The 141,602-nt window shown below is 54.0% G+C and overlaps 1 protein-coding gene and 2 long non-coding RNA genes across 3 annotated transcripts; all 3 read right to left on the bottom strand.

Moving 5' to 3' along the window:
* Positions 1-22,761: 22,761 nt before the first annotated feature.
* On the bottom strand, positions 22,762-80,854 carry LOC148222009 (uncharacterized). Its single transcript, XR_015807035.1, has 2 exons — positions 80,537-80,854; positions 22,762-23,052 (listed from the first exon to the last, which is right to left on the bottom strand). It is a non-coding gene; the product is annotated as an uncharacterized LOC148222009 (long non-coding RNA).
* A 22,340-nt stretch (positions 80,855-103,194) lies between these two features.
* Positions 103,195-111,887, bottom strand: LOC148222008 (uncharacterized). The gene is made up of 2 exons (XR_015807034.1): positions 111,729-111,887; positions 103,195-108,104 (listed from the first exon to the last, which is right to left on the bottom strand). It is a non-coding gene; the product is annotated as an uncharacterized LOC148222008 (long non-coding RNA).
* Positions 111,888-124,016: 12,129 nt separating this feature from the next.
* CXXC5 (CXXC finger protein 5) lies at positions 124,017-130,616 on the bottom strand. Its single transcript, XM_014887704.2, has 2 exons — positions 129,762-130,616; positions 124,017-125,067 (listed from the first exon to the last, which is right to left on the bottom strand). Exons 1-2 carry the CDS (start codon positions 130,545-130,547, stop codon positions 125,023-125,025), a joined length of 831 nt encoding a protein of 276 aa, XP_014743190.1. The 5' UTR covers positions 130,548-130,616; the 3' UTR covers positions 124,017-125,022.
* Between the last annotated feature and the right edge of the window lie 10,986 nt (positions 130,617-141,602).

The raw sequence follows: 141,602 nt of genomic DNA, 5'->3' as shown, positions 1-141,602 counted from the left end.
TTTTGCTGGAGTTTTGCTGAGCAGTTTTCAGTCAGTCACGTGCAGAGGACCACTGTACCCCACTGCCATGGGGACACCCCACTGCCTGCCCCCAGTTCAGGCACAGGCAAATTCTCACAACCACTGCCATGTATATTCTTATCTCACAGGTGCAGATTTTTACAAAATGGTCACCTGACCCCCATCAATGTCCCCTCTGCCTTCACGGGTGCCCAAGGACACAGCATTGTGCTGCCTGGAGCATGCCCTAGGGACGCAATGGCTCCAAGGTGGCTGAGGAAAAGTACCAGGCTCCACACCCCCATCTCGATGGCCAGGTGGCAGGGGATGCCAAGAAGAGGAGCCCTGGCCCATGCTGTGTCCCCAGGCATTGCCCTGGCTCTGGCACCACCTGAGAGCTTCCCTGGGCAGGGGGCTGCTGGTGCCTGCCAGAGGTGCCCTGGCAGGGCTGGGCGAGGGTCACAGCCCGGGCACAGAGCCCACGGCAGCCCCAGGCCAAGGCAATGCATCAGCACAACACAAGGCCACCCAAACCACCCCTCCCTCCCTTCCTTCCTCCCTCCTTCCTCCCTCCCACGGTCTGCTGGCTCCCCAGCTCACAGCCCTTCCTCCCAGCATCCGAGGGGCACCGATGTGACATTAACCCTGTGCTTTCCACAGCCTCCCTGTTCTTACAGCCCTGCCAGGGGGAACAGTGCATGGCTGTTTTGTGGGGGGTCAGCCTCTCCCAGTGGGTGCAGCATTGAGGTGTCACCCCAAGCTGCTGGGACAGCTCTAGAGCCCCTCTGATCTCTGCTGTCCCCTCCAGCAGCCCTCTCCTCGATGCTCTGGTCCCTGGGATGAAGCAGTGGGAAAGGCTGCTCCCTGCCCCTCGGAAGGAGGGTGCACCCTCGCAGCCCAGCTCTTTTGGGTGCCCTGCTCCACACAGGGATTTAAGGCTGTGGCTGGAGCCTTCAGCATTCCCACATTTAATGTTGTCCTTTGTGCTTCTCAGGCAGGAAGAGCTGTGTGTACAAATAATTAAAGGGAAGAATCGGAGTGATTAGGGCAGATGATTATTGTCAAATTATGATTTATCTCAGAGGGAAATTAGTATCTCCCCCTCCCCCAAAGGGCTCAGCGTAGCACAGTGAATGGGCACTGGTTTTTTGATTAATAGATGCCTTTAGAAGGTCACCTACATCCATTGCAGATTAACTCAGTGGGAAAAGTTCTTTCAGTAATTCAAGCTGTTGTTCTCACAAGCTGTCAGCTCGCTGCGAATGGGGAAGGTCCATCCGTTACAGGGCTGCTGGGTTGGAGGGGATCTTTCTTTCCTCCGGACACATAGGCGTGATATATGATGCACAGAGACATGGATGACCGAGAAAACGAGCTGTGGAAGGAAAACAAAAACAGCAGTAAAGGGAAGTGAGGGATCTGAGAGAGCTGGAGGGGCAGAGCTCAGCTCGAGGCTGGTGCTGGAGCACTGGTCCCAGAGCTGCTCTGCTCTTTGTGGTGAAGGGCTGTACCCCCACCATGAGCTCCTCCTGCTGTGGAGACAGGAGCTCATCTCGCGTTGGTTCCGTCCAAGCCTGTGTTTAGACATGTCCAGGGAGGTGTTGGGAAGGCTGGAGTGTCCCATGGGATCTGACGGTCTCCTGTGCACTTCTGGCAAAGATCCCACAGTGTCAAAGCTTGACTGTTCCACACCATAGACATCCCAGGAGGATGAGGAGGAATGACCACACCAGGGTCGAACAGCAGCTCAGGCACCTTCTTGGGGAAGGCAGGAACTGGTGATGGCAAAGTGGAAACATGTCCAGCAGGGCTGGGATGAGGAGGAGTTGGGACTTGCACCACTTTTGGACGCTGTTAGTTCAGCACCCATCCACAAACCTCTGAGCAGTGCCAGAGCTGCTCATACTGGTACAAGCTCTTCTCCCTGCTGACCTTCTCTAGATGTTCTGTTCTAATTCCTTTGAGCTTCACAACCCCTGTGCTTAACCAAGTCCACAGAAGGGACTTCTCCCCTCCTTTTGTGTCCATCCCTACACGGAGACACTCAGGAGACATCACTGAGGTGACATCCTACGTGGTGATTTTGTGCCATTGGGTTCTGAGCACCCACCAGGGCCCAGCACCTCCTGTTGTGTTGGGAATGATGTGATGATGGTGCAGCTCCTGCCACGATGCTGTTTACAGGTGCCCGTTTTTAACTTGTGTGTATTCAAGACATAAAGAGAGAGACAGGACAATCCTGCAGGTATCCTGAATTTTAAGGTGGAAACTAAGAGATGAAGATGACTCTGTTCCTTGATAAATAACCATGATGATTGCATTTAGATTTCTGTGAATGAATGATATTTCAGCACAGTCATCAAAAATTCCCACTAACAAACGTTTCTTTTGCATCCATCTAGCCTTCATCATAAATCTATGTGCCAGGCATTAATAATATTTTCAGCAACAGATTGATTGACTAGAACATAGCTTGGTTTTCTCTAAACACTAAGGGGTTCTCAACTGATTTATCACCTACTGAAGTCTCCACATGTTTATATGGGTACCATATTCCTTGTTATATATGTACCCCTCCTTTAGCCAAGCTTTCTTCAGCAGATCCATCATGATGGTGTCAATGGCTACTGTAGATTTGGGCATCTTGCTGTCAAATCTGTAGCAGAGGCTTTGCTAGCTCAGTAGAGTTGGCATGGTTTAATAAATGACTTTTTGGGCCAGAAGAAACAATTAGATCATTCTGAGTGGCATAGTCCAGAGGCTCTTATCAACTCACCCCTGCTCAATGTCCAGTAATTTGAAGAGACCCAAGGTTTCCCTTCCAGAAAAACCTGTTTTGGGGCATCAAGAGATTGCTGCTTAGGCTGGTTTTAATGCAAAGCTTTGGATATTTGGAAGGTTTGGGGGCGTATATGAGAATCCTGCTTTGATGTATTTTAGTTAGTTTGTGTCTTGCTGAGAAGAGCCTAAGCCTGTGGGCGACACTTTTTGAGGGCTTCAGGCTGAAGAAGAAATAAAAACATCTCCTGATGCAGTTTCTAAAGCTGTCCTCATCTAGATTGTCAGGGATTGGCCACAGAGTGCATCTTCTCTGGAACCAAGAGGTAACTCTGGAGCTGCTCCCTGTATCCATCACACAGTAAGGACACAACAAAATGAAGAGGAGAGAGCAGCAGGACAGCACTGAAGAGCAGTTTGCCCTGTACAGCCAGGCTCCTGGACTGGATCTCAGCATCTGTCATCACAGGGCTGAAGAAGGCCAAGGGCAGGGGCAGGGACAGAGATTCCTGCTTCCAGCACACCCTGCATTCTGATTTTGCCTTGCTGGGGACTGGGTGCTGGTGAGCTGATGAGAGGAGAGGTTTCAGACATCCCAGAGAGCCGAGCCCCAGCTGGAGGGACCCTGTCTGGCATGGCCATGGCATCCTCAGGACACTGCCTCTGTACCAGCAGGAAGAGGCAGCTGGAGAGGAGATCAGCTTGAGAATTTTATTTTCACCCCTTTAATATCCTTTGATCCCATTGCACACGGGGGGGGTGGCAGGTGCCCTGCTGTGCCCAGCTCTGGTGCAGCATTACAGCAATCACTGCTGTGACTGACTGGCTGTCTAATGCCTTGTTACAGCCCTGCAGAGCCTGTCTTGCTCTACAGGTGAGCTGTGAGGAGCTGTGGAGATGATGAAATGCTCCTCTAAATTGGGCTGTGCATTGGGAGCAGCAAGGAGGGTCTCAAAAAATACCTCACCCTACCCGTTGCAAAATTTTCTTTTATTGTCTTTCACAAGGGACGCCACAAAAAAATGGAGGAGATGCCAGGAGTCAAAAGGGAGTTTTCAGGTGGATTTATGGAGTTTTTTTCCTTCTTTAAAAGGCCTGAGTTGTTCATGGCAGGTTCAGTGCTCCTGGAGATTTTGTTAGTGCAGAGATGATGCTCAACTTCTTCTTTTCTGTGCTTAGCTTGGTGCAAAGAAACCAATGACTCAGGGCCTTTGCAGCCCTGTACATGAAGGCAGGGGTGAGGTGTTCAAACTCCAAATGTTCCTGACCAGGCACACAAATCTGCTGCCTGAGATGTTTGATACGAATCTCAAACACTTACTATCAATTTCTAATGTGCTCACATGTCCTATGTTGGATCCCATAAACCTGGAGATTTTGAGCTTTCTTTGCTGTCTAGCACTAACTCCCTAGAGAACATTGCTTTTGACCTAAAACCTTGGAGAAAGCTTCTAAATTTAAGGAATGAAATTAAAATCACAAGTGTGCAGTTAAATAAAAGTGTGTGCTTTCACATGGTAAAGGGTTTTAAATTTGAGGGTTTTATAATATAGTAATAAGTATAGGACAAGATGAAAAATTTTGAGTAGCAACTTTTTCAGTGTTCATCTTCCTCCTTCTTCCTTCTTCTTCATAAGTTTCAAATAATAATTTCTAGTTGGTCAGTCAGTGTCACACTAAAGGTCATAAGAGTATAGTTATTAGGTTAAAAGAATAAATAATATAAATATTAATTCTCTATTAGACTGTTTAACTTTAAGAGACCTTGTAACAATTAGATCTTCCTCCATTTTCTTTGCTTCTAGCAAGTAGCTAGAAGTGCTGTTAAACGCTCTGTACTTTCTGATAAAATTTAATAAACGACCAAGCCCAAACAACAACAAAAAAAGTTTTCCTTCATGTATTTGTTAATCCTAGCTCTCAATAAAACCAGAAGAAACTAAGACAAACCACTAATTAAGTGGTGCAAACTCCCACCACTGTTACAGTCCTACACCGAGACATTGTGGATGTGACACAAGAGCTTCTGCTCTGTGTCCTTGGCTATAAAATCATCTCTGAACAGGACTATTGTCACCAGGTTCATGGTGACAGTGGCTGTGCTAACCCACAGCTCCATGTCCCAACAGGGCAAGGGGCAGGTGGCCTCAGCAGTGGGGACCTTTCCTTCCCTTCTCAGGTCTTCACACAAGTCCCACCTGGCAAAGCCAACCTGCGAGCCACAATTAATTATTGGTTTGTCTTAGTCTTTTTTGATTTTACCTAGAGCCAGGATTAACAAATACAAGACGGAAACGGATTTTTTCATGTTTGGGCTTGGTCATTTATTAAATCTCATCAAAAAGCATTTAACAGTACTTCTAGCTACTTGCTAGAAGCGAGGAAAATGGTGCAAGATCCAGGTGCTGCAAGGTTTCTTAAAGCTAAACAGTCCAACAGAGAATTAACAGTAATATTATTTATTCTTTTAACTCAATAGCTAAATTCCTATGATCCTTAGTGTGACACTGAACCAACTAGAAACTACTAACTGAAATGAAGAAGAAAGAAGAAGGAAGATGAATACTGAAAGAGACACTACCCAAAATCCTCCATTTTTTCTCATACCTATTACTATACTATAGAAACTTCAAATTTAAAACTATTTACCATGTGAAAGCACACACTTCTATTTTAACTACACACCTGTGATTTTAACTTCATCACTTTAACTTGGAAGCCTTCTCCAAGGTTTTAGGTCAAAAGCAGTGTTCTCCAGGGGGTCAGTGCTAGACAGCACAGAAAGCTCTAAATTCCAGGTTTCTGAGATCCAACAACAAGCTGTGGGTTTGGGTCCACAAGCCATGATGGGTGAGGAAAGGATGACCTCCCTCCCTTGTGATGGGAAGGACTCGGATACCAGAAGAGAGAGGAGGATGCAGGATGGCTTTGGGAGAGCAGAGCTGTGTCCAGCAGTGTGTGACTGAGGGCAGCTCTCCCAGGGGAAGGCAGGAGGGAGGGTGGAGGATGCTGTGCAGGGTCTGGAAGCACGGAGGACCCCGCAGCTCCTGCTGCCAAAGCCATGTGTGGCAGGAGCTCACTTGCTGTTTGTTCTGCCTCTCGGAACAGCAGGCCTTTGATTCCCTTGGTGGAGCTCATCTGTGCTTCTCTCCAGCCTCCTCCTCCTCTGTGCCAACCACGTGTCCCCAGCCCGTGGGCTCTGCTGTCATTGCTGGCTGCTGGTTCCACTGGCCACAGCTCATGGCATCTGTTTGGATTTGCTGGGCCCTGCACTCAGCCATCCGTTCAGTTTTTATTGTGGCTTTCTAAGCGTGGTCATCGGCGGCTCCTTCCTCCCAGCCCTGCTCCAGCTGCATTTTAATTGCTCCCCGTTCTCCCCTCCCTCGCTCCCTCCCCGTCTCCTGCCTGGCATGTGCGGTTTGCAAACTTTGTGGGAACGTTGTGTGATCAAAGCCCGGCTCTGCCCTGGGTGAAGGTGTGAGCAGGGCTCGGCCACCCCTGGCAGGGAGGCTGGGGGTCACCCCAGAGGCAAAGCTGGCCCCTCTCCTGCAAATCTGTGCTGGGAAAGCCTTCCTCTGATTGCTGTGTCCACTGGCCATTCCTCACCATTGCCTACTGCCCCATGCTTTGTCCAGTCTAACTTCACTATCCTGAGCAGTGGGGCTCTGGCACTTTCTCTGGCTGATCAGGGGCATGCCAAGAAAATTCCAACTTCTTCATAGCTTGCCCCTAACATGGAATCAAAGAACCATAGAACCACAGAACCACAGAATCACGGAATCATAGAATCACAGAATCATAGAGTCATAGAGTCATAGAGTCATAGAATCATAGAATCACAGAATCATAGAATCACAAAATCATGGAATCACAGAGTCATAGAATCATAGAATCACAGAATCATGGAATCATAGAATCATAGAACCATAGAATCACAAAATCATAGAGTGATAAAATCATAGAATAATAGAATCATAGAGTCATAGAATCATAGTCACAGAATCATAGAATCACAGAATCACAGAATCATAGAATCATAAAATCACAGAATCATAGAATCACAGAGTCACAGAGCCACTCAGGTTGGAAAATACCTCCAAGATCATCAAGTCCTGATGCTAGGAGGTTCTCTTTCCCTGGTGCCCTTGTGGTACTACCTAGTGCCAAACAGACTTTCACTTCACACTGTGAGATGTTGCATTGAGAAGAAAAATAAAAATAAATGCTCATGCACACAGGCCTGAGCAGGCTCCTTCTGCCTGGCCTTGCACTGCTCCTCTGGGCTACAGCACTTTGGAGACTGGGCTGTCTTGAATCATGAGCCTGCCCTGGCTCTGAAATGTTGTGTTGCTTAATGACTGATGATAATGTCTCTGTATGTAGGTTTGTAGCCTGGCTATTCATCTTTAAATTTCAAAATCTTTCCTCCTCAGCCATTACCTCCACCCCCATAATCATTCTTGTTGCTCTTCTCTGAATTCTGCCTCATTTGTCCTTGTTTGAACATAGAGCACAATCAAACCAGCCAGTCTGGGAGCCTGGGTGGGGGTTGAGTCCCAGAGGGGTCAGGACTGAGTTTTGAGAGGGGCTGAGGCCTCAGAAGGGTCTGGGATGAGGTCCAAGAGGGCTCCACCTTCACCCCTTGGCCCTGAGCTGCCCTGAGGTCCAGAAGGTTCATCAACAGCCCATCCAGCTGTGTCGACATCAGCCGACCTGGGGAGAAAGGTGTATTTCTCCAAAGCTTTATCAGGACAGAGGCTGTAGGCTGGAAATGCTTCCAACATTCAAGCTGCCTGTGCCTGTATGTGCTCACCTCTCCCAAAAAATCATTGCACAGAGATGGCTCAGTGTTTTTAGCAAGGTCTGCCTGCCCACAGGAGCCCTTCACAGAGGAGGCTACACCTGAGCTCAGTGGAGCAGATAATGGCACAGTCTGCCAGACTGGGACATGAAATAAAACATGGGAAGAGAGTTCCTCTCCTGGGAGGCCTCTGGTCCATCCTGCTGCTTGGAGCAGGACTCCTGGCAATCAGATGTGGCTTTGTTTGGCCAAGTCTTGAGAATCCCACACCTCTGTGACCCAACCTGGGGCTGCACCACCCACCAATATTTTTCTAATATCCAGCCTGAAGATTCCACCTGCAGCCATCACCTCTCGTTATCCCATCCACCACTGCTGAGACCTCACAGTTAATGACCCTGGGCTGTGCTCTAGAGTGAAAACTTCCTGTTTGAAGGTGAAAGAAAGCCAGAGTGACTCCCCAGTGTGCAAGGAAAGGCCTCCTCCCACCCATATCCAGCTCACCATCATCCACCCGAGCTGCTGCTGCTCTAGACCATGGCATTGCTCCTGTGCAAAGATGGGCCTGGCAGCCCTGCTAAGCCCCCAATTTTTTCTGCCTGGAGTAAGACTGGCACTTTTTCATCCTAGCAGGAGAGCCGTGGTATCCAAATTAAGCACAAGCTGTAGTGTTTGAAGTCTGAGCAACGAGCTTTCCTTGGCAATGGGTGGGTTTCTGTCATGGGGGTAGGGAATTCCTCGTCTGCCCTTGATTTCACTCCCAAGCAATTTCTGTTCCACGTCCTCACCTCTGTTCGTTTGATGGGCTCCAGTGGGATAAGTGGATCACAATTAAAGTCACAATTAGGGGAGCTGGCCAAAATATTTCATAGGAACTTACTTAAATGGAAAGATTGTTCCTTTTTAATAAATAAGTGGAGTTGGCATTAATTCAATTTGACATTTGCCATATTCTGCAGCATTATGAGCATTCACTTTTTTCAGAAACTGTATTTAAACAGAATACTTTTAGTCAATGACAAATTTTGAACAGTTTTGGAGAAGGTTTCAGTAAAAATAGACAACGTGTTAGCAAACAAAAATCAGGGGGCTTGTAATTTCCAGGAAGACCTTGGATGGGTTCACAGGAAACCACTCCAATCATCTTTCTACTCAGGAAAGCTGATTTGAAAAAGCTACTGAACTCCTTGTGCCCATTATTGTTCAGACAAGGAGGAACAGCTTCAAACTGAGAGTAGGTTTAAAGTAGATATTGGGAAAAAAATTTTCCCTGTGAGGGTGGTGAGGCCCTGGCAAAGCTTGCCCAGAGAAATTGTGGCTGCCCCTGGATTCCTGGAATTGTCCAAGGCCGGGTTGGACAGGGATTGAAGCAACCTGGGGTAGTGGAAAGTGTCCCTGTCCATGGCAGGGGTGGAATGGGATGATTTTTAAAGTCCCTTCCAACCCAAACCATCCTGTGATTCCATCATTCTCTGATTACTCAGATACCTCCAGCTCAACCAACCCAGTGCCTCTGGACAGAGATGATCTTGTTCCTGCCAATAGGTAAGGAAATGTTTGCTTTTCCTCAGTCTCCCCAGCTCCAAATAACAACCACCTGCACATGGCTTCAAATATCCTGCACAAAGCAGCCTCTTGCCATGGGCAAGGAGGCCCAGGATGGGGAATGCTGATGTGTTGTGCTATAAGCAGAGGGCACATGTCTGGAGTCACTTCTTTGGTCTGTGCATGCACACCTGGCCCCAGAGTGTGGAAGAAAGTTCTGAAGAAAGGCCTGAATGTTCTGAAGAAAGGACTTTTACCATCTAAAGCCCCAGGAAGTGGGGGATCTTAATGTCTCAATTAAAAAAAAAACTATTGGCTCTATCCACCAATGCAAAACCTCCTGACTTCAGTCCCAGCAGCATCAAAACTCTTCCAGCTGCAGGTAACTTGGAGATCTTGCTTAGCAGCTGCACCTGGTTTTGACAATTTCTTCCCAGGGAGAGGCAAACTGGGCTCAAGTGGCACTGCCACACGGTCAGGTCCTGCCAGGAACAATCTGCTTGCACTGCCTGATGGAGCCTCTCCCACTCAGTATTTGTGCATTTCTAATGTCTGCAGTCAGGACACAGCTCCCAGCTGCCTGAGGGGTGAGGCTGTCAGTGCAGGCTTTTTTCTGAGAGCTTCCTAAAGACCTCATTGAAGCCCTTCTCTGTGGACACGCTGATGGGGACACACCCAGAGTGACACCTTTAGCAGCATCTTCCTTCCCATCCTTGTGTGATGGAGGTGAAAAGCTGATCAGTCAGTGACAAGTAAAAAGAAGAACCATGGCCAAAAGTTAGGCTTGAGAAATTCTGATTAAAAGATGTTTTATATCCATCTGGGTGTTTCTTCCCTGGACAGGTCAGCAGAGAAGTGGGGCTCTCAAGAAGCAGTTGGAGCAAGCCACAGCTGATCTGGCATAGCCTGAGCAGATGGCACCAGAAATCTTCAGAGGTCACTCCCCATCAACATTTCCTTGTGTCTTTGATGGATGTGGATGGAGAAGCCATTGGTTTTTACTTTTGTTCAGTAACAAAGCTTGGGTGCATCCTTTTCCTTTATTGTCTCCTTGCCTTGGTCCTCTCTTGGATTTCAGCCCCTTTAGAGACTTTGTGCAAAATGTAGAAATTATGCACATAGATCACAGGGTAACTGATTTACCCTGATTTAGGCATATTCTCAGTCAGCTTGGAGATGTGTGAGAATCTCTCACATTGGGCCCAGAAAATGGGCTGGTCCTCAACTCACACCAGAATTGACACGGAAAACAAGGGCATGGGTGAAACCCTTGAAGAAGCTGTAAGAGACTGGATTTGCTCAGCTGATCTCTTTTCCCCTTCCCTCTTGAGTGAAGTATGGCCAAACAGCTGGGTCAGGGACAGACATGGGGCAAAGGGGGACTGCTCTGCCCCGTGCTCCCACAAAACCATGAGTTTTCCCAGCTGGCTTCTCACAGCCCAGAGCTCCTCACCTAAATCACAACTTGGAGCCTGAGCTCTGTTTACAGCCAGAGAAGCTGTTCAGTTCCTTCTGCTGGGACAAACTGGTCTCTGAGGAGAGATCCCCCTTCCTTACCAAGGAGATCAGATCACTCAGACAAAAAACTGCTGTGCCTTAGGCAGCAGCTTAGTGTTATCACTTAGATAACAAACTTTCACTTTCATAAACTCAGAGGGGAGATCCACATGGTCAGGGCAGCAGAGGAAGACGCCCCAGCTGTTGGGTAAGACCAGGGTGGGATCCCTCTTTTTCCATGCTGTTTTCTGCTGGAGGGTGGTTGGATTTGGACAAACGGGGGTGGATACTTCTCCCAGCTTCCTTGGGAGCTCTGGTTGTGTCTTATCAAAGGCTGGTGGTTGTGCACAGCTTTCCAAATCCACCTTCCATCCAGAAGTCCCTTTGTGCTGTCCCACCTCCTCTGCTGACAGTTCAAGGACTCCTCCTGCTCCCTGCTGACTTGTGTGTCCTTCTGGAGACCTCTTCAGCAAGACATGTCAGCTCTGAGGTGCAGCTTTCCATAGGGGACAGCAGGAGATAAGAGAATGCAGTGACTGCTGTACATCCCCCTCATTGATATGCAGCACGTCCTGACCCTCTGTGCTCAGAGTTTTATTTGCTGAGACACTGTAAAAAAATACTGTGAGAAAAGTCCAGCTACTGTAAAAAAAAAAAATACTGTGAGAAAAGTCCAGCTCCTGCCTGGAGAGAGACCATGTAAAAATGGCACCTCCTTATTCAGCCCACCAGCTCCCCTGTGCATCAGGCTGAGCTGATGTGGTAATGACAGGAATAAAATCGTGCTGCCTGGCATGAGTCACAGCTCTGCAGAGCTGGGCTGGCTACAGAGGAGGGAGCTAGCAGGATGCATTTTCTGCAGAATCGTCAAAAAGTGCATCCTACCCCTAACACACGTGCAGAGCCTGGCACAGGCCATGGAGCAGCCTTGCTCCAATGGGCACAGAAAAGAGAACGGCTCTTTTCCCATCTACACCCATCCTTTCCATCCTGGAAATGGAGGAATGGTGGCAGGGGTGGGAAGCAAGGACTAGAAATCCATCCAGGGAAGGAGGTGGGCTGGGACACCCTGGCAAGGACTGGCCCTGCCTGGATGCACACGGGTCACAAAGGCAGGGTGTGCTCCCCAGCAGGTCCCACACTTGAGGTTGTAGAGAAAGGGGAAGGTTTTTCAGCCCTGGTCCTTCCTTTGTGCAGCCACGCAGCCACAAAAGACTCCCTGTGCTTTACTTTCTCTTATATGGCCAGTAAGGGATAATCACCATGGATTGGTCTTGCCACACAACTCAGGCTCCCCTCTGGGAAAATAACAGTGGTTCTTTGTGAGCGTGACTGTTCTTTCCAGCTGTCTGAGGTAAGGTATAAAGAGGAACTCCAGCTCTCCAGTAAAATGTGGGGAAGCGTGCCCAGGTAACCCATTCTCAGTGGGAAACATCTCCAAGAGACTTGGAGAAAGACTCAGGAGTTCTGTAATCAGACAAATTCGTGATATCAAGGATTGTTGAGGTTACTGATTTTCAACTCTGCATCCTAAGACAGCATCTGCAGGAAAATGGCATGACTAGACCTTTACAGAAGGACTCACAGGGCAGCAAAGGGCTGAGCAGGTGTTCAGTGAACTCAGCTTTTATCCCAGAGAACCTTTGGTGGTACAAGCAACAGAAAAAAATCAGAATCTCAATTTCTTAGCGAGCTGATGGGATGGCAAAACATCTGTTAGCTTCAGGCTGCATGGATTTGATGTAGAATCCTTGCAAACTGGAAGTGGGAGGCACCTTGGGTGAGAGCAGCTGCGAGAGTTCACAGCTCTGAGTGGCAAGAGAAAGGCAGTGGGCTTGGGAGACATCTCCTATGGCCTTGGAGAGCCAGGAGGGGACATCCCAGGGGTTAAGGGGACAGAGAGGAGGGCTGGTGACACTTCCTTACAGAAGTGATGTTAAGCATACAGGTACAAAGGAAGGCATGAAAACACAGCAAACAACAAAAAACCAGCTGATTCCTGAGCTATTCACTGTGCTGAAACTCAGGAAGGAAAAACCAAACTGCATAAATACAGCCAAGGAAGAGATAAAGAAGAATATGAAAACAGGAGTCAAACTCAGAAAGGCTGAGGCTCAGGAAGAGGCACCAGCCAGAGGACAGGACGGCAAAGTCCCTCCTGCCTGCCTGGGCACATGCCTGTTCCCCACACTGAGAAGCCCTTATGGGTGACTTCATGGTCCAGTTCTGTATTCCAGGCTACTGGATGGACACAGTGAGACTTGTTGCCACCTCGCCAGCACAAGGTCAGCAGTGCCACTGGTGACTCACTGCAGAACTCTTTCAGGACCCTGGGGCTGAGAAGGGACCCTGCTTGGTGCAGACCTGAATGGCAGTGTCACCCAGCACAGTGCAAGGCAATGCCTGCCCAGGGCTACCTGGTGCACCACCTGGAAGTGGTTCAGCTAAAACCTGACTCAGTCCCCATCTGGATGCTTGGAAAGGAGTTTTGGTGGGTGAGAGCGCCTGAGTGCTGAACGCTTGTGCAGAGATGTGTGTAAGTCAGTGCCGACCCAGAAAACTGGCAGGAGAGTGGCAGTGATGCTCCCTTCTGGCTCTGCTTGCATCTCTTTCTGTTTAGCTCAGGATTACGAAGCTAAGTCCCATTTTATATGAAATAAGGAGAGCTGAGCCATATGTTGTGCAGGTTCAGATCACATCTTGTGGCACAGATCTGCAGGGAAACTTCCATGAGTCTTGAACCAAATCGGTCGTATCCAGGTGGAGGTTACATCTTGTGGAAGAGGCAGCTCGAAGATAAACAAGGTCAGAAAAAGGGTGACAAAATCTCCATACAACACAGCCAGAACCAGGTGATTTTACACAGCTCATCAACCTCCTTGGTGTCCCTGCAACACCACCAATCCCTGGGACACAAGTGCTGCCAATTCTGCCCTGGGCACTGGGAAAATGAGGCACAAGGAAGGTAAATGACTCAGCCCTTCTTCAGGACATCTAAGCGAAGCAAAGCTCTCCTGGTACCTATCCTACTGAAGGGAAGCACTCTCTAGGCCCCTTGCTCTTCCCTCCAGCCTCAGGCTGTCTCTCCCTTTGGATCAAAAGAAGGTTTTCAGGGGAAGATGGTCCTGATGGACCTATTTCTGCAAGTGGCATTTTAGATCCTTGAGAAGTTTTCACCAATGGCAGGCAGAAAGTGCTGCCCCAGGCACAGGGGAGGTTTTGTGGGCTGGAGCTTTGTGGGTGTAGTGGGTCTGGCTGGGATGAAGCTCATTTTCCTCCCAGCAGCCCGTATGGTGCTGTGTTTTGGATTGGTGACTAAAACAGTGTTGATAACACACTGGTGTTCTGGTTAGTGCTGAGCAGTGTTTGCATTGTGCTGAGGATTTCTCTGTTTCCCATTCCACCCCCGGGCATGAGATTGGGAAGGTACAGAGCCAGGACAGCTGATCCCAACTGACCAGAGGGATATTCCAGACCATATGATGGCAGCAATAAAAGCTCAGGGAAAGGAGGATGAAGGTTTTGATGTTTGTCTCTCCAAGTATCCATCATGTGTACTGAAGCTCTGAAATGCAGGAAGCAGCTGGGCATGTGCCTGCTGATGGGAAGGAGTGAACGAATTCCTTATTTCCCTCAGCAGGCACACAGCTTTGTTTCTTTACGTCGACCCACGAGTTTTCTCACTTTTGCTCTTCTGATTCTCTTCCCCATCCTGCTGTGGGGAGGAAGCAAATGAGCAGCTCTGTGCGTGCTCAGCTGCTGGCCAGGGTCAACCCACCACAACAGGCCTAAAACATTCAGCCTCCAGGCTGAAAAATCAGACTGGCATGCCAAGAGCATAGCAAGTGCTGTCATCCCTCTTTTAGGGAAGGGGAGCTCAGGTATCTGAGGTGGGGCAGACAGACCGAGCTCCTCAGGTCTCTGCTGGACTCTTGAACCTCAGGTGCCCACCACGTTCCAGCTGCCCATGAAGGGATCGTTTGCATCAATGCCATGTGTTTATCTATCTTCCCTCATTCCCAGGAGCCTGAGAACTATTGAGCTGTGGCACTGGGGATGGGTGACACATGCATGGTGCCCATTTCTCCAAGAGGGGCCTGGGGGCTGCTCTGACATGAGGACACAGGTCAGCTCCGTTGTCCCCACATCAAAAACCACCCTGGGCCTTCTTTACCCTCCTCCCCACCGACCAATGCTGATGAAAACCAAAAGCAAGTGGCGTGTTTTACCTGAGAACTCAGCTTGCTCAAAGTCATCAATGCATGGACTTTTGGGTTATGGATTCTCACATGCAAAGTGCCACCGATTTCCTATGGATCAACGGGAAGAAGCCAAGCAAAGAGGAAAACGTCCAGAGAATGATTTATCAGCCTTTGTCACTCAAACAATATCTCCCTATTCTCTGTGGAGTTTAGCTTTAATACAGTGATAGTGCTTTATGTGTTCAGGGGATGTGCGGGTCCCTTGCAGGGGGCAGGAATCTGAGGTTTCCAAGCACCTCAAGAACTGCTCTGGGAATCAGAAAGGATTTTGTTTTCTAGCTCTTGTGATGTGTTGCAGCTGCCCACTGACTTTTTTGTTTCCATCCTTGGCACGCGGGAGAATTTCATCACCACACTCTTTATCATGGAAACATGTCATTCAGTGGCATTCGTACATACTGTTCACATCAAATCAGAAGGTTGGCTCGAACCCCTGCAGAGATGGGACCTTTCCAATTGAACCTGCCTCCATAGGTTTGGTGCCGGGCTGAACGCAAAGCCAGAAGGAGACCGATTTCTTTCAGACAGGTTTTCAGAGACGACAGAAGATGCATGGAAGCCTCCCAAGAACCGCCTACCCCATGAGATGTTCACCATTCAGGATGTTGGCAAACTTGTCAGATCAGAAGGTTGTGCAAGATGCCAGCCGCTCAGGGCCAGAAGTGTTCGTGAAGTTTTGGGGACTGTCAGATTTTCGCTGAAGAGCTACCTGAGGCAGCCGTATGGCCCAACACCAAGAGCTGAATTGAATCTAGGTCTTCCTCAGGATCTGACGCCCGCTGCTCTCTTTCCCTGCTTGGGATTTGGAAAGCCAGACCTGGAACAGGATGTGATTTGTTCATGTTGGTCTGCGTGATGCCAGCTGAGGCTACTGGCAAATCCTGCTCGCTGAAAAATTATCTCATGTAGATGAGGGTCAGATGATTAACTTTGATGAATCTTGCCACAGCTGAAATTACTGCCAGTGCTAGGTATGAGAAGGAAACATTGGCAGAGCTGTCTCCCTGCCATGGGAAGGATCTCTTTTTCTCCTGGAAAGTAAAGCAGGGGTGCTGTAGCTGCTTTAGCTGGACTCCTCAGCCTTGATGAGAGAGGAGAGGTTCGTTTCAGACCTGCTTCAGAGTATTTCCTTCTGAGGTACTTACACAAATGAAGAATTTTTCCTGAGGAAAGAGTCCCTGGAGAAGAGATTTTCATCTGGAATAAACAAAACAGCGGATGGAATTTCACAACAAATTCTCCAGCTGCCATTTATGAGGCAAGGGGATGGGTGGGGATTGCTGCTTTTGATCATGGGGTTTTTAATCTCTTCTGCCACCCAAAAAGTGCCCTGACACAGGAACTCCCTCTGGGGCTGGTATCAGCAGTGAGGGATTGATAAGCCTGGGAGGTGTGCTTTGCCTGCCAGACCCCAAAGCCCACGCCTGCCACCAGCCCTGTGCAGGCACTGGGGGTGCTTTGGGAGATCAGCACAAGGGCACATGTGGGGAACTTCTGCATTAAGGTGGCAGTCCTGTGCAGTTACCATCGAATCATGGAATATCCTGAGCTGGAATGACCCACAAGGATCATCCAGTCCAACTCCTGTCCATCCACAGGGCACCCCAACAATCCCACCCTGGGCCTGAGAGCATTGTCCAAACACTCCTGGAGCTCTGGCAGCCTTGGGGGCTGTGACCATTTCCTGGAGAGCCTGGGCAGTGCCCAGCACCCTCTGGAGGAAGAACCTTTTCCTGATATCCAGATTAAATCCCCCTGACTCATCTCCAGCCATTCCCTTGGGTGCTGTCCCTGATCACCAGAGTGAAGAGATCAGAGCTGCCCCTCAGGAGGAGCTGCAGCCCCTGGGGACGTCTGACCTCAGTCTCCTCTGCTCCAGCTGGACACGCCAAGTGCCCTCACATGCTCCTTGTGTTGTCCCTCTGGACCCTTCACCATCCTCATACCCCACCTTTGGATACTGTGAAAGCTTTCAGTTGTCCCCAGTGAAGTTTGAGGAGGGTGAAGGAGGATCCCTGACTGCCATCAAGTCACGTTTGAAAGATGCAAACGAATGAGGCAAAGAAAAAGATGTGCAAGACAACCAGCACAACACCCAGCAGGCTGAAATCACCACAGTGCTCCCAGCAGCCTGCACAGACCTGTGGAAGCCAGCACTGGTGGCAGGGCGAGCCGAGGCTGCTGCTTGTCCTGCAGCTCCTTGTGACAATCAGGAGGGTCACCCCAAAGGGCTGCAGCTGACAGGAGGTTCTGCAGGGCAGTGGTACCAGCACCACTTCAGGTCACTGTGGGATGTCCCAGTGCTTTGGAAGCTTGGCCTGCCTGTGGGAGCACGAAAAGAGCAGGGCCACGGGTCAGGGGGGCAGAGAAAGGCAACATGCACTGGCTGCAGGCAAACGCGGCTGGGCTCTCAGGGCTTTTGGTTAAACCTCAACCACTTTTTGTGATGGCACCAATCCAGTTCCCATCCAGCTGCCTCACCAGGGGCACCCAAAGCAAGAGCAGAGAGACAGATGAATCAGCCATAGGTTTGCTTGCTGTAGTATGCCCGTTGCCAGTAGATTTCCATGCTTCCAAGAGCAAGCTCAAAGCTCAGTTCATTTTCTGAATAGAGGGATGCTCTACCAGATGTTCTGCAGTTGGAAATAGACTCATCTGAAACTTCCAGGCTGGGCATCTTTTGGAAAAAAAGCTTGAGCTCAACTACAAGATCACTGAGCATCACCTATGGAAGCTGGGGTGAGATGATGTCCCTGTTTTGGAAGAAATCTGATGAGACAAGGACAGCAACCTCCCCAAGGTGTGTGTAGCCTCTCTCACAGATACCGTGGCTCTACAACTGCAGAATGAGTGGGTGTTCTTCAAAACAAAATGGAAACATCATCTATCCTGTGAAAGCAGTATCCCAACTACAACCTGTGCTACACCTATTGCAAGAAAACCTAGATGAGGGGAGAAATTCATGGGCAGCCACCCATCTCCAAATTCACATGCCAGAAATGTACTGATATTGAAAGGGATAGGGACACTGCTGCACAAACCTGTCAGGGGACAGAGAGCAACCCACTGAAATCCTGTCAGAGACAGGCAGAGACACAGCACTGATTGTGTCACCGTCACTGACAGGAGACAGTTGTCCAGAAATAACAGCCCTGCTTAGCTGGGGAGAAAGGCACACAAGGGACTCAGAGGAAACTGAAAAGAAGGTGGTCAGTAATCCACAAGTTGTAACTCCAAAAAGTCATTTAGAAAGGGTAAAGAAAGAACAGGGAAGCAAAAAACTCTTTGAGGTCCCCAGTGCTGCTCAGTCATTAAAACACCTGAGAGAGGCGTGTTTACATCAGCACAGAGATGTGCCTGTGAATGAACATCCCAAGTGAATGAGATCCCATGGTTTGTCCCTCTCTAGCTCTCCTCCCGTGTCTGAGCTTCACTCATTACAGCATGGCAGCCACAAGCACTAATGGACCAGCAATTGTTTCTTTCTTCAGTTTTGGGAGGAATCTGTCCTACCCCAGCATGCAATGCTAAACACTAATGCACATGTACAATACTCTAGTATTGTATGGTATAACATCTAATACTATTAGTGTACAATACTCTGTGCCAAGCTATGGTCTTAGCTCCATCCAGGGCAAGGAAACACAGGGCTTGTGGAAGAAAGAGGGAAGGAAGAGAGAGAAAACCAGGCTGTGTGGATTTCAACCATCTTTGAAGTACCCTGGTTTCTGTTTGGCAGATGGGGTCAGCCTTGGTGTGCCTGCAAGGGCCCTGTCTGAATGTACAGGATGGATGGCAGAGACATCTGACACACAGGAGGTGAGAGGAACGTTCCCAGAGATGGTTTGAGAATGAACAAGACACCAAGGACCAGAGAACTGTCACTTTCCCAGCATCCCACCTTGCCAGGGCCATGCAACAAGAGAAATGTTCAAGCAACATCTCACACTGTCTGGACACCCACTATGGAGACAACACAGCTAATGACCAGGCACATGTCCCTGACTCAGCCTTTCATCAGGGTGGAGCTCTGATCATTGCCCTGCTGGGTTTCCACTCTCACACTGCCTTTAGGCCCTCCTCTGTTTGCAGGGACTATTCCCAAGGGAAAGCAGCAGATCATTCAGCCCACACCATCTCCTGAGTTCTCATTGTCAGTGCTGGAGTTCCCCTGGGGTTCCCCATATCTGTGCCCCACTGCCAACTGCACTGGTGGCAGATCTGCTCACTCCTTTTGCAGAGGTGTTGTTGTTTGTCAGAGTCCAGCCTAGATCTCAGTCACAGCCTTTGTGTGACACTAAAAGTAATAATGGAACAAATACTGGAAAAGAAAACAATGCAGAATGAGAGAAAATGCTGTGCAAAGTGAGAGCTGGTGGAAATGATGCTGAAGGAACCTTCTTCTAGAGGAAACTGAAGTGGTGCTGCTGGGGAGGCAGCATCTCTCATCAGTTCCTGGGGCAGGGGTAACACATCTGTCCCAAACTGCTATTGGCTTCATGGAAATGCAGAGTCATTAATAACAATGGGTAACGAGGGATCTGGAGAGGCTGCTCCTGCACAGCTGTGCCTGCAGCACTCACACAGCAGCACTGCCTCACACAGGAGCAGCAGCCGGTCCAGCCTGGAGCACCAGCAGCTCTTTAATCACTTGGGTGGGAAATGGGAAAGGTGGGAAATGGGAAAGGGATGTGCTGGAGCACACTACAAACACACACCATCCACTCACCTCTGCCTGAGCAGGTGAGGAACAAGCCCCTGTGTGGCAGCAGGCAAATCCCCACAGGTTTAAAGGAGGGAGGAGCAGCGAGGTGTCCATTGTTCAGAGCAGCAAGGACACAAGAGGATGAGGAAGCTGCAGCTGTGGCCACACAAAAGCCTGGCACAAAGTCCCAGCATCCAGGAGGAGAAATTCTACTGGACCTCGTGCTTGAGCTGACCCATGGCTCTCCCACAGGGGCAGGACCCTGGTGAGCAAATATGGTGATGCCAAGGGATGGATGGGACACACTGAGAAGGTGTGACACGTGGGAAGGCCAAAACCGGTGCCTTTGGGATGAATTAACACCTCTTCACCACTTTGTCCGGCAGAAGGTGGTCCTGCTGCCATGGCAGGAGATCAGTAGCTGCTGAATGCTCTGGTACAGTCCCTGTAGGAGCCCAGTGGCCCCGTGGCTGCTCAGCCCACACTCACCCCACGAGGCTCCAGTGCCCTGCAGTGCTGACTGGGCCACAAGCCCAGTGCTGTGCTGGTGGCACTACGCCAGAACAAACTGGTGTGGAAGCACTGGAGAGAGTGACAGAGGTGGCTGAGTCACCCACCTGGGCTGGCCACAGCCATGGCTGGAGGTCGCCTCTCACAGACTGCAGCTTTGTCACTCTCCATTATTTAATTGATAATTTATCATGCCATTCCAGACAGAGACGAGTTCCCGTTCGTGCCACTGTTTGTTCCCTGTCACATAGTCAATTCCCCAATCCAATACACCAGTTGTACTCTTATTTTATGAACCATACCTTAGGGCCTAATTAATGCAATTAATCAAACTTTTACTTAGGCAGGCATATCTTCATTTCTCTGCCGACTGTCTGCTTGGACAGCTGGGTGTGTTGTCTGCATAGTATTCATCATTTTAAGCCATTACAATGCTCTGGAGCGCATTGAAGAGTACAGGGAGGGGAGGGGACCATTGGTGACTGAGCATTTCTGATCAGGTTTCAAATACAAACACCAAGGGCAGATCCTGCTCTGTCTGAAGCCAGGCTCCACGAGGGGAAAGTCCAACATCTCAGCACCAGGAATCTGGGGTAATGCAGAAGTTGGTCACAGAAGTGGCTTCATTAATGTTACTGAGGAATATCAGTGGGTTTGCAGGTCACTCGCCACAGCAAAAGAAAATGTAATGATAATTGGAGGCATTAGGCAGAAACATGATGGTGATTTTGTGACTAAAGGGCTCATGAAATGGAGTAAATTGACAAACTGGACAATTTCCTAAGAAACCATTTCACATCAGATAGCCCAAAAGATCACTCCCACAAGACCCAAGTAATGTTTCCTATAAAAACAAACAGCTTTGTGCTCTCTAATTATCTGTAAGAATCTAGAAAGTGACTAAAAGAAACCAAAACATTGTTATCCTCCAGCCCATCCTAAAAATAATAAATAGATGAAGCTGTGAGGATAATCTTTTAAAGTGTTTTGGAAATGAAGTGAACACTTGGCTGAGTTGTGACTCACTGATAACGGTGGACCTTGATGGAGTCGTGGCTATCCATAAACTATGTCCAGCCCTCAAGCTGGCGTCCAAAGATGATGGGACAAGGTTATCTGCCACATCTGTGAACACTTAAAAATGTGTCAGGACTCACCATTGTGTTGAGTGCTTATCAATCAGATTCTCTTGAAAGCACTGCCAGGAAATACTAACACCAGAGATCACAGACTTGGGGATATTTATAGTGTTTCCCCAAAACTGGCATCAATTCCACTGTCAAAACAAGAGTAAAAAGAGCTCTTTCCATAGCTGGCAAGTTGTAAGGGAGAACTTTAAAGAGCCAAGTAAAGCAGAGTCATAGCTAAAACCAGTCAAAGTGTGTCATGTCACCACAACATCTCCAGGATTGTGCCCTGTAACGTGGCAAAACTGACACTGGGACATTTAGTACAGAAGTGACAGCTCCAGGCCCAGGACATCTGCTGTGACAGCATCTGGACCCAGACTGGCAGTGTGGCACTTCTTGACACTTCAGTTTAAAACTAGAAAATTAAGACCCACTATCTGGGTATGGAAAGGGCCAAACTGGCGTCCACTGGTCATGAAAAAGCCACTGGTCTGTGCATTAATTTGTCGCTACATGGTTTTGTTCCTTGCAAAACAAGGTAGGCATGCAGAGTGTGTTTGACAACATCACTGCTGCCTCGATAAACCTAATGAGCCATTGATGGAAATCCTTCAAAGACTAAAAATACACCTCTCAGATTTTTCCCTGTAACACCACAATGGTCCCTGTGGGCTGGACCTGCTCTGTTTTTCACACACAGGAACATTCACCTGCTCCTGCAATAGAATTTGTGCTCAGCAAGCACTGCCTGTGTCCGTGTGCTCATGAACATCTCTGAAATACAAATGTTCGACAGACAGAACTGGGAGGAGAAGGAGAAGTGGAAGATCTGTAACAGACCACAGATTAAGAAGAGGTTCTTAAAACATCACTTTCCAGAGCTTTCAGAAGCAGTCCCAGATTTTAAAGGTGATTTTCCAACTCTCAGTCCATTGTGGTGAAATATCACTAAATGCAACCACAGTGTCCAGCACAAGAACCATCTGCAAACTTCCAGAGCCATGGTATGTGTGACACCAGGAATTTCTGGGATAAACTGCAAATATCTAGTTATGCCAGAGGGGTGGCTGAGGGACCTCCTGTTGTGTAGTTGTGGGACACAGATTAAAAAGCAGGAGCTGAAAGGTAAAGCCACACACACAAAGTTGTACCAAGTTCATGGGAAGCTGAAGTAATTACTGCTTGTATTCAGCATTAATAGACCTGCAATGACAAGCATTTAGCTAAGCCTAACTTGAAAAGATATACTGCTCTCTGGGAATTCAGTTTCTGCTCAGATTAAGCCCAACCTGTGTGACAGCAGTATGATATAATGATGATATCATACTACATCATTCTGAAGGAGCTTAAATCAGTCAGCACACAGGCTCTGTCCACGGCTGTGCCAGACTCCGTGTGACCACACACCCACAATGCTGTCAGAGCACTCTCAAACACCAGGATGGATAAAGACATTTTGGGGGATTTCAGCACTTTTCACTATGCAGGAAAAGCGTTGCTCTTCCCAGCAGTAATGGTAGATGTTCAGGCTGGTTTTGGACAAGGAAGTTTTATTGCTTAGAACAGACAGAGAGGAGCAACCACAATGAGATCTAGGCATTGGTGAGCCCAGTGCCTGGCATTTTAATAACAGGAGCTGGAGAGAAACACTCGATGTGTGCACAGCCCCATGCAGATGCCTTACAGGAAGAAGAGCAGAAGAAGACAACCAAGCTGGTCCCTTGTTGTGTTTGAGGCCACACCATTTCTGCCTCTTCCTGCTCTTGTCCTTCACCTCCCATCTTCAGCTGGACTTGAAACGTGGTGGAAACCAGTTGGTTTTCCCTAAAGATGACAAATCAGAAAGTTAAAGGTGAAATTCTCCCTGTAGTATTTTCACTGGTGGGCAAAGTGAGGTTTCAGGATAGTTCCAAGTTTGATAGGTACTTCCTTGAGGGCAGACATCCACTGTGACATGAGCACCAGGAGTCTTGGGAAGCAGATATTCCCTGCAGGGATGTACAGGGGTACGTGGGAGTCTCTGGAATAACCAACATCACCCAAATCATGAGGCAGAGGGGGAAATCTCCAGGAGTAGAGCTGGACTAAGAGATAGTTTTGACTTTTCCTTGCTACTGCCAGTAAAGGATCTTTTCATCTGCTTATTACCAGGCACACAGGAAACATCTACATAGCATGATTACATGATAGCAAAAGCCAAGCCCCACCTTGGGGAAGCCTTGCCATGGGTGCTGCTTACAAAGGAGGGGTGGGGATATTTCCAGATCATCTTTTCAGATGCTCTGAAAGAAATGAGCTTTCCTTACTGGAAACCACCTTGTGGAAGACTCAGGGAGCCACACGTCTGCCCAGCTTCCTCTCCCAGGGGGTTATAAGTCACCATCTGGCAAGAGAGGGGATGCCAAGGATGGCACACATTGGGGCCGGGGTTGGATCTCCACTCCAGTGCCGTGGGAGCTGAACTCCTCACCAAGGAGGCAGCACCACTGCTGGCGGCTCAGGGATGCAGGAGAGGCAGAGCTGCTGTGGCAGCACCCCTGGTGCTCCCCACAAAGCTGATCCCAGCCCTGCTCCTGCCATCTCATGCTGTCCCCCACCACGAGGGCTGCAGCAGCACTGGAGCTCAGACTGCTCCCAAAGGCCCTGGTGGTCTTTCCATCAGTTTGGCCAGCTCTGGCTCAGCCCCAGAGGGACCAGGTTTCCAATGACTCACAGCTCTGGACAGGGTGAGATCATAGGAAAAGTGGCCAACGTGGCCCTTTCCATGACAGAACACACTCAGGAAGGCGCCGGGCAGGACCTGGGTGCAGGCAGGGGCTGCCAAGGTGTCTCCAGGCTGGGCACGTGAAGGGAGCCAGGGGCTGCTGCTGCCTCTTGGCTCTGCTGCCTGCAGCTCCCCTGCAGCATGGAAATGGCTCCTTGGAGCGTGGAGGGAAAGCTGCATGCAGGGAAACAGGGAGGCATGAGCTGGGAGAGTGCTGGCAACGCTGCCCCGGCTGAGCTGGGAGCCCACGAGTGGCTGCCCTTGGGAAAGGTGATTTGAGATCGAGGGGATCCTGCCACACCACCCCAAACTCCTGATTCCCTGGTCAGGAATGAGTCCATTTCTTTCAGGGTGAAAGAGAAAGGCTCCTCTCGCCTGGCTGAGGGCAGCCATGGGAAGCATGGCACATCCCTGTCACAGCTTCCAAAGTGACAGCAGCATGTGCCAGAGGGGCCTGGGCTACCCCTGGCTGTTCCCTTGTGCCCCAAGTACTGACAGCAGAGTCACCACATCAGGCTGGGATTAAGTGCATGTTTTCAGCCCACGTTTCCAGGAAATTGATGCCTGACTGCCTCAGAGGGCTTTGGCCAAGGAGTGTCTTATTCTCTGAAGAGCAGAGCTCAGTGGCCAAGAAGAGGTTGTGTGCAGGAGCACACAGGATTTATGGACGAGCCTGGCCAGACTCCTCCCTATAGGACACCTCCCTGGTACCGCCGCTCCTCCTAAAACCTCGCTGTTATTTTCTATTTCTTCCCCTCTCATTTTGCCCACTACCCTCCCAGTCTGGGCTCCCAGACAGCCAGAGATGCCTGAGGAACACACAAAGCACAGCGCTGGTGGGATGGAGCTGCAGGAGCCGTGATCAGGAGGGAGCTGCAGGAACCATGAGCTCACCACTGCCTGGGGGCCAACACCCCGTGCCCAGATCCCCCCGTCCAGCAGCAGTGGCGAGGCTGCAGTGCGGGAACATCTGTGCTGCACAGCCACCAAGGGCTCAGCTCTCACTGGATCCCTCCGGCTGGCCGGGAATGACAATTTTGGCACTGCCCCACGGAGCTGGGTGGGTGCCAGGTGCTGGCCAGGGGGGCTGCAGGGTGGGGGTCACCCTCTCCCTGCAGAGCCAGCGGGGTCGGGCGCCTGGCCCCGAGGAAATTGCGTGCCAAGGACTGCGGAGGGCAGCCGCCAGCCGCTCCCATTAGCATTCCGCGGCACCGCCGCCGCGCAGGAGAAGGAGAAAAACCACCCTCGTAAACACAAGGAGAGGCGATAAAAGCACTTAGCGCAGGCTGGTGAGCGAGACAGAGGCACTTCGGCTCAGGTGGCTGGCTCCTGGTCGGGCTTTTGTAGTCGGGCTGCAGCTTTGCAGCGCGGCAGGTTCGCGCCCCATCGCTCGGCACGGCGGAGCCGCGGCTACGCCTGAGCGGCGCTGGCACAAGTTCCCCAAAGGTTAATTGATGCTGCAGTGCTGCAGCCACCCTGGAGACAGCTGCCTGCCAGCAGCATCGCCCTGTCAGCTTCTCCTCCCTCCTGCAGCATCTTTCCCCGAGGTGGATTTCCTCCCAGCGCTCCCACCCACGGGAGACAGCCGGCGGGGTCTGCATCTCCCCCCCGGGCTCTTGGACTCCGTGCTGGGATCTCTCCCAGGACCGAGAGCGCTGCCAGCAGCAGGAATCATCGTCCCCATGCCCCTCCTGCTCCTGTCCCCGCAGTCTGGCAGGCTCCGTGCCCCGCGTTCCTGGGCAGCAGGAGGGACACGGAGCCCCAAAGTCTGCATTAATGCTGTCCCCACCCCGCTGCCATGGTCTCCACTACCACATCCCCTGTCTCATGCCCCCCTTCAGGAGCACAGCCTGATGCTAAACCCCACAGCACATCCCCTGGTGATTCCAGTGGCTGCAGAGCACAACAGCAGCAGTATTTAACCCAAGGGAGGACAGAGGACGGCATTCAGTGTGCAGTTTTGGGGGTCAGCCCCCCTCTCTTCAGACCCCGTGTGTTCCCTGGGTACCCAGTGATGAGGGGGTGCAGAAATCCTGGGCTGTGTGTCGGGGCAGCCTCAGAAGAGAGGAGCAGGCTGTGCATTTCTACTTGAGCAGCTTGCTGGGGGCACAGCACAAGCCTCTGACAGGGAAGCCAACCATCCTCAGCGGCCATGGGACCAAACTGGGCAGCCCTGCCTGGGTTTGTACTGGAGCCACCATGTGGGAGGCCTCTCCTCAGCTGTATTTCTAAAATCTCACATGATGTCAGCTTGTTTCCCTGTCTGCAGGCTTTAAAATTGAAAAAGACCCATCTCTGAGATGTCATCCTTGCTCAGTCAATATTTTAATTGTCCTGGACTCTGCCGCCCTGTTTACCTCCTCAGAGCTGTAAAATAAATAGCACTGGCCTTTTCCCCTCAAATCAGAAGGATTTTCCTTTGTTCTTCCCTCAGGGACCAACAACCTTCACTTGTGAGGAGATATCTATGCTACAAAGTCCAGCAGTCCCCTCCCCACAGCAAACAAGGTCAAAATTCAAAGCCCACCAGGATCTACGTGATCCTGACCATTTATACAAGCACAGCACCCTGGGTGAGGGTGGTGTGACAGCACTGCCCCTCCTCAGGGCTGTCCCCATGTCCAGGGGCTCACAGCCTCACCCCCAGACAAGGGCCAGGCAGAAGATGAGCCATGATCTGTGGCAGCCTAAAGCAAAACACTGTTCAGCAGAAGCACCCCAAAAATATGATGGAAAACTATCTTTTGCATCACTGGGGACCAAAACCAGAACTGAGGAATGAAGACACAGGTGCACAGCCACAGCCATCACTGCCCGTGACCCAGCTGTGCCCCTCCTCTGGAGAGCTGCCAGGCATGCTGGCATCTGCAGGGGTGGCTGTGGCCATGCCCAAGGGGGCTGTGGGGTGCAGGGGTTCAGTTTGGGGTCCCAGGCACAAGACTTGAAGGGGAGTCTCCCTCAGCTTTCGCATCCATGAGATGACAGGTACAGAGCATGGCACATCCTGGTGGCACACAGGGCTCTCCAGTGGGCCAGCAAAGATGCATCCCTGGCTGGACAGGCAGATTCCAGCACAGGAACTCCCTGGGGAGGGTGCTGAGGTGCCAGTGTCCCCATTCTGTGCCAGCCTCCTCTCAAGCACAGATCCTGCTCGCCCTCCCTCTGCCCTGCTCTGCCCAGGCTCTGCAGCAGAGCAGTGCTGGGACAGCCCAGCAGCCCTGGCCAACTGGGATCAGAAACCCTGCAAAGGAGGCTTTGTAAACTACACAAACACCAGCCAAGGAGCCAGTTTCTTTCTTCTCCTTTGTACTCTCAGTGCAATCTGGCAGGGAGCGGTGCGTGCATGGACTGAGGGCTGCAGCTGGCACTGGGAGAACTTGGTCTCCTGCAGCTCCGGGGCAGGACAATGCAGCAAGTGAACAGAACACACAAATGTTCTGCAGCAAGCAGGCCCAAGCCATTTGCTAGGGGAGAACAGCAGTGAGCAACTGGAAAAATTACAATTCTCCCGTAGAACTGAGCCCAGCCTCGCCTCCCTCAAGCCACTGGATAAGTCCAGGGACGTGTTTCAGGTTTCCTGGCAGTGTGAGCCTCTCACAGGTCTGGCACTGGCAAGATAACTGAAAACTGGGACAACTTCAGCTTGGGGAGCCCTGAGTTTCCTTGAGAGGGTGTCCAGTCCCTGAAACCAGAGATCTCCCTGCTACAGGAGATCCCAGGTGACATCCCAGATATTCCTGTTCCTATCGTGGAAAAAGCACCCCCAGAACCTAGGAGATTCTGGGTGGGAGAAATCCCCACTTCTTGGCCCTAACACTGTTTAACTGCGTGCTGGGGGGTGGCTGCCCTTGGCTCCAGCACCTCCAAAGCACTGGAACTCAGCCCCAAGAGATCTCCTGCCAGCTGCCCAGGTCAGGCACTGCTGCAGGTCTTGTTCCTGCCTGGGCTTTCAGAGGTGCTGACTGACACCATGGCTGAGCAGCACAGGCCTGTGAAACAGGTCAGAAGAGTCTGATCCATTTTAAAAGTGGAAATCAGAACCACGGGGTGGTTCCTTGGTTATGATCAGAGTTTTCATTCACAAAAGAACTGGAGCAGTGATGAGTGCTTTTGAAAAATCCCAGCCCTCTCAAAGGTCACATTTGGTCTAGAATAGACCCCAGACCTTCAGGCTGCTCATTCAACATTTCAGCCACAAACCTCCCATTCCTTTAGGTAATGGGAAGTGATGCTCACTCCTCACTATCCTTTGAACAGTGTTGCTGTCCCAATGGGAGTCAAAGAATTGGTATTTCCTATTGCATGGGATCTCCTGGAAGGGGATATTTTTATCATAGATGATATTATTTATTTCTTGGCTTCAATCTACAGACCCTCCCTGACCCATCCCAGGTCAATGGAAGGAACCCCTTTGTGCAGGAGAAGACATCAGAGCCTTCCATGCACTGTGAGGAACCTACCCAGGGAACACAAGGATTATCACATTGTGTCAGGGAAAATTGTCAATGCAAGTGACCAGGAAAAACCCACAAATGAGGCAGTCTCTTATGGCCATGGGAAGGAGCTGAGGGTTACAGTCATTGGGAAGAGGACTGAACACACAGGACAGGTTCTGGGAAGCACTGAGTACCCAGACTGGCTCCTAAACTGCATCCTGGGTTTTGAGTCTATATCCAAGAAATAGGATCTTGTATTAGTCATAATAAAATTGATTGACCCAATAGACCCAAGGTTGCTGATGTCTTTCCTTCCCATAAAAAAAAAATCTTTTAGGAACCTATATATTATTTGATGCTTCAGTTTAAAACAGAAAGGACACAGTTCAGACACTAATGAAGGGTTGTCTTTAGTGATGCTCCTTAGCCTGTATTAAGTGAAAAAAATTACACTTATTTGCTATGTAAACTCTTCTATAGATGCTCTTCAGATGCTCTGCAGCTGCAGAAGAGCCCCACTGCCTTGTGACAGTCTTTTAGGACTACAAGAAGAAATTAAATCCTGCTTTGTATTGGGGTAACATGAGAGACCAGAATATGATGCTACAAATCATATGTGACTCAGGGCAATGTGACTGGCTCTCCACCAGGCAGAAATGGTCTCAAAGATGTGGCTCAAAGCCATCCTTCCACAGAGAAGGTAAGTTCACCTCCTTGAGGATCTGATTCCCAATTGCCTGTTTTGTCTCAAAAAGCTCTTGGAAAGAAGAGTAGTAGAAATAGTAAAAATAGTAGAAAGTAGTATAATCCCTTTCTTGTGGTTTTTGTTCTGGCTACACACTAAAAGGAATATACTGCTGGGAGGGAGGGAAAAGAAGAGTTGGAGGTTGCCTTTAATGTTTCTTGGGCCAGTGAGAAGAACAGTGGTGAGGATTTCCTGCAGATATTGGGGTATGAGCTCAGACTCTGTTTCAGAGTTGTTTCCAAGCTGTCAGGCTGGGAAGATGAGACAGGGATGCTGGGAGCTGGCTGTGGAAGCTGCATTTCCCACATAGTGACACATCCAACACAGACCCCACAGCACACCTGGTCTGCTGCCCAGGTGCCTCCATTAAGTTTCTTCTTGAAGAGGAGGAGAGCAGCAAATGTAGCAGCAGATCAGAGATGGAAGGGGAAAGGCAGCAGCCGGGTCCCTTCTTTGTAATTTTAGGGTAGATTTGGGCTTTGCCTTAACTTGGAGCAGCTGAACCAGAATGAGAAGAAGGAACATTCCCACTTGCCCAAAAGGAATTAAAATTTTGCTGAAATGAGGCAAAATCTTTGGTGAATTAGATGCAGTAACAGGGTGTGGGGAGATCCTCCTGGTCAGAGAGGACATCACTCCTTCACCACTCTTTTGACAGATCTCTTGAAACTGCTTTGCAGGTGTGGGAAGTAAAGATTGTGTTCAACTGGGTGATGTCTGATGGTCTGTGGAGGGAAAGGCTAAAGTGGAAGTGCAAGATGGAGAGCACTTCTCCCCACTGCTGCCAGAAAACTTATCCTTGCTTCCTGCACACTCCCAGCCCTCTGTCCCCTCTGCTCCTTGTCTTGTTCTTCACTTCCCAACTTAATTCCTTGCAGCAGGGACCAAGCCCTGGACAGTTCAGGGCATTTCATGTCTAAGAGAGAGGCTGCTCTGTCTTAGAGCAGTGGTGAGGAAGAGGATGAGCAGCTGGACAGCCATGTATGGAAATATCAGAAAAGATCACTTGAGGAAGTCCAGAGGAAATTAAATTCTCTTCTACTGATGGCAACAGACCAGAGATGTGGACACATGTCATGGTTACAGGACAACCCATGCAGAGACCCCTGATCACAAGGACTTGGGACTGCAATTCCTCCCTAAAACAGAACAGCAAGCTAAGAGCCAGCTACTGGGCTCAAGCAACTTCTCTTTGTAAACTCCTTTGCCATGGTAGAAAAGAGACCTCAATTCTTTGAAGTGAGCACTGAAATTATTGCCAAGGACTCATGGCAAAAGATCGTGGGAAAAGACTTTCTATTGATTTTTTTTTTTAATTAGTTACTTAAAGCTTCCTCATCTTGGCCAAGGAAATGTAACCATTCACTACTGCCTGCTGTTCAGAATAGCTCCTGCACCCATTCATCATGTACTAGGAGATGTAAGCTCCTTGTTCTAGGGTTGTAGCTCCTTTGGGAAAGTTTTCAGTTAGGGCTAAGGCAGCTCTTCAGTTTTGGTTAGATTATATATATCTTTTTAAATGCTCTAAAATATCTTTGGATCTCAATCCCTAATGAGCAGTTGGGGCATTGGAGAAGCAGAGGTGAGAACCCTGCTGAAAGAACTGTGGGACAGATGTCCCTGCACATCAGGTCCCATCACAGTCTGCACCTGGCAGGGTTGCAAAGGAAAGTTCATTTCCTGAATTGCCTCTATTGCTTTTTCTGGGAGATTCTGGTAACTGTAGTTACCTACATGAGAGCCCAGAAGAGTCAGAAAAAGCAGCATCAGGATGATTTAGGAGATCTGCATTGTCAGCCAGCTGGAGTGCTTGGAAGTGCCCACCTCTACCAGCAAGATCCTAGGGCTGTTCAGGATTCCTGGGAGGGATTTTAGCATCACCAATTCCTGTATGTGAGCTGTAAGTCACCTCCAAGCTGCAGTGTGAGCTGTGGCCCCAGGAACAGTGGGGTCTGTTCCACTTCACCCTGGAAAAGGGTTTGTAGTGATCTTGATCAGCAAGGATCAGTGATGCTGATGGAGGAAATGTGAGAAACTGTTCTTCTGTACAGGGAGTATGAAGGGGGTTCATGGATAGGGACACACCAGCCTGGGAAAGTAATGGTGGAAGAAAGTGTGGATCCTGTGCCTGGCTCAGCCAGTCACCTTGGGGAAGTGACCTTGGCCTTATCTACACAGAGACAATCAGGAAAATGAATCTGAATTAACCTTTGCAAATTGGATTAGCTAAACTTCATTAAACTGTCTATGTGGACATTCCTGTTCAGAATTCAAGTAGCCTCCACTCATCCTGGTTTACCTCATGTCCACAATAAACGAGAAGAAAAGAAACTCAGCTTTTTTTGCTTTTTTTTCCCCCATTGTGAGTAGGACTGTCCACACGACTGTTCTAAGTGCAGTTTAACTAAACCACCGTAACATCCAACTTCAGACTAATGATCCCTGGTGGTCTCACATTTCTTTGTCTTCCTACCACGCTCTCTATTTGGACAAGGAACTCTGGAGTCTCTGGAAGAAGGAGCAGCTCTGATTGTATGCACAGACCATGCCTACTGCAGGATCAACACAACCTGTAGATGAAAGCAGCCTCAAGCTGTGCCAGGGAGGTTAAGTTGGACATCAGAAGGAATTTCTTCAGAGAAAGGGTTGTCAAGCATTAGGTTGTTGTCACCATCCCTGGGAGTGTTCAAGAAAGGATTGCACACTGGTCTAGCTGACAAAGTGGTTTTCAGCCACAGGTTGGACTCAGTAATCTCAGAGGTCTTTTCCAACCCGAATGATTTTGTGATTCTGTGACTCTGTGACTCTTTTACAGAAGTAGTACCAGTGCAACTGTAAAGTTTTTGACCTGGGTAGGAGAATGTCTATCAGGGATGAGTTGGTTTGAACCCAGCAAAGCAAAGGTCACATCACACCTGATGGACCTGACTACCTAGATAGGTAAGAAAACTGGCTGTGAGAATACAGGGTGAAAATGAAGGAATATTGAGTGGTTTCTCTTGACTGTAGCAAAGCTTTCAATGCTTACTCTCCCTAGAGCCAGACTGGGGAGATGTGAGCTCAATAAATAGGAAAGAAGGAATCTGGAGGATGGGTTGGGCTGTTGCACTCCCAGGGTGATGATCAGCAGTACAGAGCTCACTTGGCAACTCATTGCTGCTGAGATCCTGGAGGGACTGGTTCTGATGGCCTGGATAATTGGGCACACCCTCAGGAAGTTTTCAGATGCCACCAAAGGAAGCAGTGGGGAGGGAAACACTTGACACCCAAGAGGCTGCAGCTGCTGCTCAGAGGGAGTGGAGAAATGGGCAGACAAGGGCAAGGTCCTGATGGAATAACCTCACAAGGGAACAGGACAGGCCAGGGGACAGCTGGGCTGGGAAGCAGCTCGGAAGGAAGCAGCTTTGTGGAAAGGGAGATGGGATTGCTGGCGAGTCAGGGATTGAAGAGGGGTCATTGCTGTGTCACAGCAGAGGTGAGCTGCACCCTCAGCTGTGTTAGCAAGGGGGCAGGCAGCACACCAAGGGAGTCAGAATCCTCTTTGTTTGGCCCTTCTGAGATTGTTTTGGAAATGCTGGGTCCAGTTTGGGGCTTCCTAGGACAAAACCAGCATTGACAGATTGGAGCAGGTCCAGCAGAGGCCACGAGTGGATGGTTGAGGTACAAGGAGAGGCTGGATTTGTTCATCCTGGAGGAGAGTAGGAGGAGGATCAAACTGCTTTCTGCAGCTCCCTGAAGGAAGGGATAGAAAAGACAGAACTCCTGGAGGTATAGAACCAGCCTGGGTTGTTCTGTGGTCTAAATCTGAGCTTTGAGACCCCAGAGTGCCAGGCAGTTCCTCAAAGGAAAGGGGTGCTTACACCATGATGCCAATCTACTTGAGGGTTTAAGGATGCTCTCTATCATCATGTTTGGGCACTGCTGGTGAGGGTTAGAGAAGTAGCTCCTCCATATTCCTATAAACTGGATTAGTGGAGTAGTAAACACAGAATAAAGTAATAACAAACATTTCTAGAGTGATTAATCTAACTGCTGATTGAGGAATCAGTCTGATCTCGCTTCACATGTAAAGGTGTGTTTGCCAAAGCTACTCCTTTGAACTTGCTCATACCTTTCCATCAGTGGTTCCACCTTTTCCTTTAGAACTCCAGTGAAGCCTGTGAGATGTGGCACTGAATTTATCCTTGCTCACCAGGCAGGAGTCTGAGGTTCAGAGAAGCCAAGCAACTTGTCTGCAGTCATGGTGAGTGCTGTGTTATGTAGCTCATCAAAACATTGAATGCACCTGCCTGGTGTTCCTGCCTCAGGTGCTTTTCCTCCTGCTTTTTAAACCTGGACATGGTCCACCCTCGCAGCCCAGCTGATGGATGGTAACTCATTAAGCAGGACTAATGCAAGTGGGTCTCAGCCCAGCAAACAATTCCCTAAGAACACACAGCCTCTCCTCTGTTCACACAGAGAAACTGCTTTTATTTCCCTGACTGTCCCTGAACCTCTGATTACTCCCAATTTGAAGTCCTTTCCTGGGGCACTTTCAATAGGATGGCTGGAAAAATCAGGCTTTTCCAATTTTTCTTTTTTTTTTTCAATTTAAGGAGATAATAATTATGGAGATCATTGTGTTGATGCTCCAGTAGACAATCAGAGAGGCTCAGCACCGAACTGCTGGCAGCAGGAGGACTGTGAATCGCTATCTGCTCCAGTCACCTGCCAGGAGTCCCCCACCCCTCCTCAAGCAGATCTGCTGATGGGGTGTTGTGTATTTTTTGTTGTTGTTGTTGATTGCTGACATAAAAGAAGCTGAAGCGACACCGTTTTAAGCTGAGTATCCAAGGCGACCTCATTAACATCTCTGCAGAGGAGCCCTTGAAAAAACATCAGTCACGGTGGTCCTGAGTGGAACAGAAACTGTTCTGTGTTTTCTTGATCAATTGCTTAAAATTCAAGGTCGGGGTGCAGAGCAGGGAGGGCTCCCCGCCAGTCACTGCGGGGTTGGGCTGAGGGTTTTTTTGGAAAATAGTGATGCTGTCGTACTGGAGAAAATCCATGCGCTCCCTCAGAGGAGCACTATTGGGAATAAATGCTGGAAGCTGTTCCACTTGAGCAGATGGCTGAAAAACTTTGGCTGAGAAATAAATTGAGTATGACGGTCTGAGGGCCAATCACAGATGGATGAAATTCTAGTGATGTCCCAAATGTCCTGAACATAGAAGGTTCTCTTCTTTCCCCTTTTGTGCTGAAAAACCATAGTAGGATTTTTAATACAGACTGAAAAAATGTTGATGGAGTGAGACACAGAGATAACGGTTTAATGTCTTCTGGATCAGCAGCACGTTTAGGGGAGCCCTGAGGTTCTGCCACCTCCAGGTCAGTGGTGGAGGAAAGTGCTGATGGTGCAGGGACCACGATGGAAGGGCTGGGAAATGCCCCTGTGCTCCTTCAGACACAGCCTGGCATCCACGTGCAACACCAGAGGTTCAAATACTCCTGCTGAATTCAAGCTGTGCAAAACCCAAAAGCAATTCTTTTTTCTTCAGGGTCTTTCAACCCAGCCTCAGGATAGACTGGAAAACTGGTGTTAAATGGAGAAGTCACCAGGAACTCCTTCCCTTGGTTTGAGGCCATCTCCATAAACCCAGGCGTGTAACCTTAACCACTCTCCTTCCAGTACAGCACAAAAAAAGGAGCTGTGAGCCCCGGGTTTCAAATCACGAGCTCTGGGATCCAGCCCAGTGCAGATCCCAGCCTTAAACTCATCTCTGCTCAGGCTCTGAAGGGAGATGAGCCACATTTCAAGTGGCACATGTCTTGCATGTCCTGAAAACACCCTGAGCCCAGATCCTCCCTTCCCAACTCCTCAATTGACAGGATGCCATGAGAGCTGGTGAGGCATCAGCTGGGAGTTAGGTTAGTGCAGCCTGGCAGTCAGCAGCACCCGAGCCCAGTGTGATTCCACAGGGACCCAGTCCTCTGTGGTGTGACACCAGGGGACAGAGCAATCCTGTGCTTGTTCTAGCAGACAGATGAGGCCACATGCACCCTCTTTTCCTTTCCTTGAACAGCTCCTTCCAGTCCATTATTTCTCGTGATGGGACAAGCTCATGCCCGTGCAGGCTGCTATAACCCAGTCCCCAACACTGAATCTCATGGGGCAACGTCAGCAGCTTCCAACAGAAAAATCTTCTGTGGTCAAGTGACCAGCTGGAACGATTATGTGGGATTTCATCATTGCTTCAACCATACAGGACACCATAACCCCACAGAGATGCAAAAAGGGTCTGTGCTGCCTCTGTGTGGAACCTTGGTGATGTGTGGCCAGGTCAGTGGCAGCTGTGACATGTGAGACCACACGGTGAGGAATTGTCAGGACTCCCTGAAAGCTGCAGGAGAGGTGGACAGGGTTACAGTGTTTCCTGGCAGCCCTGTCTGAGAGCTCTGCCTGTGGGACTGGGACAGATATTAAAGGCTGGACTGAGCCTGCATCTGCAGTGCCCAGCAAAGGCTTTATCAAATGAGCTTATCAGCAATGCTGCTTATTCCTCTCAGCCAGAGGCTGGTGTGTGCTGTATTAACCACCCTCAGCCCTTTGTGGCAGATGCCTCTTTAAAACCCATGGTTTGAAAACAGTCTTTGCATCTCAGGGATGTATTTGGGGGTTTTAACAAACACTCATATAAAACTGTGTGGATTCAGTAACAGAGACAAAAAAATAAGAATGTGAAAAATTCCAGAAGGAAGAGGATGTGAAGCCTGGGCTGTCAGTGCAGAGAGCAGGACCCCCCACACCCCTGTGACTTGAGGCCAACTCACTCCAATTTATGTTTACAGGCTGAGCCTGGCACTCAGGGTGTCCTGCTTGGTGCCACACCAAGCTGGCAGAGGAATTTTAAATTCTGGATAAGGCTCCTCACAGAAGACAGAGAAGGTTGAACCTTGGGCTGGGCCCTGCTTTTGCACTCTGGTTGAGCAGGAAGGGAGAGTCCAGGTGTGGAGATGCTTCTGCCATCTTCTCCAAGGGCACAGGTGTAGCTCCCACAGGACATGGCCAGTGCAAGCAGGGAGGAGGGGTGGGAGACATACACACCAAGCCTGGTGTTTTACTCCCTGTCTCATAGCACATGGCAAGGGCCACTCTCTATCTCCAGCCAAAATCTGGTAAATGATGTCACGGCTGTGGGGTCACACGGTGGACCAAAGGCTCAGCACCTGTCCCCAGCACTGACCAATACACAGGACAGTGTGACCATGGTCAAACACTTCCCCATGACATCCTTCCAGTCTGCAATAGATTGTGCTTTAGAGACTTCCTGACCCAGAATTAAAGTCCTTGTATTTAGTCATCCTCAATTCCTCAATGGATTTCTTTTCCATGACCTTGTTTGCGAGTTTGCACCCCCCAGTAAAGTCAGAAATTCAAGTGTTTCATTACAAGCATTTTCTTTACCATTTCCTGATTAATCATCCCTGCCACTGTGGTCATTACAGCGGCTCCTGGAGACCCAGCAGCCACAGGGCTCATTGGCCAGGCAGCAGCAGAGCTCACAGCCCTCACTGGGGAGGCTTCCCACGGAGAAACTGAGCAGAACCAGCTCTGGGATGGGGCAAAATCACTGCCCCAGCACCAGGGCACGGGGGGATCCAGCGAGGAGGGCACAGAGCAGCAGGGCACCAGAGGGGGTGGGGAGGACATTTGGGAAAGCCAGACAAGGGGAATAGAGAGCTGAAGCTGGAGATGCAGGTGGATTAAATAGTTAATCTGCATTATAAACAGCACAGGTGAGAGTCTGCTACTGAATCTCTTAATCCAGTTATTACCATTCAATGTGGTCATTTCCTGCCGTTCTGATGCACCACTCATCCTCCAGCAAAAACAACAGTAGCATCAACAAAAAGAGACACAAAAGAAGTTTTTGTGTGTTTGTGCAGTTTGACATTTCTCTCCTGTAAAAACTCTTCTAAGGGGGAACATCTTTGGGAAGAGCAGGGCTGTATCACCCATGTGTTGATGACACAGTTAACATTCCTGAGTAACTCAGAAGTGACGAGGTTGATACTTAGAGGCAAATCTTCTGGGGTCCTGTCAGTCCAGGAGGGCAAGACAGAGCAGATGTGACCTCATGAGAATTTATCAGATGCAGATACAGGTGTTTGAGTGGTGGTGCTTTACCCTGCAACCCACACAGGGGCCAGAAAACAAGGGACTCAGCACAGGGGGAAATAAGAGGGAATGGGTGGGAGGACGGAGGAAACACTTTGAAAGGATGAGGGAAAAGAGACCTGGACCTCCTCACAAGCAATTTGTGACTCAAAAAGTGGAGGCAAAGCTCCTGGGCTGTGCATCCCCAGCTGCTGATGCATCTCCCCATCCTTAGGCTGACATTCCTGGAGTGGGAAGTGCCAGCACTGCCATGGCAGGTGGTGTCCCACGTGCCTTGTCACAGCGACATGGCAGAGTTACAGTGACAGTGGCTGTGGGACAACTGACCCAAGTGTGACCTAGCACGTCTGAAAGGCAGCAATGGGAGAACCCAGTGCCTTCCCCAGGGCCATGTGAAAATCAAATGAAGCCTCTCAGTGTTGGAGAGGGGCTGTTGGCTTGGGAACGTGAATCTATCTGACACAAAAAGCCCCGAGTCCCTGCTCTGTCTCAAGCTCACGGAGCCATAGGTACCTGTGTGGAAAGTGCTGCCCTTGATTTCCCATCCAAGTGCTTTATGTCTCAGTTACATGCCACTGAACATGCTAAGACCCTCATTTCAGAAGAGAGCAAAGCAAGGATGTGGTGATCCTGGAATTTCAACCAGTTCTGGAGGTGTGTTTGAAGGCAGCAAAATTGTCTTCTAGCCCAACACAGAGAGAGGGACTTGAGATCCAAGATGGAGCAGAGCAGATCCATCCAACAAGCTGAATTCAAACATCACATTTCAGGAAAAAGGACTGGATTCAGCCACGTTTTCAAGAACCACCTGGGATTTCAGCAGGCAGGTTGATTAAATGAGATGGAACTTTCTCCAGCTGCATGGAATCATTTGAGAAGCTGCCCCACGAGTGCACAGGACAGAGAGGTGGCAGGGGTAGTGAGTCCTGTGATCCTCAGAGCACTGGAAAGGGTCTATGGTCTCCCTGGATCCTTCTCTTCTCCAGGTGAACACCCCCAGCTCTCCCAGCCTGGCTGCAGAGCAGAAGGGCTCCAGCCCTGGGAGCATCTCTGTGGCCTCCTCTGCCCCTACTCCTGCTGGTCCTTCTTGTGCTGTGACCTAGATGCAGTCTGAAGATTTCCCCTAGGAGGAAAAATGATGTAGAAGAGAATATTGTGCTAAAGCAGTTTTGGTCCCATTCCTTTTTTGCCTGATTGGAAAATTGTGTTCTCTAAAAAAAAAAAAAAAAAAAAAAGCCCAACAAAAAACCCTGACAAAATCAACAACAAACCATAATTAATTGGAGGCATTTTCTCCATCCTGCATGGATGATTTGTGATTTAGCAGCAGCCACAACTTCTTTTACCTCTACTTAGCAGCAGCCGTGGCTTTATGAGCCCTGCAGAGATTGCACAGTCCTGGAGGGACTCGAACCTTCTGCCTCCAGGAAGAGTGTTGAAAGCCCAGACTTCAGAAGAGATCTCTGGCTTCTCTCTGTCAGATATCTGCCTTTGTTTGTAGGATTGGGAAGGGTGTTTTCTTCCTGAAGACCAAGGGATGCTGTCTGGGTGTGACTTTTTGGGTGACTCTCTGAAACAGAAGTTACCAGAGGTGCAGAACAAAGAAAAGAGAAAGTGACTCCCAGAAATGGAGCCCAAGCCAGCCTGATTCCTTTAGAGAAAAGCACCAGCACCATCAGCAAACACTTGATGTTGGCATTGCTGCCTGGAGCCCCCAGGCTGTGTCACTGCAGCAGAGCTCCAGCAGCAGAGCAATCCATCTCCTCCCTTTGCTGGCCTCGGCACAGCCAGGGATCCCTGGCCATTTTTCCAGTACCTGCAGGCTCAGGAACCACTGCTCTGGGTGGTGGTGCTGTGGCTGGTGCTGAAGGAAGGGATGCTCCACGCTGGGCAGCACTCACCTCTCCCCTCCTGCTGCTGTGCAGCGTAAAGGAACCACCCAAACCACGAGAATCAACCCCAGCACCCACCAGGCTTTTGCTAATCAGCTCAAAGTATGCAAATTGTTGAAAAAGTGGGCTTGGAGAGACCCCTCCAGCACAGGAGGGGAGCGAAGGGACAACACTGCCCCAGGCTGCTTTCAAGCCCCAGAGGACTCGATGACTCCAGCTGAGGCTGAAGATGCTAAAATGTCACAAACTACTGGGGAGGGTCAGGATCTGGTGACAAAACTTCTGGGACCAGTCCAGTGAGTGGATGGTGCTCAGAGGAAGAGACCAGGAAGGGGCAATGTGGGACTGCAGCAATTCTTGCCTCACCAATTAGGGAGAAATTCTTCCCTGTGAGGGTGGGCAGGCCCTGGTACAGGGTGCCCAGAGAAGCTGTGGCTGCCCCTGGATCCCTGGAAGTGTCCAAGGCCAGGCTGGATGGGGCTTGGAGCACCCTGGGATAGTGGAAGGTGTCCCTGCCCATGGCAGAGGGTGGAATTGAAGGAGCTTTAAGATCCTTCCAGCCCAACCCATTCTGGGATTCCATGCTCCTGAGGAAGAAGCAAACATGGACAGCCCATGGCAAACAGCACTAAAACCCCCAGTTAAGGTCCCAAATGAGCTTCATCACAACGACATTCCTCCAGCCAGGGTCGGATTAGCATGTTTAAACTCTCCTTGCAAATCACTTCTAATCAGCAGCTAATTTTTTTGCAGAGCCCAGGCATGCAGGTTGCTCTGGAGGGCTGGATCTGCCTGTAGAAATGTGCAGTCACCTGACTGGGCCTCATCATCTTCACAGGCTGTTTTGTAAACAGTCATTATAAATAATAAATCAACAGCATGCTAATGAAATGAGCTCTTTTTAGGATGCTTTAGAGAAGCCTCTAATTTAATATAGAAGAAACTCTAATCTGCTCTGCCAAGTTACAAAGAGGATTAAACTATCTTCCAATAATGGTGAAATGTTCAGGCTCTATATTTCTAGCACAGGACTGAGGGGAAGCATTCAGAGGCAGGGAGGTGAGGTCAGTTCCCCAATCCTGTTGCTTTTGAAGGAGAACTGTTGTACCATGGTGCCTGGAAAACCTATTAAATCACAGATCCCACGTCCATGAAAATCAAACTCTGCTATCAGATTGGTGGGCACTGCCTTCATCCTTCAATGGATTTAAATAAATCTTTCTAAGTCAATGCTGCCATGAGCTGGTCATGGACAAGTGGTGTTTAAATATGTAGGAAGGAATTTGTTGCTCCACTGTGTTTTCATGCAAAGGAAGGACTTGGGGATAGCAAGGAACCAAGAGACACTGAGGTCAGGATTGGGGGGGACTGGGAACAAGCAAAATTAGTTGAATGAGTTTGCAATAAGATTTTGGGCCTATTTAAGTGTGTACAGAACAGAGCACGGGTCTGAGAGCCTCATCTTGCCTTTAGAGTCTGTCCTGAGAACCAGAAGCTGGTTGAAATTACAGCAAAGACCCAGACACACAAACACAACCCTACAGGGATAAAGCAAGTCCTCAGAAGAAAGGGAAATAGAAGAAATGAGTGAACATGGAAAGCTGGCTGGGAGAAGGTTGTGTGAGAAGCTCTGGGGTTTTTCTCAGTGGGGCACATGGAATTGAGAGAATTGAGATGGACTGTTGTGTACTATTCCACTGGTTCTTATGTGGGGAACCACATGAAATAGCCTTTCTTTAAAAGCCATTCATGGATTGATGAAAATTTCTGCCAGCATTTCTCCAATTGTGTGAACTCTACAATTCTCCAACCCATCCTGGAGCTGAGATCCTGAGTGCCTGAGCTGGGGAACTGCGAGAAGGGAAAGCCTGGGACATGCAGGAGGGTTGGGGAGTGAGGAGTAGGTTATTTCTAGCCCAGAGGGCACAGGAGGATCTGCAGAGCTCTGGGGACAAAGAACAAGAAATGTCCATCCAGACCCTTCACCAGCTCCATTGCTCTTCTCTGGACTCACTCCAGCACCTCAGTGTCTTTTCTGGGGGCAGGATCAGCTGGATGCAGAGCATCTGCCAGCAGCCCACCAGCAATGGGAGTTTTAGTCAATGATCAATTCCAAAGAGTCCAGCAGACACATTAGAGATGATGATATTCCACAGGAGAACACGGGATGCAGTACTGGACACCTGACCCCATGCACAGAAAGGGGAGATGCAGTTGGACAGGGAGGGGCTGCTCAGCCCAGAGCATCCTGTGCATTGTAGATGCCCATCACACCACCTGAATAAAGCAAACAGAAAGGCAGAACGCCTGGACAGCCCCAGAGCTGGTGCTGGATCAGAGCTCCCAAGCAGTGCTTCAGCTGCCAGCAGTGACCTGGGGTCAGAGCAGGGCTGGAAGGAGCAGCCAGCACTCAATGCCTGATTATTTTCTCTCATTTCCTATGCAAGTCTCTCATCATCAAGTCATCCCACAGTGACCCACAGCTGCACTGATATACGATGCTGTGCGTGCACTGGCATCCCACACCAGGGAGTGCAGCTGTGGATTTTATACTCCAGCCTTCCTAGGTGCTGCATAAAACACAAAATACAGCCAGCCCCTGTCTCAACAGAGCCTTCTGCAGAGACACCAAAATATGCTTCACCTTCATGCAAGGTTTTAATAGATAGAGTGCCTCTTGTCTATTCAGTAAGAAACTGTCTCTGCATGGATTCAATCAAGTAAAACAGCAATCTGTGTGCCTGGGAGTTTGAAATGGCTCCAGGTTACACTTTATTCCCTTATTTAAAGTTTTAAAAAGCAGGTTACTCCAGTGTAACAAAGACTTGCTGTGTCATATTTACACAAAGGCCGTATTCATAAACCATGGAATAGTTTGGGTGGGAAGGGACCTTAAAGATCATCTTGTTCCAACCCCCAACCATGGGCAGGGACACCTTTCACTATGCCAGGTTTCTCCAAGCTCTGTCCAACCTGGCCTTGGACACATCCAGGGATGGGGCATCCCCAGCCTCTCTGGATAACCTGTGCCAGGGCCTCATCACCCTCACAGGAAAGAATTTCTTTCTAATATTTATTCTAAACCCACTCTCTCTCAGTGGGAAGCCATTTCTCCTTGTTCAGTCACTCCAGGCCCCTGTAAATGTTCTTTCCATCTTTCTTGCTGTTCTCCCTTTGGGTACCAGAAGCCACAATGAGGTCACCCCAAAGCTTTTCTTCTCCAGACTGAACAATCCCAGCTCTCCTGGCCTTTTCTCCCAGCAGAGCTGCTCCATCCCTCTGCTCATCCTGGTGCCTCCTCTGGACTTGCTCCAGCAGCTCCAGCTCCTCCCTGTGCTGGACCCCACAGCTGGATACTGGCTTTTGTCTGTGCTGGGAATTCTTGGTAAAATCGGGCTGGGTTTGGCCATGGAAACTGCACCCTGACCTGAAGGAGGACTAATGCACCTTGTACCATGCCCTGAAGATAATTTGCTTGAAATTCATGGAGAACAAAGCAGAGTGCCCTGATGAAGTCAGATACCTGCCCAAAGTCGCATTGCTACAGCCCTTGTCAGCCAGAATCTCTCATCCTGCACTGCACACCTGATGCCCTCTGGGAGACAGGGAATAACCACAGCAGGCAGGGCTGGAGGAGGCAGGAGTGATGGCCACAAGCCAGCAAGGAGGCATTGCAGCACAGGAATTCTCAGGAGCCACCCGGCAGAGTGGCAAAGTCCATGTCCTGCAGAGGTGTCTGCTGTGGCCTGGCACCAGAAGCTCCCCAGGCAAGGGAGGTGGAAGCTGTCCTGAGCTGTGCAGTGTGGCCAGGCCTCAAAGGAGCTGCCACACACCCTGCCAGCTGCCCTTTGCCTCCTGACCACGGGCACAGCCACCAGGCAGCTCAGACTGGGAGCGGCTGCAGCTCTGGAGCTCTGTGCCCATGGGGGGAAAGTGGTGGATCCACAGCTGGAAATGGAGCATCCCTGTCCCGTGGGAGGCCGAGCAGCAGCCTCCCCAAGCTGGCCACAAACCCCAGCAGGAGGCCACTGTGCTGTGAAGCAGCAGCTCCCATGGCCACATTTGCACAGGCTGTTCTCTGAAGAGTCTCTTCAAAGCTGACGCAGCCCCTGGGGCTCCCTTGGCTGGCTAACACTGACGCATGAGTCACTGAAAATTACTTTTCAGTGCTCAAGCCCACAGGCTCGAGGGCAGGGAAGAGTTATGGTGACCCAGCCACCTAAAACCCTGTCCTGGAGCCGCTGTTCTGTCTGTGAATGACTGAATGAAGAGCCCTGAGCTTACAAGAGGAGCAAAAACCCAAACAGAACGCTGCCTCTCAGGTCCATTCCGTTCTTCCCCCTCTGTTCCAGACCTCTGCTGTCCCCAGCTCAGGCAGCAAAGTTGTCATGTAACTTTGACATTTGCTGTAAGAATAAAGCCAGCAGCACCAAGCTGGCTGTCTGTGCTGCCCCACTGCCTGTGTGTTTTGGGTACCTCTCACAGGAACACTTTAAAGGATGCTCGCAGCATCCAACTGTCTCCACGTTCAAAGAAAGGGAAGTTATGATGTTAGCACTGCTATGACCTTCAGAGAAAGGGACTAATTATTCCCAAGCAGGCAGCTTAGTGCTGGGCAGCTGCTAATGAACATTGATAGGGAATGAAATGCATCCAGATGCAAATTGCAGCACTGCCTTAGGAGGTTTATGAAGGAGATGATCCTGTGCTGGCTGCAGCTCCATGGTTTTGCTGTGGATGAACCTTTCAAGATTCCTATCCACATCGATGCCCCTTTTTGTCCCCTTCCCCACCTCCTCCAAAGCTGACCACAAACCGAGTGACCATGGCCATTACCAGGAGCAGAGCTGTGTGCTGGAGGCTCCAGTTCCCCTTGCAGGATCCAGGTGTTGGTGTCCAGGGACGCCTTGGCAGGTCAGGGGCTGAATCACCACCTGCAGCATCGACAGCAGCAACTGCCTTTTGTTTTGGGATGTGAGGGAAGGGAGCTGCAGGGCAGAGCCAAGCAAACTGGCAGCTGCTCCCCAGGAGGACAAACTGTCCAAAGTGCCACGCTGGATCCCCAGGAGCCCTCGGAAACAGTGGCATAAGTGCAGCAAAGGAAGGAAGGGCATCGTTCTGGGGAGAGGTGATGCTATGGGAAGCAGAAAGGTGGGACAGAGCAGCTGGAAGCAGCCTCTGAGCAGGTCAGGTGGCAAAAGGAGCAGTTGCTGGTTGCCACATAGTCAAACCACATCCCTAAAAGCCGTGTGTGCTTCGCAGGGAAAGCTGTGCTGAGGGCTGCGATTGCAATCACCCCTGGCAAGACCTTTCCCAGGCATGGGAGGGGTGATAATGGCTTGTCTGTTGTCAGCATCCTGGAGGAGCCCAGGACGCCCTGGCAGGCTGTCATCGGTGCCTGCTGCTTGGCTGCCTGGCCAATTCCACCTTGCACAAGAAAAAGCAAACACTAAGAGGAGGTTGCAAAAAAACTCAAGCGCCCTGAAGACAGGAAGTGTCAAAATCCAGGCTGCCCGCTCAGTCTGGCTTTGGCAGAACTCAGAATGCCAGTGGGAAAGGAAAGAATCTTACATTTTATGAGGGGAAACATGCCTTGCTCTGTGTTGAAGAAGCTCAGGCTGTGGAAGGTTGTTGGATGTTTTGCTTTCCCAGCATCTCCAGTGGGTGTCCTGGCCCTGCTCAGAGCAAGCTTCTAATGCTGTCATGGTGATGGAAGTGCTTGTCCCTTCTGGGCTGGGCTCTGGAATGTATAATTCTGATTTCTGGCTCCTTGAGATAAAAATATCAGTATCAGTAGGTGTCCAGTGAAGCTCTCAGCCTGCACTGTCCCTGCCTGGCAAGCTGGGCTGGTCCCTGGTGCTGCAGTGAAGCTCATTCTCAGCATGAGCACTGACAGCTCTGCTTGGACCACACCTTTGCCTCTTCCCTCCCAGTGCCATTCCCAGAGGGGAGGGGTGCAGGGCACTGCAGACAGCCCTGCTTCGAGCAGCCCTTCCTGTAGAACTGCTCAGCCTGCCAGGAATGTGCAACTCCAGCGTGGGCCAAGCTCCTGCCAGCCTCACCCCCTCTCATCTTGCATGAACACAGCCGAGTGCAGAGGGCACCGGGATTTTGTAAGAGCTCATTTCAGGCGTCACCTACCTTTCCCAAAGCATCCTGATTTCACTCATATCATCCATGATCTCACAGCTTGCTGCTCACTCAGGATTTTCCCGTGGGCAGTGGTGTGATGGGTGGCAGAGGTGCTCCCACACACCTCGTTCCATTGCTGCTCTGGGATCTGAACCCCCCCAGTTTCCTCAGCCACTCCTCACCAGACTTGTGCTCCAGAGCCTTTCCCATCTCCATTCCCTTCCCTGGACAGGATCCAGCACCTCCATGTGCATCCTGAATCCATGATTCCAGTGCATCCTGGAACAAACCTGATATTTTTAGGCATAAGTAAGATTATCAGGAATACTACTGACCAAATATCCACAGAAATTAGCAAAGGACATCCACAAGGATATCCCTGGGCACACTGGGGAGCACAGTTTGGTTAAGCAGGCTGGCAGGTGGGACTGGACACTCAGAACATCCATCAGGCAGGTTCAGCTCTGAGCTGTTGGACTCGGCTGCAAGGTTAGAGCATCCCAGTAGGAACTTCCAGTTACAGACAGGAAGCTGAAAAAGGACTTTGAGCAGTCATGTGCTCCATCCTCCAGCTTAAAGCAGGGCTAATTTAAAGACTAAATCAGGCTGCTTGGAGCCTTATCTTTCTTATAGGTTGTAAATAAACTGGACAATTCCAAAGACAATGCAGAGACAAGATATCCTCTTGTCAAGAGCATTAAGTAAGTCTTGGTGTTTTTCAGGGAGCAAGAGTATCAAGTTTCTTGGTAATTTTTGTTTATGTGAGCTCCAGGTGACCAGTGACAGAAAAATTGGTTGGATTGTACCTGGCAGGACTTCTAAGAAATATTCAGTTTCATGAGAAAATGCATCTTCTTGATGAAATGGGACTGCTGGCTCATGTGGTGACCTTAGGTGAATATTCAGAAGGGATGGTTTCCCAAATCACAGGGTCAGAGGTGAAGACATCCCATGAGCTGACTGAATGAGATCAGGGGCTCCTTCAGAGCACAGAAACTTGTCCACCCTGAGGAACCTGGGTATTCCTAGAGATGCCAAACCCAGTAAAACTGAGCTTAGACTGGCTCCACTGAGATGTTAGGGTGAAGTTTCCCTTGCTGCAGGAGGCAGCTCAGCCCAAACAACTCGTGCAGTTGGAAGGGATAGTTAGCAACAAAGTTGTAGATTTGTGAGATTTGATGCTGGAATTCCCACATAGCTTCAGGCTGGAAAACCATAGGGGAAAATGTCCCAGTTTAAACAAAGCCAGGCTGTGTCCAGCACACTTTGTGTCCAGCAGAAATGCATGTTCTTGTCACATCACCTGGGCCTGGGCTCACTGTAAGCTCTACATCTGCAGCCAGCCTGACTTGGGCAAAGTGGACTAAATAAAGAAGACAAGAGGTCTTCTGTTTCTTGGTATATTTGTCTTATCATTTAATGGACCACATGCCCCACTCTTGGGGATGATCGGTCTAGAAGTTAAAAATGCTGCTCATCAATGCCTCTCCTTCATTACCCCGTGCCTCAGAGCCTGTCGTGAAGAAATCCCATTTCAGTGGAGAGTCCTTCCCTCTGACCACAGCCTCTCTCTAGGATGGGTTTACCAAGAAACAAAGACAACAACCATGGGAAACCTTTCCTGCTCGAGGGGTTGTAGCTCTGGAGCTGGGACACCTGGGGGTGGCTGCACAGCTGCAGCACAAGCAAACTGTCCTGAGAGGAGGCAGTGGAGAAGACTGCAGTGATTGCATTGTGATACAGAAGAAGTGTTAGAGCTAATCCATTGCCATCTGTCTTTATTTTGCTAACCCGTTCAGTTGGACGCCACAGAAGTGCATTCACAGCAGATGAGCTGGGAGAGCCGTGGCATGGCAGCTCTTGGATTACTGGCATGAAAAGAATCCTTTTGTTCACGAGCCAGGAAGATTAGCTGCTGCCACGTCTGTGTCTGGTTTGTAGGACAAGAAAGAGAAGATGCAGCTCTCTTGCTGCCTTGGCCACTGCTTTGTGGCATCCCAGCTCCAGCTCTTTTCTCACCTCCCTCTTGCTTTATCCTTCCTCTGCTCCTTCCTTCCTGCTCTCTCCTCATCTTGAGCTTTCTCTGTCTTTTCCATCTGCTTCTCTCCTCTCTTGGCATCTTCTCTGCTTCTGCTTGAGTGCACACAATATCCCTTCTCCTCTTCCCCGAGTTCAGGCGGGCAACAGAAAAGTTCAGAGCAGCACAAGCGCTCCTCTCCACCGAGGTGCTTTACCTGCAGCCCCTGCTGCGAGAAAAATTGGCTCGCACCACCTGATCCCAGGCAATTTTGCTCACAGCGGGCGCTGGGGATAAAGCGCTCCAGCGCAGGGCGGCTGCGACCTTCTTAATAGTGGGGCTGGGGGTGCCAGTGGGGCCAGGGGGTGCTCGGGGGGTGCCCCTGGGGCAGTGGGGCTGGCGAGCAGCGGGGCTGGTCCAGCCACACCCCGTGGCCAGGCTCTGCAGAGCAGCGTGACCCATTTAGGGCTCCCCCACGGCTCCAGGCACGGCGTGACCCCGCTCGGAGAAGCGCTTCTCTCAGCAGACGCTAAAGCCCTCCGTGTCCTTTAATTCCGAGAGTGCCACGCTGGAAGGAGATGCCCTTCAGATGCCCTCTGCGCTGTACCTGCAGGCTCTCTGCAGAGCACAAAGGAAACCCGGTTTATGGGTTAGGGGCAGGGGCACAGCCCCAGCTCCGCAGTCGCAGGATTGCACCGCAGCCTCCTGCTCGCCGGGCTGGAGGCTCCGTGGGGGTGACCCTGCCTCCAGCACGCACAGCCAGGCTTTGCCAGGGTGGGTCCCAGCAGGACCTGCAGAGATCAGAGCTGCCTCCTGCTGATTTCTCCTCTGGAGGAGGATGAAGCGTGGAGGTGAGGCAGAGGAGGAGGTGGGCAGTGCTCCTATTCCTCCATCTCCCCCTCCCAGGGACGGAGCTGGGCATGCAGCACCAGCTGCCACTGCTCTGCCCTTCCCTGGGCTCCGAGAGGACTGGCATCATGTGCAGGGCAGACTGACCTTGGGGCTGCATTCCCAGAGAGATGCTGGTGAACAGGACCCTCCCCCACAAGCTACTGGGGAAATGCAGCCTCAGACCAGCCAGGATGGCTGGGGACACACACAGCCTGCTCAGCGGTCTGCAAGAGTCCCAGCCACGCTTTTGTAATATCCTTAACTCTGTGCACTGCAGTGACCAGGATCTGTGCCACAGCCAGCATTCCCAAATACATCCCACTGCTGCAACTGCAGTGACTTCTGTGTGGGGGCTAAAAGGGGTAAGGAGAGAAGTTTGGTTGCTTTAGGTATTGCCAGTTCCTCCCTAACGGAGGTGAAAACTCACCCAAGTAAAAAAATTCCCCGGAAATAGGTCTCCAGTAGTGCCTGAAGCGGGTGCAGTGCATGAGAGTGATGGTGTGCCTCCAGGAGCCAAGCTGCTCCCTGTCCCCCCAGAGACTCAGTCCTCCTCCAGCATCCTTCACAGCTACCTCTGACTTTCAATCCACATTCGTGAAAAAACTTCATAATCTCCCTGACTAGGGAAGGTTTTGGGTCATATACAGATGGATGGAAGGAAATTAATTTTCTGCTTGGGCACTGAATCGTCCTAGGAGAAGACCTTCATCTCACACTGCAGCTCGCTGGACCATGCCAGCCTGTTGAATTTCCTCGTGTGACACCATGGGGGGCTGTTTGGGCCCTTTGCAATCAAATAAGAGTCACAGATTCATAAAAGATGAGCAATGAGAATTCCTGCTCCCTTGCAGGATGAACTTTTGCTTCTCCTATTGTGACAAAACCCCCATTGTGAAAGAAACACAGCCAGAATTTGACCCCCGTGGTTTTCAGAGCTGATCAGTAATTTGGGGGTGCCCAGTGCCTCTAAAACTCTGCACATTCATCAACATGGGGGTCTCCATCAACATCAAGAGGTCTCCAGGATCTCATGCTGGTCCAAGTGGTTTAGGGTGTTACCAGCCAGGTACCTGCAGTCACCAAGGGTTTGTAGACTAAAACCCCGTGGGAGCTCCACTGTGGCTTTGTGCCACCTCCTGGGAGCCAAGAGGCAATCTCATGCCCTGGCACAGCTCATCCCTGCACTGGCAGCAGTGGACACTCATGATCCTGAGCTTCCCCAGCATGGGATCCTCTGCAGCCAGACGAGACCATGGCATCTGCAGCTTTCCACTTCAAAACATCCCTGTGCACGGATTTTTGTAAATGCTGGTGGCCTTCCCAATTCCCATGGTGCTCCCTTTGCCTTGGAAGCAGCGTGGCTGCAGCGTTTGGGTCTGATGCTCCTCACTCGTCCCTGCCCTCCCAGGGGTTGAGTTCCCCCTGTGCAATTGGGGATCGCCTGGGGCTGGATGGACGATCCAGTGCCAGGTGGGTGAGGAGCTGGGGCACAGCTGGCAGAGGTGCCCATGCTGGAACAGCTGTACCAGCAGTGCAGGGCTGCCTGGAGCTGGGCTCCCACGTGCCCAGGGAGGCGGGATGTGCTGGATCATTGCTCCCCACGCTGGCCAGGGCTGGTGAGAGCCCTGCCAGCACCCCTCGATCAGATGGGAGCTGAAGGGCTGCCTGGCTCTCCGTGACTCAGCAATAATGCTTTGGGTAGTTAACATTTCATTATCATTTTTAAAGGCTAAGTGGCTTTTACCACCTGAGAAGTATATTAATGGCCCCAGTAAAACACTCCCCTGAGTGCCCTAATGCTTCTGTTATATCGATTCATTTTCCCCCTCCCCCCTTGCCTTCTTTCTTTTTTAAAACATTTTTTCTCTCTCCCTGCATGTATTCCCCCATTATGAAAAATACACACTCATTTATACGGTGCAGACAGGGGGAATAATGCCGTTCTCCACCTAATAACACCGCTGAATCCTCCCTTCCTCACTTGCTTATTACTCCCCATAGCAGAGACACAAGAGGCAGATGGTGACAAATTCCTTCCCTGCCCCCGCAGATGATCAGCTTATTCCCTGGGTTCCCCTGGGTTATTCCCAAGGGGATTTCTGGGGTTTGGAGGTGGTTCCTTCATGCTCTGGAAACCTCTCCCTTGTTTCCTGTGTTTTGTCTCCTCAGTTCCAGAAAGGCATTGAGAGGCTGGAGAGTGTCCATGGAAGGGAACAGAGCTGAGGAAGGGTCTGGAGCACCAGGAGGGGCTGAGGGAGCTGGGTGGGCTCAGGAGGCTCAGGGGGAACCTTCTCACTCTCCACAACTCCCTGACAGGAGGGGACAGCTGGGGGGAGTCTGGCTCTGCTCCCAGGAAACAGGGACAGGAGGAGAGAAAACAGCCTCGAGATGCATCAGGAGAGGGTCAGGTGGGACATCAGGAAGAATTTCCTCACTGGAAGGGTGGTCAGGCATTGGAACAGGCTGCCCAGAGAGCTGGTGGAGTCACCATTCCTGGAAGTGTTCAAGAAATTACTTCCAAGAAGAAGGCCTTGGAAGAGATCTCCAAAATCATCAAGTCCAACCTTTGAGTGCTCGGCATCCTGTCAATCAGCCCAGGGCACTGAGTGCCACATCCAGTCATTCCTTAAACACCTCCAGGGATGGGAACTGTCCCGGGCAGCCCCTTCCAATGCCTGACCACCCTTCCAGTGGAGAAATTCTTCCTGATATCCAACCTGAACCTCTCCTGGTGAACTTCGAGGCTGTTTGAAGAAAATCTTCCCCACCACAAATGCAGACCCCAGATTCCTGGATGCCACCTGCTGTACAGGCCAGGCAGGAGCTTCCCAGCCTAGATTTGGTTGCTGCTGATGCTGGGTCCCTGTGAAGGACTTGCTGTGTCACCAGTGGCACACTGGCACCAGATGAGCTCCTCTGAGTGGCCAAGAAATCCAAGGGCACCTGGCCTGTACCAGAAATAGTGTGTCCAGCAGGACCAGGGCAGTGATTGTCCCCCTGTGTTGACCACTGTTGAGGTCTTTTCCAACCTAAATACTTCTATTATTCTGTGGAATAACTTCCAGAATGTGATTCTCCTCTCCCCTCCACCCCTTTCATCAAAAAGCCATTTCTGATACATAAAATGCCAGTTTCAAAGGACAGGAAAGCAGGGAGCATCCCTGGCAGGGACAGGCCTCAGGCTGGCCCAGGCACTGACCAAGTTCTGCTGGTGAAGGTCACAGCTGAAAGATGTTCAGCTGTGCTCCAGATCCCCACAAGACTCCCGTGGAATCCAACTCTGCTGTGACGCTGTGAGCTCCGAGTTCTCAGCTCAAGGCAGTTGCACCCACTGTGCTGATGTGCATCCTCCCACCCCTGATTTTGACCAGGAGTTGCAGGAGGAAGGTGAAGCACCCTTTGGTCAAAGCTCAGCGTGTAACAGAACACAGCAGTGGTGTCATTATATCCAGCCACAAAATGTAATTTTTCACCATCAGTGGGGATGGACCTTGGGATGTTTTAAACCCTTCTTTGCTGACTGGGGAAGCAGCCAGCAAGGCAGATTGCAGTGTGACTTACCCCAAAGTGCCACCCCAGCTCAGCTTTGGGCTTTCTTCTTCCTTGCAAGTTTCTTGTAATTTTTCTGTTCTCAAAGTTTTTCCTGAAGATTGGCAGTCCATTTCCAGACACACAGAGTTACCTGCTTGGCTCTGAAGCACCAAGATCCCACTGCCTACCCACAGATGCTCCAGTCCTCATATCCTCAGTTTTTCCCCACCTCTAAATCTGGGGAAATATACTCCTCCCAGAATTTACTTCTCAACAGGCAAAGCCTCTATTCTTGGCTGCTTTTCTAAATGACCTTTCCCTATCTCGTCATGATTCCCTATCTAAACTATACAGGACAAGCGACTTCTTCTCATTGTCTCCAACATTTGTTGATATAAAATGGATTTCTTATCTCTGATGAAATATACCTCCCCTTTTCTCATCCCTTTTTTATTTTTTTCTATTCAGTATTTCAGGTGCGCTACAGAAATTAATTTGAGCAGTTTCTTGTCTCAGTCCCTTTCTCCTCCAGGAGCTCAAAGACAGCTTCCTGCACTGCCCAGCCCTCAGGGAGGGAGGCTGCAGGCATCCTGAAGAGCCACTGAACCTTGCTCCAGCCCAGAGGGACTCAGCCCTCCCCTCCTCTCCTCCAGACCTTGACATCCTGTGCATACATATGCTGACCTGGGGCTCTCGGCATGCCAGGCAGGGGTGTGCTCCCCTGTGGCTCTCCCCGGCTCAGGAGGGAGGAGCAGGGACAGTTCGTGGGGAAGAGGCAGAGCAGCAGCAGCAGGGACAGAGGGAGGGGGGTGTCACCAGGAGCGAGCAGTGGCTTTATGGCTGTGTGGTCTGAGCGCTCCGGAGCAGCTCTCAGGCACTGCCACTCCCTCCAGTTCACCCCGGGGGTTTGGGGAGCCAGCCCCGCACACATCAGCAGTGCCACAAGCAGTACAACCTCCAGGAGTTCACCGTGCCACTGGTTCCCTGACCTTTTCGCAGCCTTCCCAGCCCCTCTCTCCACCGCTCCACACTGGCACCCCAAAGCTTTACCCTTCCCTTCCCTCTGTGTGCCCCCTTTCCCACCCTTCCTGCTCCTTCCATGCCCTCGGGCTCGCTGGCATGCTGCTGGAGTGGAGGGGACACGGCTGCTGGGTGGATCTGCGAGATAGGCTGAGATGAGGAAGCTGGCTGAACTGATGCCCAAGTCTGCAGACTGTCACATTCAGAGCTGCTCTCCTGGAAGTGAGAAAATTTGGTCCCGATAGTAACACTTGGATCGCTGCTTTGCACAGATGTAACTCCTTTCTCCAGCTTCTGTTTTAATACGCGCGTTCCTGCCTATTCCTGGAGATGCAATTCAGCGCCGGGTGGAGGGAGCAGCCCAAGACACCGAATCAGCTTGACTCGGCAGCCAAGGGGCTTCCCATTGTTCTCCCAAAAAGTTGGCCAGATCTGGAGATCTTCTACCCCAGGGGGCCACGCCAGGATCGCAGCACATCCCACTCAAAAAAAATCACCCAGCCCTCAACCTCCACTCGTTGCATTTGCTGGGAGGGGCAGATTTGGGGACTGAGAGGCTCCACGCCATGCCCTTGCTTTCTTGCGCCTGTACCAGTCCATGCTACCTGTGCCAGGTGTGCTGGAGGGACAGGGCTGAGGCCATGCCCTTCCCATGTGTTGTCCTGGCAGCCCCGGCTGGAGTGGGATGGGCGGGACCGGGATCGCGCTGCAGCTGCAGCAGGAGCTGCCTGGCTTTGGGGCTTTCCGATTCACAGCCCTAATGCAACATTAATGGGCTTTGCTGGCGCTGAATATTTATAAACCCAACAGCAAGTTTCTGCCCATCCACCGAGAAACCGGGGGCTGCAGGGCAGAGAGCAGCACATGGCCCCTGGCTCGCCACGGTGACCTGGCCAGGACCTGCTCACACTCCAGGCAGGGACCTGCCCCGTCCACCCGCTTGGGAAGGGGAAGAAGATGAGGATAAGGAGGACCCAGAGCTGAGCTGTCTGCAACACCTTTGCCTCCCCTTTCAATGTTACTTCTCTTCCTAAGTTTGTGGAAAACCACACCAGCTCAAGCCTACCTCCCTCCCCTCTCCTGTCATCCCTCCCCACACTCCTGTGCTGCCCTAGCCCTTCCCAAAGCCTGACTTTCCCAACCAGTGTCCCTTTGTCCCCATCCTCTGCTCCTTCAGCATCCCCTCCTGTCCCCACTTCCCCGACCAGACACCTCCCCTCCCCAAACCCTGCTCTCCTCAGCTCTCCTTCTCTCAATTTTGACGATTTCCCAGGACTCCTTCCCACATTTCTGCACATCCTGGGGATGCCACCAGGCCCTGGTGGCTGCATGGCCCTTCCCTCCTCCTGCCACGGCCCTGTGGCAGCCGAGCCACACAAACCACTGGTGCAGGTGGGTGGCACTGCCACACCAGGGGACTGTCCCCACCAGGGCAGGGAGGGAACCCTGAGGAGACCCTGTCCCAGCCCCCTACAGCTCCATCCAACAGCCTGCAGTGACTGCTCCAGATGAGCCTTCTTCAGAAGGAAAAGCACATGGGAAAAAAATGTATTTTTTTCCCTTTTTAGCCAGTTTCAAAGGGATGCTCTGGTTTTTTGTTTGTCTCTTGGAATCTTTTGTGTGGAGACAGAATGAGAAATCGCCCTGCTATGGCTATCTGGCCAGCCAGAGGGAGATGCCAGCCTCCAGGGGATATCACTTTTGGAGTGTGGGGACCTTCTCTCTCCCACCCAGCCTTCTTGGACCACTCTTCCCAGTACAGGGAAGGTGGAAAGCCCTCCTTGAGGGTGGAGGGAGAGCCCAGGAAGGCTCTCACCCACCTGGGGTGGTGAGGAGCATGGTTGGGCTCTGCTCCAGCTCACCTCACCTTGCACCGGGCACTGCAGCTGAGGGGGCTGGGGGGGTTCCTGGGGCCAGGGACGTCCCCCCTGCCCATCCCCACCTCCCTGGGAGTGCCCGGTGGCCCAGGCCACCTCTCGCCTCTCCCGTCAGCTGCAGCAATAAAAGCACCTCCCCTTCCCAGCCCTACATTAAAAGAGCCGGACCTAAAATTAATTTAGCCCTGCTCTTTGTTGTGGACAATACAGAGGGGATATTGTGTGTGGGGAGAGAAAGACTTTTTGTTTGGGTGAGGAGACAGCGGCGGTCTGTTCTTGCGGACATCTGAAAACAAGGCTGGGAAGAGCGGCCCTTTAAGTTCGGCTGAAGCAAAAACACACAGCCCCATCTCACAATTAAACACAGTATCAAACCGAGAAAGGATCAATTGAGCCTAAAACAGAAAGCTCCCCATGTGACAGATTCCAGAAAGTACGTGATACACCATGCCCAGGGCTAGTACATGCCTGCTGTGTTTCCCAGTACATGATTAATTTGACTCAGGGCAGGAGGCTGCAGGCAAGGGATCTGCAGCACACACTGAAAAGTTTTAACACTTTGAAGACTGGAGGCGCGGCTGAGCGCCGGAGACAAAGGCAGAGGCGGAGGCGGGCGGTGGGAGCAGCGGCTGGACGGACCCACGGACAGCCCTGACTCGATTTTCAGCCAGAGACACGCACGGGGTGTGCTTCCCGCTGGAGCCCAGCACCAGCATCCCCCAGCCAGCATTCCCCTCCATCCCGCGGGGATGCTCCCCACGGCCACGCTCCCAGGGAGGATTCGGGGTTTGGGGTCCATAGGGCAGTCCCTGCGCTGCCGTCTCATCCCTTGGGTGTGTGACAGGGATCGCCTGGGGAGGTTTGTTTTCCTTTCCCGGTCTTCCAGGTGACCTTGGAGATGCGCAGATTAGAAACAATTAATATATTAGTCGCTTAATTGCTGGAGAGTGCAGAAGAAGGCAGCGGGCACTTTCCCCGGGAGGCAAGGGGTGGCGCTGCGACACCAGCAGAGCAGCCTGTCCTGCTGGGGTGCGGGCTGGGGACACTGGGGTGACAACCCCAAAGCTGCCCCTCCCCGCCCTCCCCCGGCTGGCCACGGCGGGACACGCTTTTCCAAGGGCAGGATACGATCTTGGCCGAGGGGTGCAGGAGGAGAATACAAGGGTGGCGTCCCCAGAGCTGGATGGCCTCAGTTGTCCCCACTGCCCACCCGTGGGGGACACAGCCCTCCAACAGCAGGACGTCACCCTGGCTGAGGGGTGCAGGCTGGGGACAAGGGGGTGGCATCCCCAGAGTTTGGTCCCTTGTCTCCCCCTGCCCAGCCGTGGGGGACACAGCAGTGCCTCAGGCAGGGCTCACTGCCCTAGCCAAGGTCTGTGCCACCAGCCCTGTGCTCCTCGCTGCAAGGGTGGTCCCTCCTGCCAGCCCAGGCTGCCATCCTGGGGGCAGTGTGGGGCCCACGGAGGCCACAGCCATGGCACTGGGGTGGCTGGTGTGCAGCAGCAGGGCTGGCATCACCGGGCTCAGACCGTGCAAGCCACCCCTGAAAGCAAGCAGAGCCCAGGCTGTGACAGAGGTCTCCAGCACGGTTGGACACAGGACCTCACAGCTCTGCTTCTTGTTGCCAGCAGCTTTTCCCAGGCCTGGGAATGGTTTTAGCTTGGCAGTGACACTCCTCAGCCTCAGCCCCAGCTCTGGACCCTGCACAGTGCCACAGAGGTGCTGCAGCCCATCATGGGGAGCCCCAGTTTGGGGGTGGAGGAGCCCTGAGATCACTTGTCCCTGGCGGAACACACCTCACCCGGGGCTGCTGTGTTCCCTGCTACACTGAGCCTTAAACCAGCACGACTTTTCCAAAAATATCTTTGTCAACAGGGCCATCCAGGCTGTCTCACGAAGGAAGCAGACCCACAAGCTACCAGGGAACGAGGCACACAGAGGTTTGGCACCATCCCCTTTTCAAGCAGCTCTCTCATATTCCAGCAGTTGAGCATGTGTGGGATGCAGAGCAGGACGGAGCTGGGGAGCAGCAGGGTCAGCCCATCCTTGGGCTGTGCTCCCCCCCATAAAATGCAGACACTCCTGCCTGCCTCGCAGAGGGGCTCCGTTCATTATCCACTGCAAAGTTCTCCGAGATCCTCGGATCAAAGGTGCCGTCACAGCGTCGAGCCTGATGATTATTGATTATCCGTTCCGAGGCAGGACCCAAACGAAGCCAGCGAGCCCTGAACGCAGAGGAGCCGAGGGAGGGCCCAGCAATCGACTGGCGATTTTTACTGCGGATGACCCGAGCCAGGGAGCAATTTCTGTTCATCCATCAAGGAAGATCCAGGCGTGAGCAAACAGTCAGGTCATGGGCATTCATTTTATTATTAAATCCTAAAGGGGCCGCGGCTCGTGCAGCTGGATGTAAGTGATCTTCGTGTTAAAAAGACGAGCTTTGAATTTAATTTTGCAGCCTGGCTGATAGACCTGGGGATGACTCAGCCAGAAGAACCAGCTAGGCCTTCTCCTTGGGGAGGAACAGCACGGCCAGGAAGAGTCAGGGGCCAGCTCCCAGCACAGCACAGCCCTCAGGTCCCTCCTGGAGCTCCTGTTGTCCCTCCTTTGCTCTCCCGTCCTCGTGTACCATGTGCCAGGGTGGCTGCCTCCCAGCCTGAGCTCATGTGGAGGGTTTTGTCTGTGCTGGGGACAGGCTCCAAGCTGTGCTACCCCAACACAGGCACAGGTGGAGTGAATTGTGACAGTGCTCTGGTGGTGTGAGCCATCCCTGGAGCAGGAGCACACACTGCACCACGTGTGGATTCATCCTGCATGGCTGTTCACACACATCACCCACTGCAGAGGTGTGCCACACTCACTGAACACCTGTACACACACATCACCCACTGCAGAGGTGTGCCACACTCACTGAACACCTGTACACACACATCACCCACTGCAGAGGTGTGCTGCACACCCTGCATGGCTGTACATGCACATCACCCACTGCAGAGGTGTGCTGCACACCCTGCACGGCTGTACACACACATCACCCACTGCAGAGGTGTGCTGCACGCCCTGCACGGCTGTACATGCACATCACCCACTGCAGAGGTGTACCACGCTCACTGCACACCTGTGCACCCTGCACATCTCTGTCACACTGCACAGCTGCCCCACATTCACTGCATGGCTCTGTCACACTCCCTGCACAGCTGTACCACACTCCCCGCACACCCACATGCTGCTTTGTGCCCCAGCCCCATGCATGGCTGCACCCACAGTCCCTGCTGTGCCAGGGTCCTGCAGGACCAGCAGGAGTCGGCGAGGGGGTGCTGAGGACAGGCAGGATGCTCGTGGAAGCCAACCATGAGGGAATGTTCCTGGAGGGGATGCAAATGCTGCTGTAAATCCCAGGACCGTGGGTGTGGGAGCTGAGTGCCCTCTCCTCATGTCCCCTGGGCTGGCACCAAGCAGGCTCAGGGTGTCCCAGGCTCCAGGAGCAGAGCACATCAACCGCTTCTAATCCCTGGCGCCCATCCTCATCCTCCTCCTGCCCCCACAAGACTGGCTCCACTTTCCCCAGCAGGAGCCCAAGGAAAAAAAAAAAAAAAAAAGGAAGAGAGAGAGGGAGGGAGGGAAAGAGAAGCTAAAAATCTGTCTTCTTTAATTAATGAGGCAAGCCAGCCTGGAGAGCACGTTTGGGATCGCAGGCCCCCAGCCAGGGGCGAGCCGGCAGCCAGGGCCAGTGACATGGAGGAAGAGAGATGGGGGGAGCGTGGGGGGACACAGGCACGGCTTTTTATACTCTCCTGTTAACTGATCCACGGAGCTTTCCTGGCATCGGTTTCAAAGGTATCCCTTCACTAATCCGCCGGGCTGTTCCAGGATGGCGGTTTTGACCAGCAGGAAGGGGGAAGGGAGGGAGGAGAAACGGTCACAGGCAGACTGCACCTTTTCACAGCCCGCAGGAAAGAAAAGCAGGGGGGAAAAAAGGAGCAGAGTGCGGTGTGGGGCCGGGGAGGGGGATGCTGGTGCTCAGGAGCTGCACACGAAGCGTCAGGGCCAGCTCTGGGGACAGCTTGCTGCAGCATCCGGGGAGGGAACCAAATGGCACCTTCCAAATTTAGCTCCTGCCACGCATCTGCCCGCCGGGCACTGCGGGCATCCCAAACACGCCTTCCCCAGCAGCCTGCCCTTAATATAGGCTGACTCCCTCCCCAGTGCCCTTCCCCAGGAGGGCTCCTGCTGCAGGGTGAGCAGCACAGGGCACCCACCCAAATTCCCTGCAGGGCACACCTCCCACCCCAAAGGAAGGCAAGCTGGCAGCTATGCAGTGCAAAGACATGCTGGGGCTGGGTAGGAGGAAGGTGGCCTGGTGGCATTTGTCCCTTGGGAGGGGTCGTGTGGGTGCCACTTAGCCATGAGAGCTGGGGGGATGAAGCAAATGCAGCAGTTTTCACACAGAAGCAGCATCTTAGGACCTGATTGCTGGGGGCTAGACACTGCCCACCATTACAAGGGCCAGGGGTCTTCTCTAGTTACAGTTCTTGCTGCTCTGTTGTTGTTTTAATTTTAAAATGCAGCCCCAGAGAGAGCCTGGGTGGGTGCCCAGCCTGCTGGGGACTCTCCAGGCAGGTCCAGTCTGCCCCAGCAGCTCCCCAGAATCCTGGCATCATTTCCTCTTGCAGCCCCATGAGCTACTGCCCTTGTGCTTCAGCCTTCTCTCATTCCAGGGCAGCCTCTCCCCGTCATGCTGGAGTGAGCCTGGCTCTGTTGTGGCCATCACCAGTGGGCACCAGCACCCCTGGCCTCCAGGGTGGGCACCATGTCAGACACCAGCACTTCCATGGGACAGAGAGGGACTGCAAGATTGTCAAGAAACCCTTTTGCAGGGCACCACTGCAGGCAGCAAAGGTGTTTGGTCATTAATGTCATTTTTCAAATTGCATTTCAGAGCTGGGCACAGAGTCACCATCAGGGAAAAGCTGCTGGTGCTGGCCCAGGGGGTAGTTACAAGAAGAATTTGCTCATGAGCTTTTTCTCTAGGTGGTTAAAAATCTCAGTCTGTGTGACACAGAGGACTGTGCTAAGGCAGATCCCACACCACAGCTCTGATTTCCCTGTCAGGCCTAGGCCACTTGGCTAAAGCTCATGTCCTGAAGTGTAAGATTTGGGCAAAGTCAAAGTGATTTGAGCCTCAGTCTCCCTGTGACTCTGAAATAGCTGTGCTAGCTTGAAAACCAGATGTGTTCTGCTCTTTAGCACAGCTATCTAAACTATCCTCAAAAAGGCTACAAAACTCCTCTTCAGTAGAGGAAAAATGTCCATCCTCCATCCAATAACATTTTTACAGATTCTTGCTGCCCAACCAACTCCCTTAAGTTCCAACAGTGTCAGTTCTGCATCATTTTTGAAAGGTCCCTTTTTGAGTGACGGACCAAGGTTTTTGTGTAAAGAAGAGAAACCAAACCAGACCCTCCTGCAGAGCCTAAATGGCACAGTGCCATTTGGTGTTGACAACTGCTCTGGGCTTTTTTGGTCCCTTCAGACCTGGCCCACCACATGGACAGTGCTCCTTGAGAGTGCTGGGAGGCCGGGGTCGCTCATGCACACTTCCATCTTCCAGGATGGAGTTTGCTCATCTATCCTTATACCTGTTGGAAGGGGGGTGTACATGGGGTAACTGCACCACCTAATTAGTGGCTTGTCTTCATTTTCTTCTGTCTTCACTCAGAGTCAGGATTAAAAACACGAAGGAAACTAATTTCTCATGTTCAGACTTGGTTGTTTATTAAATCTTATCTAAAATACAGAGATTTCTGCAACACTTCTAGCCACCAGCTAAAAATGAGCAAAATGGAGGTGAATTTAGCCAGTTACAAGGTCTTTTAAAGCTAAACAGTCCAATAAAGCACTAACACCTATATTATTTATACTTTTGACCCAATAACCAAATACCTGTGACCTGCAGTGCAGCACTGACTGTCCAACCAAAAACTACTGCCTGAAATCATGAAGAAGGAAGAAAAAGACAGAAAAAGACAGAAAAAGACAATGTCCAAGAACCTCCACCTTGTCCCATAGGTATTACTATATTCTAAAAACCCCAAATTCAAAACCCTTCACCATGTGAAATTACACACTTCTATTCTAACTACACATGTGATTTTAATTCAAATCACTCAAATTTGGAAGCCTTCTCCAAGGCCTCAAGTCAGAAGCAGTGTTCTCCAGGGGGTCAGTGCCAGGAAGCACAGAGAGCTCAAAACTCCCAGGCTTCAGGGTTCCAACAGGGGGCAGGGGTTACCCCCCACACCCATCCTTGCCCAAGGAGAGAGGAAAATCCCCTTTCCTGCTAATCCCAGCCTCTGATGCTCCCCAAGTTCCAAGGTACTGAGAGGGAAGCTGTGCACACTCCTGTGCAGAAAGTGCACGCAGGAGGATGGTGGGAAAGTGTAAGAGTGTGATATTTTTCTGGGTTCCACCAGGAAAGCAGCTGGGAAGGGGCTGATCACCTGATCCAATTTGACACCAGAATGGTGGAGGCTCAATCCCATGTCCTCCAGACCTCCAGACAGAGAGGTTTGGATGGCTGCTGCCTGGGAATGGGAATGCCATGGCAGTAGCCAGCACGTACCCAGCATGAGGACCTGGCTGACGTTACACATTACATTCCTCCCTGACCTTTGTCCACGGGCTCATTAAAATAATTGATCCTAGCCATGACAGTCACACAAGGACCCCATGCTTGTCACATCACCTCCTGGGTGGCTCCTGCCTTCCCACCGCCCTGGCCAGGCCCCAGTCTGGTTTTGGCAGACCTTCCCTTGCCCTGTGTCCCCCCGGGGGTGCCCCAGGACCAGCAGCAGGCTGGGCTGGCTCGGGGGGCTGGGGAAGGTGCCCACGGGGACATCCAGCCGCTTGTTTTGCCGGCTTTACTCCGGAGTGTTAATTATTCCAGCCCCAGGTGGCATTGTCCCTCACTATTACACGGTTGACCTGTATCTAATCCGTCATCATCCGAAACCCTCTGCCCCGTCCTGGCATCCCTGCTTGCCCCGAATCCCCCACATCTCCGTGTGCTTTATTACTCCTGCAGAAACCAAGCTACAGTTTCAGGACGGAATCAAAGAAAAGCTCCTTAATTTCCACCCAGCGACGCCGGGTGAATGCGGAGCCCCCCGGGGCGGCTGAAATCGCCAGCAGGCAGGAGCTCAGAGCCCGGAGGGTCCCTGCCACGCTGCCCTGCTCACCCCCGGCTGCGAGCAGAGATGTCTCAGGGCTCAGGCTGCCTTTGGGGCTGCTCCCCACTGCGAGAGCCGCACAAAGGAGCCCTCCCTGCTGGTGTCCAGGCCGGCAGCATCTCCAGCGCATGACTTGTAACCCGCCGAGCTGGTCCTTCACACGCCGTGAATGATAACAGGGAGCTGCAGCCCATTGTCTGCGGCCCTTGCGCCGGTTTGTCAAGTTTGCGGTTGCATTTTAATCCTGACGCCTTTTCAAAGCCCAGCTGCGCATTGTGTGGGCGCAGGAATTCTTGACTTGCAAATCCCCCAGCATTAAATTCAACCTTCTGGGGCTGTGGGGATGGTCCGCGCAGTGAATGGGGGGCGGGGGGAGGCTCCTTGCCCCCTGCCATGAATAACAAGCAGATGAGAAGCAGCGCAGGACAGAGCAGGGGCTGGGGGGAGCCTGGAGCAGCCAAGGTGACAGCAGTGGGGTCTCTGGGGCTGGAGCTCGGTGGGATTTGTACGCAGACACGGCCAGCTTGGCAGCTGCCCTCAGCCCCTCCTGCCACGCTCGGTTTGGTGCCCAGAGCCGTTACAGACCATATGGGATCTCCAGCAAAGGGCTCAGCATCCCTCCGTGTCAAACCACGAGAGGCAGAGAGAGGGAAGTGGGAATCAAAGAATCACAGAACGGTTTGGGTGGGAAGGGACCTTAAAGGTCGTGGTTGCTCCAAGCCCCATCCAAGCTGGCCTTGAGCACTTCTAGGGATGGGGCAGCCACAGCTCCTCTGGGCAGCCTGTGCCAGAGCATCACCAGCCTCACAGGGCAGAATTTCTTCCCAAGATCTTGTCTAACCCTGCTCTCTGTCAGCGACATTCCCCCAAAGATGGGTACGGGACAGCAAAATCCTGCAGTGCCAGCCGATGGGTCATGCAGGCAGATTTAGCCTTTTCCTGCCTGTCTGGGTCTGCTCCAGGGATTGGGAAGCCTTCCTGCAGTCTGGAGGTGTGGAGGTTGGCCAGAGCCAGCTGAAACAGACACAGAGTAGGGGTCTGTCCATGCAGGTGGTGACCCAGGAGATCCTGTCCAGTCCTGAGGGTAATGCCAGCCATCCTGTAGCTCTGCCCAGAGAACAATAGGCATCCTGTGTTCAGGAGAAGGCCCTGCGGCCCTGCTCCCCTACAGACTGGCTGAACCATCCTCCGACCAGTCGGTCAAGTTTTCAATGTGCCAGAGTTGGGTTTTTAATTAAAAAAAAAAAAATAAATAAAAAAAAACCACACACACAACAAAAAACCACACATTTGTCAAAGCTGAAATGTTTCAGGGAGCTGTATCGTTCAGGCAGACTTTTGCCAAAAGCTGGGCAGACTTTTGGTGGCAGCCAGCCCGATTTCCTAACCCTTCTCCTAGCAGGCAGCCTCCAAACCCAGGTTCCCAGGATGCCTCCAGGCTGCCAGGGCTCGAAGCCTCCCAGCCCTGAGCTTGGAGGGAGGCACGGGCAGCAGAACAGCCTCTCCCTGCTCCGGTGGGAGGACATGGACTCCAGGCACCGCTTTGCACAGGACCCTGCAGTGCAGGAATCCCACGCCTCACCCCACAGCTCTTGTCTCCTCCGTGACGTCTCTTGTCTGCTGGAAGCGGCCCCAGCAACCCTCTGGAGCTGGGGCAGCGAGGGAAGTGTCAACTGACAGCTCTGCTTTGTTTCAGGGGGGAAAAAAGAGTAACACAATCCCTTCTCATCTTCTCTGGTGGCCTCAGTTAACTTCTCAGTGCCTCGGTTTGCCAGGTTCTGGGATCGTAAAGCCCTGTAAAAGACTCGGAGATCCTGGAACTTGGGGGAGGAAGATAAGAATTAAAAAAGGAGGAGCAACTGGCTCCCAGAGCCCTCCACCACCTCCCGACCCAGCACTGTCCTTTCCCCTCCTCTCTGCACATTATCAAGTGTGTGTGATCGCTCTGCACATCTTCACCTCCCAGGACCCCTTTCTCTGCTCTCCCCTGTCCTGTTTTCCTTCTCTCCAAGGCCCAGAATGATGCAGCCATCCCTGCCTCTGCCAAGCTTCCCTCCTCTGCTTCCCTGCCTGCTCTGCTCCGTGCAAGGGCTCAGGCAGACTGTTCCCAATTCCTTCTTTTTGTCCTTGAGCTTTCTTCACCTGGGGAGAGCCCCTTGTTCTGGGCACAGACCACAGTCAGGCTCAGCAAAGCCTGGGACCACTCAATGGGAGCCCAGAAAATGCAGGAATGCAGGACTATGAATCCTGCAGAAGTAGAAAAAGTGTTTAGGTTCCCCAGGACACCGGCCAGGAAGCAAGACCTTGAGCCTAGCCATGCTGTCCCAGCAAGGAGCTGGCCACTGTCTGCTGGCCACGCAGGACTTGGAGTGACGTGTGTCCTGGGAGCCACCCTCTGCTCAGCAGAATTCCCCACTCCAGCCGGGGAGAGAATCATCCCTTGTTTGTTTGCCCTGGTTTGTTTTTAACAAAACTGTGCTGCTGGCTGTTTATCACTTCATTTTCCTCCAGGAGATGAGGCAAGCGAAGGAGATCAGCCAGAATAAAACACGACCTTTCTGGGCTGTGCTGTGGGCTTGGACTTTCCACCTACCGCCTGTTTGTGCCAATGGGGTCTGAGCTGAGCAGATGCCAGGTGCCGTGTTTGGTGCTGGCACAGGAGCAGCATATGCAGCTCTGAGCTCAGGCCCACGGGATACTCCCCAGCGTGTGCTCATGACACCCACCCAGAGAGTTTTTGTGCCACAGCTCAAGTCACTTCCTCACACCCAGCAAATTCCCGTCCCCCCACGGTGAATCTCAGCAGAGGAGGGCTGAGTGCCTGTGAGGGAGCACTGCACACAAAGCACCATTTCTGGGTTGCTGTGAAGACCCAGGGACTCATTCCCTGGCCTTGCTCAGTCCCCGGCTGGGCTAATGTGTGCAGAATTCCTGAGGCCTCCCTGGGGATCTGAGGGACTTTGCTCCCTGGACGTGCCCAGAGCGTGAAGGCAGAGTCTGCAATGAGACACAGCAGAGCACAGCAATGTCAAAGATGCTCCAGTCGGGGTGTGCCCACCCCCAGCCCGGTCCTGCCTCTCTCTCACAGCTCTCCAGCCCAGACTGGGACCTGCCCCTGGCTCAGGTGGACCTGACTGGCTTCCAGCCAAGCACTCACCAGCCTGAGCTCTGAGCACAGCTCAGGTCTTTGCTACTGGGAATTGTTTGGAGCTGGCTCACCCAGCTCTCCAGCCATGCCCTGCCTGCTCCCCAGACCACCACACACTGACCAGCCTTCCTCCTGTGTCACACGGGTGTGCACAGCCACCCCCTCCCCATCTGGGCTGGGGAGACAACTTTGTCATGAGGAGCCAGGCTTGGGGGTAGAAGTGATGCCCTAAGGAGAGGCTGAGAAAGGCAAAGCCTTCTGCACAAAATCTCTCTGTCCACCCAACACCGAGGGCCAGGTGGGCCACTGGTTCCTCTGGGGTCCTGCTGAGCCTCCTGGGGGTCCTGCTCCTCCTGCTCAGGGATTCATGTCCAGTGCTCCTGTAACATTCTCCCTATCCTCATCTGGACCCAGCCCGTCTTTCCTTCCCTCTTCTCAGGGACAGAGTGAGGCTCTCTCTGGTGTCATTGCTACTGCCTCCAGTCCCAAAATGTTCTGTCCAGTGACCCTGTGTTATCCTTTGGGAGCACAGTGTGTCCAGCACATCTCTTCCAAACCGTCCTGAGAGGGGCTGGGGGGTGCCTCTGTCCTGGCTTTTGTGGTGCTCACATAAAAACTGAACATTCATTGTATTTACCAGAAACTCTAGCTGCGAAAAGAGCTCTCCTGACTTGTTTTTGAATGAAATCCAAACTGTTTTGACCCATGGATGGCATGCTGAGTTTTGAAGGTATTTACTGAGTAGCAGTGAGCTCAGAAATGTCACGATGAATCAGAGAAAGAGTGTCTTGGTAGGGATATCTCCAAGAGAAGACAGGAAAAGACCTCACCCTAGCAGCCATCTGCCAAGTGTCCTGGTGGCTTCTGGGCCACTGAAGATCTTCTGGCTTCTGAGTCACAGCCCCAAAAGGCAGCTGTGGGACCTGTGTGAATGGGGACAGTGAAGGTGACAGTTTTGAGCTCTTGAGAGAACAAAGCCTTTTTCAATGATATGTCTTATCTTCTACCTCTGTGTTTGGAAGATCCAGAGCTTAAAAAGCCCCCACTTGACGCACAAAGAAAGGTGTCTGCCACCCTCACCAGTCCCCCAGGCATGGTCAGATCAAGTGGATTTTGGTCACAACTAAAGAATTCCCCTTCCAGACACAAGAGAGCCTCAGGGCACACACAGGGAAGCAGCAGGGCATGAGGCAAGGCAACATGGGGAAGGCAACCAGGTCCCTGGAGGCATTTAGGGACATCCTGGGAGAGCAGTGGGGTTGGGAGCTAGCCTGGAAGCCTGCCCTGCAGCCTGCCTCCCTCCTCCCTCAGCTGAGTCCTCGGCAGGTAGTGACAGAAACCAAGCAGGTTTGTTCGCAGTGACATTTTGGAGGATGCCTCCCAGAGATGAGTCAGGCTGTGCCTGCTGCAGAAAAACAGTGATGCAGAGTCTTGTGGGACAGCTTTAGTGGCTGTGGAGGAGGCAGGCTCACCTGAGCCAGCCCCGCCACGCTGGTCCTTGGGAAATGCCTACCACACACACAGGCACTGGATGCAAGAGCATCCTGACCACTCTTCCTTTTCTTCCACAGTCATTAACGCTCTTGGAAACTCCTGCAGGAGCTGGAACAGAGGTGTCCCTTCAGTGAGGTGCCCAGAGGTGTCTCATGGACCTCTGCCTGCAGTGTTCCCACCTCACCCTGTCCCTGTTGCTAAGATGCTCGGCTTAGCAATGCCTGCTGCTGACACAAGACCCTGGATACTGCCTATCACATTTCCCGTGAGCTGCAGAGAGCAATGAAAACAGAGATCAGAGAGCCGAGCAGAGGAGCTCAGCCTGCTAATTACAGTGGGAAAGCAACATTCAGCACCTGCTGCTGGCAGTTCCGTGCTTCTGCCAGGGGCTGGACGACAAAACAGGTTTGGTTGGTGGTGAGACAGGGCAGCAAAACAGGACCCAGTAGGGCCGGGAGCGGTGGGGGCAAAGTTGAAAAGGAAGGAATAAGGCAAAACTGGTGGGGTTAGGATGATCACATCCATGATGCTCTGATCCAGAACTACCCCTCCAGACAGGCTGTGGAGAGGCAGGTTGTCACGATCATCACCCTGCTGTCGGCTCTGCTCTCATCCCTGTGCAAATCACAGTGTGCTCTTCCTTCCTCCCGCTGCTCTGCCAGGGTGATTTGTGTCAGCAGGGTCTCTGGCCAAGGTGATTGCAGCAGCCTATTTTTGGGAGTGCCCTTGAGAGCTGCGAGCCAGGAAGGTGGAGCCCAGCTGTTCCCAGTGTCCGTGCCCTGGGGAGGCACCAACACCTGCAGTCCCTGCTGGCTGCTCTCCAGAGCCTGGCTAATTGCACCGGGCCCTTGAATAATGCAGGGCTGAGTGCTGAAGGGGCTGCCTGCCCGCTGGCTCTGCTGGCCCTCGGGAGGGCACGGAATGGCCCAGCTGGGGGCCACTTCAGGCTGCAGGAGATGGCAACATCTCCTTTTGGACCCTGGGGTTTTGGCTCCAAAGGTGCTTTCTGGCTCAGCTTGGTTGCTGGATGCCTGCTGACTCTCTGGGACTTTGATTTGGCTCTGAAAATCAGCAATAGTTTCATAGATCCGCATTGTTTTGAGGCCATTTTAGGTGCAGACAAAGATTTAAGGGACAGGTCTGCACCCAAATGTATGTGAATCCTATTCTGACCATCACATTTATTTACCTCATCCTACAACCCCAGGTAACATCCCACTGAGGTGCTGTCCACCCCCAAAACTGCCTTACTTCACCTGAGCATGGCAGGGATCCATCTGAGTAGCTGTTCCTGAACTTCCTTTCATCTCTCTTACCCAGAGCAGCTGTGGCTGCCCCTGGATCCCTGGAAGTGTCCAAGGCCAGGCTGGATGAGGCTTGGAGCAGCCTGGGATAGTGGAATCTGTCCCTGCCCGTGGCAGGAGGTTGAAATGAGATGGTCCTTAGGATCCCTTCCAACCCAAACCGTTCTGTGATCTCCTGACCTGCAACACCACAAAATGAAGGCAGAGACCTGACCACAGCTTTGCATTCCAGACCTGCCCATCCAGAAACCACCAACAGCCCTTCCTGGCGTGGGTGTCACCCTGCAGGACCCAGGATGATGGTGACACGTGGGATTCCACTTCTTTCTAGGTATTGTTGCACCTCAGGGGCTGCAATTTTCCCTCCAGGAGGGTGGTGGCACTGCCAAAGGCCTGTCCTGCCCTGGAGGGGAAGGATCTCTCCTACACATCCTTCCCTGGGATATAAGAAGCAGACAAACACACATGGCTTCCCACAGCACTTTCCCAGTCTCTCTCTGGTCTTCCTGATCCAGATGCTGTCTGCAGAGTGCCTGTTTTTCCATGGGCTCCTTTCCCATGATCTTGCATCCACACTAATGCTTTGATGCCCTTTATTAAGGAGTTCCACAGCACGTTCCTTGAAAAATTACTTCCATCCATCTGCTTCAACTCACTGCCTTTGCCTCATGCCCCTTCTTCTCAGCTGGGAGGGAGAATGAGCAGTCCCTGCTCACATTCCCTATGCTGCTCATCTTTTCCTGGATTTCTCAGCCACCCCGCAGGTGTCTCTTCCTGCTCTGCCTGTTCATGAGAGGTAGCTGCAGTTCAGTGGTGTGGATGAGAAATGCTGTGGCTGGCAGTAAAGCTGGAGTCTTGTGATACCCTCCAAATATTGCTGAATTTATCTTTCTGGCACACCTGCCAAGCTAAGAAATCCTTTTACCCCTATTCCAGTGAGGAACAGCATGGCCAGGTAGCAAACACTCCCCTGATGCAAAACAAGGAGCTGGAAACCAGGTGCTGAGCCTGCATGTCCTTGTTCCCACCCAAGAGGTGCTTTGCTTAGCAAACCAGCTTAAACCAAGCTTTACAAAGCACCTGGCTTAACTCAGCACCCAGCCAGCTGACCAAAATCTTGTCATTGCAGTGACCAACCCGCCAAGGCTGTGTTTTGATCTCCAGGAGTTGTCACCCGGTGAAAACTAGCTGGAGAGACGTCGCTTTTCCCAGACAAAGGGAAGGAGGGGAGGGAGCAGCTGAGCCAGTGGAACTGTTTGTGCAGCCATAATCACACCTTAAAGCACAGCAGCAGCACCTGGAAAACAGCCTGGCAAAGAGACCCTGGTGACCAGAGAAGTTTTCAGTGTGGAGCTGCCTTTTTGGGGGCACTCACCCCCCCTGAATGGTGCGTACTGCCCACGGGGGCAACGCTTTGATCCTTTTTGGCCAGGGAAGAATTGCTCCCTCCAGGTTTTAACTTCACATCTGTTTGCCTTCATTAAATATATATATATATATTTTTTTTTTTAACAGAGAGGAAAGCCAGTGTTTTTTGGCAGTTTGAAAGGGTCCCACCCAATGGAAACGGAAGGGAGCAGAGAATGGGGAAGGCTGGGAGGGAAGGTGTTCCAGCCTTGCCTGGGGCATCCTCTGCTCCCTGCCCCATGTCTGTGGTCCATGTGCCCTCCAGCTGTGCCATCCTCCTCTGCCCACATTTCCCTTGCTGGTCAGCTTCTGCTGACCCCTCTGTGGGGCCAGAAGGACCATCAATGTCAGGATACAGCAGAGACACTCGGGGCTCAGCTCTGGGGCACTGGAATGCCAAAGATAAGAGAGGAAGCATGCAGGGCCAGACCCTATAACCCACCTGAGCCAGGTCTTGCACCCCCATGCTGTGTGTGCTCCAGGTGGCTACTGGGGCACAAAGGGATGCTCAAATCTGTCACCAGGGGAGAGCTTGCCATCTCTGTCATTCAAAGATGCTCAAGTGCCATTCTGGGAGGCACAGGCAGGGTCTGGGAAGGACCCATGAGCTGAAGCAGTGGGAGGGACAAGCCAGACTTTACCTCTTTCTCAGCTCTGTCCCCCACACACTGCAAATGAGAGCTGCAAAGACCTCTGTTCTCCAGGCTGGCCTCTCGCCCTCAGTGCTCCTGCTCCCACTCTCAGCAGCTCAGCCCTGCATCCAGGTTTACATATAAATACAGAGTGAGTGTGAAATCCACCCTGGGGTCTCTCCTGACTCCCACTCGGCTCCCTAATTGGAAAGTCTGCCAGCAGGAGATACTGCAATGAGCTAAGGCAGAAACAAACTCCCTTTATCCCAGGCAGAGATGACGGCTGGGGTTAGGTCCCAGTCCAAATCACGCTGCCTGGGAAGGACACAGAGCAGGCTCGCACATGCTCTGGTTCTCCATCAGGCTCTGGGGGCTTCACCACTGCTGTGCCTGGAGGGAAGGGGCAGGGAAGGGATGTGTCAGAGAGGATCCTGCAGCAGCTCATCCCTCTGGGAAGGGCTGGGCTAGCACTTTGCAATCCCTGACCACCTGATGCCAGCGAGGAGGGGCTGATCTCTGTGCAGCACTGGGTGGGTGTGTTGCTCCAACACCTGCATCTTCAAACAAAGACACCTGATTCTGAGGTTCCCCCATTTGCTCAGCTCCCCAACACAGAGCTCCCATCCAAGCACTGCTGACCTACAGTGACCCCCACTCCTTTCGGTTATTCTGCCTCAAGGAATCAGACTCTTCACCTCCTTCCTTTGAGGGAAAACTGACCCTCACACCTCGTGGCCTCTATTTCTGCTCCCCAAGCCCTGCATTGCAGGTGTTCCTCACCACCTTCAGTGGAGGCAAAGTGCCCACACCTCACCAGGGGATGTGGCACCCCAAAAACTCCTATCAGGAGCACTGGGAAAGACAGCTCAGAAACCTCCTCCACCAGACCCCCAGTGATTTTTTTGCTGCCTCTTCTAGTTTTTGGAGGCCCTGGAGACACAAACATTGCCTCCAGTAGAGCTACTTCAAAAGCAACAATGATTCCAGTACAAGCAGATCAATGTTCCAGAGCTTTGTGGTTTTGGAGAAAATAGCACAGATCTTGTCTCTAACAATGCTCCCCGTGTCCAGGGGGTGTTTTCCACAGTGGGATGCCATATTCACCCAGGATCAGGGATGCTTCCTTTGGGTCTGGCATCACCCAGTCTCAGGGAGCTCTCCAGATGAGCAGACAGGAAAGAAGCCCCAGGGAGAGAAGAGAAATGAGGTATGGTCAGATATCAATTTAAACCAAGGGCAGACTCAAAACAGGTACCCTGAACTGCTGAGTATGAACCATGCTCTACTCCCATGAAAGGCAGAAGCTTTGCCTCTGAAAGCTCATCAGAATTTATGACTTATGTAGGACCCAAATAACTGGGAATTCAAACATCTTCAAACAGAAAATTCCATTTTTGACCAGTTCTCTGGAGTGAAAACAAACCTGACATATGAAACACCATTTTACTCCTCGTGTTGTCTGTGTGAATTCAAACATCTACTGATGCAGCAAATGCTTTATGCCAAAACAACACCAAAATTAATAAACTCACTGCTTTAATCACAGTGCTTGGAGCGAGAGCCAAGGTGGCACAGACTCACAGACATCTCCTGTACACATGAGCATCGCTTCTTGGAGAGCTTCTCGTGGTCATTCCCGTGATTCACCCTCCAAGACCAGCCTGACACTTGCAAAGGCACAGTTATGGCCATACCCTTTAGCTGGTGAGATTCTGCCAGCTGAGTGCTGTAGAGTCTTCCCTTCACTAATCCTACCTCCTGGAGGCACTTAGCAACTAATCTGGATTACCTGTTTCTACTGTTCATGGCAAGGGAAACTTCATTGTTTCAAGTCCTGTGGGCTCACTCCAAGGCAGTGGCCCGTGGGAACGTCCCCTTGTCTTCCTAATTTGATTTAGGTTGCTCCTTTGCCAAGACCCCTCGAGTCTCACGTGGATTTAAGTGAGCCATTGCATGGGCTCCAAACACACTCTTTAGCTGGGGACATTATCGTGCTGCAGCAAACACTCAGACCTGGGCTTTTGCAGCAGGAGGATTATCACTATTTAGCAGTGGCTTGTTAACAAATGCCTAAGGAAATACAGACAGCACAATGCTGACCCACAGCGTGGAGCAGAAACACCTTCCTGGTCTGATGGAGGCAGGAGTTTCCTACTTCAGAGCATCTCTTGTCAGGTTTTAACCAGCCCATGCCACTGCAGGTCAGAACATTCAGACAAAGTCCAGCTGACTTCCCCAAACCCTGCAGCAAGCCTTTGGCTCCAGTCACCCCAGAAAGTACCAGCTGGAATTAGGACTTCCAGAGTTTTGTAAGCCAAATGGGCCCAAGCTTGTGCATATAAAAGCCCCAGGGTGTGCCAGTCTTGGAGCTATTTTCCCAGCCCTCCTCCAGATCCGTGCCTGTGACTGTCATTTGTGAGGTGGGATGTGCAGCCCTGCCCACAGCTCCAGGCGAGGTCACGGTGACACCCCCCGCCTGCCTAACGCCTCTCTGAGGCTCCTGACATCCTTCTCTGCAGTCTCTCCCATGAAGTCTCATTTTTATTCACCTTTCTGGTCACTGCTGGGCTCTGGAGCAGAGGGCTCATTGGGTTGTCACAAAATATCCCAATTCCTGGGAGGTGGCAGCCAATTCAGGAGCTCTCAGTGCAGGGAGTGGCTCAGGATGGGTTCTGCCTCTGTGACATGATGTGCCCTGTGCTGAGCTCAGCTCTGTGATCCAGGCCCATGGTGCCTCTCTCTGGACACCCCACTGAACCTGACCCTCCCAAAATTTGAGCAAATTAACAGGACATGGTCTCACTCCAGACATCTCCCGACGCTCCCTCACGTGGATCGCGTCTTGGTGCACACGAGCCTTTTCACAGATGCCACTGAGTTTCATGTAGGAGGATTATTCCCGGGAAATCTCATTTCTCACTTCCACTCACACATCCTGGTGGCCTCTTCTAAGGACAGCAAAAGCCCCAGCCCAAGAACCTTCCCAAAGAGCTCAGATGAGTGAGGCAGCTCTTTTAGCCCACTTGTGTTGGGCCAGTGTGAAAATTCATTGCACAAACTGTCCTGGGGAAGGAGCAGCCTGGCTTGGTGGCCAGGGGTGACCTGCTCCACAAGGAAGGATGCTGGTGGCTGTATCTAAAGTCTTCAGCTTGTTCACTCACTCAGGAAAGATAAAGGCTTCAGCCTGTCCCCAGCAGCAGCATCGTGCTGGTCGTGGTGCCAGGATGCTGTGGAATCTCAGAGTTCCTGGGAAAACCAGCTCAGGTGGGCTTGTGGTGTTTGCAAGAGTTCAAAACTCATTGTCACAAAAGCTTGTCCCCCTGCGTGCAGAGCCACTCCTCCCTTCCCAGGCACCCTCCAGCTACCACTGCTTCATATGTGGCTACAGAAACAGTGAGCTCCTTGCCCATCCTGGTGAGCTCCTTGCCTATCCTGGTGGGCTCCTTGCCTATCCTGGTGAGCACCTTGCCTATCCTGGTGAGCCAGCACCCGTGACTGGATTGTTCCAATCCTTCCAGACACCACCAAGATCCATCCAGCTGTTCTGAGCTCTGCCCTGGCTGATCCTGCTTTAGTGCCTCCTGCAATGGGGCAGGCAGTAAGCCTGGGTAGCTGGGGGACAATTATTTCTGCTTCACGTGGGTGAATGAAATAAATCTCTGGTGGTGGGGCAGGACCTCGCTGCAGACCTGGAGCGAGGCATTCCTGGGATCTTTGTCAGAGCAGTTTGGGAACTGGTAACTCCTTTTAGCACTCCAAGGGGTTTCCAGGTGGTGGCTGAAGGCACCTTTCCCTCTGAGCAGGGCAGGCAGCTCCTCAGGGCAGGAGCTTCTCTCTGCTGGCCACCCTAGAGAAGAGATGACCTTCTTGAGAGAGAAATGCTTTCCAAGCTTAAACTAGATTTTATAAATATCCTGTCCCTCACCCTGTGGCCCCAGAACCACTTCTGCAGCTGGCCCTTGTGATGGCAGCCAGAGCACTGTCCCACAGCAGAGGGAAGACACACAGTCCTGCTTCACATCCCATCCCAGCCTCCACACAGCCCCAGCTCTGCATCCCTGCCTGGCCTGTGCATAAACAGGACGAAGCTGCCCAGGACAGTGTCCACCAACAGGATAAGCTTGCTCTTGTGTGGAGCAAAGCCCCAGCCTGCCTGCATGCTGAGAAAGGACCAGCCAGGACCGCTGCCTCCCCTCCCCATCACAGCACCCAGGATTGCAGCCCCAGGCAGATTCTCTCCTTGCTGGATAACTTACACGTAGCTTCCCTGCTCCATATACTCAGCTGTTCCTCTGATATGGTGCCAGTCTCAACACATGGAATCCAGGCCTTCAAAATCTTCCATAAGCTCAGGCAACTTTACATTAGCACATTGTCGATGATTTCGAAGCCTCCAGGCTCAGCCCGGCGAGCCTTCCATAAAATATCGAGCGAGGTAATGGCAGCTCTGCATGAAGCAGAATGAAATGCTGGAGCTGTCCATCTTTCCATATTTCTCCTGGCTGAATAAAAGAAGTTGTTTAATGGTAGTATTAAATTCAGTGCCACCTGTTGTATTCCTGTGTCCCCAGGACCTGGAAGGAATGCTCTTTACACAGCTTTCCATGTTATTCGTGAGGATATGGCTCCTAATTGCAGCTCTGCTATGTTACCATTTCCAGGAATTTTCATCAGGCCATTCAACATCAACCCTTAGTTCCTGAGAGCTTCCTTTCCTTTATGAAACTTTTGCCATTTTTCTCCCAGGGTGAGTGAAAAAAAAGAGATTGGAGATAAGACCATTCAAAGTCTTGAACCAATTGGTCAATGAAGGAATTTCTGCAATATTTTGCATTTTGGGACTATTCACCCCCACTAACTAATTCCTCCTTTCTCTTCATCCTGAAGCCACATTTGTTCCTTGAAGAGATCATTCCATCCCAACCCTTTCTCAAACTCCAGCCCTACACTTCACAAGCAAATCTGGAAAACCATTCCTGCCCTCCAGGATATGCATTTAATGGAGGAGAGCTGGAGAAAGACCTGGCCACAGGTCCAGTTGTCCTACAGATGTCCCCCCCTGTTCTTTCCCTGAACTCCTGATGAGCAGCTGAATGCTCAGCACCACATCTCAGACATCTTCCCTGGCCCATGGAGAGAGTCACTGGTCACCAGAGCACCAAAAGTGTCCCTCAGGTCAGCTGCAGGCTGACCCACCTGGCTCTTGGCAGAAGACATGGCAGCTCTCAGCCTCCTGCTGTCCCTGCTCCCCCCAGACCTGCTCCCTGCTCCTTGTGCCACCGCTGGTGGATGTTTGCAGATGGCTCATCCCACCCCTGCCCTTCTCTGGAGTCCCTTTTCTCCTGCCTCTGCCCAGACATCAGCACTGCCTGTGCCATGCCCAGCACGCTCTGTGGGCCAGCCTTGAGCTTCCTGCTGCCTTTCACCATCTCTTCCACAAAGCCCTTGGCCCAAAGCCCTGTGGGCAAGTCTGATCCTCTGGAGGTATCTGCCAGCACAGCCTGCCCGGGCTCACAGCTCTGCCTGGAGGCAGCTTTCCCAGTGGGAGGAGGGAGATGTTCATCCTCCCTTTCTTCCACTGCCCTAATCCCTGGGTCATGCTGCATCTGCATCCCCTGAGCATCCCCAGGACATCCCTGGAGGTCCCCATTGCAGCCCCCGAGGCTCACATCCCACCCACGGGAGCACCACGGGGGAGGTCACCGTGTTTGATGGCTCTGCCAGGGGACAGCTGCCTTGTTCCTGTTCCAAACCCCTTCCCTGAAGCTGCCAGCCCAGCTGGGAATCCTAACCCCATCCCTCACGCCAGGCAGGAGGGGAGGGGAGGACAGGGACACCGTGGTGGGGAACTCCATCCTTCCCGGCACCGCGGAGCAGCAGGGGCTCAGATTTCAGCTCCTCTGCCCTTGGAGAGTCCATGCCAGGAGGACCTCGGAGCTGTTTGGACTCGTTTGTCTCTCCCCGCCTCTGCAGGAGGGTGTGGGTGAGATTCTACTTGCCAAGAGAGCCCCATGGCTTGTCCTTCTTGGCTCTTTATGGCTCGGACCAGATCAGGTTTCTAAGCTCTTCCCAAGCCGGTAACTTTGGGTTTTTGTTTTTTTAAAGAGAAGGAAAAAAAAAAAAAAAAAAAAAGCACTGATTTTCTCCTTTCCCCACCCTCCCATCCTCCACCCTGCGATTTGTGGCCTGGCCTGAAGATGGTGAACGAGCAGCGGTGCTCCAGAGCACTGCCAGGGCTGGGCCACCTCTGTGTCCACCCAGGTCGCCCTGAAAACGCTCCCCGAGGCCAGGCAGGTGAAGGTGGCTCAGCATCCTCCTGCACCTCCCTCTGGATTCCTGCGTGTCCTCACCTGGTCTCCCAAGAGAACATGACCCAGAAAGGGAGGGGGGCAGTGCTGTGACCCTCTCAGCCCCCCCAGAAGATGTTTTCTGCTCCCTGCTGAGCGGCAGGCTGGCAGCAGCAGCCACCGTGTGTCTCAGTCCCCTACTGCAAAAAGGGCTGGGAGCCCTTTCCCAGGATGCTGTGGGGATGAATACAGCAGATAGCATGAGGTTCCCAGAGCAGGTAACATCCCCCTAATTAAGATAAATACTAATTAAGTCTGGGACTTTCAGAGAAGCCCTGGGAGCAGACTCCAACTCCTGTTGAATTTCAATGGGAACGAGACACCTGACTCCAGAAAAACACAGCCTCTGATATTAAGCTTAAATGGGCCCTTCTCTAACGTTGATCTATTGCTGCTCTGTAACTTATGAGTGCCTTCCCGTATATCCGAGCACAACGTCAATGTCCTGGAAATGCTAATGAGGAGCTTTAGGAGGGCAGCAGCGAACAGGCTCCAAGTCAGATGCCCGTGATCATCCTGTGCTATTAAACATTACGGACAAGCTTTGAGCAGAGCTTACCCATATTGCACACGAGGCTCTGGCTGAGCCCCAGGTGCTTTGTGCATCCCTCCTCCTCCTCCTCTTCTTCCTCCTTTCCAGCTGTGGAGAGCTTATGCTCTCTCAGTCCCTGTGCTTTGTGGGAGAGCCTTGCTGGGGTGAGTGAGAGGAAAAGACAGGGCCCTCCTGGTTCACACACAGAGCTGTGTCTGCTGGGAACAGCCTCCCAGAGACCAGCGAGGGACAGCAGCGAGGAGCAGAGCCCCGGCAGCCTCAGATGGATGGGGCTGCAGCAGCTGGGGCTGCTCATGGATCCTCCCCTCCCTCCCTTGTCCGGTGGAAGTTGTGGGTCACCCCATGAGCCATGAGGGCTCTGCTGGGTGGCCACAGCAGCGGGAGCCACGTAGGGAGCCAGGGGGACATAACAGGGGTGTGGTGACGGAAAAAAATGGAAAGCACTTGGGTTTTTCAGTGCCGGGATCACGGAGCGACGGCGCTGAGCTCGGCTGCGGAACCGTTTGGGAACTCCAGACCGTGAGACCCCTCTAGGAGCCACCACGTGTCCCGCTGGCTCAGACCCAGCATTGTGACGGGCTGGACTTGGCCGGCCCATTGCCAGCCCAGAGGTCTGACAAACACAACCTCTCTGTCCTCCGGCCCCGCTCGCCAGCGCCTGTTTCGAATTAGCATTTCCCCTGCCCCCACCGCCGGCCATTTGGGCAAATCCCTCAGCTGTCTGCCAGCGCTGCCGGGCCAGGGGAGACCGACCCCGGGAGCCCCGTTTGCTTTCCAAGGACTTTCCCAAGTCCCCGGTACACTTTAGCAATTAGAGGGTTAAGTTTCCTCCCGGCCTCGCTGCATTAACTGGAAAGGAATGAAGTGTCAGGCATGTTCTCACCACAGCAGGCTGTTGGAAAGCAACTCCCTTCTCCACGCACACACACCTCCCACTGCTGCGACCAAATTATTTTCTATCCTCCAGAGACCCAGTATGCCAGACAAAATCTGCAGCATGACTCTGATTCATTGCAAAAGGATGCAGATGTAATATTCCCTTTTTTGCCGGGGCTTCTCGCACGCTAATTCACACGGCATCTCGGCGTTTCGAGTTTTACAGCTCTCCTGCTCTCTTTATTATTTTTTTTTTTTTTCGGAGGGCTCTGACGCCCCTCGCTGACCCTTGGCCCCGCGTCCTTTCTCCCAGCACCACCAAAATAAAGACACTAAGCCTCCCATCTCCAGCGTGCAAATAGGCAGCTCTCCCCAATGTGCTAATTAGCCGAGTGTTTGGAAGTAAATAGGTAAGATTGGTGGTAATTTCCTGGCTGAAGGGGTAATTATTTGTTTCAAACAGGCTGCAAAATAACCCCCGTAAGGTGAGATAGGAAACTAAATTCAAAAGAGGTTTCCTATTCCCACTAAGCAGGATTGAAAACTGGTTTGAAATTCCTTTTTTTATTTATAGTACATGGTATCCATGGAAACCTACAGAGGAGGTCATGGTAGCTAGGCCTCCGTTTCACCCTGCTCAGGGGATTACCGTTGCACAGTGGTACGCAGCCGTGTAAGAAAGTAGATTCACAATTCCCTGCAAACAGGCCCCCCCCCGCCAGCCCCCAGCCCCAGCCTTCCTGGAGGGCTGCAGGAGAGCTTTTGGGAGGCTCATAAATCTGCTCCGAGATGGGAAAGTGATGGGAACTGTGCCTCCAGCGTCCCCCAGGAGCGGGAGGCTGCCGGGAGCACGCCGGCTCCCCGCGGTACCCGGACGCGATGCGCTGCGGGACGGAGCCGGCAGCGGGAGCAGCGGGAGGGAGATCCGCACTTCCCCTTTCCTGGGCTCCCATCCCTGCTCCCAACCCCGCGCCAAGGGGAGGAGCACCATGGCCAACTTTTCACTTGGCTGAACCAAGTGAGGAAAGCCCAAGCGTGGTCCAGATCCCGAATTCCCATTTGCCGGCAGGGATGTGCAAGGCAGGGCATCATCCGCGTTCACCTTTCCCTGCTGTTCTCAGGAAAACCATGGCTTTAGAGGAAGCGGGGAAAGCGTGGCCAGAGGGATGCCGCAGAAATGACTGTGGTTTTTGGCCATGTCCCGGGGCCGTGGTGCTGGGCACTGCTCCCCTCACGATTCCGGCAGGGAAAAAAGGCTCTCTCGCCTTCGGGAGCTGCTTGTACTCTCCTTGTACGAACCTTTTGCCGCTGCGGACCAGGGCGGCTTCCCCTTCCAGCATGGCTGAGTGTGATTTAGCGGGAGAGCGCGATCATTACTTTTTATGCCGTATGTAAACCCCGGTTCCAGCCCGGGGAGCGGCTGATGCTCCACCAGCAACCTCGAGCAGCGCAGGAGCGCTCAGCCAGCTCCTGGCAGGGCCACGGCGCCGGGATGTTCCCCGGGAAGGCAGAGGTGGAACGTGGAGCTGCTCCACAACCATTTCCCACCCAGCCCAGCCCTTCCCAGCCCGCCCTCCATCCCCTCCAGCTCCCCGCGCTCTGCCCCAGCAGCGCGCAGAGCCATATTCCGCCTGTGACCTTCACTAATTCACTTTCCCTCTCCACGCCGCATTCCCTCAGCTCGCAGAAGGACTCGCTTTTTCACACAGCATAAAAATAGCCTGCGCAAGGCGTTGCCAGAGGAAGCTGCGGGGCCAGCAGCGCGCAGGCAGGCGGAGGGACCGGCGCGGCTCCCCGGCCCCGCTCACGCCACTGCTCGCCCCACTGAGCCCTCGGCCTCCCTCGCCAGGGAGCTCCCAGACCGGCCTCCCACCAGCCAGACGCCCTTGGCCTCCTTAACACCCCAGCTTCTTCCTGCGCCGCTGCCGTGCTGTGCGCTCGGTCTCGGATGTGGTGAAATTCAGGCGGTGGAGGTCAGCAGCAGGGAAATGCTGCTGCATTAACCTTCCCCCTTAAACTGAATGCTTTTCCCCTCAGTTTTGGGAAATTGAAGGCTGAAAGCATCAAATTCAGATTTTTGAGGCTTTCTAAAGAAAAAAAATTATCCAAAAAATAATTTCCATGTCTTTTATGGAAATGACTCTGGTTTGAATATCTGTCAGTGGGAAATAGCACTGGAGCCATCACCATCATGCAAAACTGAGCTGTTGGTACCAAACCGACTTTATATTACCATAGAACACCTCCAGCTCCTCTTCTCTTCACAAACCCTCACCTTGATTCTTCCTCTGCCATCCCTCCAGCTGGCCTGTGCATGGCACCATGTGATCACGGCCACCCCCAGCCACTTACTCGGGCTTTGAGCCAGTACCGTGGTGTTTTCCCATTTCCCATCCCCGTCCCTGATGTGCCTCCCAGCCACCCCCCTGTTCTTCAGGCCCTTTCCTAGGCCTGCCCTTTGCCTGGGAGCATCTCCTCTTCTGGACAGGGCTTCAGCTGGCAAGGGAGGAAGCCTCCACCTGTGAAATAACCTCTGGACACACCTCTTGGCTGATTTGAGGAGGTGAATTGCATCCTAGAAGTGTCCTTTTCTCTCTAGCACTGGCTGTAAATGCTGGAGACATCAAAAGGGAGGCAGAATGAGGCCAGCCCTGCTCTATCAAGTGACCAGCCAGTGCCATCACACGCCTGTGTGCTCCATGTCAGACCCATCTCCTCTCCCTTCCCTGCCTCAGGGAGCCACACCGCTCCCCAGCTCAACACAAAGCCTGCACCCACCCCATATGTCTCCCCTCACATTAAGTTCATCCCCACGGCTGGTGGTTTTCTAGTGCTCACCACAATTCCGTGCCTACCTTGACGAGTGCTACGCTATCGCCAGTGCAGTCAATCAATCTTGCCTCGGCCAACAAGCAGCAGAGAAGTAATGCTTTTCCTACTCCCCCAGCTCTCTTCTCCTCCCGATCTCCATCAGGCACTCAGCAAGTTCACAAGGGCAGCCCGCTCTCGGTTTCCTTGGTCACGCACAGCAGCTTGCCCTCCTAGAGTAATAAAAACAAATGACACGTTGCTGGTTGTTGTCAGAGACGTTGCCGAGCCCCTCTGTGCAGAGCAGATTTGGGGCAAAGAGAGCATTTGCATTTTTAGGTTCCCTCTTGGGCAGGTGGAGGAGAAGTTGGATGTGACTTGTCAGTGGATGTGATGCCAGATTCAACTGAAAAGGATGAGCAAAGACTGAGGAATGCAGTCCATGTCTGCTCATAGATGCCAGAGATGGGGAAAGGATGCTGGAACTGATTATCTGGGAGCAAGCAAGACCCAGAAGTGCCTGTGCCAGGTCCTGATGACTGCCAGAGGGGGACAAGCCCCCACTCTGTAATGCTGCACCTGGCACTGAATTGAGTCACCCTGATGTGTGAACATCAGTTCTAGAAGATGAAGAACAGATTAAACAGATTAAACATCCCTTGTGGCTGGAGCCAAGACTTGCCCTGCTTCCATTTGCAGCATATCTGCATTTTCTCCCAGTTCAGTGTCCTCTCCTTGTAGGTACACGGAGAAACGCATGAACCCACACTCTTAACTGCATGGGAGGAGACCCCAAGACCCCAGCAGAGCAGGAGCTTGGGAATTCAGGAGTTACTCAGGCCAGGAGCCCAGTCTACCTTTAGCCACACGTAGCCCAGAGTGATGAAGTCCCCATTAAACTGCCCCTGACTCAGGAGCCCTGCACCACCCGCCCTGCAAGCTCTGCATCCCATCCCACCTGGGAGCGAGCAGGCTCTGTGCCCTGGGCAGCCAGCAGTGAGCAGCTCCGTGCCTGAAGGACTTCACCATCTGCTGATTCAGACACCAGTCCCTGCTCCAGGACTTTCCAAAGACTGCAGGAGGGGAGGGCTCACAACACCTTTATCTTTGGCTTTGCCTCTCCTTTTTTTCCCTATTTTTATTAGCTGGGAGACAGCCCATCCTTTTTATAGCTCTGAATTCAAGGGTGATCAGATGAAAGTGGAGAGGGGCTCCTGCATGGGTAGATGAGCAGCCATAAGGTCAAGGCACCTGAAGGAGAAGTTTCCAGCTTTCACAGCCCTAAAGATTGTCCCATAAAATTACTCATAAAATTAAAGTGAGGTTTGGGTTTCAAAGTCCTAAGAAACTTGAAATAGTCATCAGTCAATTCTGGTATATGGGAAGCCTCAAACCCCTGGTTATTGAAGCAGAGGTTAATGCTGAGCTGTAACATCTGCTGGGGACACGATGGACACAGCAGTGCCCAGCTCAGCTCCGGGGTTGTGGCTTAGGCAGTGGGTGATAAGTTGTTCTCACTATCACACTATGGATTTGAATTTCTTCGCTCAGATTCTTCCAAATAAAATACAGAGCCACTTTCTCAGAGGCTTCTGCAGGATTTACGAGGACTGGGTCCTCTCCAGTTTTCTTTCTGTATCAAAGTGATGATTTAATTAATTGATGATCTAATTTCAGTCTGGAACTGAAGCTAACCTGCCGATTTGTGAATTTGACCTTGGTACAGATTAACCACGGTGGCAGTTAGTGTTAGTTTAACAGTGTCCAGAACAGCCCTGCTGTGGTGATGCCTTCCCTGGACTTTGCTTTATGAAAATCAACCCACAGCAGGGCAAAAGCTGAGCGTGAGGGACAGGGACTCAAGCAGCTCCAAGCATCTCAGAGAGGGGGAAGCCCCCGGCTGTAGATGTCACTGTCACACCTATGGCAGCAAATGCCAGCTCTGAAGCAGGCAGGGGAGCTGATGTCGCTGAAAAACAGCCCAGGCAAAACTCGAGAAGGTTCCACTCGGTGGCAGCGACAAGGACACACAGCCGTGTGGATCAGCACAGGGTGGAGGGACAGGCTGAGGGGGGAAGCCTCAGGGTGGCAGAGCCAGCGCTGTCCTGTGCTGTCACTGCCAGGAAAAAGGAAGCAGCTCCAGGGACGTGACCCCCTGTGCCTCACGTGTGTCCCTGGTGCCAGCAAATCCATGGAGCAGGGGTTGGACCTGGTGTCTGTCTGCATGTGGTACGAGCCTCAGCACACACAGAGAGCCCACAGATACCCTGTCACACCTGCCTGCAGCCTGCACAGGTCTCTGTCATGGGTACAATCATTGTCACACAGCCTGTGAACACACACGTCCAGTGCACCTCTGTCCATGTGAACACACACATGCATGCACTCACCAGGCACAGGGGTTGCCCACACTGTGCTCCCCACATCCCCCCCCACAGCCCCACTCTTCTCACCATCACCCCAGGCCAGGGCTGGTGCTGCCCAAGAGCCTGGGCAGTCACTGGGCTGCTCCTGCCTGAATGCAGACCCACACCAGAGATTTCCCCAAGCTTCACACCAAGCACAGAACCCCACCAACCCCCTCATGTCAGCCTTCTGCCACTGCCCAGCAGCTCTCTCCATCTCAGGGTGGCATTATTTGGGACATTCCTGGCTGCCAGAAGACAAGAGGCATTAGGCAGTGCAGCAGCACCTGTGTGAGCCGGGGTGACAGGGTCCTGACAGTGGTGGTGGGATGGAGGGGAGAGCTCAGAGCTGGCATGGATCTGTGTGGGCTGGGGTGACAGGGTCCAGCCAGCCATTGGGATGGAGGGGAGAGCTCAGAGCTGGCATGGATCTGTGTGGGCTGGGGTGACAGGGTCCAGCCAGCCATTGGGATGGAGGGGAGAGCTCAGAGCTGACACGGATCTGTGTGCACATCCACTGCCATCAGGCCCAGCATCCCCACACACCCCTTCTTGCCAAAAGTCACCCATGTGTGTGTCACTCCAAACAAAACCATGCTCTTGGTTCCCAGCACTGCCACGGCTCCTTGTGCAGCCTGGGCACTACCTGAGCCCTCCCAGCACCTCTTTTCCTGATGGGTGGCACACACCAGACGGGCTCTCAGGGCCTGGGGAGGTGAACCAAGCTGTGCGGGCTGGCTGTGGCTCAGGGTGCTGCAGAAGAAGCCCGTGGAGCAGGACCTGGCGTGCACAGCCAGGGGGGAGGACGGCACAGCCTCATTTTGCAGAAGCCAAAGTGCAAATCTTCCGAGCTCGGTCCCGGGTGGCCGGAGAGCTGCCCGAGGGCTCGGGGTGAGCATCCTGAGATGCGCTGAGAAGGTGAAACCAGCTCGAGCTGCAGATCGCCGCTGGGGCGGGGGGATGGCTGCAGGCTAATAATATTCCGTGTCTCATTATGCCGCGTATTAAGCTGAAATTTGCAGATGCTCTAATCACCGCGAGGCATTCTGCGCACACAGCCTCCCTCCAGCCCGGCAGCGCTGTGCAAACACCGGAGGAGAAGCCCAGCTCACCATCCTGCCACATGGTGTCCTGGAATCTTTACAGACCATTTCACCTTCACAAATAGCCTTGGAATGTCTGTGCATCGACAGCCCCTGCGGTAGCCAGATAGGCTCAGCCGCCTCCTCTGCAGCTCCCCGGGCCCCTCTTAAGCTTTTTCCCATCACGCCATGCAGATGCGAGGCTCCGGAATTTACACCGGGGCTGGCTAAAGCACCTCACGTCGAATGTGATCTGCGCCCCAGGCTCGCAGGAAACGTGAACTGTATTTTATAGAGGTTGAGGAAAGCTCCTGCCTGAATTGCTTTAATTTCTTTTTCCTCTTCTCTCTCTTCTTTTTTTGTTTTGTTTTCTTGTTTTGTTTTAAAATTATTTTCTTTTCCCAGATCTCTGCCCTTTGCCCTCCCTCCATCAAAGGGGGCACGCATTCAAGTGCCGTGGGAATACTCACTCCTTGTGAATATTCTGGGCAATCTCAAGAGAAAAGCTGCTTTTTCCCCAGAGGTAGAGGTAGGGAAACACGGATGGATTGGGGTGTGGGAAGGAGGGGTGTGAAGCCTGAGGGTTCCCTGTGCGTGGGAAGGCAGGAGAGAGGAGCAGCACAGGAAGAGTTAACCAAAGACTGTCCTTGCTGTTTTTTCCAGGCCTGGCTGCACCAGATTCTTCCATTTCTCTTGGCAGGGATTGAAATCGTGGGGCTGAGCTAAACACATGAGCCTGGAGAGTCCCTGTGCTCCGACGGTGAGCAAGACCCTGAGCGAGATGCTGCAGCTCATTAGCAAGGCAGCAGCTCATCCGGGGCACGCAGGTGTCAGGGAGGCAGCAACAGCAGCAAAACAGAGACAAGGAGGCAAAAATGCAGTGAGATGGGAAGCGTTTGCTGCTCTGGACATGCACATGCACACCTACATGTGCCCACGCATCCATGGTTACTCCAAGGAGGAGCGCAGAGGGAAACCTGGCCCGCTCTCTGTAGGGTCAGGTGTAAGGGTTTGGGAATTGGGTTCGTCCCCCGCCCTTGGTGCTGGTTTGGGCTGCCAGCTGGACTCTCAGTTCATGTAGCATTTGGAAGCTTTTCCTTGCTGGGGGGTTGTGGTCTCCCTCACCCATCATCCCACCCTGGAGGGGTGATTTGGAACGCTCAGGGAACCCCAAGCACTTCCCACCTCTGGGCTGGCCAAATGGGTGATCCAGGGAGCCCCCTGACCCGGGAAAAGGGCTGGGAATCATTCCCTGAAGGAGCACAATGGCTCCTGTCCTGATGGCTCGTCTGGCTCCGCGCTCACAGTTGCCCAGGCGACTGCTCCTGGAAAATCGCGCATGGCCGGAAAGGCTCCGGCTGCTGGTCCCGGCGGGTCCGCGCCCCCTGCCCGCTCCCGGAGGGGCTGGCACTGCCCCAGAGCCTCTGCTCACACCCCCAGCTGTGACCCCAGCCTGCCACTGTCACACTGCCCCAGGTCTTGTCCGGTGCAGGTGCCCAGAATCCAGACCCACATCTGCCACTTCCGAAAAGAAATCAGGGATAATCCTGAACCCCTCCTTTCCCATGGATTGATCAGTGTGTGCTGCTGCCTCCACTGCCACTGCTGTGGGTCTGTGCCAGGCACTGGATGATGCTGCCCAGAGCAGCCACGGACTCCTTGTTTGCTTTGGTGTTAGTCTGTCCTTCACCTAGGACACGTTTTTCCAAGTGGACTCTGAGCTGGATGGTCTGTGATTTTCAGCTGCTTGGCCATGGGCTCCTGTAGCAATGGCAGGGAAGCAGGAAAACTCCTGGGCAGACACCCTGGAAGAGCAGCAGGAGCAGAAGGATTCAGGATCCTGTGAAAATCCACACAGACATCCTGCAAAGAGGTGTCCCGGGTGCTGGCTCTCCCAGCCTGGTCTGTCACATGTCACCTGGATGTGTTCAGACACAGGGCAGCACCAGACAGCCCCAAAGAGCTGCTGGTTCATGTCTGCCCAGAGAAATAACCTGTCCTGTCCTGTCAGCAGAACACCTGGAAGGGAGCACCTCTGGGCTGGGGACTCCAGCACCTCTGAAACACATCACACACCCACACAAACCAGCCTTGGAGGATCTGGCCAAACACAGCCCTGCAGCCTCCCCTTGCTGAGGCAAGGCTGCTCTGTGCTGTTTTCTCCCATAGCTGGTGTTGATATTGCAAAGAGAGAAAGGTCAGGAGACCCTGAGCTCTTGGTCTGGGTCCCAGCTGGTGCCTCTGTGACCAGAGAATGGAATCACTGCTTTCTGCACAGCGAGCTCAGCATCCTTCAGGCAGGGTCTGGAGTGTCCTTGCAGGTGGACACAGCCACTGGGGGGGACCTGTGCTGAGGATGGGAGCTTAGAATCATGGAATATCCTGGGCTGGAAGGAACCCATCACGATCATCGAGTCGAACTCCTGGTGCTGCACAGACACCCCAACAATCACACCCTGTGCCTGAGAGTGTTGTTCAAACACTTCTGGAGCTTTGGCAGCCTTGGGGCCATGACCATTCCCTGGGGAGCCTGTTCAATGCCCAGAACCCTCTGGGGGAAGAACCTTTTCCTGATATCCAGATTAAATCGCCATGGCACAGCTCCAGACATTCCCTTGGGTGCTGTCCCTGGTCCCAGGGAGCAGAGATCAGAGCTGCCCCTCAGGAGGAGCTGCAGCCCCTGGGAAGGTCTAACCTCAGTCTCCTCCTCTCTAGGCTTCTCTATCTTCACCTGCCCTCTCTGTGCCAGCCCTGAATGCCATCTCTCTCTGGGCATGTCCCTGCTCCCCAGCCATGTCCTCTCCAGGCACTGCATCCCCAGATTTCTCCACGGCAGGGCACAGCCAGGGCGGTGCCACAGAAGCAGCCCCAGCATCCATGCAGATCGTGATTTGGGAGCAGATCCAGAGACCAATGTCCCTGTTCCAGCCTGGACACCCTTGATCCAACATCCACTCTGCAAAAATGCATCCCACAGGAGGAAGAAAACAAAAGCAAGGATGATTTAAAGGGAGGATAAATTCCCTCCTTCTGTGGGATTTTGTCCTTGGCCAGAGGAGGAATCACCTACTGCAGGAGTTTGATTGGGGTAAGTAATAGACCCCCTTAAGCTGAGATGACACCTCCTATGAATGCTGCATTCAGCGGGGGACAGGCCATATGCAGAAATAAACAGGGACCTGGGACACACTGGCAGCTCTTTAAAAGATTGTTAATAATGTGCTGTTCACGTTCCTCGGAGACTGCTGCCATGATCTGCCAGCAACAGACGCTGGCAGTCCTGATGGGAGTAACTCCTGCCGTGACAGAGCCCTCGCCTGTCACCAGGCACCAGCCCAAAATGCCCTTCCCCTGGCCATGACCAGCGGCACTGTGGAAGGGAATACACAGGGCAGGGAATAACCTCAGGCTTTGCACTCAAGCCCTGGAGGACTGAGGGAGCCTCTGAGCAGGGCTGGTGGTTCCCAGCATGGACCCAGTCCTCAAAAACAGGAGGGTTTTTGTGAGGGTGACGAGATGCTGCTCCAGATCTGGCAGAGGAGGAGAGGTAAGAGTGGACCTGCAGCTATGGGGCCAAGAGGACGTTCCCTGGAGAGCAGCACAGCCATGGGACAGCTGGGTGGACACACAGCCATCACTGCAGACACTTCCAGCATCTCCGTGCTTGTCCTAGAGCCTGAGCAAACAAGGTCCAGGTCAGAGTGGTACAAGGGAGAGGGAAATGGAAAATCATTCCAGCTGCCACGTTTCTGTGCAATCCACATCCAAGCTGACCTGGGCACATCAGCTCCCAGCACTGGGCACAGGGATGAAGGAAAGAGCATGGAACTTTCCCCCTTTCCCCTAGGCAGGGACCAAAATGTGTCAGGCTGGAATTCTCCCAAGAGCAGCTCCCTCCTGGGCTTCGCTGCTGCTTCCTGTTCTCGGGGGCAGGAAATACCAAGCAAACAGCTCCGTGCATGACTTCAAAACTTCCACTTCCAGCGCCGGCTGCAAGATGAGGATGGAGGAGCCTGGATGATGGGAGCAGCCTGCCCAGAGGCTTTGCTCTCATGGACCATTCCCCCTCCATCTCTCCCCTGCCCCTCGGGAAGCCAGTTCCCAGGAACAGCTTCTCCCAGCCCTTAATGCCAGGCTCAGGACCTGCACTGAGCTCCTGGGCCTTCAGTCCTGGTGGGTTTCATTTGCTTTTACTCTCTGCCCCCACTCAGAGCCAGGCAAACAGAGGAATTAATAACTGCACAGAGAAGGAGACAGCGCTGTGCAGCGTGAGGCCGCTGTGCTGATCCCTCATGAGCACGGCTGGCCAGCACAGCACAAGAGCCTCTGCAGTCCCCTTATTGCTGCCATCATGAAAAAAATACATGGACTGCTCCCCTTCTGCAGCAGAGAACAGCCTGGAGGGGGGAGCGGCATTTTCTTGTCTCCATCCTGATTTTTGAGGGCTGGTTCAGCCTGTCCTGCTGTGCCAGGAGCTGCACAACAGCACAGTGACTGTCAGTGGATGAAAAAGGGCTGTTTCCCCCACTTGGCTGGATAGAAATAACAAGGTAGTGCCTGGCCAGGCTCTAACAGGGTTTCCAACTGGTCTGTTGATTGCCCAGCAGATCATTAGCCCAGGCAGGAAGGAGCAAAACTGGGATGGGAGCTGATGGCTCAGAGCAAGGGCAACCCTGGGGTTCTTCAGCTCCAAGCCTCAGCTGCTCCAGGGTGCAGGAGAGGCCCTGCTGGTCTGACTGGCAGATCTCACTGGAGAAAAGGTGTCCTGGAGGTTCCTGCATCAGCCCTGGGCTTTGGGGCTGTCCCCAAGAGGCACCTGTCCCCTCCAGGGCACTGCTGATCCCGGCCAACACCTCTCCCTGGGTCCCCACGGGATGCAGGAGCTGGCAGCACACCCCAGGTGGGTGCAGAGCCCAGAGGTGCCCGGCCCATCCTGAGCCTGGCAGGGGAGGTCAGTGCCGCGCTCGCCTCCCGTGAGCTCCCCGCACTCTCAGCATCCCCGCTCTTGGCCCGGCTGCGGATGGAGCCAGCTGCTCCTGGCGCCGGCGCTCGTCTGTGCCAGGCGCGGAGCCATCTGCCTGGCAGGGCCAGCCACACCTGCTGGGAAGGAGACAGAAGCTGGGCAACCTCCCCGCCTTTGCGGCTTTCCGGCTGGCGGCATCACACGGCGGCTCCAGGAGGGCTCGTGTGTTTGCACAAAGGGAAAGGAGATAAGGGGAGGCTCCTTCCCACCGCCCCCGGAGCGGGGCCGTGCTGGGCACCTCACCAGGAGAGCAGGCAGCCACGTGGAACCCCGGCAGTGCCCTGAACGGAGCCGTGGGGCCACTCCCTGGGCCAGGCAGGGGTGACACGTGTGTCCCTGAAGCCTCTGTGGGGTGTCCCAGAGCCACCCCATCCCCAGCACCGCACTGGGGCTGCTGCCAACACCCAGCACAGGTGTCAGCCAGGGCCAGAGAGCAGCTACTCCTTCCCCCAGGTGGGCAGGGGGGTCAGAGGAGGCACACTCAAACATCTCACAGCAAGTGAGGATATTTGCCCAGTGTCAGGGCTGGCAACTGGCCTGGGTGCTGTTCAGGGCCCACCACTGTGGCTGCTGCTATGAGGGACAGGAACAGAGGGGACCTGAGAGCTTTGTCCACTCCAGTGGATCCACCTTATCACCCTCCTCTGTATCAGGAACTGCAGGAGTCAGAGATGTGCCAGGTGCTGGTGCCAGACTGGGGCTGCTTCTCCAGCTCCAGTACCACAGCACTGAGGGTGCAGGGTGCTGCCACCAGCCCCACTGCCAGGAGCAGCACCAGTTTAGATGCTGGGACGGAAAATTCCTCCCAGTCCAGAGGAGCTGCGGGTTACCTGGCCTCTGGGGTAGCAAAGATGGGTAGCAGGACAGGCAGAAAGAATGGAGAGCATTTCCAGATGCTCCATTGCTGAACATCCTGCAAGAGACTCTTCTGCCCTGTCTTGTTTCCCCTCGGTGGGATGAGGAGGCTGACCCCCAACCCAGCTGGCATCTCCCACCCCAGGGCAGCCACAGCTGCTCTGCCACTCCAGCACCTGAGTACCACGGCTGGCAGCCCCTGCTGCTGCCACTGAGCCCCAAACCAGCCTGGAGAGCATTTTCCAACAGGACCAGGTCACACCAGATCTTTGTCCACTATCCAGCCAAGGCAGGGAAGCGAGCTCTGCTTTTGAGGGGTTGGGAACACAGGAAAATCACCCTCAGGCTGTGGGAAGGTCTCTTTATCCAAACCTCCAGCCCCAGCAGAAGCTCTGGGTACCTGCAGAGGTGTCTGCAGGAAGCATTGTGCAAAGACAAGCTCCCCCATTCCCAGTCTCCTCAGCAGGACCGACCTTCTGGCTGACAGAGCAGCAAATGGAGGCAAAAAACCAAAAACGGTTTGATCTGGGTTAGGTGGATTGACGACCCCTGTCTTGAGTTTCACCATGCTCAGGTGCAGTAGCAGCCTGCTGAGGTGGCTGCACCTTTGTTCCATACACAGAGGCCCAAGCTGGGCTGTGGGGAGCAGAGGGACTGATGTAAGCACTGTTAGTCCGGCAGATGTGGGGTCCCAGAGCAGCAGCCTGCCCAGTCTGGGAAATGGGGATCGCTGCCATCCCCTGCCAGCAGCGCCTCCATCCCAGGCAGTGCCGTGCCATGCGTGAGGCAGGGGTGCTCTCAGGACACGATGCCTCCAGCCTGGTGCTCCTGGTGACCTGCAGGAAGGTGAATTGCCTCCTGCCACCCTGTGCTGATGCCCGTGCCACGCAGAGGGACACGGCTCCCACTCTGCCGACACCACGAGTATGCCGGGGATACTTGACAGGTGCCATGACACCCCATGGGCCCGAGGTCCCCTGGCCACAGCCCTGGCCAGCTGACACCCCACAAAACTCGATGCTGGTCATGGCTCTGCTCATGCACACAGTGCTGCTGGCTGCAGCACAGGACTCAAAGGGACAGAGAGGTCAGAGAGAGGATCCAACAGCCCTGGGGAGCAGCCAGCATCCCGGCTTGGCTTTGATGTGGCACAGAAAGCAGCACTTGAGGACTTAGCAGCAGAATGCTGTGTGAGCTCTCCAAAGGATGCTGATCCCAGTGGGGTCCTGCTAAAATCCAACATTCTCACTCGCCCCCCCCAAAAGGCTGCTCTCCACCATCCCACCCAGCCCAACACCAGCCCCCAGCCTGCAGCAGAGGGCTCAGGCTGGGTCTTGCCCACCCCTAGGTTTCCTCACTCCATGGGCACCATACAAAGATCCCTGAGACACCTCCACATCTGCTGACACCCGCCCCAGTGCGCTCCTGATGGGTCTTACTGAATTTTACAAACCTCCTCCTGTACCAGCTTAGGCACACTTTGCTCCAAGAGGTCTGCTACGACCTTGACCTGGAGTAACTCCACGGTGGTGGCTGCAGAACGGGACATGAGCTCAGCACCTGCCTGATGGGAAAAAAAACACACAGAGCAACCTGTCTCCTTCCTCTCCTCTGTCTCTGCCATCCATTTGGTGGGCAATGCGGCCCCGCTGCAGCTTTATCTTGGTTCTTTAAAAGGCTCCCTGGCTGACATACACACCGTATGGGAGCAGTCAGCCGAGGAGAGCTGTAAATCTCCCAAGGCCTCATCTTGCGGGGCACATTAGCTGTTTTAAACTTGTCAGCTTTCAGCGATGGAAATTGACTGTTCAAAGCCCTTCTTCCCTCCGCATCCTGCTCCATTTTACGCCCTGGAAAAGGTGCTGCACCCCCGGTGTGTTGGAGGAAGGGGATGTGCATCCCCCCACCTGTATCCTCAGGGACTGTGGGTGCTTTAGGGATGTTTCTTGAGGTCCCACCAGGTATTGCATTGCCTCCAAGCCTTCTCCTTCCTTTCTGTCTCCTCGGATCCTGCCCCCACCTGGAAGGAAGGATGGGGATAATAACCTCACAAAGCGTGCCTGTCCACACGAGCTGGCTTTCTTTCCCATGTCCATCCATGCAGGACGACTCCAGATCCAGGCTGAGCCCGGGAAGGTTTATGAAAATCAACCCCAGCTTGCAGGCGTGCTGGTGGGATTCACTGCAGCATCGTGTGTGTGTGACTGCGAGCTGCAGTGCCCGCACAGCCTCGCACGCAAAGCCCGGGGACACGCAGCTCTGTGCTCACCTGGGGACAATGCCCCCACCGCCACTGCCCTTGCGCCAGCTCTGCCGGCACCAACAGCTCGCCAGCCGTGTCGGGAGCGCAGAGCGTGGGGGTTTCGAGGACGAAAAGCTCTGCTTGAACAGCTCACCCCGAGGCGAACTCCCACACAGGCATTTTCTCCAAAGGGCACGGGACCCCATCCGCGCATCCAGCCTGGGCATCCCACAGATCCGCCGCGGAGCCGGCGCGGGGTGGGCGCCCAGCTCGCCCCTCCCAGCGAGCACGCAGCTCACTGAGCACGGCGATCCCTCTCCATCCTGCCGGGTGCGTGCTTCCTCCCGACAGATGCTCCCCAGCCCTTGTGTGGGACACGGAGAGGAGACCCTGGAGCAGGCACAGCCCTTCACCCCCTTTCCCCTGGGACAAACCCCTGGCTGCCATCCCCCCAGGAGCCCACGGGCATCGGGGTGTCCTCGGAGCAGCTTCACCCCCCGGGGAACGCGGCCACCCCGGAGCAGCCCCCGCGGCTCCCGGCGAGCGGCAGCTGCACCGTGTCTGCCGAGAGAACGTGACAGCCGCGCTCAGCCCCGAATCAGCCCCGGGTCCCTGACCCTGCGTGCTCGGGGTCAGCGCGGCCGTGACGGCGGAGGCGAGGGGGGCCCGGAGCCGCTCCTGGCGCGGGTGATTAGCGGCGCTGCGAGCCCTGCGTCAGAGCCCCGCTTGCCCCCGCCGCCGCTGATCCCTCTCCTTGGATACAGGAGGCAGGGGGGAAGCGGGCCAGGTGGGAGGGGGGCATCGGGGAGCGCGGGGGCCCTGGCGCTGCGCATGGCGTGATCCGTCGCAGGCGCAAAATAGTTGCCCCCGAATTAGCGGAGCGGCGGATGACGCACCGCGCTCACAGCCGGCGGCGAGGAGGGGGAGGACGGCGGTGGCAGCGGGCAGCCAACCCACGGCACCCGTGGGGACGGGATGCCGGGAGGGCACAGCGGGAAAGGTGCCGGCCCGCAGCTGCCGGCACGGCCGTGCCCCCCGCGGCACCCCCGGCACGGCTCGCAGCCGCGCACTCCCCGCCGCGTCCGTCTGTGGCGGTGCCCAGAAATAATCTGGCAGCGGAGCAGAGCCAGAGCCGCGTCCACCCACAGCTCCACGTGAGCGATGGGGAGCGCGGAGGGCGAGAGGAGCCAGCTGGGCCCCTCGCCGGCGCTGCGGCCCTCTGATAACGCTGGATTTGGGTCCTGCAGACCCGTGACAAGAGGGGTGCCAGCGTGCCAGGGGGGAGTTAAGCTTCCTATCACCTGCAGGGCAGTGCTTCCTTGGGGACCCTGCTAGCGCACCTCCCGCGGGCAGCGGAGAGGCTCCGAAAGCAGGGAGGGCACGCAGGGACCCCGTGGCCGTCCCGCTGCCCCGGGCTGGCTGCGGGGACAGCGCCCAGAGCCTGATTTGCAGATCCCTGCCCATGGCACGGGGCTCCAGCCCGGATGAGGCCGAAGGGTTGGTTCTTACGTCGGCAGCGTGAACGTGTCGGAAATTGCCTGAATTAGCCGTGTGCCATGGACAGGTTTATGGATAATGGGATGCAGAGCCCTTTCAGGAGTAGGCAGCTCACAATCCAGTTAGACAGCTCCAGCCCCAGTCATTCCTCTTCCGAGGATGAAAGCTCATTGGGTACAATGGACAAAATCCAAGTGCGTCCCCTTGTGTGGGAAGGATCCATCCCAGTAAGCCCGTCCTGCTCTCCCAGCTGCTCCCACCTCCTCACCTGATTTTTTACTTCCTTGGGAAAAAATTCTCCTTGTCTTCCTCAGAAGATACTATCCCTGAGGATGTGAGGAGGGGGATGTTCCACTTTTGTGCCTAAATTGCATAACAAGGACTTTGGGCAAAATCCCGTGTCCCACAGGGCTGTCCTTAGCTTGGATTTGGAATTAGAACTTACCAGCTGTCCTGCCTCAGCCCCAGGCTGACCAGGTCCAGGGTCACATCCTGCAGCAGCTCTAACAGGCTGCCAACAGAGACCTGAGGGCTGGACTAGCTCTTGCTGGGTTTTCTGTGCATGGATTGATCTGACCACTTTTTTTAAATCCATGTTTAGTTTGGGGGTTTCCTGCATCGAAGCATTCTTTAGCTACTTCACAGAGATTCATTAGGACTGAAAGGTGCTGGGTGACCATGGCCAGCCTGATGTCCTTGGCTGGGCTGTCCTCTGAGCCTGCAGCCTCCCAGCCTGGACCAGAGCCCTTCCCAGTGATTTTGTGGGGGAATGGGGTGTCACACCACGGTCTGGAGACCATCACTGTAGGCAGCAGCCGGTCTGGAGGGGCCCTGGCTCAACGTGCATCCCCACTCTGCACCCCTGCAAGAGCTCCAGCTTTAAAAAAGGACTTATGAATGTCCACCGGCATCTCGGAGCAGCCGGCACCAGGCGGGAGCGAGCAGGGAAGAGAGACAAAGAAAAAGCCAGCAGTGGTGGGGAAGGGCCAGGCTCGCCTCCCTGCACAAGCGCTTTTCCTCAACCGAGCAGCGAGAAAGCAAAACTGCGAAGTGCCTAAAATTAGAGCTGCCAAACCCCAGCTGGGGAAGCCTGGAAAGATCCCCAGGCCCTGGAGCCTTGGGCGAGCTGCATAAAAGGCAGCGGAGGGGAAGGGAAGGGAGCTTGGGGACCGCGGCAAGTAGAGCGAGGCACAGAGGGAGCGGGGAGCGGATGGCTGCCTCCCCCCGCCCGCATCCCACCGACACCCCCCGCCCGTGCCGGATGCGCTGCAGCCCCGCGGGGCTCGGGGCTCTCAAATCCCCCCAGGGTGGCTCTTTGGGGATGCAGCTGTGCTGGTGCAGCAGGAACAGGGTTCACACGGTCCCAGAGTTGCCAGCACCCCACCCCCTCAGTCAGACATCCCAGCTTGTCTGTCTTTCCAGAAGACCCACGGACCTCACGCTGGTGCCTGGAGAGCTCCATGCCCTTGGGTATGGCTCCTTCAGCCCAGGGGCTGGAAAACACCTACCTGGGCCATTCTTCAGCGGGGCTCCCAGCCCCAGGCAGTGTCCCCTGCCTTGCACTCGGCCACGAGGCCAGCTGGGCTTCTGAAGGGGCAGGCATAACTGAGGAGGCCAGAAGCTCCAGTGCCCTCAGGGAGATTTGGGTACCCATGCCCGCCCACCACAACCAGGACAGCAACTCTGTGACCCCCTCACACAATTACACACCCCAGTGTATCTTCCTGCCCAGGAAGACACAATCAGTGAGTGGAAAGCACAAGCTCTGCCATCAGTTAACACGAGGGGAGTCCCATACACCAATCCTCAGCATCCCCCAGGCTGGATCCTTCCACAGAGGTGAGTGAAGACACGGGCAGGACCAGTCCCACCAGCATCCCAAAGCTCCTCTGGATTCACAGAGCACCATCCTGACCACCAGTGTGGGTGGCAGAGCCACCAGCCACACACCAAATCAACATCTAAAACCAGGAAAAGCAGCAGCTCCACAGGCAGGCAGTGACTCTGCACTGAATTTGGCTCTCCAGCTCCTATTTGTCATGATCAAAGCGACCAAGGTTTAGTGCCAGCTTCACTGAGCTCAGGAGATGCTCTAAAATGGCTGAGTCAAGGGCAGATCTGGATCCTTTCCCCCAGTAACTGCAAAAACCCCAAAGGTAGCCCAGCATCTACAAGGACGCAGTCCCCAACTGCACCAGGGCTGGGACTGCACTCCAAGCAGTTCACAATCGGATCCTGGCCACTTAATTTGAAGTAAATCAGCCTCTGTTGGACATTTGTCCATGACTTGTGGTGGGTACATGCAAAATGACCCAAGGAGGAGGCAGACCTGTGGGACAGGAGCTGTAGAGAAAAGGGAGATTCATGAATAGAGAGATACTCTGGGAGTGACTCATCCCGAGGTCATAGAAACATGGAATATCCTGAGTTGGAAGGGACCATGTGGACACACACATTTAGAGAGCTAGAGAATTACAGTTTGGAAATTCTTTTACAGGCCTGAATTTCTCCTGACTCTCAGGTCCATTCCCGGGATGATAAGCTGACTACAGCTTCAGTTAGGGAGGAAATCTCCCAAAGTGATAATATAGTAAAAAACAAAATAAAATTCATAATAAAGATTAATACCTAGTGTCTTTCCCGTAAAATACATCCTAAAATACTGTCCCATAAATGTTTTTCCCAATTGTCCAATAAACTACTGTCCTATCCTAACTCCATGTAACATACTTTAAATACAAACTGTCCATCAATAAAGTTAACCGTTTTTCCCTAAAAAAAAATCCATGTGTGTTACTGTCCTTTCTCTCTCTTTTTATCACAGGACCACAATGATCGAGTCTAATTCCTGTCCCTGCACAGGACAATATAATAATCCCACCCTGTGCCTGAGAGCATTGTCCAAAGATTTCTTGAGCTCTGGCAGCTGTAACCATTCCCTGGGGAGCCTGTTCAGTGCCCAACCACCCTCTGGGGGAAGAACCTTCTCCTGGCATCCAACCTAAACCTCCATAGATTCCAGCTGTTCCCTTAGGTCCTGTCCCAGGTCCCAAGAGGGCAGAGATTGGATCCTGGCTGTTCATTCCCAACATGAGAGTGGGTGTGAGCTGTGACAGCCACGGGACAGTGTCCTGGCTCTGCTCTGCCACTCCTTCCTCTGGCACGGCTGGCACAGTGGGATGTGCACCCAACAGGAATGGGGTTGGGATGGAAAAGAAACAGATGAATGAGGGGGTCTGGTCAGGCCCAGAGGATTGCACAGGACTGGTCACTGGGAGATGCAGACAGTGACAGAGCCCTTGCTGGAGGGAGGATGGGATTGGACAGGACAAGCATGATGTGGCCAGGAGATGATGGAATGGGATGGCATGGGAGAGGACCATTGGGACTGGACAAAGAGAATGGGGTTGGCTGAGATGGGATCAGAAAGGAGAAAACAGAGGGGGAAGGATGGGACAGAATAAAACAGAAGGGATGGGGTGGCATGGCATGGTAAGGACAAAACAAAGGGGATGGAATATGTGGCACGGCATGAAAGGAGACAGGACAAAAGAAAGGATAGAATGGAAGAGGATAAAATGGGGAATGGGATGGGATTGGATTGGACAGAGTAAAATAGAAGGGAAGAGATGGAATGAGATGGCATGGCATGGCATGGCATGGCATGGCATGGCATGGCATGGCATGGCATGGCAAGGAATGAAACAGAGAGGATGGGATGGGATGGGATGGGATGGGATGGGATGGGATGGGATGGGATGGGATGGGATGGGATGGGATGGGATGGGATGGGATGGGATGGGATGGACCACTGACAGGATGGACAGGATGAAGGAGACAAGAAATCCTCCAGGGAGCCATGTCCCTGTGGCTACTCTGGGATGGCCCAGCAGTGCCTCCTGGCTTGGGGCAGAGCCCAGCCCAGCAGGTGCTTGCCCAGCATCCCCAGCCATGCCCTCTGTGCCCCGCCGGGCACGGCGCCGCGGGCGGGGAGCCCCGTGTGAGGCCGGCACAGGCGTCTCCCGCTCTCCATGGTGAAGAGAATTGCTCCCTGGAGCGTGAGATCTGATTAGATTCGTGACACACCGCAGCGTGGCAACAACACCACGGCCAGGAGCGCGGTGCGTGCCCCGCGCCCGACCCGCGCCCCGCCCGGGCACAGCAGGAGGGGCAGGAACAGCTTGGGGAGGGAATATTCTGGGGTGTGCCCAGCCTGAGACACGGGACACGGTCAGGGCTGGCTGCCAGCGAGCTTGGGCGATGAACTGCGTTCTGCCGCACATCCCCCGGGGCAGCCCCCAGCCCTGGGGACTGCGGGAGGGATGGAGGGAGGGTCCGAGGTTCCCTCACCTCAGAGGATGGTTACCCCATCCCTACCTGGGCGAGGAAGGGAGAATTGGAGGTTTCATCACCCCAGCAGATGATTATCCCTTTCCTCCCTCCTGATGGATGTGAAATGATGCTCTCCCAGCCCTAGCTGGCAAGGCAGCTGCAGAGCCAGCCCACCAGGGCAGCAGCTCACCGAGCCTTGGAGAGCCCCAGGCAGATGGGGGTCAGGGGAGCTGCCCAGCCGGGAGAGGATGTATCTTCAAAGGCCTCTCAAGGCAACAAACTACCTGTTATGCAGTTTACCCTTCACATTTGCTGCCTTGAATGGCTCCTGAGCGATGCCTGCCTCTTCATTTGAGATCTTTCAACAGCTGTCTGATAGAGAAGACCTTTATCTCGCCTCTCCCGGGCTCCCATCCAACACCGGTCTCTGGAGGTGGGGAAGAAGAGGGAAAAAAACCAGAATTCACTCCCGACCGAGAGTCTCACCTAATCCACCGCGTGTGGAAAATTACTGCCACCACACAGTGCCCAGCCTGGCCTCCTTCCCACCCACGCCAGCCACTGACTGCTCCTAAGGCTTTTGTGCCTGGGTTTTTTTCTCTCCCCTTCCTGCTGGGAGAATGGGAACTTCAGCGTTTGGACAAACCCTTGAGAAAACAACTTCACACGTGCTTGGGGCACTGAGTCGGTTTTTTATTTAATTTTGTCTCATCCTGAGATGGATTTGCCTGGAATCACTGTGCAGGCTGTGAAAGCCCCCCCGGCCCCCCAGCACACTGCCCAGACCAGGGGCCATTCGTGCCAGTAGCTTTGCTGGGAGCTTGTTAAGCTGTGCCAGCACTGCAGGCTGTGGCACCTTCCCTTCCAGGCATGAATCCAGCCTGGCAATGGCACCAAGTCCCACTCAGCCCTGGCCACCCCAGAGGAGATGATGTGAAAAAGCTCTCCAGGATGGTGTTGAGCTTCAGGAGAGGTCACCTCACTCCTCTGCTCAATACAGGCACAATAAGGTGAGGAGTAACCTCTGCCACCCCAAGATATCTGCACAGGGACCCATAGAAATGAAGGCTGCCCTGCACAGCCAGAGACACCAAGGCACTGCCAAGCTTCCCCTGAGATCTGCAACATGTCCCTCAGCATCCCACCATACCCTGGGATCCACTGGAAGGGTTGTCAGGCACTGGAACAATGCTGACCTGGGAAATGGTGGAGTCACCAGTCCCTGAAAGCATTCCAAAAATGCATAGAAGCAGCACCTGGGAACATGGTTTGGGGTGGCTTTGGCAGTGCTGGGTGGATGGCTGGACTTGATGATTCTAGAGGGCTTTTCCAGCCTTAGTGAATCCATGAGTTCACTGCCTGGGCCCTTGCTGGCCCCGAGGAATGAAGGCACCAAGCTGTGTTTGTGCTCTCCAGAGGGGCTGTGCCATCAGCATCTCCTCTTGTCCCCAGCACCTGCAACTGCATGGAACTATGACATATTCACCAGCAGTTTGCAAAACACTCAGTCCTGGAACTGGGATTAAAGACGGGCAGGTGCAGAGTTTCTTCCCATCTGGATGCCCTGGACAGAGCTTTGCCTGAAGGAGAAGGTGCACAAAGCTTCCCACACTGCTGACTGGAAAGAAAGGATTGTTCTCCCTAGATCACAGTTGGGGAAGTTGAGTCACAGGGCAGTAAATCTCAGAGCTCAGAGAGAGGTTGCTTGGCTAAGTCTGTCTTGCCTGTGAATATCAGGCAGAAGGAAACAGAAATGCAAATTGTTTCCTGTGGCAAATAAACCCCCAAGAGCCACACATTTTACCTCCTGTATTCTCTTTTCACATCATCCAATGGCCAGTTCAGACCGAGGCATTGCAACCCCTGTGCCATGTGTGACCCCAAACTCCTCCTCATCACTCTGGGATGGGTTGAATAAATCACAGGGAATTTGCTTTCTTCATTCCTCAAATTATTTTGGAGCTATAAAGCACTTCCAGCACAGCTGCCAAGCTCAACCTGTGTGATGTTGCCCAGGGCCACTGAGATCTGAGCCCTGGAGACGCTCAGTGATTGATCAGAAGCCTGGACACTCTCCATGATCACACCCCTGTGGCAGAGCTGATGACAATCCCCTCACCTGAGAGCTGGGGGGAGGGAAATGCAGACACGAGGGTGCAAACCCATTCCCCAGCCAGCAAAGGCCATACCTGCCCATGCACATGCTGGCTGTACTAATAAAACTGCAGCTCCACCGCAGTGGTGCTGGTGCCAAGAATTTCTAGTCCGGCTGCACCTGAAGTCCCTGCCCAGCCCCAGGAGAGGGGAGGGAGCTGCAGTCTGGCTGCCCGGGTGGAGAGAAGGGAAAAAACCACAAAACCCCGCTGCTTTGGGCAAATAAAGCAGCGAGAGGCTGGGTTCACGCTGGGGTGGGTCAGTGTGGTGCTCCCCAGCAGTGTGCTTTGGGAAAATCAACCCCTTCCACAGCATCCTGCCACCACCACTGGCACCCCTGGGAGGGACATGGCACAGGACCAGCCCACACATCCCCAGGGCTCAGCTGCCATCACTGGCAGGATGCTCAGAGGTCCGGGGACTAGCTGGAATAATCTTTTGCTAAGATGGGAAGCTGGATAGCGTTTTCTGAAGTGTCTTCAGGATTTAAAGGCCCGGCTCTGTGAAGGAATGGAAATTGCAGGAATGAGGTACCTAAATAAGAGCAAGGCACTTGAAAGCCACTCTGGATCAGGCTTTTAATTTACCATTTAACCATACAGTAAGAAAGCCTCTTGAAAGATAAGGGCTGTGTTGCAGACAAGCAGGAGGCATCTGTCTAACCTGGTCCCCCTTTTCCATCGGGGCCAGTGCAATGTGCCTGGGGTAGCCATTGCAAATGGGGTTGGCACGTGTAACATTTGCTTGCTCCCCTGATCTCCAGATATTCGTGGAGCGGGGTTTTCTGAGCTAGAGAGGTGCTGCCTTTCTCCTTAAGGGCTCTCCATGGGCTTTTTCCTTGTGTCTTTGAACTCTCACACCTCCCATGCGAAGTGGGAGCACACGCTCCCCCTGCAGCGTGGAGCTCTTCTTAAGGATGCTCCACATCTCGGGTTTCCTTTCAACCTGGCCCCTACTAACCGTGTTTCACCTAGATCCCAGCTGATATATGAGAAAAGGAGTGAACAACCACCCGTTTTCTCCCTGCTGCTCAGAAGTCTCTGCTTCCAGGAGTCGGATCTTCCACCACCAGCAGGGATGTTCCCGATGCCGTGGAACAAAATGACTTCATGCCCCTTGTCGTGGATGGCTTTGGACATCGTTTTCTTTTCCATCCCTGACCAAAGCAAAGAAATGCAGGAAGAAAATTCTGTTCTGCCCCATTTGCTGGCTCACTGCAGTTCACAAGTGACCTTGGAGCTCCCTGCTGTGCTGAGAGCGTCTCTGAACCTCAGCACTGCTTCCAGAGGTGGCGAAACTGAGCCTCAGGGCAATTGCTTAGACTTCCTCTGGTCACCTGCTAACTCCCCACAAGACAGTTAAAAAAGGCTCCCAAAAGCCAGTCTGGCCAGCACCACTGGGGCATTTAAATTCTGCTTTTCCTTGGGTGGATTTATCCTCACCAGCACTGCTTATTCTCATTACAAGCTTTTTAACATCCAAAACAGTGAGAGCAGGTAAACTGAGGCACCAGAGGGACTCCTGCAGCCTAAACAAAACCCCATAGAGTGGTGGTAACAGAGGTGCAGATGAATCCCTTGCCCCCTGACCTGGCAGGACACCTGGGGACATGGGACAACAGTGGCTTGGCAGAGGGGACAGAGGGTGACAGTGGCTCACAGAGGGGCTGTTCCATAAGCCAGGAGCCTGGCAGCCAAGGCAGGGGTGCAGAGGCAGGGATGCAGAGGCAGGGGCACCACCAACACGGGCTCCCCAGCCCCAGCCAGGCAGCTGATTAAAATGCAGTCCGGCCACCCCGGGCCTGTCCCCACCGTCTCCCGGCTTTAAATAATAGCTTAATTATCTCATTTACATTTGGCTCCTTTCAGGGAGGCACTGCAGTTGATTAACATTTTCCCTCCCGGTGTCTTGCTCTGCATCCCTGCTTCATCCCACCCTTCCCAGGCCGCTGGTCCCACTCCCCTGGGCACAGCTCCCTGCTCCCACCACGGTCACCCAGCCCTGCTGCCTCCAGCCCTGCTCCTCCCGCACAGCCAGGGCTCGCCGGGGCTCTGGAAATGCCCAGACCCTGCTTGCAGATGGCCGCAGCAGATGTAGATGCTGGAGGATGGGAATCGGTGCCCTGGCTGGGCAGCTGTGGGATGAAGGCTCTCCTCATCTTCTCTCGGTGTCCTGCCATTGCTTTGCTGCTGGCGCTGCCCCTGATCTCTCCCCACGTTCCCTCTTCCACCCCTCACTGGGCAGCTTTTAACTTTCTTTTTTATCTTCTCTTTTTAAATCTCCTTTGAACGCTCCAGCCAAACACTGAATTCCTTTGAAGAAGAAGAAAATGTCTCTGTGGGTTGCCCTTTCTCACCGGCTGGAGTTGTGAGAGATCCCAGTGCCCAGCCTGAGAGCCCCGTGGCTCCCCCAGCCTCAGGCACATCCCCAAGGGGGTTCCTGGAGGAGACCAGGACTAGAGGCATCACCAGACCCTCCAAGCCCTGTCAGGTTGCCTAGAAAAGACAGGTTGTGCTCCTTCATCACATGGGGTCTCTGGGACAAATTATTGTCCCCCGCCTCACTGAAGGGGAGATTTTGCAACAAAATTTATGTGTAATTATCTTCCCAGGCCCCAAGGCCATGAGGCAGAGGAGGAGCCAGGAGGATGTGTGATGTGTGTGGAGTCCCTGCTCTCCCCACCGGCCACACCATACCCCGAACTGGGACAGGACCTCACAGACAGGGGCAGGGAGGTGATGCCACCAGCGCCCCATGGATGTCCTCGAGGCTCTTCATTAAGCCTGCTGATTGCTGCGTGAGCCCGTGGCCCCTTTCCCCCCTCCTCTCACCCCCCTTCCCTGGCTCCCTGCATCCCTCCCCAGGCTTGGCACAGCCAGCCGAGCCGCAGCACAAGCACTGCAGACCCCGCTGCTGAATCCCAGCCTCCTGTGTGACTGCCAGGCATTTCCAGATAGTCCTATTGATCCTGTGGAGCCTCCAAACCCCCATCCCTGCTGCTAATTTAGCTGGGACAGCCAAATCTCAGTCCCTTCTCCCTTTGATCCGCTCCCTCCCGCTCCCTTCAAACAGCCCCCCACTGCCAGGAGAGTTTGTGCTCAGTGCAGAGGTGCTCTTTTTGGAACATATATTTTTAATGGGTATTTCAGACGTGACGCAGGCACGAGGGAGCAATTCTCCCGTGCCCTGGTATTTACATATTTTCCAGCACAGGCAGGGGAAGGTTTCACGGAGGGAGCCCGGCAAACAGGAAGGAAAGGAGCTTTGTGCTTTGTATTGCCAGGGCCCAATTACAGCCTGAAAGGCGAGGAGCCCATCCGGGTATTGCCCTCTCCAGCCAGTCCAGGCTGCAATTACAGTGCTCGCCAGGCTCAGCAGGGTCTGGGAAAAAAATAGATCTCAAGAGCTTCACAAATGATCACTAGCTCACTCTTCGGGGCGCGGGGATTTTAGGGCACCATCTGCTCGCTCTTCTCTGCCAACACAGATCCTAAACACTACTGGGTTTCACCTGGCTCCTGAACGAGAAGGAGAGCAAGGGAGAGCCCCAAAGCTCCCCGCTGTGCTGGAAGGGAGGGATGGGAGACTGGGAGTGGGGAGCTGATACTGCAGAGATGTGGCTGGTGGTACTGCCAGGAGGGCTCAGGGTGGGATGTGAGAGGAGATCCCACAGAGAAAAGGGGGTGGGAGGTGCAGAGGGAAGCTGGGATGAGGTTTCCCACTCCCACGGGGATTGACCTTCCCACAGAGGACGTGACTCCCAGCCTGGGGCATGCCCAGGCATCGCTGTGCTGCTGGTGCAAACCCAGAGCTGGCAGGAGCCCTGTGAGGGTACCTGTGTTACCAGAGGGACAGCACCCAGCCTGGCACCCCCTGGGCAGCTCACACCACGATTCAGGTCGCTTCTGAAGCCCATACAAGCCATTCAGGCCACCAAATGCCACCCCCAAGCTGCTCACAGGCTTGGCTGCCCTCAAGGTGGTGCCCAGCACGGGGCCAAGAGTGTGACAGCAGAGGGTGGTGGCACTGCTACCTGGGGACCTGTACCAGGGAGGGCAGAGCACTGGCTTTCCAGGGAATCTGTCACTGTGACTGGGGGGACTCCCTTTAAGCTCCAGGCCACATGCCATTGACCATGGTAAAATCTGATGACAACAGCATTTTCCACTGTTCCAGGGCACTTTCTGGGCAATGATTGGGAAAACTAAGCTGCAGAGAGAGTAGGAAAAGGCAAAAAGAGTTATATGGAAAAACAGATGGAAATATATGAGAATCATGGTGTGATTCATGGGCTGTCCTGTGCAGGGCCAGGAGATGGACTCAATAGTCCTTATGGGTCCCTCCTAGCTCAGGATATTCCGTGATTCTGTGATATTGTGTATTGTGCTAAGACCAGCACGCTCAGGTTTTGAGCCAAACCAGCAAAAACTGGAGTGGTGCAAGTGAGTGAACCAGGTTTGACCTTCAGGCTCTGCTAGGACTGAAGTAATGTGCAAGGGGAGGGTCTGTCCCACTAAAGTGAGCTCCCAGAGAACCACCACGCTGCTCTCAACACAGAGGAATTGTGTTTTCTTTGAAGCTCTTTCCGTCTCAAAGTCCTGCCTGGCAATTATACACATTTTCAGGTCTGAATTTGCTGGCCTGTCTCTAGGCATATGCTGTATGATATGATATGGAGCATTTGGGCATGGATTTCCATGCAGCAGCACCGTCTGCTTCCGAGCGCTCCCGCTGTGGCTCTCTCTGCTCCTTCAGCTCTCTGAAACCTACAGATTAATATTTTGATGTACAGGAGGCTGGCTCTGCATCTCAGCATGGGCAGGGAAGGGGTAAACCCGAATCCAGCAGAGAAGGGAGGGCACTGGGGACAGATTTTGGGACAGGGCGAGCAGTTCTCCCTCTTTTTCCCACAATGTTGACCATAAACATCCCAACATCAGTGAGGAGGACCATGACTGTTCCTGCAGTCAGGGAACGGGATGTGGCAAGCCCTGTGGGGTGCATTAAACCCAGCTTCATGCCTTGCTTTCCAAGGTTGTCCACACAATGAACCACCCAGGACAGTGGCACATGTTTCCTGCTGTCCTCCCCAGCTTTGCCTAGGAATTTTGGGCGTGACAATCATTCAGAGATATAGTGGGGCAGACCAGAAGCTGATTCTGGTTCCCATCAGTAGGTTCCAGAGTTAAAATCAAGCTGTTATCATGGCAAAGATTGTCCAAGGAAAGCAACTGCAGGCAGCTTTGCACACCCAGACGTGATGGGGTGATGACTGCAGCTCCCAGCACACTCTGGATGTGAGGACCAGCTCTGCCAGGCCCCTGCCTCTCCCTTGACACAGCACCTGGCTCTCTGCAGGATCCCCTCCATGAGGACACTCTGCAGCAAAGTCAAGAGCAGATTTCCTTCTTTAGAGTGCACACTGAGGGTCTGACCAGGGTGAGCACCCTCAGCACACCCCAAAAGCCTTGGTGGGCAGAATCCTGTCAATTTGACCTACAGTTCATCCAGGAAATGGCTCCTGAGGTTCCCACTCAGCAGCCAGGCACCGAGTGTGGCTCTGGGTCATGAGCAGGGCCACAGCATGTCCTGGCTAGAGTCCTGCAGTTCCCACTGGCCAGCAGACCACCCTGCACCCTGTCCCACATGCCATGGCCAACCCTGGGAGCTCCCTGGGCTCAGGGGGCAGCAGCACCTGGCTGAGCGAGGAGGAAGAGCCATTCCAGAGCTGCAGGCACAGAGATCCCATCCAGCATGGGGCCCAGTCCCTGCAGCAGGGAGGTTCTGAGGGCCAGATTGGAGATGTCCCTTGCTGCACCTTGTTTGCTCTTTGGAGAGCTCTTATTGCCACCAGGATAAGAGGAAGGACACTCAGTGCTGTGGTCTGGCCTGGGGATGCTCCCAGCAGCTGCCAGTGAGGCAGAGGTGGCCAAGCCTGACCCCCACCGTGTCTGAGCACAGATGTGGCACCCAGCAGGGTGTCAGTCCCCAGTGGCCCCATTCCAGCTCCCAGCCAGAGCCAGCTTTACCTCCCTGTGCAGGAGGCAGACCCTGGCTGGGCATGGTGTCCAGCCTGAGGTCTCCAGCACTTTGCCAGCTGCCTTCCCAGCATGTGTAGGGTGGGGGGCTGAGGTTACCTGGCCCCTTAGCTGTGTTTGCTCCTCCTGGTTTGGCCCTGGTGGAGCCACGAGTGGTGGTGATGGTTCGTGCATCCCTTCTGATGAGGTCTTGCAGCCCAGGAGACCCTACAGTCCTCAGGCTTGCCTGTGACCCTCACAGGAGTGCCAGCACTGCTGTTTAAGGGCTAAAGGAGGTCCCAAAACAGCAGTGAGAAATGACACAAATCTCCACATCAGGACTTCTCCAAGTCCCACCTTCCAGGGAGTTCCAGCTGAGTGAATCCTGGACCGGGTCTCTGTCCCACTGAGGCTCCTTCCCAGCCCCAATCACCACGAGTGGCACCATTTCTGCTGCCTCACCCCACCAGCCTGTGCTCAAGGCCACAGGAGGATGGAGTCCCCCGCTTGAGCCCACCGTGCAGCCAAGCCCTGGCCCCCACCTCCCCTGCACACCACTGCCCCTAAAAAGCCAAAACCACATGCCTTGCTCCCAGCTGCTGGAGAACAGCCAGGAACCACTTCCAGACTGCGTCACCATATTCATGGCCTCTCTTGGGCTATATTTAGTTTTGTGACTGCAGGTTTTTGTGGACGTCGAGTTGCTAAAGAACTGGCACTCCCCACTCAGAGCAGCGAGCATCCCGAAGGGGAGCTGAGCTGGGAGGAGGGATTTGAGGTGGGAGGGGGGAGCTGAGCTGGGAGGGGGGAGCTGCACAGGCTGAAGGAACCCTGAGCATCCCCCAGGTGAGGTTTGCCTTGCTGACAGAACAACCAGCACACCGCAGGTTTAGCCTCCTCTGCAGGGAAGTGCATGTGGAGCTGGGGAGTTGTGCAGAGCCAATTTCGTTTTGCCACAGCCAGCAGATCTGGAGAGGATGGGAACCTTCAGTGCCAAAAGCTGCCTTGCAAAGAGGTCACAGCAAACAGGGAGGGAGGAACTGTGGCTGTGCTGCACATCAGCCACTGTGGTCTGCAGGTTTTTTTACGAGTCTGAGCTCAGACGCACTGACTCAACCACCACAGCCTCCCCCTGGTCCCCCGAGGCCCCGAGTGCTCCAGACTGGCCTGCAGCACAGCAGGGGATGGCAGGAGGGCATCTCCGGGCATCCCACTGGGTCCCTTTGGCTCAGGTACAGCTGGGCAGCTGCCAGACCTTGTGATTCTCCTTCTGCTTCACTCTGACACCTGGGACGATCCTGGGATGGGACACGTGCCCAGGAGATGCCATGGATGGGGTATGGGCTCTATCAAATCCCATGTCCTGGTGCAGGACAGGGAGAGCTCTGAGCAGCCTGGTCTAGTGGAGGATGTCCCTGCCCATGGCATGGGCGTGGAATGAGAAGAGATTTAAGGTCCCTTCCAACCCAAACCATTCCAGGATTTTATTATATGATTCTATGAAGCCAGTGCATGGTGATCCATGGCCTTAGACATGGTACAGCCACCCTCTTCCAGCCTTCAGGAACCCAAAAAACTGTCTTGGAGTTCATTGTGTGAGGGCGTGGAGCAGTCCTGGAATGCTGACCTCAACATAAAGTGGCAGAATTCCCCAGATCAGAGGGGATCTCAGGAGGTCTCTGGTTCAACTTTCTGCTCAAAGCAAGGTCAACTGCAAGGCCTCATTGTCCAGTGGGGCTTAAAAACCTCAGAGGATGGAGACTACAGCTTTCCTGGGCAAGCTGCTGATGCTTGGCTGCCTTCATGGAAAAAAGTGTGTCTTTGTCACCAGTCTGAGTTTCTCTTAACTTACCTCATGTTGTCTCTCTTCCTCTCACCATACACTGCTCTGAAGAGTCTGGCTGTCTTCTCCAACACCTCCTCACAGGTACTGCACAGCTTCTGAATCCTTCCCTTCTCAAGGATAAATCTCCCACTGCTGTTCTCATCATCTTGGAAAGGGGAGGAACTACCTCCAGAAAGAAAAGAAAAAAAAAAAAAAGAAAAAAAAATTAAAGAAAGAGAACTACCTCAAAGTCTTGTGACCCTCTTCACTCCAATCCCACTAAAAGTGATGGCAAATGAGAAGATCCCATCCTGTCATACTCTGGGCTGCTCTAAGAATCAGGAACAATAAATCAACTGACTTCAGTGCAAGATGTTCCCATCTCTTTGCTGACACCAGATAACACAGGGCTGAGAATATTCCCAGCCTGGAACACCTCTGAAGGAAAAGAAGCTGCTGTGTGCAAGGCAGGGAAGCAGAGATACTTAATAGGTAAAACAAGGGAAAAGGAGGCTCCAGAGGTCTCGGGTAAATCCGTTAATCCCACTGTGCCTTCATTTTCCATGCTGCTCCTGAGGAACCAGTGGCTGAATGCACAAAGTATCTGCACAGAGAAGCAATTGCAGCCTGATCAGCCTCTTCCCCTGGCTGAATCTCCTGCCCTGTGCTGATTTCACAGACCCTCAGCATGAGCCAAACCCAAAAATCAGTGCTCACATGGTCAAGGTGAGCTCTCCAGGAGGTGAGCTGTATCTTTTTCCAGGTCGACAACAAGATTAAGAGGGGCTGGAGGCACAGGAGTGAGCTCCATCCATCAGGAGCAGATCAGGGTATCACCATCATCAACCATTTCCCTCTGCCTCCAACAGGGACCCTACAGAGTCTCCTCAACCAGCACTGACCAAGGCCAGCCCTGGTCACAGAGACAGCAATTCCAGATGTGGCAGCTGTGGACAGGCGGGCTGGAGGCTGGAAGTGAGCAGGGATGTAGAAGGTGTGATGGAAACAGGTGGTTAAGGGCAGTGTGGAGGGCAGGTGGTGTGGGGAGGAACAGGACATAACCAGAGGTGACCAGGCAAGAGTGACCATGAGCTCTGGGTCCATGACAGAAGGCCATTGGGAGCTCCAGAAAGGTGAGAGCAATCCAGGAAGCCTTTGGAAGCCACCAGCAAGACTTAAGGAGGGTCAGGAGATTGTAGGTCTCATCTCGAGCTACTCATTAGCCACAAGGACTCTGGCCTTTCAACCAGGCTAATTACTGATTGCTCAAAGGATAACACTTCCACAGCTGCTAAACTTGCTGACACTGGGCCCTGGATGTCTTCTATTCTGGGAAGGGGGAGTGGAGTCTCCTAGTGTGAACTTGTGGAGCTGGGCAAAGCCACACTGGAGCAGAGATAAAGTCAAGGACAGCTGCAGCTGCTTGGCAATCGTTCAAAATGAGCCACGAGTCACTGACTTGGCTATTCTGGGACAAGCTGAAGAGCCAGAGCTGGGGAGAACAAATTCATAGCCTGCTCACACAAAAATGGACTGCAGCAAGCCTGGACCTGACCAACACCCAGGCACATTTGTCAGGGACCTGATGGGAGATGGCAAAGCCCTGTCCCTGGTCACCAGCGAGGATCTGTGGCTGCAGATCTGCCTTGGGATTGATCCATCAGAGCTCACAGGTCTCCAGCAGGGGAGAACCACACAGGCTCCCCGAAAGTCACAGAGAGAAATCGCTGCTTTGAGGATCTTTCAGCCCTTCAAGTCGCTTGAAATTGGGTCAAAGCCTTTGCCCAGGGCTGCCATGCTTGAGTACAGCTGCTGCTGAAGCTTCTAGAGAACTCAACAGAGGTTTCTCAAGTTGGAATTTATCGGGGATGGGCTGGATGAAGCCTGTGATATTCCCCGAATCTGTAACCGGTGACCAGAGTAATCCTCTCAAATCTCTGCCTAAGGCTGGAACCTGAATTGTTTATGTGCTGTATTTCCCAGCTTTTGGGTGGGAGCACCGGGCTGGGAGGCTCTGCTGTGGCCCAGCAAAGGTCTGTTCCCTGCCTCCAGCACTCCCAGCATTGCTGGGACTGACCTGACCCCTCCACACAGCCCAGTGCAGGTCACCTCCAAAGCTGCAAGACTCAGATAGACAATTAAACTCGTTGGGAGCTCACCCAAAGGACACCAGGCCTTTTCAGGTCACTCACTGCATATGCTGGGAAGCAGATATGATCTCATTAGGCAAATATTTATGATCAATATTGTCCACACTCTGGCAGTGAACAGCATCACTTGCAGCAGGAAGCTCTCCAGGGATGGATGTGGGTTCAGAGAAGAGCCTGGGCTGAGCATGAACCTCTGCTCACCTGGCTTGGAAACACCTACATTTATCCTAAACACTTTTTTCACGATTCACCAGGAGATTAATTAGCTGCTTGGAAACCCCAGACATTAATTATTGATTATGCAAAATATTTTGTTCATCACAGTTGCTGAGCTTGTCAGTGCAGCAGGACAGGATGGCTGAGGACATCAGGATGGAGGGGAAGTCTGGATGGGCCCTGGAGAGCGAGTGGATTTGTGGGGCCTCTCCACAAGGTAGAACGGCTCCAAACCAGGAGCCAAGCTGCCCTGAGAGGCAGGGAACTGAGGCAGAGGACAGCGTGACCCGTTTAGGATACAGACACGGGGACCCCTGCACCCTGGGGCGCCTGAGCTGGCGCTTGGGGCGTGCGGAGGGGAGATACCAGCATCGCCTCCCCCTCTCAGGAGCACAGCCCCGGTGCCAGCAGCCCCTCCTCGCCCCGGCTCCCCGGGCAGAAGGAGCCGCAGCCGCGGCGAGCGCGGGTGGCAGTGATAAACCTCCTGCAACGCCCGGCAATTAATCTTGCGGAGCGGTGAGTCACAGTCACCCGGAGCTTCCTCCCCTCACCCAGAACCAGCCACTGCCGTCTCCAGAAGCTCTCAGCTCCAGGGACCTGCAGATGCCACCTGGCTAGGGAGAGGGATTTTTTTTTTTTTTTTTTTTTTTGTGCTGTGCCATCAGTGAGAGGTGCTGGATCCCCCTCCCGCTGCACCCGAGGGAAACAAGACCCACCGATATCCACACGAGCCCGCCCATCTCTGCAGAGGAGTGGGGTGCTTTATTCCCAGCTTCTCTGGCCATCAGGAAGGCGAGAGGGAAATGCCATCCTCATGATAAAGCCCTTATAAAAAAGGTGTCAAAAGCCAGAGGGGTGGAGGAGGTGGGAAGGACTTAAATAAAGCCCCCGAGAACGAACGGGTATATTTAACTCCCACCAAGAAAATGCCTCCGCACATTTTCCCCCTGTCCCCACCCCCCAAAATCTGCGGTGCTCCCCAAACTTTCCCAAGCTTTTCCCGGGGAAAAGCCTCTTCCCGCCTTGCCCTAGGCACGAATGCAGTTTGCAGTTTTAACAGCAGATGTCTCTCCTATTATGATTTATAAAAATGCTTAAAATAAATAATGCAAACATATTTACAGGAATGAATTCCTGCTCCTGAGCGCGTTTGTCACTCGAAGGCTCCCGAGCAGGAGCGCTGAGCCGCCTGAGTGCCTCCCGCACAGCCTCCCGCTGCCCCCGCCGCCCCTCCCGGCGCTGCGGCGGCTGCCAGGAGCCCAGGGCAGGGTGGCCAAATCCCAAATCCCCCCCACCAGCCCCTCCCCAAACCCCGGGTCTGGGCCCACACCAGCGTTTCAATACAAATGTTGTATAATCAACGTGTTAAATATTTAAAATGGTCGTGCAGGAGAGCTGCCCGGCGGTGCCTGATTTCACACATCCTGACAATTTCACGGACCTCTGGGCTTACGTTTCTTGGCAAATAATGAAAGGCGGTGGGAGCCCCCTTCCTCGAAGGGCACGTTGGGGAGGTTTTGCCCTGGCCGCAACTCCTTCAAACGCGATGCGACTTGTGCAGCGCCTCTCCCACCTCCGCGCCCAGCCATGTCCAATGCTTTTAAGCGTGACCTTGGCGCGGGGCGGATGCAGCCGTCACGCCGCCGAGGTGACTCAAAGGCAGAGCGGGGGGCCGGGGAGGGGGGCACGGCCGGGGGCAGCTGCCGGCGTTTCCAATGGAGCAACTTTTCTTTTCCACGGCCGTCCCCGCAGCCGCGCTCTTTCCGGCGCGGTGCACACAAAGAGCCGGCGTACCTGCGGTGATGCGAGTGGCCCAATTACCGCTCCGCACCCAGGCTGCCCGTTTCCATAGCTTCACAGCACAGCGCTTCCCTCTCCCGAGGCCATCGGAGCAGGACCCGGCATCTTATCAGCGATCATCCTGCCACGCAGCGCTCCTCCGGGCCCTACCTGCCGACGGCCAGTCTCGCTGGCAACGCAGGATAATATCTTTTCCCACCAGAGCCGTGCGATGATTTCTTCCCGCTGTAATTTTGTCTTGCTTCCAAAGCCTCTTGCATAAGCGGTGCCGAGGAAGCAGAGCACAAAGCAGGGCAGCTGCGGGAGCTCCCCGAGCAGGGGATGGGGTGAGAGGCTGTCCCAGCCTGAAGGACACTCCGACGGTGTCCTCCACTTTTCCTAAGGAAAGGTGAGGGGAGGCATCTAAAAGGACTAATGTGTTTCCCTGGCCAAACCCCACTGGCAAGCTGTGAAGCTGAGCCAGGAGGACAGGGAGGTGGAGGGCAGAATTTTCTCCCCAGTGAGCCAGATCCTGCCTGGATGAGAGCTCTGCTGGAGCCCAGAACCACACCCTCTCAAAACAGGCACAGAATCTGGGCTGGGAAGCTTGCTCCAGGAGGAGTGGGGGTCTTTGTGGCCTCCTGAAGGGGTGACTTGATCCAGTTTTTTGCCTTCTTGCAGGTCGCCTTGGCAAGGGGCAGAAGCACAGGGCGTGCAGAGGCTCAAGGTGTCTCTGCTGTGGCTTTTGTCACGGTGGAGAGACACATTCCAGGTAGCACAAGCAGGAAAATCATGAACTGAATACCCTGACGTTTTCCCAGTGAGGGTCTTGCATCCTTTTCCACCTCAGCCAGAGGCACAGCCAGCACTGCACATCCCATCCACCCGGCCTCCACTTCCCAGCTCCAGAGCTGGATCCGTGGGCAAAGCCAGGAGAGAGAAGTACCAGCCCCTGTCCTGCTCAGGGGACCATGGCCATGCCAGCCATCACATCCTGCACAGCCCAGCAGGGCGGTAGCAGCACACACAATAAATGTTGCTCAGCACTCTATATCCTCTGGGTATTAATGTAGGAAGGGCATATCCTGACGTGGATCCATCCCCAACTTCCCAAACAGGCTGGAATTGTTAACACTGATAGTTCATCACCAAAATCCCTGATTTTAGAGGGGCTCTGATTATTTCTCTCCACTGACCAGCAGTAGGACCTGGGGGAATGCTGAAGCTGTGTCAGGGGAGAGTTAGGTTGGATTATTTGGAAAGGGTTCCTGTCCCAAAGGATGGTCAGGCACTGAACAGGTTTCCCAGGGAAGTGGTCACAGCCACAAGGCTGACAAAGTTCAGGAGGTGCTTGGCCAGTGCTCTCAGACAAACGATGGGATTATTGGGATGTCCTGTGCAGAGCCAGGAGTTGGACACAATGACTCTTATGGATTCCTTCCAGGTCAGGATATTCCATAATTCTACGATTCTAAGATTTGGGAATTTGAGCTCCATCTGGAAGGACAAGAAGCATCTGTTACCTTGGGAAGAGCACTGTTTATTTTTGATGCCTCTGGCATTAGAGGAACTTTGTGACTTTTCACTCACCATCTAGAAAAGTCATTTATATCAGTAGTGGATAAAACCAAGGGCCTCCTGCTGTTCAAAGCAACACTTTTTTGTTTCAGAAAGAATATCTAGAGCAGTTCAGTTTGGGTTGACCCAAAGTTATTTCTTTCCCCTGGGTTTTTGATTTAACAACCCAAACAATACAACTCCACTCATTCTCCCAGCCCAAGGATACTTTTTGCCACACATCAAGTGCCTGCTTGAAATTTTCCATGCTTTGTGGCTGAGTCAGACTACATTTTTCTCTCCAAAATTTAAGCAAAAACTCATTTCTGAGAAGAGAGCTTTGCCCACCAAGCAGGACCATGAAGTTTTCCCACTGCCTTGCCTGGAATCAGGAATGAGATGGCTGTGCTGGGCCATGCTCTATTTCCCAAGGAGCTGCACATGCATTTGGGGGAATTATCAGCCTCTGGGAATGGTTTTTGCAGAGTAGTTCGAAGCCTGGAAATGCCACAGAATTTGCTCAGCCTCTGGAAAATTGGGATATTCCAGAGAGCAGAGGGCAGCATCGCTGTGCCCAGCAGCTGATGCCCAGGGAAAGGAAACAGCCAGGGATGAGATGTTCCCAGCCCTGGAGATGTGACTCAAGGACTTTACAAGATGGAGGTGGCGTGTTTGTGTTTTCTCTTCTGTCTGGCTTTTCTTTTTTTTACCCTAATCTGTCTCTGCCAGGTTTGAAAGCTGCACCTGCAGGACAGTTCAAACTCTAGTGTGAACTCACCTGCCTCACACCTCGCCTGTGTGGGTACAGCCTCCTGGATCCCACCTGGGGGCAAAGAGAGGTGATGATGCCGTGGATGCTGCAGACAGAACGGTTTCCTCCAGGACCTCACACCATCAGAAGGGTTTCATGTCCCAGCAGAGCTCCAGAGGCAGCTGGAGGAGGAGGCAGGGGACACCCAGCAAAAACAAGCAATGCCACTGGGGCCAAAGAAATCCACAGGACCCAGAAGAAGGAACAGGACAAGGCTGACAAACTCAGGAGTGCTCATGTCCCACCATGGCTGTGTTTTCTGAGCCATATTCCCAAACTGTCCCACGTGCCTTGGGTGGCACCTGCCCAGGAGCACCTGGGCACAGGGCAAGGTGCCAGCCCTGTGCCTGCCCTTCAAGAGGGCTGCAGAGGGAAAGCCCCAGGGCAGGTCCCCGGCTTCCTGCAGCTGCTGCTGAGCTGGAAACCGTCCGTGCTGGGCAGCAAAGGCACGTCCACCCCTGCCTGTGCCCACAGCACTGGCCTCGCCCAGGTGGGACAGGCTGTGACCTGATTGTGGGAGGAAGAAAAAGGCAGCAAATGAACCAGCCCAGGTTGTGCTGGGTGTCAGCTCAGCTCTGCTCAGCACAGACATGACTCAGGACATCCAGCAAACTCCTCTGAGACAGCTGCAGCAGCAGAGACATGGCAAGTGAGGTCCATTTCTCTCTTTTCCCTGCTGTCCTGGAGCTCTGACACTGCCAAGAAAAGCAAAGATGCCCAAAATCTGTGACTAGAATATGAATGTGATGTTCAGGCTGTGGCAGTGGCTATAACCCAGCTTGAACTCCCCAGCCACAGAGATCCATCCCGAGCTGCAGGCAGCAGGGACGAGGTCAGCCCAGCTAAAAAACCCTCCCAAACCCCTCCAGCTCCAGCGCCAGCCCTCCCGTTGGTGCCTGCCTGAACCCCTCTGCTTGCCCACGGAGCTCTCCTGCCTGCCTGTGCCCCAGCCCGCAGTCCTTGGCACCCCCATGGCACAGCAGAGGTTGCTGGCAGTGTCTGAGCAGATGCTGAAGGAGAGGGAGTAACCCACATGTGGTCATGCCTGGGAAAGATCCAGGCCACTGGGTTTGGTCACAATGGAGAGAAGAGTAAGTGATGTGGATGTGAGAAATCCATCAGCTCTGAGCACAGGGGCTGCACCTCCAGGCAGTGAGGGGGTGCCAGGGCTGGGCTCCCCTGCCTGAGGGCTGTGGTCAGTGGGGCCCCACCAGGCTCCAGCTCTTTGGCTGTGAAAAGGGCCAGAAACCTCAGGAAAGGCTTCTGCACACTGTATCCAGTGGAGCAGGACTGCCTGGCCCTCCCTTTCCATGGGCATAACCCCTCCACACTCACCCAGCCCCTCAGAGCCCAGCTGAAGAGCTGCCTCTGGTTTTCCAACCTCAACGCACCAGAGCAGAGGTTTGGGATGAGGCAGAAGGGCCACGTTGGACAGATGACATCCAGGGAGCAAGACTGAGGTCCCCAGGATGCAGCATCCACGTGCAGCCCCCATGTGTGAGCCACACCTTGCCTTAGGGACTGCACCTAGCCCAGTCGTGTTTCTGGGGGCATCTTGCCCCATTTTGGAGATGGGCTTGAAGGATGCTCCAAGGTTCTGTGGGCAGCAGAGGCTTTGCCTCGGTCTAAAGGTGCCTGTTCATGGACTGGGAGAATCAGCAGAGCTCTGAGCAGACATTTGCTCTCCAGCCTGGCCAAGGCAGCAGCTGAGAGGGAAAGAGGGAAGAGGAGGAGGAAAGGGAAGAGGAGCTGCTGCAGGTCTGCTCCACCAGGGCTGTGTTAAGAACTGGCTTGCCCAAGTTTAGGAGGCTGAGAGATGCAGGGAATAAATTACTTGTGACACTGACTCCTACACTTCCAGACTCACGCGGGATTTAGCCACCAGACTCCCGGTTAAGTCAGCACCAGTTATTAAGGTCAGGAGAAGTCGGGTGGCTAAATCCTATCTGGGGCTGTGGCACGGGGCTGTGCCAGTCTGGGGAGGCATCCTGGTGCTGTGCCCCCTGGCAGCACTCCCCAACACCCAGAGCAGCCTGGGAGTGCTCCCATCACAGCCTGGACGTGAAATAAATGAATTATCCATTATTGCATCCAGATCCTGCATGGGGATATTGTGGGAGAGGAGAGGAGAGGAGAGGAGAGGAGAGGAGAGGAGAGGAGAGGAGAGGAGAGGAGAGGAGAGGAGAGGAGAGGAGAGGAGAGGAGAGGAGAGGAGAGGAGAGGAGAGGAGAGGAGAGGAGAGGAGAGGAGAGGAGAGGAGAGGAGAGGAGAGGAGAGGAGAGGAGAGGAGAGGAGAGGAGAGGAGAGGAGAGGAGAGGAGAGGAGAGGAGAGGAGAGGAGAGGAGAGGAGAGGAGAGGAGAGGAGAGGAGAGGAGAGGAGAGGAGAGGAGAGGAGAGACCTTGCCCTGATCCAGGAACAGCCTGGTTTGTTTTGCTGCTGGATTCTGAGTGGTTTCACTTATCTCTTTCCTCCTCCACTACCTGAGGTTTCATATGCTCTAGGGACATGTCTCCATTAACCACAGTTTTCTTTGGCAGTTATATTTCATTATAGTCCCTCTTCCCACTAATCATTCCCAGCTTTTGTTGTTATTATTTTTATTATGAAGATTTTCACAAACCCTTTGTTTCCAGCTATACTTAACCTGGCCGTGTCCCTTTAAATACTACAGCCTGGGCAGAATAGGGGATCAGTCCTTTGACAGGAGCTAAAGTCCTGTTTGATCTGGATTAGATGCTGATTTTGCTTACCAGACTAAAGACCGAGGGGGACCACGCAGTGCCTGTGTTTGCACAAACCTGCCTGGTCGCATTCCTCTTCCTGCCCGTGTCCAGCCCAAGGGGTGAGCGCGGGGCTGTGCACACAGCTTGAAATCCAAGCAGATGAGCGGTCACTTTGTCTGGAGATGTAAGAAAATGGAGGTGTGGGGACAGAGTGGCAGCTCTGCACTGTGCTGGGGAGGTGGCCCAGGGTGCAGAGTGTCCCCAGGGTGGGAGCAGGCCAGCACCCATCACTGGGATCCACTCTGGAGGTCCAGCTCTGACTTGTTGCCCATCTTGCCACTTGGGGCTTAAATGTGGGTCCCTGATGGCCCATCTCATGGGGGCACTGGCAGGATGTGGGAGCACCCAGACCTCCACCATTCCCCCATCCAACAGATTGTGTTTTCTCCAAGGATTCCCATCTCTGCTGTGTCCCTTTCCCACCTCTTCTCCTGCCCTTTTCTCTCGTTCTTCTGCCTAAAGGAAGAGTGTTCTCTCTTTCCCTGTGCACTCCCCATCCCCTCATATCTTGCCCTGCCCTGGCCCCTTCCCTCAGATCGGCCCAAAGCTCCCAGGAGTGGCTCTGCCTCCTCAGCTGCCCTGCAGCATCACCCCCCTGCCACACTCCTGCTGCTTCTGGAAGGCACCATGGCCAACCCTGCTCCAGCAGAGGTGACAGGGCCACCAGCCAGCTCAGGCACTCCATGGGCTGGAGCTGGGGGCACAGGGAGCCCCCATCACACACACACACACACACACTTGCAGCAAAGCCAGTTTATACCTCCCCCTGTGGCTGTCTCGATGGAGAAATGTCAGCACTCACGGCAAGGCAGCGAACCGTGCTGCTGCTGGGAGCCCTCCCAGCCCAGCAGAGGCAGGAGCTGGGGCTCAGGGTGAGCCCAGGGCCTGCACCCCATCCCTCACTGCAGGGAAGGGGGAGCACACAAGTGGGATCTACCCCAGGCTGGTTTCACCCCACTTGCTTCAGGTTAAAAGCACCAGAAAAAAACAAAGGGGGGAGGAAGGTGTCTCTTGCTCAGGGAGTCAGTCTTGCTGGGGGAGCATCTCCCACCTGGAAGGAGGAGACCTGTGTCCATCATGGCAAGGTGGAAGGATGCCAGGGGTAGTGATGCCACCTGAGCACCCAGAGGGTGACAGGGCACAGCTGAGAGGTGCTGAGCTGTGCCAAGCACTCCTGCTCACTGCCAGGCTCCAGCTCTGCCAGGCAGAGGTGCAAGACCTGCAAGATCTTCAGGGACATCAATCTCCTGCCTGGTGCAGCCCCAGAGCTGGAAAATGAACTCTGCTGGAGGTGGGCAGGGTCAGGGCTGCACCACTGCTGGAGGTCTCGCTGCCCACAGCAGGTGGGGCTTCAGCAAGCACAGGGACAGCACGTGAGGTAAAATGCAGAAATTAATGACTGTAAAGGTCAAGCAGGATGTACTGATGGAGGCATCAGCCCTTGGCTCCCAGGGATGGGCTTGTCTGACTCTCCTGCAGTCCCAGCTGCCAGGACAGAAGGCACCAGGACTGGCATCACCCCCCTGCCCACTCCCAAGCCCCCCAATCCAAGAGGGTGACACCTCAGTGACAGGGGTGGGTGAGGAGATGGCGAGACCCAGGGTCAGCCAGGGCTCTGCCAGGGGAGAATGTTGCTGAGATCTGGCAAGTGCAGTGATGAGAGGGGAAGGTTGTCCTGCTGTTGTCTTCTTGTCCACAGGGAATCCTCATGGCAGGGGGTGGCCTTGTGGAGCACCCTGGTCACCACTCCTCTTCAACCAGAAGTAGGAGAACAGGCAAAGCCAGAGAGCAGGTGGGACCAGATGGACCATTTTCATGATTTGGGAGGTCTCATCCATGCTTGCCCTTTTCCTGCACCCATCCTGGGTTTCATAGAACCTGCTCTAATCACTCGTTGGCTCATGGATTTGCCAACAAGACACAGACCAGCAGCTCCTCCATCCCTGACAGGCCTGCCCCAGGTTTGCCTGGGCTCAGGCAGAGGGGCTGCAGGAGAAGCCAGCCCAGGGGGCTGAGAGGCAAGGCAGGAGAGGGCAGGGCATCCTTCCTTCCCCATGGGCATCTCATCCTCCAGCCCTGGGTCAGAGGTGCAAGGGGGGCTGCAGCACTGGCTGAGGGGACAAGGACAGGGCAGCCTGGTCCTGTGTCCCCACTACCTGTGATACCATCCGGACACCTCCACCAGTACTACTTCCACTCCCAGCATTTTGGTGGGGAGAGAACACAATTCCCAATTCCCCAGACCGATGCTTCACCAGGGCTGTCAGCACCGATGGCTGGCCAAGAGCCAGGCAGGCTGCAGGCTGCAAACCCCCAGCTCGGACGGGTGGTACCTGTCACCTCTGCTAAGCCCAGCTCAGCCACTGTCATCCACCCATCGTCACCCAAGGGCTGAAGGCTCACGCTGTGCCTCCCCTGGCCGATAACACCACGCCTTGCACGGAGTAGCCTCCTTCTGCTGTCACAGGCCGACCTATTTCTCACAAATCCTGACTCCTGTGGCCTTAAAACATCTTGACGCAGTGCTGAGACCGGCCTTGGCACAGCAGCCAGTCCCTGATGAAGCTGGAGTTGCTGTGGCTTGGCGTGGGCTTTGCAGGGAGCAGACGTGGCTGGGAGAGCAGCACGGATCAGGGAGCCCTGATGTGCTCATCAGGAATAATCAGGCATTGATGGTGATCAAAACCAGGAATGCCATGGCTCAACCAGGCTAAAGGGTCCTGGCTGTCCTCAGCCCTGGGCTGCTGAGTGTTGTGGTTCTCTGGAGCTGATGATGGAAGAGCTGTCGTCCTTCATGCAAGCACACCCCAAGCAGTCACCCACTCTGTGGGGTCCTGGGGGTAACCTGAGACCCCAAACCAAGACAGCTTCTCCATGAAGGCAGCACCATGGAGCTGCAGGCAGGATGCCAGGCCTGGTGGTGCTCTGGTCCCCAGAGCAGGAGGACCTCAGGCAGTTTCTGTGCAGAAACCACCCTGTGATGGCTGCAGTGACATCCCCAGCCTCCTGCAGAGCCGCAGCAGGGCGGCCAGCCAGGGCCCTTGGCCAGCTGGAGCCGCAGCTTTGCCTTGCTGAGGACACAGCTCATCCCAGGGTGGGCTGGCGGGATGCAGGAATGGGTGTCAGCTTCCACCTCCAGAGTCCTTTCCGAGGATGCTGCTGAGTGAACACCCTCCTGCCCCAGCTCAGGCATGGGGAGATCTCAGTGTGTGGTGGTAGGTCAGGAATTCTGGAGTTACCAGAGGTGATGTGATGTGGATGTCAAGCCTTTATCATGGATAAAGGATCTCCCATGGCTCCCCTTCCCTGAGAAAAGCCCTTTTTTCAGTCTTGCTGTCATGCAGAGACAACACAGCAACCCTCAGGCCTTGTGGGCCCCTCCTCCTGTCCCACACTCCAGCATGAGACATTTGTGGGGAAGAAGCCAACACAGAGCTCATTCCCAGTGGAGAATGTGCAAAGAGACATCCTTAGCCTGAATTCAAAAATTCCACAACCTTTTGGAAGAACTTCAGCCTAGGCTGGAAATCGGCCTGGAAAGCTGCCATGATGTGTGTGACACAGGGAAGGTCACCTGGCCAGCTGTGGGGAGCAGAACTTGGGAGGCTTATATAGATGAATGGTCCCAACTGAGCTATCTCAGCAGCCCCAGGCTCCAGCCTGAGCCAAGCCAGATGTGTGACAGTGAGCATCCCCCACAGCTGCCCATGCCTGGGGACCCCCAGGACACCTGCACTGGTCCCATCCAGATGCTGTGGGGCTGCCAAAAGCCCAACCAAGCTGGTGTCAGCTCAGCCAGGACATGCTGGGAAGCACCCACCGATGGCCCAGCCCTGCTGGAGATGCTGGATGGCTCTAACACCTGGCACCGGGCTGTCATGTGTCCCCACCAAGGAAACCTGAGCAGATCCCAGCACCCAAACCTCCCATTGGGGTGGCGAGTGTGACCTGGGTCCCCTCCCGGCAGCTACGATTCGGTGCTCACGGAAGTTCCCACCGCACCGCCGAGGTCCTGCAGCCTCCGCTGCCAAGCCACCGTCCCCTCGGTGTCCCCGCAGTGGGAGCAGCCGTGTCCAGGTGTCCCCGCGGTGTCCCCGCAGTGGGATGGGAGCAGCCGTGTCCCGCATTCCCTCGGTGTCCCCGCGGTGTCCCCGCAGTGGGAGCAGCCGTGTCGCGGTGTCCCCGCGGTGTCCCCGCAGTGGGATCGGGCTGCCGGCCGGGAGGTCACGCCTGGCCGGCGGCGCTCACGCCGGACCCGCCATCCGGCTCAGCTGAAGCACATTTTGTTCGGCGCTTCCTGCATCCTGCCCCATCCCCAGGCCGGGGGGGCAGGTCAGCCCGGGGTCAGCCTGCTAATTGCAGCCCGGGGGACACGGCGGGACGAGGCCACCGCGCCAGGCTGAGACCCAGCACAGGGGACACGGAATGGGGACACCTCGCAGCTGAGCCCGGCACCCCACAAAGTGCTGGGGTGTCCCTGTGACAGGACAGGAGATGTCTCTGGCACCACTGTGGAGGTTCCATCTCCTGCTGCAGCTCACCCCAGATCCCGTCCTCTCCAAGCCAGGCCACTGCACATGGAAAACACCACTGGACCAGCCCCACACCAGGGTCTGGCCTCACCTGGCATCACTTGCTGGTACTTCCCGTGCCACCAAGGCCAAGCGGGGATAGGGACACGGTTGTGCCCTCTGTGACAGCACGCCCTAGGGCCACAGGCAGGTTTGGTTGCCCTTCTGCTAAGTCTGTTTAATGAGGATGTTAATTAAGAGAGACTCGAGGCCAGCCCTCGTGGTAGCGCCCTCAGCGCCGTGCCGAGCTCGTTATCATCATCCCATGTGCCCCGTGTCACCTGGCTGCCAGCGGGCACCCTGGGGACAGCAGCCCTGGGTGCCACTTGCCCAGCAGCAGCTGTGGGGACGGCCCAGCACAGGGGCTGTGCCTGAGGAGGGTGAGCATGGAGGAGGGGATGGGCTCACCCTCGGGGGATGCCTGAGGTGCTGCTCGTTAGGCGAGGCTCCAGGCCAGCACAGGGCCATCCTCCTCCACACTCACCTGGGAGGCAGGGCTGCAGCCCAGCACGGGGGTGAGCTGGAAGTGGGGTGGAGGGCACCCAGCACCTCATATCCCATCTCCCCACCACCCCATCCCACTCCCAGGCAGGGTTTGAACCCCACTTCTGATTATTTTCTCCCAAACCTGTTTTCCTACATGGGGAAGCCCCTGCTCTCTCTGTCCCTTGCTGATGTCCGTGTCCTTCCTGGCAGCTCCATATTCCTGCTATCACTCTCCTCCCCTGCCAGTGCCCATCTCCCCTGCCCATGGTCCCTGCCAGTGCCCTGCCAGCGTGGCACAGAGGGGTTTGCTGTGCCATGATGGCATTTTCCCAAGCATTGCTCCATGCCAACAACAGCCCCGAGCACAGCCCTGTTGTGGGTGACACAGCCAGACCAGGGTGACATTCCCAGCAGTCCCCAGCCCCAGCTGTGGGTGGGATGAAACAGCAACCCCCCCCTCCTTGCAGCTCCCCAGGGAATCAGGGCTGGAGAGGGGGCTCTGTGTGACACTCCCAGCGTGGGGTAGGGGCTGGCTCCCTCCGGGTGCCAGGTCTGTGCCTTCTCACAGCCCCAACCCTTAGCCACAGTCGTAAAGAAGCCAGCCAGGCTCCTTTTTCCCATAACACCCGCACCACATTCCCGCTAAGTGCTTTCGGCTGTGTGAGCAACATGGATTGGGAAGCAGCTCCCAGCAGCCCCCCTTGCCACTGCCACCCTGGTCGGAGCAGAGCCATGCACCAGAGCCCTGCTGGGGCACGACCAGGGGCTGTCTGTCCCTGCAGGCCTTGAGCTGTGTCACTCACCACACTGGCCCAGCTCCATCACTGTCACCATGTGCTGCAGTCGTTCCCACACGCAGCCCGGGGTTCAGGCACTGCTGTCACTGGGGTGCCTGGGCTCCAAACCACCCAGGGCAGCTGGAGGAATGCTGCTGGAGAGGGCATTTAGGGCAGCTTTCCCCAAGGACTTTCTGCTCCATCCCAGCAGGTCGCTGCCAGGCAGGGACAGAGCCCAAGCACTGCCATCACCCCCCTCCTCCGGGTGCACATCTGGCCAACAGATGCTGGCCCAAACGCTGCCTGGAGCTGGGGACAAAGGCTCTGGCTACCTCCTCCCGGTAAGGCAGAGCCAGCACTGCCAGGTCCAGCCCAATCTACATCTTGCCAGGCTGGGATGACCCTGGAGAAACTCCAGGGGACTGGGAGGAGGTTCCCAACCCACCTGCCTGGCATGATTCCCAGCACTGCACCCCAGGCAGCAACCGTGGCTTGTCCATGGCTGAGTCCATCCAACATCCCCTCCACCCCAGGCAGCTCCTGCTGATCCAGTTCCAACATAAGGCCAGGCTGGAAAGCCATCCCAGAGCCCACTCACCTTTGGGAGCTCATTTTAGACTTGTCCCAAAAACACGAGCCTCACGCTGTTGTCCATGGCACATTAATATTATTTCACCAAAACAAGTTGTGCTGGCACTGTTGGGTAAAATTCCAGGTGGGTCAAGCTGGGAAATATCCCCGGGAGGATCTGGGGCTTGCTTAGCCCAGCCACTGCCAGGATTAACCAGGGGATTTAGCAGCCAGGGCGACTCCAGCTCAGCTCATGACACCGTCCCACCACGCTCTGGCATCGTCACTGGCGAGGTCCCCACAGCCAGCAGGACCACAGCACGTGGGCCACCACCACTGCTGGGGGGCCTGGAGGGCTGGACACAGGGGTGGGAGAGAAATAACCAAGCTGGAAATCATGACACAAAACATGCATTCATTTTATTCACAAAAACAGCCTGGATCGCTAAAACATTACAAACAGCATTTCAATTTAATGATGGAGAGAGAGCTGGAGAGACGGGGGGTGAACAGAAGAGAAATATCACTTTGCGTAACTGCTTCAGCACAGGTCCTGCAATATTTGTTTTATTTTGATTTTAACTTCTGTAAGTTTACAAAAATTACTTCTAGGAGTAAACCGTTGCAATTAGGAGGATTTTCTGTACGCAGCATTTCTTGTTCTATATTAATAAACTAACAACGACTCTTTTTTTTTTTTGCCTTTTTTTTACTCTTTTTTTTCCTTTTTTTGAATTCCGCCAGTTGTGTAGCAATTGTTTTCTTCCACCTTTTATACCGACCCTCATGTGGGTTAAACTTCCAGAGGTGAATGGCGAGGAGAAGGGATACTACATCGCTTTAAACATATTCTCATTTATAAACATGAAGTTGAGGCATTCTAGAAACTATCCACTCTATTGTATGATGGGAAAGAATCAAATAAAAAGTATAAATGAGGGTGCAATTAAACAACTGTGCTAAATTACAGTAGTGCTTATTAGTAACTAGATTTTAAAAGGTTACTGTAAATTTACATTCCCTACACAAGTACTGCATCTTTCACACATAAACAACATCAACACCAAAACACAGAAAGAAACTGATTGTCCATACTCTGTCTATTAAGTCTTGGTACTTTACAGATCCATTGTTTTTTTCTTTTAATTATTTTTTTGTTTTTTATTTGAAAAGCAGTTAAATGTCTGACTAGGACTCGAAGATGTTAAAACGAACGCAAAAAAAAAAAAAGGAAAAAAAAGAAAAAATTATAAAAACAGGAATGAGATTTGCGAGAAAATATTTTTGGTTCTAAAGAGACACAGGTGCATCCATTCATTTCAGCCAAAAATCCCTTGCCTGAGACAACACAAGCAAGCAGTGACATTGCACTTGGATGACAGAGCTTTGGGATTCCCGTTCCTACTGGAACCATCTGAACGCGGCTCCTGTAGGAAGCATCACCTTCTGGAAAGGAAGAGAGAGACAGGGAGGGGGACAGAAGAAGAAGGGACAAGGTGTTAGGTCGGGTCTGGCACTGGTGTGCAGCACCAGGGCTGGGCACCCACCCCTCACCCCACCCCTCACCCGGTCCCCAGCCTTGGGATGGATCCAGCCCAGGCTCAGCACCCTTGGATGCAGCTCTGCATCCCAAGATTTCCAGCCCACGATGCCAGCAGGAGGGAGACCGGGGTGCCCCTGCTGCCAGACCCCTCCCTGGCTGGGCACCAGCACAGCAGCTCGGCCACTGTTCCCACATGCCCGTGTCCCCCTGTCCCTGTGCTGCAGCAGCACAATGGCACAGCCCCGGCTTCCCCTGTGGCCAGCAGTGAGCACAGTGGGCAGTCAGCATGGCATGGCACGACCCGCACTGCCAGCCCCACAGTCCCTGCCATGGATGGACAGACGGACACCCAGAGCCACCAGATGGGTTTAGGAGCGCATTTGGATGGAAACTGGGGCAGGGAGTAGGAGCTGGATGGGCCAGGGGACACCAGAGCAGGAGCTGCTCAGGACATGGGACATGGTCAGCCTCGAGGAACAACCCTGACCCCAACAGAGCAACCCCAGACACCACCAGGTACCACCAGGGAGGAGGGATGAGTCCCACCAGGCTCAGCCCCACGGCCAACAAAGAGCCCAACAACAGATAAGATCTCTTGGAAGCCACGTCCAGGAAGGATGGTGTGAGGCCATGTGATCCTCTGGAAGGAGAACCAGGGACATTTCCCATCTGGATCAGGTGGAAAGCCTGTGCAATGTTCATGAGAACATGGGTGGAGTATGCAAAGACCACAATGTCTCTCAGTGCCAACAGCCCCCAGGCAAGGCTGAGCTGTGCCAGCCAGACACACAATCACCACAGGATCACACACAATCACCTGAGAGGACCCTTCAGGTCCCACAGCTCCAAACAAGCAAGGGACACCAATGGGAAAGAGGCCACAGGTCACAGTGATAGGCATGGGCCAGCACACTGGCTGCCATGGGGCAAGCAGGGCCACAATACTGAGCCTGTGTGCAGGGCTGGGACACCTCATGCAACATCCTAAGAGTCAAAACAGACACATTTTGGTCCCTAATTCCATGCAGAAGTCAGCCAGATCTCACTGGGTCTTTCTCTTGGATCCAGACACCTACCAAGCCTCAATGGAAAACCAGAGCAGCATCACCCCATCCCCGCAGGGGGATGTTCCCTTCCACAGGCACAACCCAAACACAGAGCTTGAGCAAGGGCCAGAATGGACAAGAGCTGGTGGTGCCCACCAGGCTGCTGACAGATCTCACTGCTCCTGCTCCCAGCCCATGTCAGGGAGCCAACTGAGCTGGGGTGGTCACACACTGCAGGCATCACCCCTTCCCCAGGGTGTGTCTGTGACACATAATCTGACATCTGGGAAGGCACAAGTGCCTGTGCCCAGTGATGCACAGGGCTGTGGCACCCCACACTGACCACACTGGATCCCGCTCAAGGCACTGAATGCAGAACAGGCAGGGCAGAGCAGGGTGGACTCTCCAGCAAGGGCCACCCACCCAGATCCATCATTCCAGAGGAGAGGAAAGAGGAGAGAGGGGGCTCCTCATGGGCCTGGGAGGAGATGTCTGATGAATACCTCTGCTCCTTTATTATTAAAGCAAGATGGACAACCAGCTCTAATGTCGATGCCCAGGAGAGATCCCTTCATCCCCACAATCACAGACTCACAGAATGATTTAGAGGAGATCTTAAAGATCATCTCATTCCACCCCTGCCAGGGACACCTTCCACTATCCCAGGTTGCTCCAAGCCCTGTCCAGCCTGGCCTTGGACACTTCTAGAGATGAGGCAGCCACAGCTTCTCTGTACAACCTGTGCCAGGGCCTCAACACCCTCATCATAAACATTTCTACCTCATGTCCAACCTAAGCCTATCCTCTTTCAGTTTAAAATGTTCAGCCCCTATCCTCCATGACCAGAGTCCCTCTGGGTGACAGTGACCCTCACTGGCTCTATCTGGGGCACCAAAGCTCTTCAGCACAGCTTCTCTGGACGGAGAACAGCTCTGCTGAGTCAAACCCCAACTATTCATGGCCTTCATGTGACCTAGAGCTCTGCAGACAAGCCCAGGGTGACCTGTGCAGGGCTGGCCAGCAGCCCCCGCAGCATCAGCCAGGGTTGCTGGGGCTGGCAGAGCCCAGAGGAGCCTGGTCAGTGCAGGGACGTGCTGCTGCCTGCTCCCAGCACCCGACCTCGCCAGTCTCAGAGCCCCAGGCAGCCCCACCAGAGCGGGACACCAGCAGTGACCGGTTCTTCAGGCTCTGGAGATGTGCAGATAAAGCTTAACGGCAGCTGAGGGATTTAGCCCGTTTTTTTTACGCCGCCATAAAGGTTTAATTATATTTTTTTTTTTACTGCTTGATTTTACATCAGTGTTTAATTGTAGCTGCGGCCCCTGTCTGGCTCTCCGAGGATGTTCCTCTGGATGCACAGGGGTGGCAGGACAGAGTCACTGTCCTGCTCCTGGGCAGTGGCACTGCCCCCACAGACAGGTACAAGGCTTCACAAAGCCTTGTGAATGATTCAGCCCCGTATGAAGGGCCACAGAATGGCCCCTTCTGTCCCAGTATCAAGTACAGAGGTGTGATGGCACCCCACCAGGACCAGCACTCCATGGAACTCTGCATCCTGGCCCTCTCCAGACAGGTCTCCAGCACAGCCCAGCTGCTGGTGGTTGTTGTACAGCTGGCCCAATGTATGAGCAAGGCTGGTTGACAGGTCAGATTTAACAACCCAGGTGACCTGGGACATCAGCCGGGTTCATGTAGTCCCTGTCCCAGCCACAGTCCTGTACAACCCTACCAAGGTCAACACATGGCACAAGTGGATGTTCTGAGAGAGGGGATGGTCTGTCACGAAAAGGAGATGCCCTGGAGAGACCCACACCTGCCCAGGCATCCATCCCACCAGCAGTGGCATCTCTCTTGAGCCTCAACACACCTGGTCATGCCCAGGAGGGATGGGGATTCACCCCTGGTGTGGCCCAGCTCTATCAGATGCAGAACCCTGTTTCAGTGGCCTCGATTTCCCAGCCAGTCGTGAGATGGAGAAACCCACCACAGGGGTAACCACGGGTTATTATGTCACAGGGGTGACTGTTCCATGGGTTCCTGGTGCTATTTATCACCCCCAGACCCAGCGCTGGGAAAAGGGAGCGACTGCTCCGGCTGCTGCGAGCTCTGAGTCTATTGACCCGCTTTAGGACTCTTTGGAAGAAATGAACTTTTTTTTTTCCCTTTCTCCCTTTTTCCAGATCACTGACTCAGCAAATTAGAACAAGAATATAATTTAGCAATACAGCGGTTTTTGAAAGACACAGTCCCCCTCTCCTCATCCCCACCGCCCAAATAGATTTTTTTTTCTCCTTCAGTATTCATTCAGAGCTGATGCTAATTGAAAAACGTAGAACGTGGCTAAGGGAGCGGCGGGCTTTGGTTGCCTTGGGACCACCAGAAAAAGCCCTTGTGCCAGGATGCACGATCCAGCTGATGTCCAGGTGACTTTTTAACCTCTGCTGTCTCTCCGTGGGGATGTGCTCACCAGAAGGAGAAAGCACACCTGGCTGAGAGTGGGGTCAGCTCATGGAAAAATCAAACCTGGCTTCAGCACAACACCTGGGTGCGCAGGAAGAGGGAGGCTCTGCCAGAGCACCGTGTCCATGGGACACCCCTGCCCTGCTGGCACCCAGCCCCCACCATGCCACGCCACCAGCAGCTGCCTAATGAGTTTCAGGCCCACACAACCCAAGTCACCAGATTTTCCCTGTAGTCCTCACATGAATGTCACTCCCCCAGTGGATTTGGCAAGGTGGCACCTTGGTGGCACCCGAACCCAATGGCACTCCTCCAAAGCCAAGGACATTCACAAGCAGAGGCCATGGTGGGCAGTGACAGCCCGAGCACCTGGCTCACACCAGAACACCTGGGCATCCCCAGCTGAAGCACGGATGTTCCTGGTTCTCCTGGGTGCTGAAACAGGAGCACTGCCAGTGGGCACTGCAGCACTGCTGCCACGGGAAATCCAGCTGCTGCCTTGTGGACTCATCCTGAGCATCCCAGAGGGATGCTGGCCCAGGGAGACCCAGCACAGCCACTCCACTGGGGATCTGCCCAGTGCACGCTGCAGCAGTTTGCTCCCAAAACCAGGGATCACTGTGCTCCTGCTCAGAGCAGAGGGGCTGGGCTTTGGCTGCACTGTGGCCACGGGTTTCATCATCACCAATTATCCCAAGGTCTGCCCCAAAATGTCATCTCCCTCCTCTGGGGTTAGATGTTGCCCCCCAGCTCAGGGAGCTGCCACCCGCTGAGGTGTGGCAAAACCCCCAAAAAAACCAAAACCATAGCAGAGCCCCGCTGTTGCCTGTGCTTGCAAAGGGGAGAGCAAAGTCCAGCGTGTCTAGGGACCCCAGCCCTCCTCCCCACACCAGTCCACCCCAGCACATAGCAGGGGATGGGGACTGGGGCCACTGGGCAGAGCACATATCTCAGAGTGGGAGCTGTTAATGGAAAAGGGAAAAATAAAAAAAAAAAGTAAGAAGTACCAGGTGTTTTATTATCTAGGGCAAGATCCAAACCCAGGAGCGCAGCCCGAGGAGGGGTTAGGGTGCCTGAGAGGGGCCGGTTACCTCCAGTGCTGCAGAAGGCTTCTTTTTGAGTTCTTCACATTTTCGGAATTTGCAAATCTGGTGGCCAGTTTTGCGATTCCTACAACTGCTGCACTGCTCGCAGTTTATCCGTCTTCGGCAGGGCGGGCACATGCCGCATCTTTTCCGTTTCTTTTTCCCCGAATTGATGGCAGATGCCAACTCATTCTGCATGGGATACTCTGCCAAGCCAGCCATATGGAGCGCGCTCTCTGCCAGAAACACGCCGGCAGGGGTCATAATGAAAAGGCCTGGGTTGATGGGAAAAGCCCCCAGGTAAGGAAAATCAGAGGGGCCGTTCATTGTCTCTGCAGCTGAGACTGCCTCCATGTCAGAGATACCAGTCCCGTGCTCGCTTGTTAGAGGAAGATGCTCCTGTACCACTCTTTTGAGCATTTCTGTCGACTGAGCAAACTGTTGGAGGGCGGTCTGTCCTTCTGAGGAGAGCTCCGACATCCGGTCTAATTTGCTCAGCATACTAGAGATGTTTTTGTGCTTTGAGGTAGAATGACTTTTATCCACAGTCGCATCGTTGCCATTAGCTAAGGGGTTGCCTTTCTCTGAATGTTCGCTTACCGAGCTGCTGCTACCAAAGGTGGAATAGTGGGAGAGTGGACGGGACTTCTTAAGACTTTTGTTCAAAGGTTCACTTATTATTCCACTTTTGTTCCTCCTCTCGGAGTTGACAGGGGGTTGAGAGTCATCTTGGTTATTTTTTTCCGTCTCTGGCTTGTTCCCAGTGTCTTGATGGGAGCCCGAATTTGACATGGTGCCCGGAGCACAACAACCAAACCAACCCCAAAATTAAAAAAAAAAAAAAAAAAAAAAAATCAAAAAAAAAAAAAAAAAAAAAAAGAACCAAACCCCCAAAACCCCACCCCAATGCCAAAGCGAAAGACCCCCAAAGCCCTTCTGGTAGCACCGGCCCGCCAGGCACCGGGGACGCTCAGATGGGGCCGCGCATCAACGGGGCGTCTCCTCCCGCGCCGGCTGCGGAGGACTCAGGGTGCTCTCAGTGCACAGACATTCTCTGCGGCTCTGGGACACACCACGCGGCTCTGGAAGGAGAAAAGAAAAGAGAGTTAGCGCTGGCAAGAGCCAACGGGCTTTTCAAAGCGGCTCTTCCTCCCCCTGCCATGAAAATCTCAGCGCCGCGAACAAAGGAACTCCAGGGAACGGACCTCGGTGGAGATCCGTTCCGCTGCTCTCTAAAAGGGTCGCCGTCCAGACAGAAGTGGGGGGTCACAGGGGAAGTCCCGGCCTGGTAGCAATGGCACTGTGGTGCTTAAAGACTCTCTGTGCCCGGCTCTCCTCCCCCAGGGACAGCAGCCCCAGGGAAGTCACGGGGCTCATCTCCCGCTCCGCTCCAGCGGCGTGCGGCCCCGCGCCGGACGGGACCGCAGGCGCCAGCGGGATGCTCCTGGGACAGCAGCTGGAGATCATCATGCAAGGGGTGCCTGGTTCCCGCCCTGCAGCCACCCTTGTCCCCCAGGCCAAGTGCCATGGAAGCAACAGCTCAGCTCCCACAATCCCAGGGATGCTGCTCACCCAGCTCAGGCTAGGCTGCACCCCTCCTTCTCCTCCTCCTCTTTCTCCTCCTGGACCATTGTCCCTGAGCCAGCACTGAGCAGGGAAAGAAGCCACATGGAGAGCGGCAGTGTCCACCTTCAAGTGCCGCAGGGATCCACAGCATCTTCCTCCACACCCCACCAACAGCTGCAGTGTTCACCCCAAATCCCACAGGCACCATCCAATTCTGAGTCGCTTCCAGCATCCACTTCCAAATCCCATGGACAGCCATGGTATCCACCTCCTAACCCCACCAAGGGCTGCAGTGTCCATCTCCAACCCAAACAGGGAGCTGCAGCATCCACTTCCAAGCCTCATCAGGAAGTGCAGTGCCCACCTTCGACCCCATAGGGAGCCACAGCTTCCACTTCCAAGCCCCAGTGCTGACCTCCTGCCTTGCCCCAGCATGCCCAGCACACATGCCCAGCTGCTCCAGCAGAGCCATGGGCTCAGCAGTGACAGCAAGAGCCTTCCTGGAGCGGATGCTATGCTGCTGTCCCTGGGGCGACTCTGGGGCAGCTGGGCCCAGTGTGGCTGCAAACACTTGTTGTTGTGAAATTCCTCCTCCTCCTCCCTCCCAAGCACGCACGCACACAGGCACCGCCAAGTAATCAGGCTTTAGAGGAGAAAAGCTGCAGGGCTTAGTGGAGCAGGAACCCACGTCCCCACCCCGGCGGCAGCTGGGGGAGGGTGGCACTGGGAGAAGGCCCTTTGCCCACCCCATCCCTCCATCCTGGCTATCCTGGCACCCTCCTCTCCAGAGCCCAAACAGGGATGTGGCCATGTGTGGAGAGCTGTGTTGAGACCCTCACTCCTGTGTAGGATGATGCAGCAGAGCGAGGGGCATCCCTGCATGCCCACACCCCACTCCTGCTCATCCATCACCCTTCAGATCCTTTTCTCCAGAGCAACCCCAGGAACCCCACAATAGCCCAGGAGGACCCTTTCCCACGGACAGAGCTTGGGCATCGCCGTGAAAACGCTGATGGGGGCAAGGTCCTTGTGCCAACTACCGTGGTACCGGCTGCGGAAGCAGCCCCGGTGTCTCACTCCGGTGCCAGAGCCGGCTCGCCCACGGAGAAACCCCCCCGCCCTGGCGCTGAAAACCGCTTGCTTCAGCTGCTGCGGGATTTAAGATGCAGCGCCGATCGATGCAGGGCTTGGGCTCCAGCCGGGAGCTCGCCAGGCCACGTGGGGAGGGAGGGCTGCGGCGGCAGGACGGGCTGCCCTTCCCCAGCATCCCGCTCCACGCCAGGCGGGGGGATGCTGTGCGCACCCCAAAGGGATGACGGAGCGCTGGGAGCATGGGCGAGCTGCTGCCACGCAGCATCTCCTGTCCCCTCTGCCAGGGAGCTGGGAGACCTGTCCCTGGAGACCTTAGGAAGGGTCACACCTCAGTGCCGACAGCAACGGGCGCTGGGGCCGGAGCGGGGAGCGCGGCAGGAAAAGCACCGGACGGGAGGATGTGAGATAACTCGCCCGGGGGTGTTATCTCACGCCTGCCCGCGGCCGCCTTTCCTGCGGCCCTGCGCCTCTTCCGCCCGCCCTGCACCGCGCAGGGAGCCGAGCACCCGGCCAGATCGCCCCGGCATTCGCCACCCTGCCCGCTCGCCTGTAGCATCGGAACCACGGTGCCGCGGGGCTGCCGGGGAGGTAGGGGCGATCTCCAGCCACCACTGCTGGAGATGCTCTGCCTCGCCCTGGCAAAGAGCTGAGTCCTGCCTGCATGGGTCTCCCCACGTCTCCACAGCGGGCTCCAGGTGCCCAAGTGGGGAGGACACAGGGTGAAGCCACGCTGTGATCATCATTTTCACCTGTTCCTATCTTCTGCAGCCAGACATCCCGTCCAGCCTCCTTGGCTGGTCCCACCATGCCACACGGATCGGCCCCCGTTCCCAGAGGGGAGATGGCTGCACAGCCTGGCACAGGCTGCGGGACAGGAACAGGGGCAGGGACAGGGACAAGGACAGCCCAGCCCTCCCGCTGCCGCTCCCCGCACCCACAGAGACACGGGCACAGCGCCGTGGCCGCGCTCAGCCCCAGCGGCGCAAGGCAGTGCCCGCTGTTGGCACGGGGTGCGGCGCCGAGCCGTGCCGAGCCGTGCCGAGCTGTGCCAGCGGCGCCACCGCACAATCCCGCCTTTGTCCCGGCCGCCGCTTTGCCTCCGCCAGCTCCCACCATCTGCAGCCACCCGGCGCTGCCCTCCGGCCCCCGGGGCCACCGCGCCAGCAGGCGCCGGACACCGCGGCGGTGCCAGCTGGGACGGCTCTGTCCCCACACTGTCCCCAGATCGGGGTGCTGGGGGTACACGCCTAGCTCGCGTTAAAGGGGGGATCCCCCACTTTGCCACCGTGGGACCACCCAGCACAGCAGCTCTCGCTGCTCCTCGCCAGCCGCTGCCCGGCCCCGTCGTTAATTGCAGCGGGGGGAGGAATTAATGATCTTAATCCCTTCTTTATGATTGACCCGAGTAAAGACGGTGAGGGCCCCCCCTCCCCGTCCCGTTCCTGCCCCTTTTCCGGCCCCCATCCCTTGGGGAAGGCGCCGGGCAGCGTCATCTGGGTCCCTGTCAGAAGGTGCTTAGTCCCGGCCGCGGCATTAAGGGGCACGTGATGGGCTCCCTCGCCCGGGTCTTTGCACGGGGCAGCTTAACAGCCTGGAGGGACGCCAGGGTTCAAGGGGACACCACCAAGGTCGGAGGCCCCAACCCACACCCAGGGGTTCCCAACCCTTTGCAGGACACTGTTCCTCCCCTGCAAGCAACCCGCTGCCAGGTCCAGGGTCCAAAGGCCGGGGGGGTCCCAGGGTGAGGGAGGGCACCTCTGGAACATGCTGCCCTGAGGAGCTGTGGCTGCACCATCCCTGGAAATGTTATAGGGCAGATTGGAGGGTTACACAGTGACTCCAGGGCTTAGAGTAACCTGGTCTAGTGGAACATGTCCCTGCCCATAGCAGGGGGTGGAAGGAGATAATCTTTAAGCTTCAAACCCAAACCATCCTGTGATTCTATGATTTCCATGGATCACCCCAAAGACCTGCCGCCCACCAGCCTGGAATGCTTAGATGGGGCAAGGCAACTGTGCTCTCCCATGGCCCTGGGGGGGAAAATTGGGATACTCCTCTACCCGGGTCTTCCCCCAGCTCTCAGCACCACACCACCCCTCACCTCCTTCACTCTGCCCCAGGGCTCCCTGCACCCCAGCACACAGGGGATTGCTCTGCAATAGTCCTGACAATGCCAAAATAAATAAAGGTTGCAAAAGGATCATCTCTGGTGGTCCGGAAAAACCCCTGCCAGCCGATGGACTGAGATTCCCCCCAGTTGCAGGCACCGTTCACTGTCAGAGGGGAGCAGGAGAGGAGCTTCGCTTCTCCTAAAAAAATGACAAGCTGCAAATTCCAGCTGGCTCCCCTGTGTTTTCGCTGCATGGCTGGAAAGCCATCAGCTCCCGCCGACCTAAAAAGTCTCGTCTTCAAGAAAGAACTTCTGCTTTCCTTTAATTTTAAATAAATCACCCTCCTCCCAGAAAAGCCGCCGGCTGGTCAGCCGTGCACAGACACGGCGTAAAAGGGAGAAGAAAGCAGCAAAGCTGTAGCCGAGCTGCTCCCGGGCTCCGGAAACAAAAGGAGAAAATCAAAATTCGCCTTTTTTCTAATCCCTGGGCGCTGGGTGGGCACTGGGGGCGGTGGCTTTGTCCGCCCGCAGCAGACGGAGGACGAGGACGGAAGGGACCCCGGCGTCTTTTCAGCCTGGAGAAAGGCTGCAATTGTCCCCTCTGCCGCGTTTTTGTCCCCACTTCCTCCCCCTCGCTGCGTGGCCGCCCGCCCAGCGTGGCCCTCACCTCCTCCCCACCACCATCACTCCCTGGTGATGGGTGGACAGACGGATGAGCTCAGGCGTGCCATGGACCGATCAGAGCAGGGTGCCCACCACCAGCATGTGCCCCTCTCGAAGGCATCCCAGGAAAGATGTAGGTCAAGGCAAGCTGCAACTAGAGGCACCTTCCCTTTGCAGCTTCAAAAAGGGGCTGGAGGTGGTCCCTGTGCTCCTCAGCTGCCCTGGCCAACAGTGGACAGGGCCTTGAGATTGCCAGAAGCAGGGGACCATAGGTGGTGGAAGTGATGCATGGGGAGACAAGTCACCCTGGAGGCACCCTGGTGTCTGAAACACATCCTGGGATGAGACACCCAGTGGGGAGAACAGCACCACGGCCCTGTAGCACTGTCACAAGCCAGAAGGTCCAGCAACAACCCAGGTCAAAGGCTCAGGAGAACAAGCCCCACCAGAACAAGGTTCATGGCACCATAACAGCTGATTCAGCTGCCAGGTGCCCATTTCTGCAGCACAGTCGAACCTGCTGTTCCCTCCACCAGGTGACACAGGTCAGCTGAAACAGGCGGTGATGTCTTATCACAGCCTCACCAGCCAGATGTCCAGCAGCAGGTGAACCAAGAGAGAAATCAATCCATGATCTCCCAAGGCTGATTATCCCTACAGGACACCCATCCATGGTGCCTGATAACCAGGTGCCCGAGGCAAAGACAAGCCTGTTATTTGCAAGCCATCACCTCTGTCAACCCAACATCCCCCAAGCCCTGCTCTCCACATTCATCCTCCCAAAAACTGGTCCAGCCAGAAGATCCACTCCTGAATTTACCATGGAAGTTACCATGACCCACCACCTTTTCCCCAGACATCAAGAGAGGGCACCCAGCCTGGGAAAGGTTTGGGCAGTGCTGAGCATGCTCAGGTTCACCCTGGGTGGGTTAAAGAGCCAGAGATATGACAGGTCGAGGTATGACAGGTTGCCAGATGGGCAACTCACACAGACATAGTTCATCTCTTGTGCTCCAGAACATCCTTGGAAGGGCCAGTCGTGGCAGCCACTCTGCTTGTCTCTGCTGCCTAGGTGGCACTGAGGGATGTTAAGAAGCCAACTCCTGAATTAAAAAGGCTATGGAAGATTAAATCCAGCATCTGGAGCTTGCCCTGGAAGCAGATGGCGAATCATCACGGTGCACAGAGTGGCTTTCACCCGTCTCCTTCTCTCAGGCAGCCGCTCGGCCCCAGTGATGTCCCCCAGGAGCAACTCTGGACACACAGGGTGGGCCAGGATGAGTCCTGCCACGCACATCCTCAGGGACAGCGTGGTGAGGCCATGCCACATCCTGCTGAGCAGGTAGGAGGTGATGCCACCTCCCCAGGTGGGCCCCTTCCACCAGGGATCCAACAAGGGCATATCTTTTCCCACCGCTGCTATGTTTTTCCATGTAGCCCATGGCTGCTGCAGGCTTCCCAACCTGCCAGCCCAGCCACATCCGGATGCCTGACCCAGGCGACACCCCAGAGCCTATCACCAATGTGCCCTGGACTTCCAAGGAGCTTATCATCGTGGAGAGGACATGGAAGTGCCCAGGGCCTCCGTGCACATCCTTGAGCCTCACCCTGTGGTCTGGCACAGCTGGAGCCACCACCACAGGGACCGGGGCTGCCCGGGGCTGCCCCAGCTGGGAAATGTGGCTGTGTCCTGCCTCCGCGGGGTGGTGGTTACGGATTAAGGAGTCTTAAATGTCAGACGACCAGGCGCTCCCTAGAAATCCACTTATCTCCGCTGCCACTCGGAGCGGCCAGAGCCGGGCGGTTATGGAGATAACGCGATTTGAAGCGTCCACCCGAGCATTGCAGGGCTGCGGGTGCCCTGCGGACAACGCCAGGCACCTCCTCCCCTCCTCCACTCGCCCAGCTGCTGCCCAGAGAGCCGGGTGACGGCCACACTGCTCAGCCCGGGGGCTGCACCCACCTGCGTGGTCCCCCCCTTCCCCAATTCCGGGGGATGAGGGAGGCTTGGCAGCCTCGGTGCTCATCCATCCCCCCCGTGCCAAAGCTGCACCAATTCGCTGCCCAAATCCTAAAACGACTGTAACTAAAACCTACCAGATTGAGCCTGGGGAAGAGCCCCCCCCCGCCTCTCCCCCCTCTCCAAATGGGATTGAACAGATCTGCTCTCACACGAGCCCAGCTCGCAGCCAAGCAGCATCTGACATTCACGCGCCGTGGCACGGCTCTGCGCTCGCCCACTCCCCCCGGCTTGGCATCGCCCCGGAGATGCGCCATCAATCCCAGCCCAGCAGAAACCCCCACCCCGTCCTCTGCAAATCCCCTCCAGACCTTCCTGGAGGGACTCTTTGGCCCAACTAGTTCCTCATGTTCTGTCCACCAAGGTGATTCAGTGCTGTGAGGTCCAGGGGACCAGGCAGAATGACCCCAGGGCACTGGGGACAGGTGGGCAGGGGCAGGCGCTGCCCAATGCCAGATGCCAATAACAACATCCCAGCAGGACCCCCAAAGAGCTGGGGGGGCTGAAGGTGGCTTTGAAGGGGAGACCCACACATGCCTGCCCAGGCCAAGCTAAGATGTGTGAATGGCTCTGTTAACAGATGGGGCGATTACAGCGTCAATTACTTGGGGTCTGACCGACAACCAGGTCACAGAGAGACCCATCAGCATGGGCAGAGTGAAGGGAGGGTAATTAAGAACAAGAGGAAAAGTTGTAGGCACAGTCACATGGGAATACTGGATGGCAAAGAGCCCCAAAGCCATCAGTGCCATCTTCAATGGTGCTCCAAATATATGTGCCACCTCCAAGTGCCACCTCTGATGGTGCCCAAATCTATTTGTGCCACCTCCAAGTGTCACCTCCAGTTGTGCCTAAATCCATTAATACCACCACAAGTGCCACCTCCAGTGCCCAAATCCATCAGTGCCATCTTCAAAAACAACTCCAGCCTGGAGAGGTCCCCTTGTGCTCTCAGCTCTCTCAGAACCTGATCCCTCCACATCCCACCAGGCAGCTCCATGGTGGCAGAGCACAAACCCAGAGGCTGCTCCAGATCCCAGGAAAGCTGGCACTGGGATGGGCCAGTGCACCCATGCCAGCACCTGTGTCACTGTCACCACTTGAGAGCACTGGGGCCAGCTCACTGCATTTGAGTTTGGCCATTAATGAGTTGTGGGGACTTTATGGTGCTCAGTGATGAGGTCCCAAGTGCCCACAACCCCTGCTCCTGAAGGCAGACACTTTGGAAGAACCACTTTTCCCAGCAGGAAGGCGACGGCCCCGTCGGAAAGCGGGTCCACAGACGGCAGCTATTGACAGATGTCTGAGAGGACGGAGAATAATCCCGTCTTCCTCTGGGAGGATTCGGGTCGCCCTCGCCCTCACCGGGGGTTTATCCATTGTCTGGATCTGCCGGCGGTTGTTATTTTTGGTCAGCACCGCGTTTTGCTTGGCCTCGCTGGCAGGAGGGAAATAGGAGGAAGAAGAGAAAGGGGAGGAAGGTTGCTTGGCCAGGGTTTGGAAGGGGGAAGACCAGCTCAGCTTTGGGAGGGGGCAGTGAGGCACCCCACGGCCCGCAGGGAGTCCCAGTCGGTCTCTTCCCAGCCCCACAGCCTTGCTGAGCACAGCCAAAACTCACCACAGTGACGGGGCTGGCACCATCCCATCCCCACTGGTGCCCAGGGGAGTTGCTTCCAGTAAGCCCAGTGGGCCAGAGAGGCTTGAGAGGTTTTGAGGTTCAGGTTTTGGGAGGCAGGCAGCAGTCAGGATTTTCTCTGTTACCAAAACCAAGTGCAAGGGAGTTCTCTGAGGGATGGGCAAACCCTGCCCACAGACCTACATGTGTCTCTCACGCAGACAAGCCAAAAAAAGCTGGGTATCTTCAGGAAGACAGATTCCCGACCTGCCCTGACCCCCTGGCCTGTGGACTGCCATCCCTCACACCTCACCCCCACAGCAGGCCAGCCCTGCTGGCAGGTCCTGTCCTCCCTGGTAGCTTGGAGCTCACCAACACTGCAGGGTGCAGCTCAACCAGCCCTGAGATCCACACCTGGAAGCACTAGTGAGACACTGGAACAGGTCACCCAGGGCAGCTGTGGCTGCCCTTGGATCCCTGGAAGTGTCCAAGGCCAGGCTGGATGGGGTTTGGAGAAACCTGGGATAGTGGAAGGGCAGGGGGTTGGAATGAGATGAGCTTGAAGGTCCCTCCCAACCCAAACCATTCCATGATTCTCTCCTTCTGAGACAGGTACAAGGGGAGGCAGAGCTGGGCTAAGAGCATCCAAGAGGATGTACCTAGGGAGAAGACACAGAAATGCCTCAAGACTTTGCTTCTCCCCATCTCCCCAGCAGTGATGCAGGGAGTATCCCCTCAAGGCAGGGCTTGCCATCCTTCTCCACATCTTTCCACCACCTCCCAGTTTGCCTGCAGAGCAGGAAGACAGGAGAAAGATGCCTCCCCGCTCCGTGGGATCTCGCTCCTACAAGAGATGGAAGGCATGAGCACAAAACTGCCTCTCCCGAGCTTTCCCCACGCTCAGCACCGCTTGTCATTCAAGCAAACCCCGTGGCCTTTAAGCTGCCAAGGTACCAGAGCTGCTCTGGAATCGGAGTTCGCTCGGCTCCTGCCCTGGAGCAAGGAATCTGAAACGCTGCCACTGGAAACGAAACAGAGCATCCGTCATTTTACTTGCCAGAAATATATCCAGCCCCCAAAAAAAGAAATACTGCCTGCAAAAGAGCCAGCAACAAAGCCCTCGATTCCACCGGTGAGGCAGAGCCCGGTGTCGAGCATTTCCACTGGAATTCAAATTCTCTGCCCAGTTCAAAATCACCCAAAATAAAACAAGCAGCAGGGCCAGGTTATGGCCAGAGGGGCCAGAAGGGCATCAGGTCATAATCAGGAAAGCTGGTGGAGACCAGAAGCTCTTGCCTAGGATGATACAAAGAAAATCCATGGGTTTGAAAGGAAAAGAGGCAGGTGGCAGAGGCAGGGCTGGAGGAGATGAAAGGTCCAAAGGAGCACAGCAAAGCAAAGCCCAGGCAGCCCTGCCGTGGGGATGTCCAGGGAAACCCAGCTTGCCCACAGCATCCTCCAGTCCTCCCAGGCAGGCAGGTCATCACCCCCAGCCATTCCCAGTCACATCCCAGGAAAAGCAGCAGCGCGTTCCCAGCCAGCCCAGCCCCCAGCCCAGGCACGCCAACCCAAATATCTGCGAGAGGCGCTCCCCTCCCTGGGAACGGCGACTCGCCGCAGAGTTCACATGCCCCAGCAATGCCTGATTAAACTCCCAAACTCCAAGGGAATACCCCTGAGGCTGTCTGAAGATAAGCTAGGAGCTAGGCTGCTCTCAGGAAATGCAGGAACTGGGAAAGAGCAATCCTCTTTTTTTTTTTTTTTCCTTTTAGATCCAGAATAACACAGAGCAAACCCTGGTGCTCTCTAGCTCAGACACAAGCTGAGCTCGCTGCTTTGCACCCTGAGAGCTTCCTGCTCCCCAGGACATCACAGGTGACTGACACCTGCTGCAAGCCAGATCCTGCTGGAGGCATTGGGGATGGAACCAGAGAGCCCAGGACAATTCCAGGCAGCACGGGCTGGAAGGTGCTGAGCAAAAGGACAATTCTGGAGCCCTGGCAGAGGGGAGGGTGCTGCCCAGGACATTGGGTGCCAGAGAATGGGGACACTTGCTGCCAACACCTCCAGGACTGGGATGCTTGGCGGGTGCTCCACCATTTTGGTTCACCCCAGGGAACACCTCAGGTGCTGATTTCACTGATCCTCAGATCTCCTGCACCCCTCACTGTGTTTCTCCCTTCCCTGAGCTTTTCTATGTTGGATGGTCACAGCACTAGACCCAGATCTCCCAAGCCATCTGCACACTCAAGGGCAAGGGCAGTCAGGGAAACCGTGTTAATGCAGCACCCAAACAAACGGGCAAATTGGAGCATCCTGGAATCAAGAGGAAGATGATGCTCCTCCCTTCTGCACCTGCTGGGCCCCAGGGAACAGCCAGCACCTCATCCTCCAGGAGAGCAGAGCCACAGGGAGGGACTGTACCACCTCTTGGGGACCAGAGATCCCTGTCCTGGCTGATGGTGGGGACATTGCCACACTGGCATCAGTGGTGACCAAATGTCCTCAGACACAAGGTTCGCCTTCAACCACGTCTGGGGAGACCTGCACCAGCACAGAGCATGCTCTCAGGTCAGCAAACACGCCTGAGGCCAGAGGACACAGCTGGACTGACCCAAACCAAGCTCTCCTGAAGAGATTCCTCTTGGATATCTTGCCTGGTTCTCAACTTGATTCTTCAAGAATCAGCCCAAAATGAAAGGCATCTTCCTTCCCTGTACATGGCAGTTCTGGACAGAAAAACAGCACTGCTGGGCAACCTGCTGGCAAGAGTTATTAGGA

The sequence above is a fragment of the Sturnus vulgaris genome, chromosome 15 (assembly GCF_052056855.1).
Source record: "Sturnus vulgaris isolate bStuVul1 chromosome 15, bStuVul1.hap1, whole genome shotgun sequence".
NCBI classification, from domain to species: domain Eukaryota; kingdom Metazoa; phylum Chordata; class Aves; order Passeriformes; family Sturnidae; genus Sturnus; species Sturnus vulgaris.
The sequence above is the reverse complement of the archived record's forward strand: the minus strand, read 5'-3'. Positions and strand labels throughout refer to the sequence as shown.

Coding starts and splice junctions, on each gene's coding strand:
- CXXC5 (XM_014887704.2), bottom strand. CDS start 130,547: ATGTCAAATTCGGGCTCCCATCAAGACACTGGGAACAAGCCAGAGACG. Junction 125,068..129,761: donor AGCCTTCTGCAGCACTGGAG/GTAACCGGCCCC, acceptor CTTCCTTTCCAG/AAGGTGATGCTTCCTACAGG.